Consider the following 109137-nt stretch of genomic DNA (forward strand, 5'->3'; position numbering starts at 1 on the left):
ATTACATAAGTTAGTACCTGTTATGGCAGTGTAACTTTGACAAGTTTGGTGGGTTTGTGACCTCCAAAAACTACAGTAGAGAAGAATCAGGCCACCAATTTTAACAAAAGGGGAAAAATGGAAGAAGATTCTGAGATACCCCTGTATGAGGGCATACATTACCAAATAGTTCAGCATATTTTTCCCTTAAGGTCTGTTTTATGTTTTAACTTACTAATCAGTTAGAAATAATCTAGAAATGAATTACAGCAGGCGCTTAGTTATACTATAATCATTCTGCTTCACCTCAGACAGTTCTGAGGTCTGTTAAGACAGAATATAGTCTGAATTTCTTTCTTTCCTTAGAAGCTGGCAGCTTTTTAACAAAGAGATAGACTGGGGTAGCATATGTAGTCATTGCAATCTGTTCTGATCAGTGCTGACTAATTAGGGTTTAGCTAATTTAATTTTGAAAGATGGTTTGAGTTAGAATCTGAAAACTCTTGTTTAGTAATACAAACGAGAACTGAAAACATATGTCACAACCAAAAATGAAACAGCACTCGTACGGCTCGTCGTAATGAGGCTGTAGGTGTCACTGACAGCAGTTCATTTCACAGTAACAATTTTGACTCAGGGAAGAAGACGTCTTTTTAAAGTGTGAAATAACCTACTGGTAAACTCTGAGGTTTGAAGAGGGACACTAAAAATTAGAAGGTCCAAGTAATAAGTGGTGGGCTTGAGTGGAAAACTTTCAAAAAAGGTTTTATTCTCTGTAAAAGATCTTTTCCAAGGATTCAGTTTTGTTTCATCTGAAGAAACATCAATGCAAATTTCTGTTAGTTTGACTAGCAATCTGGAATATTCTTCCCAACACCTTGAACTAACTGTGTCTCCTAAGACATCAACAGGACAAAAAGTTCTGCCACTGCTTCTTGGCATTTTCCTGAAGGGCTAAGCAGGACTGGTGGGACTTGTACACAGGCAACTTGTATAGCATGGCTACTCCATGGTGTAGTGTGGTTTGAGCCAGAATAATATTAAAGATGTGCTCATCATATACTTCATAAGGGTGCTGAATTATCTAAGAGTTGTCCAGTATGCTCCTTCCCCTGAAAGGTGAGATTTTGCAGAAATGCGGGCAGGTGAGATGATGGCTTTGGCCTGAGAGAATCCGTCCCCATCCTGCCCCACCTTTCCAGGGGAGAAGCGGGTTGTGACTTCTGAAGCCGGCTTTGCACTGAAGCCAGGGTACCTTGTAATGGCATGGTAAACCCCACAGATTTTAGAACATATATTGAATGGCATTCAGTATAAAAATTGTGTCTTTTTATGCTTTTCCATGACTGGGTAAAGATAAGTATGTCTACAGCAAAATTTCAGGTTGGAGCCCATTATACTTGCTGTAATCAACTCATTTTATACTGTTAAAAATGTTATATATTAAAAAAATACGGTTGGCTCATCTTTTAAGAATACTCAAACATATTTAATATTCCTGACATTTAGCTACCTGTTTGCATTCACAAAGATCTTTCTTGAAAGTGAAAATAGAGCACTGTTTTCTCAGCAATGTTTAACTTTCTGCTTCTTAAATAGTAAAGCAATACTGCTATTTAGATTGCAAGAACAGCAAGAACATTTGCTCTGTTTAAATCTTCCCTTTCTGAAAACAGGGTTTATTTATTTATTTATAATACGTAGAAACACACTTAAAAGGAAAAAAAGTAAAAAAAAAAAAGTAACAAACCACAGTTAGGAACTGAAATTACCATAACAGTATGAAAAAGCAAATATTCAGAGGTTAAAAACATGCTATGCTGATAACTGGTAATTCAGGATGGAATTCATCTCTTCCAAAAATGGCAAGGTCGCGTACTGTCTAATCACATTCACACTACATGAAGTCTTATTTCTCTCAAAATCTTCATCTTTTTAGTTGGTGTTGATCTAAGACGTTAGAAATGATTGCAATCTACAGCAACAAGGGGAAAAAAACCAGTTGTTAAACAAGTCTGACTCTTGGAGATAATTCAAATGGAAAAAAATCCAGGTCATTGGCCTTTTTAAATAGACCCCCGGCAATATTTACTCCTCCATAAATAGCACAGTCACATGAAATAAAACTGTGTTCAGTAAAGCCTGCAAAACAAAAGAACAATTTACAGACTGAAACGCAAACTGTGGCTCATGTGTTCGCTGGGTAGGATTAAGTGAGCTTGCTGCACGGTCTGTGCTCAGTGACTGTGGTGTCAGATCCACTGGAAGGAGAGCAAGTCAGGTCACCGAAGGTGCTCCATCCTTCAGCAAAAGCAGGGCAATGCTGCGATCCTGCTCTAGACGGTGACTTGTGAGAGACAGCTTGTGCTATAATGTCACATTTCACTGTGGCAGAAACAAGCGCTGCTGCCTTTTACCGTCATGACTAAGAGCACATCTACATAAGGAAAAATTACAGGCAGTACTGTGCTGCTTTAATTCAACCACTATGGCTCTATTGCTATAGGGAAGGCAGTACATTTCCCAACATGGAGGTACATACTTCTGAAATCTCAGCAAGACCATTTATTTCATCTGCTGGCAAAAAATAAATCTTTTTGGATGTTACAGACAAAAAGACAAATGACTAAATTACTATACACATTATTTACATCTCTCTAAAGCTCCCGTCAATCTCTTCTGTGTGCCTACCCACGCTTACCGCTCTATCTCAAGTCTTACTTCTTTTTCTTCTCCCCGAAAGATCCAGCTCTGGGAATCGTGTTATTACATAAGAACCACAGCTGTCTCGTTTAAGGCTCTTTTGCACCTCTCAAAACAGTTGAGAAAAGCTTGAAAATATGAAACAACTGCACACAAAAGCTGCATAACCTATATGACAAGTTAGTAGTATCCACAAGTGCACGTGACTTGATTTCATTCATTAACTGGGGAGTGGAAGGACTGATTATAATGAATCAATATTTAAGACTCCTCCTAATAGCACTTACTCTGCTTTTGCAGAAAAGGTTTAAAAAATGCCCCTGAAAAGGTATAGTTTGAAATTGAGCCTGGTTAGAGAAGACACATTTGCAGACGATGAGTGCCAGCCCACTTGCTAGCTGGCCGCGGAGAACTGGCTGTTTGGCAGACTTGGCTTTTTGTTTCCAGTTGCTAAATCACAGCAGAGACAGATGAAAATATAAAAATACTTTTCTGCTGTTATTCTCCAGGGAGAATAGAATTACGAGGGAATAGAATTGCAATTCAAGATGCAAAACCAATTCCAGAAAGTATTATACACTGTCAAAGTGCTCAGAACCCCTGGTATAGCGAGCCCTTTCCACCTGGGATTTATGGAGAGATTTCCCAATCCTCTTCATTTCCCTTTGTTACAGCCTATATATCTGACTTACATCTCTTGGCCACAATATTTTGTACTTTTCTGGCTGCCACATTCATTAAGTTTCCAAGAGCAGCTGATTCTTAGCATGCAGTAATTCTTGATAGCCTGCTGAGAAGCTGACAGAATAAACCTTGCTGTTTGTTTGTTTAATTCCCTTCACTGAGCATTAGGAATTATTTCTGAAAGAACTCAAGCTTCCAGGTGTTTGCTTTTACATGCAAACATTTCATAACAGAAATAGTTCCCTTTTATTTTCTAAATGCCATGTTGAACAATCTTTACAGAAGACCATAACGCTGAGGATAGCACTGGTTGGCATTTACAAAGGTCTGGTTTGCCACAGACAAAAACATTTAGAAAGTAGTAGAGGAAAGGCTACAGTGGTTTTTGTTGTTGGTAGTGGTGGCTGGTTGTTGGCTGGGTTGGGTTTTTTTTTGCATTTCAGTGAATACAAGTGCCATTTGTTACCTTAAAAATACTATGAATCCACTCCTCTTGTTGAAGATCTTTCCCCATTTTATATATAAAATGCAAAGAAATCTTCAGCACAGAGAACAGATTAATAAATGAGCACATGCTCATGTTCTGCAGCTTTTTGCTAAGGAAATGTCATTATGGCAAAGATGCTAACCGACTTTGAAAGCTTAGTTGTAAACCTATATCCCTGGGGGATGCTTTGCATCTTACAGAGCCAGAAAGACTGCTGTTGAGTTCTCAGACAGCAGTGTTTCCACCCAAAATGACAGTTCAAAACACAGGCAGAATTAAGGAGTTAAATTGGGATACATTTGCATTGGACTAGCAGCTATGACAATCAGCGTACATGTGTATGTGTGTGCCTGTGTGTACAAACTTATTAAAATACATTTTTTGTTTGCAACACAATCACGCTGGATTGTCTGACAGAAGATTTAATTAAAAGGTTTTTAAAATAACAACATGAATCAGAGCTAGTTTTAACAATCCGTTGCCTGCACATACCCATACACATAGTTTTGCCTGGAAAGACTGTAGTGACGTATTCATAGGTATGCTGAAGGAAATCGAACTCGGGGCCCTTACAAAGAAGGTCTCGCCAACTAATCTCTGAGTTCCAATCCCAGAATTTCAAATCCTGCTCTGGGAGAAAGGTGACAGATGGTCCCTGAGACAACCAATGTTATATTATTTAAGGATTTATCAAGCAGAAGACTTGGGAACACTTCTGCTAGATAGCAACTAGCCGGTGCCGACCACAGAACTCGGAAACATACGCTTTAATCTGAAGTACGTGAATAGCTCACTTGGTTTTACTGGGACAGTCCAAGTACTTAAACTTAATTCCATGCATGCTTGAAAGTGCACAGCCTTAGCCCTGAAAGTGTTTTAAGTTGGTTGAAATACCTGAAAAACTGATGGGGTGGTGCAGTAGTAAATATAAGCATGGCTGCAGCCAACAGGGCTTTTCCTTAATTTTTTTCATTTTGAGAAGGAAATAAAAGTAAGTTTTCATAACCTTTCACCACAAACCTTCCTGGTTGAGGGTTCACCCATGTCAGGCATCCTCTTTACTAAAATATTCCTCCCACTGTCTCTGAGAAGAGCGAGATTTCTTGTAGCTTGGCCTCTAAGCATCTGTACAGAAAAATGGGAAAGCAGAGCTATAGTTAACTCCTTGTCCGCTGGCAATCAGGCAACTCCCTGCAGCAAAAACTCAGTAGCAACCTGGTGCTCACAGCAGCACGCTTACAAGCCAAGTCGGTCAGGATCCTGCAAGTTAATGATACATCATGTTCTCACTCACCTTTCCAAAGGTCTCGCTCCTGGGTAAAAAGATGCTAAGGTGGTATAGGAAATAAATCTCTATGATTGAATGAAAAGAACTGCAAATGTGACTTTTTCTTAAATCTGTTCCAGAATGTTGCTTCTCTGTTTTGAATAATGATGATGAATGATAATGAGCTTTCTTCCAAGTCAAGTTAGAGACACACGTGAGGTTTTGCAGAATCAATGCTTCAGTGCATATTGAGGGCTCTGATTTAAGAGTGGGAATAGCTTGGCATAAAATTACTATTCACAACATTCTCTGTGGACACCTCAGACTTTTATGAATTGGATTCGGAGCCAGCAGCTTATAACCTGGCACCATTGCTGTGTGCCTTTAAATACCCTCTAAAAACCAGGGGGTTCAGAAGCTGACTCAGAGCAGCTCCGACAGCTGTGTAGGAAGCGGTATGTGCAGAAAGCCGGGAAGGGCAATCTTCAGCCTTCTGAAACGCAGCGATTTCTGATTGCCCAACAGAGCTCTCGCCTTCATTTTTTTTCTCCAAATACCCCAGTCCCACAGGCCTGTATATTCCACTGGTTTCATACATCCATATAATTCCACTGACTTCAAGTGTACATTAATTCAAATGCTACCCTTTCAGTTTGGGAAGCTGTAGCCGGTCTACGCAGCTGCTGCTGCTGATTCTTTTCCGAAACAGAAGAGTTATATCAAAAAGAGAAAACTCAACAGCTAAAAATACCTTTCATTTATCTGAGAGAATAAAACAGTTTCTCTTTGTTTGGCTGACTCGGATTTCAGCAAAGTTTCTTTTATGAGTGATAGATGAAGATATGGTCTGAAAATACCTTCCAGTGCAATTGATATGAAAATCCCATCATTGCAAGACTACACCTATTATTTACTGAGGTCTTTGCGTCATGAATTTCAACTGCCAACGGACTTTTACAATGTAGTTTTAAACGGCATGGCAGCCATTCCATAGCCTAGTGACCTTGAAGAAAATATTTTAAATCTCAGAAAAATATTTTTATGTTACTCAGAACTTACATAAGGCTTTTCATCAACAAATTCCAAAATATTTAATTGATGAAATTTTAAGGTAGACTCTCTTACACTGGCAACAGGCAGCAAGGCTTGAGTTGCCAATAAACAGTATACAGGACACATTGGGCAGTGTCACTTTCTAAAAATGGGTGCAGAAGAAAATGACAGCTGTTGGAGGGCAGGCAGGAACAGAGGAACACACCGACACGGGGTCTGGGCCTTAGCGCTCTCTCAAGAGGAACTCTAGGTCATTAAGTGAAATGCGAATTAACCTGGTAAAGAATGCAAGGATTTCCTTTACTGCAATGAATACGCGAGTTGCCAGTTTAAAGGACAAGTGCCTAAAGACTGTAGTTTTGACTGTGAAGTGGATTTTGCAATATATTAAAAAAATGAAATAAAGTCTACACACCAACAAGAAAGATGACAGTATATTACACTTGTCCCCTATTGTTTCTAGATATGCTGTACCCAGAATTGAATCTAAAGTATACAGAAAATAATTCTCTTAGAGTACTTTCCATCTCTCCATTTCCAAACACTAAAGATTATTTCACCAAAAGTGAAAAAGATGGGGGGGTGTACAAGTATCCATACATTGAATAGTTGAGATTGTGCTGACAGAGGAAAGGAAAGAGGAAAGAATGACAGAAGGAAACACAGACAACAGTTTCTATTGAACAGGCTTCCACAGTCTTAGTCTTCTTTTATGTTTGCATAAAGCTATAATCTACACTTGGCTTTTGATTTGTGGTTTATATATATAAAGATTAAACTGTAAGTCATGAAAGCATTTAACAAACATGTATGGTTACCTTACAGTATTTACGTCCTACCACAGCTACTCAAACTTGAACGTGTAATTAAAATACTACAAATACTTACTTGCTGAATTGGTACATAAAACTATGTAGTAAGAAGAAATGTGCTGATGTGCATAAAACTTATCTCTACATGAATGACTACAAGCTAAGGCATCCCACGTTTGCAGTTCAAAAGGGGGGGGGCTGTTCATATACAGAAATGGGACTGAGCAAAAGTCAGACTTTAATGCAGCCCCGTACTGCACGCACAATCACGGTTTTCATATCCTGCAGCAGCCACAATTCTCATTTCTCATAGCCTAACTTCAGCCTGAACCATATAAATTGTACAAAACAGAAGAATGAGTTACTCTATAAATATTCACTCCTTGAAAGTGAAGCACGTGCTTGTTTCAGGCAATTTTGTGCCTTCAGCCTGCAAAATGAGACTGTGACTCAGTGCGAGAAAGTAAACGCCATGGTAACACAGATCCCAAAGAGCCAAATTCATCCGGAGATGTAAGGAGGACCAAAACCGCTGAGGTGCCGGGAGGGGGGTGGGTGGGAAGAAGTCAGGAGCACTTAGAAGATGGCACAAAAGACATTCGCACGCTGTCGCGACTCCCAGCGCGCGCCGCTCGCGGTTGAACACCCTTGTAGCAGTTTCCCGCGTGCGGCTGCTAACGGCTTGCTGAAAGCATCAAGCGCGACCGTTGTTCTGCCAGCAGCTTCAGTAGTGTCAGGCAAGCCCCTGCCCTGGGCCCTGCAGCCCCCGCACCGCACGGGACACGCAAGCCGGGCTGCCCGGCTCGCTCAGCGCGCCCACGGCCCGGTCCCAAGGGCGGAGGCACGGCTCAGGCCCCGGGGGAGGCCCCCAGCTGGGACAGCCGCCCTCTCTCCGCACATCCCCCCGCCCCTCACAACCCAAAGCCGGGTGGGACAAGGCGCCCGCGATGGGGAGGAGAGCCCCGGCCCGGGATCCCGGCTGCACCTCCTCCCCCCCCCGCCAGTCCCCCTGACGGCTCGTGCGTCCACAGACGTGACGGCGAGCGGGATCGGGCCCCACAAGGAGAAAAGGCCTTCGCCGCCTCACACGGCGGCTGCGGCCAGGGGCAGCTCGGTAACGGGGTGCCGCTGTAACGGCGACGTCGCGCGCCCAACGTCCCCGCTCCGGCCCTTGCCGCTTCCCTCTCGCGGCCGGGCGACCACCCCCCAACGCGGATTGGCCGATGCCCGTCCCACCCGCCAACTCCACCCCTTCCCCTTCCCTCGCGTTGTACGTCGGCCAGGAAAACCCCACCCACCTCCTCTCCCCTCTTCTCTGCTGGAGAAGCCTGTTGTCAATCACGCCCTCCCCGCTACGCGTCCCAGCTCCGCGTCCACCCCAAGCCCCTGTGCGAGGAGAGGGGCGGGAATGTTCCGCGAGCCTCTCTTTTCATTGGCTTCCTGGCGCCGTCAATCACCCAACGCCGCCAGCAACGGACGCTCCTCTCGCCTCTTCTTGCCCCTGTCGCTCCTGCTTCAACCCTGCCCCTTTCCCCTCCTCCCTGCCCTCAACTCCACTCGCTCCGCCAAGTTGCGCGGACGCTCGCCCGCCGGCTTCGGGGCTCTGGCGGCGCGGCTGCGGCGGGCGGAGACACTCGTGGCGGCCCCCGGCGGAGCAGGAGGGGGCAGGATGACGGCGGAGGCGCGGGGAGCACCCGGCGGCGGTTGAAGGCGGAGAAGGGGCGTGTGGAAGCGAGCGACTGGGAAGCGGGGAGTGGAAGCCGCCTCCCCGGCGAGCTCGGCCCAGGGGCGAGTCCGGCCGATGACAGCGGGCTCGGCGCGGGCTGGCGCAGGCGAGCCCGGCTGAGGGGGACGCGGAGTGAGCGAGGCGGGAGCGGGGCAGCGGCGCCGCCGAGCTCGGCCCGCGGCGGCTCGCGTCGCGCCTGCCCTGAGGAGAGCGGTTCCCCCCGTCCGTACCCCCCCCCCCCCCCCCCGCTGCGGGAAAGTTTGGCGCCCGCCCGCCCCGCCGGGCAAAGTTGTCGTTGGGTTTGTTTGTTTGTTTTTCCCTTTCTTCCTCCCCCTCTTCCGCTCCCCCGCCGGCCGCCGCTCTCCCCCGCCTCCCCTGCCGCCGGCTCCGCGCGGAGAGGAAACTGCGAGGGAAGCAGGAACTGAGGAGCGAGGTAGCAGCCCGGACCCAGGAGCCCTCTCAGCGCCTGGCAGCCAGCAGCCCGCGCCGGCACCGCCGCCGCCCCGCTCGCCGCTAGGACGCCAGCTCTCTCCTTCCCTCTTCCCGTCGGTGTGCGTGTGCGCGGGCGGGTGTGAGGGCAGGGACGACTTTTATTTTTTTTTTAAGCCCTTTTTTTGCCCGCCCGCTTCTCCCTCCGCTTTAATATATGCTTGTGGAGAGCGACGTCCCCCCGCGCCTCCTCACCGCCCAGCCATGTCGGCGGCCATCTCTGCCGCGGAGAAAGTGGATGGCTTCACACGGAAATCGGTGCGCAAGGCTCAGAGGCAGAAGCGCTCGCAGGGCTCCTCGCAGTTCCGCAGTCAGAGCAGCCAGGTGGAGCTCTCGCCGCTGCCCCAGCTGAAAGGTACCGGTCTGCCGTTCTTCCCCCTCTTCTCCTGCACGCCCCAGCCCTCTGGCTACAGGTGCCGGTGCCCTCGGCCGCCCGGGGCTGCCTCTTCCGATATCGCTTTGCCTGCTCCGCGCTGCCCTGTCCCCGTTCTGCCTTGTCTCTTTGCCCTGCGCCCTCTGCCCTTTAGCCGTGACCTCCTCCGCTCCCGGTGCTTTCCAGGTAGAGACTCAGCAGGAGTAAATCTGTGTGCGGATAGGCTTGGTTCCTCCGCTCATAGAAACAAGTGTCGTACAGGTCGGTTCTCGTTTACTGCCCCGAGGACTAACTGCATTAACTCGCCACCTCTCTTCTGGGTAATTTAGGAGTAAGTGTTGGGAGGGCAGGTGTGCTTTTTGAGGGCTTACTGCGGAAAACGTAGACGGTGAGTTGAGTTTAGGAGTGCAGGGAATTGAAGCACTAAAACCTAGGAGGGAGTGGTGGCTCCTCCCACGGGGGTGGGTTGCAAAGAGGAACTCCGTGCCTGTGGCATAATATCCTGAGTTACCGGAGGGAGTTTGCGTTTGGCTTATTGATTCCTTCCCGTCACTTTTGGACAGTGTTTGAATGACGTTTTGCCTGTCTTATTTTAATGATCAGGAGTTGCCTCAGAGACTTTCCACATAGTGCTGAATGCGAACACTCACAAGTGAATGAAAATTGTAGATGCTGGCGTTGCTGACATTAAAATAGACAGTGCAAGTTTTATCCTTTGTACCAGAGCTAAAATCTAAAAACACTCAGTTCGTTAGATTGCAAAAATGAAATGACAGTTAATTGCAATCTTCCACACCTTTGAACATCAAAACAAATGTCTTTGTTTCTTCTTTTAAAAATAACAAAAAATAATTATTAGGCAGAGAACGTAAACTTGTTATTAAAGTATTTGACAGGCACCTGAAAAATAAGGCAGATTACCTTAATGTGACCCAACATATTAATTTTACTTCTACTAGTGTTAAAGTCTTAAGGTTTCTGAAGCTGCATCATATGAGGTGGAAAAGAATCTCTGATGATTTGCAGCAAATATCCAAAATTTGAATAAAATATGGCAAACTTAAAATTACTTAGTATGTAGGAATATTTTTTTCTGTTTGATTTTTATGGCTTTTACGGTCGTGTCTGTAGTATTTCAAGACAACTTTCCCCCCACCCCTACTCAAGTGGCAGATGTACATGAACCACAAAACTGCCAGAACTGTTATTAAATGCAAATAAGCTTGGGCAGGAGAATAACAAGAGGAGGTGGTTGTTTTTTGGTTGTTTTGGGGTTTTTTTTTAGCATGTTTGTTGCAGCGGCTTTGGGTGTTACTTTGAACAACAGGGGTGTTCTTGCTGCTTGTTTTGGACTCTCTTTTCTCTGTGAAGTTGTGTCTTGTCTTGGTACACTAGTTTGAGGGATTTATAATCAGAATAATTTGTTTGAAATCAAGACTTAGTTTCTGCTATTCACGTGCTGTTTATACAGTGTATTCTCCTCAAAGATCACTTTTATAAAACCACACTTGAGACCTTATAAAAGCACTTGGTAAAATCACGCATAGGTGGCAGACTTCAGAAAGTTTGAGTCCTGATCCAGCAAACAGTTAAACATACATACTTTATGCAGGGAGTAATTCCAGCTTAAATCAGCAAAATATCCAAGTTTACATTCTTTGCTGAGCTGGGACTTTAATATTAAATTTTTAACTTTGTATGATTAAATCTTACAGTTTTGTGAGTGCAGTTTTACAGCTTTTTACTTACAACACAGAGAAATTTTGCATGGCATCAGCAGCTCAGATGTTTGGAAATTTGAGGTCATAAACTATCAGAGGAATTTCTTGAGTTATGCAGAGTTTTATAGTAGTTTGACTTGCCTTAAATTCTTAAAGGAAAATCACATCTGTCTTAATGCTTATGATTTAAAGACTTGCCCTTTAAACCTGCTTCAGAACATAAATTGGGGGCAAAATACACTTTTAAGAGTTACAGTATCCCAACTAGCCAGTTAGCAGAAAATTGGGCCGCACTCTTCTGTGTGTTTTCTCCCTTGAGTTTGTGATGTTAGATTTGTCCTGAACATAGCTATGGATGTACAATGAGCCTCCCAAACAACAACAACAAAAAGCTTCTAGAAGGAAAGTGTTTGCTCTGTCTGTGTTATTTTGTAAAACTTATCTAAGCACATACATGTTGGAAAGATGAAGCTTTGCTTTATTCTTTAAAGCCAAATGGAATTCAGTAATAGTTGTGGTGATGCGAGTGTAGTATCATCTACAGAGTAGTAGCCAGCGTTCCCAGGGAGGGGCTGAAAAAGGAACCTACAGTCATTATACTGATGCCTAAGGGTACTCAGGATACTCTTATAAAATTAGATTAAGACTTATTGCTTTTCTGGTATCTTAAAATAAATGGTTAAATGTGAGGTGTTTGAAGCCTGTATTGGGAGAAAAGTAGCATTTTGTAGATGAAAAAGCAGTTTGGTATTCTGCTGCTGTAAAGTATTTCATCTTGTTTATAGTTACAGTCTTGTTTAATCACTTTTAAGAAAAAAATCTAAAATAAGTATAAACAGTATTCTAAAACTCCCCAATAGGTTTGTTGGACTGGCCTAAAATATTTGCATCTATTTTACTGGAAGGAGAGATGTTCCCGAAGAAAAATGAAAATTACCCTTCCACTTCAAAATGTACCTGCTTGGGTAGATAGTGTTATGGATTTTTTTCCCTTTTATCTAGGGACTGTTGTTTGTTTGCCACTGAAATGGCCAGACCAGATTGTATAACACACTTTCATAGCTGTGTTGTTTGAAAGCCTGTAGACAGATAATCTGAAAAGTACGTATTTCTGGAGTTAATTGTACTGCTGCTGTGTATTACCAAATTCCTTAATTTGGCTGCATATTGTATCACTGCTAGGAAAAGAAATATATCTGTAACTAAGTACTCTTCCCTTGGGCAATTTTGTTGGGGGAGTGAGATTGACTGGGGGGGGGGCAGCAAGATTGTGTCTTATTCAGCTTATTTTTGTGTGTGATATCTGTCATTTTTTAGAAAAAAGCTCAGCAAAACCTGGCTGATATTAGATACATAAATTAGTATCGTGTTCTTCAGTTAAGTTAGCAGGTTTCTTATGTGGTTGTTATTCAGGAGTGTCCATTTTACTGTATTATTTAAAAGCTGAATAAGAAATTCTGAAGACCCAGTGACTGTATTTAAAAGAAAGAAGGAAAAAAAAAGGCAGCTTGTTAAACCTGTTAGAAGTTGAAGTTACTTTTTTTCCCCCATCTCGTTGTCATTTTGTTACTTTATAGTTTACATAATACAAATCCTTTGAAAAATCTGCAGCGAAAATAACGTGCTGGTTAACAGCAGGTTTTTATCACTTCATGGATAATTCTGAGATTGAGTTTAAAGAAATCTGGCAAAGGAAGTGTGTTTTTTTTTTTTTAACTTCTTAAGAAGTGGTAATTTTGTCTCAATAGCAAGTGATTTTAAAAGACTGCAATAGCACATGCAGTTACATTCGGTTTTGAAAAAAGATACACAACTTGACCTTGGAACCCGATCTGACTTATTACAAAAAAAGTATGCATACTTGTTTCTGTCATTTTTAGTTGAAGAAGCATGTAAAAATACAGGTGGAAAATGGTGAATAGAAAACACAGCTTGTTACTTTTATTTAACACAGTTAATGTGGTCTGTCAGGTCATAAAGCAAATATACCTTTTTTTTTTTTGTCCTATGTACTAAACATGCCAAGTGCAGCTGGAACGAATAAACATTTCCTGATGCCTTTCTGTGATCTTCTCAATAGTGAATATCCATTTTAGAAGATGCAGGTCACCGCAGGCTTATTTCCTATATCATGCTTAGATAACAAATATATGAAAAGAAATTCTTAGTATTCACTTCCAAATTAAACTGTCTCCCCACAGAGAAAACTCTGGCCCTTACAGCAGAAGAACTGGAAAGTGGTCCAAAAATCTTTCAACCATAGACTAGCGATGGTTACAATGATCTCTGTGGGGCTGAGCGTTACAGTGGTGAAGTGTATTGGAATAAGACATTTTTTAAAAAAGACTTTCAGCGTGTAGTTTCAATATTGAAATACAGGGTCTAAAATAGGTGTTAACAATAGTATTTTCTTTACTTAAAGCCTGTGAGAGAGCTTGGGTTTAACTGAAAACGAAGTGCTGTGTTCAAGCTAAGCTCTTGTGGAAATGTTACAGGAATGCCTAATAAGCTTGCTTAGAGGTAAAATTTTAACATTACTAAATCTACCAGGGTCAATTCAAACCTTAAACTTTGAATGTTTTGAGTTATGTAGTGTGTGCTTCAGAGTGACAAAAATAAGTGGAGTTAAAAACAGCTGAGAGGAATTCTTTTTGCATATTAAGTTGCCTTTGCTTCCCCAAAGAAAATGTCCTTCAAAATTTTAGAATGGTTCACTTTTACTATAGCCTTAATAAATATTTGTGAAATGACAGTTTTCTGTCTCAGATTTGCACTTTTTCGTATTCCTCATGATTCATTGTTACTTCCTCTTCTGTAGTCGCCCATCCTCTACCTTTTGTATTCAACATCCCTTGCAACGATGATCTTCATGGGTGAGTTTTTCCTTGGGAGATAATCTTTATTTCAGATGAAGAATGAGCGTGTTCTGTGAGGAATTTAGATTTAACTCTTATGTATAATCTCAGCAGGGCTTACTATAAAGTGGTCAAAACTTCTGTTTAGTGAAGTTTCAATCTTGAGGAATAGAGAACCTATAATAGCTTTAAAAGCTTAAGATTTTTTTTTAATATTCTAATGTAGTTCTATGAAAAATGGGCTGTTTAAATTTTTTTTCTATATTAAGGAACTGTTCCTAGTTTATGGAGCGGAACATTTAGTCTTTAATTCTTAACAAATTGACCTTTTTTATCCTTAGACTTGAATTTTTGTTCTTAGAATATACTTCCATCAAGAGCCACTCCTAAATATAGAGCCTATTGACAGTCTTCACATGAACTTTTCTATTTAAATCTTTCACATCTTCTGTGTGCCAGCTTAGTATCAGATTTCTTTTTCCATATTCGTTGCTTTCTAGTTTAGTCAGATATTAGTTTTGCAGGTGCTGAATTTAATGTTAGTTGCTATAGGAAATACAAATGGAATTACTTACTGCTCCAGCGTATCTGATAAAAGAAGATGACTTCAATCTACAGATTTTTTTTTAAATATTTATCTTAAAATCATTCAGTGCTTTTGAAAAGGTGTCATACCAACAGTTTTGGACAGATTAATATTCTGTTTCAGCATAGAAGGGGTATGTGTTCTGTTCTTATAAAAAAGCCCACTTCCATTGGGAAAGGTATAAAATTCAACTATGTCATTGTAGTCCTGACTCCTATTTATTCTAGCAGGCTAAAATTATAGTCTCATAACAGCATGTGGATTTTGAAGGTTGTAACCACAGCTGAACTAGATGAATAGGTAGTAAATAACATCTGCTTTATAAGACTCCCTTGGCAAAAGGCTCTACTAGAAACTGGACCAGCAGTGACAGCTTCTTTTTAATGTCTGAATCATTGATTTTTATCAGGGAGTCACTGAGCTAGTTTCTGTTAAGTTTTGCTGAGTTCATGGCCAATGAAATATGTTGTCTACAAGATGCCTATTTGATAGTATGCTTTTGACTTAAAGGCAGAGCTCATTATAGTTAAGGTTGCCTACAGTTTTCCTTCACAAGACCTTATTCTCAGCTGCTTACAGCATTGCTGAACTGTTTGGACTGAAGTTTTCCATGCCAAGTATGGACAGTTTTATTTGGAACTGTTCCTCAGGCTAATTTTCTTAGTTTCAGCAAAAACAGTTCAATCTGCTTCTAAGAGTAGAGCAAAAATGAATTGTATAGTGTCAATAAAAAAAAAACCACAAACAAAAAAACCCCAACCCAAATCTGTCTTGAGCTTTAATGTTTGCTGTACTTTGGATCTTAACACATAATTATTAATGAAAATGGATCTAATTTGGTCCAAATTCTAAGATGTGCTCAGTAGCTGTTGTAGCTCAGTAGCAGGACTGATGATTCAGTGTCTACTGTGCTATTCTGTATAGATACTTCATGATCTACTATGCTACTCTCACCTACTATGCTCTCTGAGGCTACTATGCATGGCTTTTCTTTTGGTTTTCCTGTCTGTAGTACTGCTAGGTATGGCAACTAAGTGTGTGGAAAACTTGTAATGTTACTCTTCCACAAGCAAGAACACAGAAGTGTATTACGGGTGGGAGGATAGTATGGAAGTGGTGGGCTGATTATAGAAGCTTAAGTGGGAAGAGAGGGCAGAAGCTAGCTCTTCTCCAGTAACTGCATTAAGTTCAGTATTTAGTCTTAATGCCTCTGTTGGCTGTGCAACTTTCTGGAAATGTTTCTTATCATACTCTCTTCTAGTTTCTTCGTAGTTTTTCGTTGCAGCCAGTGTTTTTGAACTTCCCGTAATCTTCCTGAAACTTCATGGGCTTAGAGTTTTTGTTCTGTACATCAGGAATTGATTGCAGATGAGTTGGTTCGTCAAATGAGTCTTTACTCAAGAATTTAAAAATGAGAACAGCAGTGCAGTGACTGTGATTAGAACATGGAATTCACCTTCAAACATTGTGTTTAGTAGTATTGCTTCTGGCTACTGTATGTTTGGGGGAAGTGTGGGAAGTGAAGCTGAGAAAGGCTGATGAAATGTAGATGAAGGGAAGAGACAGCAGTCTGATCAGAATTGTAGGTGACCTGTAGCCTGCGAAAGCAGTAGCATGTACTGCTGTTATGAATATGGTGAGGGGGAAAAGGCTGTAGATTTTTTTTTTTAGATAGATTGTGTTATTATGTTGCCTGGCTACCATTGGGAAACTTATTCTCAAGTTTCGTCTTTCTGCCATTGTTTCTCACTATCTTACCAAGCAAAGCTTTGGTGAAATTGGTAGCTTTTGTCAGCTTCATTGATATGATAGGGTTCAGAAGAGAAATACAAATTTTGCTGTGGAACTGGGAGGTCAAGGTGCAAGTAACAACAAAAATATTTGCATGTGTATATTCAAGAATAGTGCTGCAAAAGGAAGATGTTCTAATGCTAGTAAGTGATTTTTAAACCCTTGAGAATTAAAGGCATTAAAGCTATTCCCTATCATAACAGGAAAACTTTCAATGTGTTATACAAGTTTACTCTTTCAAATTACTGATTAAAAGTTTATATCTGAGACCATCACATACTTGAAGAGTTGACAAGCAGAGGTGAAAGTAGCACTGTAGGTTTTCTCCAAAGAACTGAAAGAGGAGGTGGAGTGAGCAAGTTTATAGAAGGACAGTATAGCATGGGCCAGGAGGGCTGATCTGAAGAGCAGAAATAAAAAGTCACAGTAATTTGTTTGAATATGAAGGGGGAAACAGCTTTATTTCTGCTATTGCTGTATTTGAGAATTAGTAGGGTGCATCACTGCATAAACAAGTGAGCTTTTAGCAATGATTTAATAGGCTACTTTGTTTCTGTAGATGGTTGGTCCTTTAAAAAATAAACCCGCAGCTTTCATTTTATTATTTTCTTCCCAAGTAAAATTCTAGGGGAAAGTATAAGGGGATAAAATGGGTTTAAAAAAAGTTCCAATTTAGTGTAATTGGGTAAAGCTTTTGAAAAATGTATGATGTTTTTCATTAAAAATTCTATGCTTACTTAAAATATGGCGTATGTGTAAGACTGAAGTCTTGTAAAGCAGCATAAATTTTGGTTGCACAGGTATGTAACAGCGACAAATTGTGAAAATTGTTCTTAGGTTTTGAATTACGTATGTAAAATTTGTGCATTTTGGCATTGTTGGATTCTGTAGGAAAAGAGACATTACTATTTTGACATGAAAAAATAAGATATAAATGTCAGAACCCCCTAGAGAAGTGTAGGCTGGGTCCAACAGTATAGTCAGGAAGGACAGGGTTTGGTAATTTATATTTTTGTGTATTTTCCCTTAAGAGTAGGAAGCAGAAGCAAAATAAACTCAGTACATCAAAATGGTGTAAATTGAGTTTAAAAATCACATTTGGCAAAATCTCTTGGATAATATACTTAAGTGTAGGATCCCTCATTACTGAACACTTGATTTTTACAGTTTTTGATAAAAATATAACTGTTAGAGTATGCTTAAAATTAATGAAAAAAGTAGCTCAACCTTTTATTTATGAGGCTAAATGCTTAATTTAAGTGAAGTGGGCAAAGAGATCCTGCTTGAATATCCATCTGCTCAGAATGATCTATTCCCATTGAGGTCAGTTGGAAATAAGTCACTGAATGCAGCAGAACCAGGATTTCACCTGTGTTTCCAGTCTAATTTATCTTAGTTCTTCCTACTGTAACACTTACCATTATAAAGTATGTCATTATGTTGTTTGTCTGAGAAAATGTTGAAAATTAAGAAACACTGGTTTAGCCAATTCATAAAGTATATATTTACCCAAGGAATTAATCTAATACCAGTAACTTCCACCCAGATTTACACACGGATTCAAGAGAAGAGGAGGTCTTTCCTTGGCTTTTGAAAAGCTAGATTGCATGTTTCCTCTGGCACAGATTGCCTATTAAATTACTCCCCTATACATCCCCTTCACACATTTAAAATAGTTAAGTACTAAATTAACTGCAAAATTAGTTTTGGTACTTCTGTGAAGTAATGTTTAACAGCTACCCCTTGATTTAAAATAAAAGGTATTTTTATATTACACTCAGCACGAATTTTGCCATGCAAAAACAACACAAGTGTTTCTTCAATTTCTGGGAAAATACAAACTTGATTTGTAATGTTGTCTTGCATTTTCTAGTGTGATGCCAAACTGGAGCAACTTCAGCATCTTAATCACAATTGATTTTATACTTAGGTAAAGTGAGGAAATGATTGGGGAAGAATACAAGTTAATAGATTTAAAAAGAAATAATATCCCACACCAGATCCACTTATGGTATACTTCATTATCAATGTTCACTAATTATAAAATACTATAATTTCAGTCAGGAGTTTTGCAGTTGACTTAAAAAGGGAACTTAAATTGTAAAGATGGTTTCTGTCCTTTCAAGCTTAAAAAGTGCAAATCAATTTGTTTTGGTCTTCTGGTCAAGCAAAGTGTTTCTGTTCCTATGAATAGAGAATGTTTTTAATGCAGTACTGTATAATGGATATCGAGCTGAAGTTCTACTGAGTCTGTGTGGCACACAACTTTGTCACATGCTTTTCAGCTGTCTTTATCCACTGGTAGTGTGCAGAGTACTACAGCTGTTGGGGGTGTAAAATAAGGAGCAGAGCTGTTCAGATTATTATTCTTTTAATTCTTAGCAAGGTAGATGTGAAACATTTCCTTGAGTTTACCTTGTCACAAACTGAAAGGTTGTTTTACATCTTCATAATTGCATGTGAAAATCCAAAATTTTACTAAACTCTTTCATTACAATAAATAGTATTTCTTTAAGGACAAATGCTTGTGTTTGGGGAAAAGTATAATTAACAGTTAATGTGTCAGGGACAAGCAGCATCATACTAATTGTCCCTTCTGATGTTTTTGATTTGACAGTCTCAGAAACCTGGTCTTTAGTCTCTTTCCCTTTCTGTAGAGTCTCTTGGGTCTTTCTGGTGGTTAATTTTACTGGCACATGAGTGAGTTACCAGGAGTAACAAGTTGTTGTGTGCCAGCCTCTCTGTGGGTGCTTTCAGCTTTGGCTAATACAATGTAACCTGAGTTAGACTTTAAAGAGAGGACCTGTTTATACACCCAGGACTTTACCTTGACCTTTATTTGCCCTCTTGTTAGGAGAACTTCTTGAAAGCTTGTATGTTTTACCATAACAAAAACCCTTGTTGCATTTCAGTATAACAACAGCTATTTAGGAGTTGTATTTTCTGTTTTGGGAAAGCAGTTTTAATTCTCAGGCCTTTGTATCAACTTTTGTAATTTTAAGTTGAAGATCGCCATCTATCCCATACTTACATCTTTGAGAAACAATTTCCCGTTCCAGAAATCAATTACTCTCCCATCTTTCCCATTTTAATGACCCGGCTGTGCATGTTAATTCTGTGATAGGATTTATGACCCTTAAATTTAGCACTATCCTCCTTAAAGAGGCAGGGTTCCTATTTTAAATTATTTTAAGATCTCTGTTACTTAATAATCACAAGCTATTATGCCTTTGTCAAGCCAGTGAAACCATTATTTGGGCTAGTGTCTTGCATGCAGGAGAGAATGCTAAGCTCTTAGAACCTCTGGTTATATTCCTGGCATGTGATCAGTCATTAAAACTGCTTGATGGTTTTTAAATGGAGACAGCAAATACAGTAGCAGTGTATGCCAAAACCATAAATGAATGCATCGGGGAACATCGGAGTTGGCTTACTGGTGGAAGAAAGTTTGTTTCAAATACAGGAGTAGCAGCATAACTGTTTTTTTGGTAACATACGCTTCAGCTGTGTAAGTAGTGAAACTTCTTTGCCTTTTATAATAAAAACAGTATCACTCTGAACAAAACTTACATATGGTTAACCGTATGCAAATTGTTCAACTTCTCAGTACTTTCAAAAGCAGCATTGTTTCAACTGTGTCAGGTCATCAGACAATATTTTTTCTGTGTTTTTTTGTTGTTGTTGCATGGAGCTGAATTTCAGCTAGATTCTGAACTGGTGGTGTACTCTTGAGGAAACCTTTGTATTGTTAGAGTTGTACATTTTGTTAAGGATGACTTCAGGGTGTTTTATGCTCCTATTCTAGTGGTTGGTATGTTTGGTGAGGTTTTTTGTTCATTTGTTTAAAGAATCAATGGTGCTTTAATTCTCATTTTTGAGAAAGCGTAGTAGAAATGAGGTGAATTGTGGCAGACTTTGTTACTAGAGTCTTACTATTTAACTTTTTGAGGGCCAAGAGAATAATTTCTGTTACATTTTGCATCTGACTGCATGTTGTCATCTGTAATTAGACAGTAGAAAATAGGGCTATTAATATGAAGGTACTTCACCAGGGTATTTTCTTACTCTCTGAAGTGTCTTGGTTGGCTCAGATATTCATTAAAATTGAAGCATTCAACGTGATAGTAGCTGGAGACTCTTAACTATATGAGACTATAAGAAAGCTTAGAAGATGGTAGAAACAGTCTAGGTAAGACATGTGCAGCTTACCATCACTGTAAGAAGTCATTCACAGAATTTGTGACAGATGTTGTTAGATCAGCATAGGCTTTTCAGATTTTCTGGACTGATTTGTTAAGGTCAACTGCTGGCCACGTGGAGTGGCAGATGACACTGTCTGAACAAACAATATCTGTTATTGGATGGAAGATAGCTTTCCAGGACTACTTTCAGTAAACAACTTAAAAATTATCTATAGCCGAGACTTTATAACTAACTTTGTAAACCACAATGCTGTGTGTGAATAGAAGTCATTGATTGTTATCCTTATCTAGTTTTACTCCTAAACTCTTTTTTTTTTCTTCCCTAGCATGTATCAGAATAATTCCAGAATATTCTGATGAGCAACACTTCTGATTTCTTAGCTATTTCAAAAGCACATGGAGATTTACTTGAATGGTAGTATGATTTTTTAGTAGGTTGGTTGTTTTTGGCAGTTTTAATTTGACTTTGCACAACTGATTGGAGAAAGATGCATATTAACTTGGATAAAACAATGCTATAGGGGCAGATGAGCAAGTAGGGTGTCACAGTGGTTTTTTTGAGGTATTGTTCATGTGGATCTCTTAGTGCAAGTCCTGCGTGAAGACCATCTGCAGAATTGTTTATGTTTTAAGTGGAAGTACAGCAGAAGCTCAGCTCATTATCTTGATCGCTCCTTTGCAGTCCTTTTGAAGAGGTTAAGCATTAGTTTGAGCACAGGGGCTAGACAGGATTGACCGATGTGCCTTCTGTACCTGTAATTCTGTGCCAAGTCTTTGTTTTGGTTATCTCCTGTATGTAGTATGAATTTCCTTGTAGCATGTTTGAGAATACCATTCTACTTTGTCTTCCAAATCTCCTTCTCTAATGAACAAGCCTACTACTGTATAGGGAGCTGGTTAACTTGTAAGATCTATAATGTTATTTGACTCCCTTATCTGACCTGGAAGATCAGAGCTCTGTTTACTGAAAACATGCAGGGGAACTTACTCATCCTCTTCCAGAGTTCTAGCAACAGTTGTAGGCTTCGGGGTAACGGGCAATTTGAAAATATATGCTGTTGAACTCTGAATGGAGGGGGCAGGGGGAAAACCTACAACCCTAGTCTATCAAGAAATGGTACTTATTCCTTAGGGTGGAAAAGTTTTTCTATGTGGAAAACCTGAAAATACTGATGACAAGATTCCTTGGATACCTAAGGTGTTGCATGAGTGCTTGTCTGAGTAGCCCCACCAGTTTCAGTTGGGCTGTTGAACTACCAAAAGCTGGAATTGTAGGAACTTCTCTTACAGGTGTAGAGTTACTGGAGAATGTTATAGACTACAAGTATAGCCAAGTATACTGTGAGATTTTATACAGGAGCTACATTTTTTCTTTAAAATAAAAAAAACCCCTCAACACCCACAAACAACAAAAAACCCAAACCAAACCCCCAAAATGCATTATTCAAAAAAAGTAGCTAACTTAGTGTGCAGGGAGGATTTTTCAGTTATCTCATGCCTCTATAGTTTGATGATACGGTTCCAGAGGAGATGGTGAACTAACTTAACAGCTCACTGCAGCTGAAAGGAGTTTCTGCTTCCATCACTAATCTTGTGCCAGAGCTGATGCACATCAGGCCCCTCCAGAAGCCATTTAGCCTCACTAATATGGCCATGTTATTGAGTTAAAGCAGCTCACAGAAGAATCTGACAAGTTCCAGAGCCAGTGTTGAGGGATGGATATGACTGGGAGCAGAGGAGGGGAAGGGAGGAATAAACGGCAAGGGGGTAGCAGGGAGAGAAACCGCTCTTCGTAGTCAGCCAACTATTTTGCTGCCTGTCAGCTGCAGATGTAGACTTCTGAGAACCCAGAAACATACTTTGTCCCCTTTGTAACATCAATTGCCTTTAAAACTCCACTTCTTAACAATGCTTTACTATGCCTCTAACATAAACGCTGACACCCAGGTGATATGAGAGATCACAACAATAATACATACAAGAATTCCCCAGAACAAAAATAAATCTTAAATTTAGGATAAACAGGACTCCGTATGCTTGATTTATGTAGGCTAGGCCAGAGTTTACCAGACTAACACCTTACCAGACTAACAGTATCTCTGAAAACAGCAGGCTGTACAACAGTGTTGATGATTTACTGATGTGAGTAAGTAAAAAAGCAAACAAAACTGAACACTTGATGTCTGATAGTGCATGTGCTCCCCTCTCCGTGTCAGTGTTAGGGCTTCATTCTGCTCTAGCAGGTCCCTCCACCATTGAGTGCAGCTGCATATACCACAGCAAATGCAACCGGACAACAGAGACTAAATGCTAAACTTCACACTGTGGAATATGACATAACTATGTATCAATCCATATCTGTATTTCAGTTTATCAGGGAATTATGTAGAAGTGTAGGATTGCCCAGCAAGTTCAATTTACTGTAAGGAGAGATGCAGTACCTTATTCCTTAATATCATTGTCCTCTAAGTATTTGGAAGGGCTGTATGTGAACTGCTTTAAGGGGCTGTCAGAGGAAAACTTGATGGTTGTTTCTCTGGCTTCTCTATCTTCCTGAGGTTGCTTTTTCAGGAAAAAGTGTTTAATTAGAGATACTAAAAAAACCCCAACAAACCTCATTGCAAATGTTTGAGAGGGTTTATTTTGTATTGCCAGGGAAAAGTATGGTTTTTGAACTTCTAGTTTGTGTGTGTGTGTGGGGGGGGGTGGTGGTGTTGTGAACTTAGATTCTGATTCCTGCTGCTGAAGCAATGATTATGTTAGGTTCTCTGGCTTTGTACAGAAGGTCTTGGGTAAACAATTCTGTTGAGAAAGGAGGAGTATCTATCTTTTCCTTCCAGCAGAAAGATCTGTAAACATATGAGATAAATATACTGTGGGAAGACGTCATTGTAGTCTCCTGACTAGTGATATGGTCATGTTTGTGTCTCCAGTTATTTACTAGCGAGGTAGCTCTGTGTGTTTGAACTCTCTTTCCTGCTCTATATTTTGTTTGGGCCCTCCCTCAAAAAACCCATCTTTTAGCTCAATATTCCATGCTTAGACTTGGATTGATGACCTTGTAAATTTGAAAGCATTCAATTTAGAGACAAGTATGTACAATCACGGAGTCTGAATGTTTAATAACTTCTGCTCAGGAGGAACTTCCAAGTCAACTTGTTTGTAACTTTTTATCCTTTGATATTGTGGCTACTGTCTGTAATGATCAGGTTTTTATAAATAGTAGAAATAGTCTGTTGAGGATTTCAGTGTTATGAAGTGCAATGATCAAGTGAACTACTTTCATCAGTTACAAACATTTTACCATCTGTTGTGGAAGTGACCAGAGGCAATGCATATCCTTAGAAAGAGTCATGGTTAAAGTGGATCATAATTTACAATAATTCTTTTGGTGCTGGATGGAAATTTTTGTCTTTAGGATTTCCTACCATGATACCTGACTGAGAATTGGCTTTCTGTGGCTGCCTAAAATCCCACTGCTACTTTCCCAAGGACCTCAGATCAACTTACAACCAACCTTTCAAAGAATGTAACAGTAGATTTAAAGAATTTCCTAAATAACACTTTTGTTGAGCAGCCTCTAGAAAATAAAGTTGAGGCAATTGCATTTTGATCACCTGGATCAGATGGTGTATAGACCATTTTCTGGGGTGTGGTTTGATGTATGTATCTTGACACTTCTAAATAGGATTAAATGCCTTCTGTTTCTTTTGTTTTTCTGCTTTAGGCTTCCTCGTGTTTTGTTTCCTTCCCTCCTCTTTTTTTTTTTTCCCTTTTTCTAAAGCATCTTTTCCAGCAACATGCAGCAATTCAGGGACAAGCTGGTTATAGAATTCAGGCTTCATTTTTTATCTTCCCTCCCCCCTTCCTCCTTTCAAAATACAGCCTGTCAACAGGATTATTTCATTGAGGCATCCACTGTCTACTTTGAGCCTACATTATCTTCTGTGGCCCCTGTGGTATTTAGGGTATTTGAAGAAAAGCAATTATCTTGAACTTCAGATGTATGGTGTAAATCTTGGTAGATACTAAATTGAAAATGGTTTAAAAATCACACCACAAGTTGTTAAACTGCTAAAGCCAAAAGCTCCAGTGTTGATGCAATTATGATGTCACAGGTTATTTTATTCATAGAACTGAAAAAGTATTGCAATGTGATTTTTATTGTGGTGTAGAGTTGTCTAGCCTTTGTTGTGCTAGGATAGTTAAAGATAGTTAAAGACAAGGCTTTAAAAAATGAAGAACACTACAGATTTTCCTAAATCAGTTGGTGGTTCCCATGGTACCTCTCATAACATTCCTGGGATAAATGTGCTATTTGTCAAGCAGGGATTGAGCGCATGAAGACGGAGCGTTGATACAACAGAACTGGCTTGCTTGTTACCTTATTTATTACCATGGTTGCACATAATTCTCATCTCTTGCAGATGTCTTTATTTTATCATTTCCCCTTATAACAATGGAAAATGGATGTATATGTAGAAGAAAATACTTCCTTTTGATTTTGCTTTAAATAAGAGCAATAAACAGATTAATGAACAGGTTTTCATTTGAGAAAACATGTCTAATTGAGACAGATCAGGTTGCTAATAAAGTGGACTGGTGATGCATGGCAGGAGAGATATGATCTCTGTTACTCTGATGTCTAACTAAAAGTGGCTAATGCAGGGATTTCTTTGATATTTTAGGGAAGGTAATAAGTGATTTGATTATTTTGTCTGAATTCCTGTTACTTTTAACCTTACTTAAGTCTTTAGTTTGTTTTTACCATTGTGAGGAATATTCAGATGCTGTCTGCTGGTTTTCAAAACTAGGTAAATTTTGGTTAATGATACTTCATTTTATTGAACACCAACTAAATATTAGTATTAGCTGTGCCTCACTGCTGGGCTTTTGTAACTTGGAGCATAGTTAAGTTTGTAGTGAGGAAAAATAAAAATAGGTTTGATTCCTGTTAGAGTCTAGCTATCAGCTTGGGGCTATTGGGGTGGGGGTGTGTTGGGGGGAGGGAAGCTGCCCTCTCTGTGTCAGTTCCTTAAATTAGGCTTTTTGGATTTTATCCTCAGCATGTCACTGTTATTGCTTTGTTGCTATGATACAATACTTACTCATGCAATCCGCTGTAGAATTTTAGAAGATCTGAGCTGAAATGTTACGTAACTTACAAATGTTTTTACAGCTGATGTTCATTATTTTGCAGAGTGTAACAGTTCATGTCTTTTGTAGTTATCTGAGCGAAATAAGCATCTTGCAAGATCTTTTATTCAAAAGAAAAATGGTAAAAAATTGAAGAATTAACATTCAGAAGTATGAATTGTTCTTTATGAGGGAGTAGTAATTGCTAGCTTTTTCAAAAGCTCACTGAAGTTTTGCTCAGTTAATAGGATCATAGCTGTCAGATGGGGAAAGGGAATACAATATTCTGGTGTTTGAACTTTTCAGGGCAGAGTGAGCAGTTGAGATTACAGTGGAGGCACTTCAGTCCGTTTTAGCAATTACTTTTTGCTTATGGAAACAAAAGGATTCTATCAGATAACTACTGAATATTAAAACCACTGTTAACTGTTGTTCCAGCCACTAAATGGAAGGTGTTTTGATAAGAAACTTGAGGAACTGGCATTATCAAAGTCTGTTTGAGTTGTTAAACTTAAAACTTAAAATGAAGTTTGTTTAATTAGAATAATTCTAAAATGATAGAGAAGCATGAGATCTTTTTTGTGATTTGTTCAGATTTTAAAGTGACACTTAAGATTTTTCAACAGTCAGTGTTACAAGGCAGTTGCCTTTTGTCTTGATAATTTTCCTTATGATGAAACAGCAATGCTAATATCAATACTGCAGTGAATGAATGAAGCTAAGGGATTAGTAGTCTGGCTATAGACAAGTCCTGAAAATTCTTCAGGGGGAGAGCATTCCTTATTTGCAGATAAAATTGGAAATAAAAATTTTTCACCAGAACAAGTAAAATCCCAACAAACTGATAGATCAGGTGATGCTTGTCTGTTGTGTTGCTGGAGTGGTTTAGAACCCCAACAGACAATTAAGAACAGGAACAAAGGGCCCATTAAACTGATTTTTCACTTAAAACCATGGCTGCTTTTGTTGTGATCGTGCAACTTTTGAACAGTTACAGTATTTTAAGGATGTATTAAATTTTTGAAGTATGCCATACTTAATAATCCATTTGTTTTTAGAGCTAATGTGAAATACTAATGGAAGAATTTTTGCTCATCAGCTTATAGAGAAACTGCACTGTAAAATGAAAATGCCAAGTCATAATCAAATACGTTGTCTTAATAGGCCAAAAAAGCTGGAAAACTTTACATGACTAAGATTATAATAAATTATTTAGACCAAAGCATGAAAATTCAGAATTAATCCTTTTGAAATATTGGAGTTGATTCTTAAGAGAAACATTCATCACATGATGTCAAAAGTATGTGAAGTATTTTGCATTGGGGTAAAAAGACAAGGTTCCTTCAAAGCAGATTTTGCAGCTTTTAAGCAGGTTACATAATAAAGGATTAGGGAACAGGATGAGACAAATCGGATGAATGAAAGGTTAGTATGATGTACTGCTGCTGTATATGACTTTTGGTGAGGGAGAGATGGTACTTATTAATGTCTATGCATTTCAAATAAAGTTAATTCAGGAACTTGCTTTCTGTAAATATATTTACTGCCATATGTTTATCCACTATTTCTTGTATGAAACACCAGTTGTGAATGGTGGATCTTTCATTCTAATACACTTAAACAGATATTTTCAATTTTGACAATATTGCTTATTAATTTGCTGACTAAAGAGCATACTGTTTCCCATAATAAAAAACCTATGCAAATTTTAGTCAACAAAATAGATATGGAAATCCTGAGTTTGCTTCTACAGGCTTAAATGTTGGGTTTTTTGGTTTTTTTTTCTTATAGATGCCACCTTCAATGAGCAGCAAGATCTTTTTTGTCAGAAGTTGCAACAGTGTTGTGTACTCTTTGACTTCATGGACTCTGTTTCAGACCTGAAAAGCAAAGAAATTAAGAGAGCGACACTGAACGAACTGGTTGAATATGTTTCAACAAATCGTGGAGTGATTGTTGAATCAGCTTATGCTGACATAGTGAAAATGGTAAGTAGAATGCTTTTATTATATTTTGAGTTTTAATAAAATATCTGAAATTAAACAGTTCACACCTCTGATGGCATCTAACTCTGCATTGCTGTTGGTTATTCTGCCTATTCAATGTAATTCATTAATGATAACTTGGTTTACAAGATTGTTTAGAAAGGCTTGTAAAAACAAACAAACAACTTGTGAGTTTTAATTATTAGCTGAAATATGATGCATTCAGGTTAATTAACATGAAATAACTGGTATATTGCAGATGCTTGCAATCTGGGTAAGCTTTGAAGTTGTTCTCATTCACAAAATAGCAATATTTTGATGCTGGCTGTCTTTGTTTAAGAATGGCAGTGGAGTAACAGGATAATCTTTTTTGGTAAAGATTCTTGCAGGTACTAGTGTTAACAGAAAGGTTCATCAGTGTAAGAAGGCGACTCTACTTTGTAAATACTTTATATGGCTGTTTGTTACTGTTCTGGCCTTGGAGAGCTGTGCTAGAGTGGTCTAAGTGGTTTGCTTGAGTTGTAAACCACAGGATGACTTGTACTGTGCAATTTCTACAAAGGGCTTGTTGAATAAGCAATGAAATATTTGTGGTTGTTATCTGCTGACTTTCCCAGGTTTTTTAATAGGCGTTTTCAAATGCTACATAAGTGATGTTTTAGATATGCCTATACTCCATGTACGGGGAACACAGTTGAAGGACACTTGACAATAATCTGAAATATTTCAAAGTTGTTTTTTTTCTAGAAGTTTGAAATGTAAAAAGAACATGTTTAGTGCTCGCGCACATAATCTAATGGTCTTCTAAACTTTGGTTAAGTTTGCTTAGGCACAATGCTGACTTTAAAAGTAGCTATTGTGAACGTAAGTGAACCAGTTCAAACATAAGGCCTATACCTTTTGTAGTTTTCCATACAGTGCAAGCTATTTTTTCTTAAGGCTTGGTTTGGTGGTTTTTGTTACTGTTTTTTTCTTTTTCTGTGAGCACCTGATATGGAAGATCAGATCTCTAATATAGATAAGTATAAAAATTTTGCCATTATAGTGAAGGGCTAGGATTACTGAAACCCTTTTAATCATTTTGGTTGTTCCACCAGATGCTTATTAAGTTTTACAAAAGATCTAGGACACTGTTTGAGGTTTTTTGTGTAGTTTTGTTGTGTTTTTTTTTAAGGACCTGTGTTTCTGCCCTAAATGTTTTTTACACAAGAAAATAAAGGACAGAGTATGTCCACCTCTTCTTTGGCTTTTATTTTTTCTTGGCTGTTGGTGGCAGCCAGCCTGAATCCTTGCTGTATTGTCTTACTCTGTGTGCCCTCTATAGCCTCTTGTTAGAATAAAGAGTATACTAACTAGCCTATCATACTTGTTGAAGGGCGATTTTCTTTTATATTGGAGTTGTCATCCTTTCTTGGAGATAAGGTGGTGTTGAGCTGTTCTTCTGAGGTTGTTGTTGTTGTGCGAATGATTGGGCTCTGTGGATGCTTGTTTTTTCTTCCATAACAAACTTACATCTTTTCTCCCCTAAAATGACAGAAAATGAAGAAGGCCTTAAATGCTCAGTGAGAGCTTTTTCAGAGCTTGAGACAAAAGATCCCTCCAAGCCTGAATAGTATTTCTAGTCTCCCTGGCAACTGGAGGCAGAAAAGGTCTTTGCTGTGAATTGGGACGAAGTACCAGCTTTCAGAAAGAACTCTGGATGGGTCTCTCCATCCAAACAGCTCGTGTGTCAGGCTTGAGGCCTTTCTTTGTAGCAAAACTTCTATGAGATTTTAAAGATTTCTTTTTTATTAATTTTTAGACTGTTCAGTGTTACTACATTAAAAGAAAAAAAAAACACATTTGAGTGTTTTGCAGAGTTTGAAGGATGGTGTTTTTGGGATGAACAAGTAGAAATCAGCCTTAATGAAACCCAATTATCATCTGACTGATAGTAAAGAATTAACAGACTACAAAAATTCCCTGAAAAAAGCCAGAGTGGCATCAGTGACAGAAACAGAGCCAACTTCTTTCCAAAGCCCTTTGTCTTTCCCTAGGCCTGGGACACCTTTCCTCCAGCTTGCAGAGGAAGCAGTCCAGTTTTCTTCCAGTCCCTTGAATCTTTGGGAGGCAAAGTCAACAGTCCCTTACAGATATCAAGAGGGGAAAAAAAAAAAGTTGTTCCTGACCAGTGCATAGGCAAGGTCTGTACAGGTGAGGAGGTCTCCTAGCATTCCTTCCCTTCACATGGTCTCTGTTACTATGATAGCTGCTGGGCCAGTATCATGCAATAATGGCTCATGTAGCTGTCCCTGCTCTGCTTGGACCCTGAGGTAGGGAGCACTGGTTGAAATTATACTGATGTCTTTTCAAGCCATCAAGGATGGCACAGGATCATGGAAAAAAAAAAATTTAGGCAGTTGCGCAGGACATATGCTGTAGGTTATCTTTTTGGTGCCCCAGGCAACCTGGTTTTCCTATAACTTCTTTGTCAAAGCCTTTGGATTAAGAACCAAAGAAGAGTTTTTTTTTTTTACAAGTAGTTTTGAAGGGGCAGCACAGTGGTCTGCACACCTCCTTTCTAGGTCATCTAAAACTAGTGTCTTTTCTGTTTGGAAACTGTCAGTTGATAGTACTCTGAAGCTAACAGCAAACTGGGGTTTGGCATTGTGAATATTTTAAGTTTTAAAACTTCCTGGGAAGTTAAAAAGCTCTCGCCTTTTATCAGGTCTGGGAGCATAACAGTAATGTCCCTCCAGTACACATTACTCCTTCATCTCCTTGAGCCTGCCAACCTCCCCTCATTCCCCACCAGCATATAAAAATCCACTGTAAATTAGATTGTTCTAGCAGCTTGCACAAGCTGTGAATTTGGAATTTCAAAAAACATCAGGTTTCCCTATCTGTGTGCTCAGAAATTTGAGTGGAATCTAGTATCTCTCCAAATGCTTAGCTCCTTGAGAAGTGTATAGACAATAAGAGACTTCTTTTTTGCTTTTTATCTTTCTTGTTTTAATAAAATATAACTGCTGTATCTTAATACATTAACTGGCATGTTTTCAGATGTCGCTTTCATAAAACTTTTTGAGATTTAATTTAGAAAGCTAATGCTGGGTTCCTCTGGAAACCTATCCAGCTGCAAAAGCCTTTTATGATTTGTATTTCTCAAATCACAGTTTTGGGATAAGACCCCATTTATGAAGGAAAAGGGATGTTTTAAATAACATGAGAGGATATAGAGAAAAATTTGCCGATAGAAAAACCATGAGGGTTTTAACCCAAACCACGCTTTTGATCAATACTTTTTGCTTCCTGTCTCATTTGCTTCTTTCTAATAGTATTTCAAGCATAATGAAGTAGATGAACCAGTTCTTTAGGGGGAGACAAACTAGTACATAAAAATGGTACACAGTTTATTCTAAGTTTCATGTGTTCTCAGGGGACTGATAATGCTAGTAGAAGTGCTGAGTACTCTGAAAATCATAAAACTAGTTTTCTAAAGATCTGGCCAAAAGGCTTGCTGTTTGTTTCTGCTACAGAGGCATGTTCAGTAGTTAGTACCTTTGTTTTGGACTTAACTTTTGCATTCTGTACTCTGAGGTGCTGTGCTAAGGGGTTATTTGGTTCAGTTCAGCAAGATGCATCAAGAAATAAAAGGATACATTATAAAGAGATGTTACAAGAAGACTTGTCATCAGAGATAGGGAAGTCTCTGTAGAGGACTGATTTATATGCTGGATGTTGAATTACCTAATAAGAGTAGACAATATCAAATAATAGAACTGGGATTGTAGTCTTGATTTTTGGGCTTGATTAAAATTCACATTTTCTGACTCCTACTTCCACCTCCTCTCCCCCCAGCCAGTTTCTTTTGTGCTCCAGAATCCCATGTCCCTTATGCTTACAACATTAAACGACAACTGTACTGTTCTGGGTTTTTCCTGCTGTGCAGTAAACTAGGAGACTGCTGTAGTGCCCATTCATACAGAATATCATTGCCCTTTACTCCAGAGCAGCAGCATCTGTAGCTTTACTGTTGTGTTGGGCTTGAGTGGCAAGGTTTTGGTAGCGGGGGGGCTACAGGGGTGGCTTCTGTGAGAAGCTGCTAGAAGCTTCCCCTGTGTCTGACAGAGCCAATGCCAGCCGGCTCCAAGACGGACCTGCCGCTGGCCAAGGCCAAGCCAGTCAGCGCCTCTGTGATAACATATTTAAGAAGGAAAAAACCAGGTAGGGAGAGAGAGCTTTTGCAGCTGGAGAGAGGAGTGAGAAGATGTAAGAACATCTGCAGACACCAAGGTCAGTGCAGAAGGAGGGGCAGGAGGTGCTCCAGGCGCTGGAGCAGAGATCCCCCTGCAGCCCATGGTGAAGACCATGGTGAAGCAGGCTGTCCCCCTGCAGCCCATGGAGGAAGGATGAGGGGGTGTAGAGATTCCACCTGCAGCCCATGGAGGACCCCATGCTGGAGCAGGTGGAGGCACCTGAAGGAGTCTGTGGCCTGTGGGAAGCCCATGCTGCAGCAAGCCCCTGGCAGGATCTGTGGACCCATGGAGAGAGGAGCCCATGTCAGAGCAGGTTTGCTGGCAGGACTTGTGACCCTGTGGGGGACCCCACGCTGGAGCAGTTTGCTCCTGAAGGTCTGCACCCCATGGAAGAGACCACGCTGGAGCAGGTCATGAAGGACTGTAGCCCATGGGAGAGACTCACGTTGGAGAAGTTCGTGGAGGACTGTCTCCCATGAGAGGGACTCCATGTTGGAGCAGAGGAATGATGAGAGGAGTCCTCCCCCTGAGGATGAAGAAGCGGCAGAAACACTGCGTGATGGACTGACCGTAACCCCCGTTCCCCGTCCCCCTGTGCCGCTGAGGGGGGCGGAGGTTGAAGCCGGGAGTGAAGTTGAGCCTGGGAAGATGGGAGGGGTGGGGGGGGAGGTGTTTTAAGATTTGGTTTTATTTCTTATTGCTCTAGTCTGTTTTGCTTAGTAATAAATTAGATGAATTTCCTCTCTAAGTTCAGTCTGTTTTGCTTGTGATGATAATTAGTGAGTGATCTCTCCCTGTCCTTATCTCGACCCACAAGCTTTTTGTTGTACTTTTTCTCCCCTGTTCAGTGAACGAGGGGAGCGATAGAGCGGCTCTGGTGGGCACCTGGCCCCCAGCCAGGGTCAACCCACCACAACCGTGTACCAACAGAAGACAGTGACAGGACATAGAATGAAGTGCATAGGAGGAAATGAAAAGTCAGTTTATGCAATAGCTTTATATCTTGTTTAATAAGGCAGCTGATTCTTCTATGCAGAGCCAGCTAGGTGACTTCAGGATCTTTTAAAGTCCTTTTGCAAGATTCTTCAAACACCTTGGAGACTTCATGGAAGCTGTGCAGTAGCATTTGCTGCAAATTGTCAAACACTTTCTTTTGTATTCAGTAGGCTTGGGTGGTTAGCAGCTATTTGAAACAGATTTGATCGAAAGGACTAAAGAGTTTGAATGATTGGAAAAGTTGGGCTAAACGTGTTCCTGAAAAAGCAGTAGAAAATGCAGAATATAAATTAACTTCCTGTTCTCTTTTGCTCACGTTAAAGAGGTTTAAAATCCAGTATGTCACATCTGGCAGAAGAGATGACGCTTATTTTTCTTTTGACATCTGAAAGATTGGTGTTCTATCCAGACTGCCATATGTTTCAAAAATCCCTGAAGAAACCTTTTTAAACTTGCTCTTTTGAAATTGATTTGATATGACTATAGTGTACTTAACTTGGTAACTATTTTTCTTAGCTTTTTTGAAGTTACTCTGTGTTAAGTCAAAAAGTTAAATTGTTACGTATTTCTGACTTCCCAACATCTTGAAATTATGAAAGGTGAAAAATTGTAAGCAGTTCTTCAGTTCTTACTTGAAAGTGAGAAATACCTTGAAATTAAGAACTCTAAAAATTTATATATTTTTGGGATTGTCTGCCTTACATGTGAAGAGAGCTCTGTTTAAGTCATAATTTGTTTGTTGTGGTGTATTTGTTGTCTTCTGTAAAACTCAGCTCTGTGTCATACAGTTAAAAATTGGTCTTTATAAGGGGAAATGGAAATTTTCTTTTAACTTTCATGGTTTCAGAGAAAAATTTTAAATATGAGCATGTCTAGCTACAAACTTGTAAAACAGTTCAGACAAAAGTTAATATCTTATTATTTTGTTTGGCCGGTTTCGGACTTTTGGCTGTTTGGAATCAGCAGCTTTTAAAAAAAAAAAAGTGAATTACTGTATTACTTTTTTTTAAGCTGGCTTTGTTTCGTGTAATTTTAGGATAAAAGTAGTATGTTGCCGAGTGATCTGTGGAAACACAAAATGTGATACAATTAAAAAAATTTTTTTCTCTTGCAGATTAGCTCTAATATTTTCAGAACACTTCCACCTAGTGATAACCCAGATTTTGATCCAGAAGAAGATGAACCAACTCTTGAAGCCTCGTGGCCCCACATACAGGTATGTTATTCCTTTATTTTCAAGCCTTTTTGTATGGCAAAAACTGTGAATAAATACTTGAGTAATTTCGTGCCTTTAAGAACATCAAAATTGCGTTTATAATACAATTGAGTTTCTATACTGGGGAGGGGAAAAAAGTGGTGCTTTTCTTAACGTATATAAATATGGCAGAATGTAAGTCTTCCAAACTGCTTAAATACTTTTTTTTAACGGAGTGATTGCACTGTTCAAGTGTGGTATACATCTCATAACATGTAGATATTCTAGTTAATTATGCTTTTAACACATTTGTTTTCTGCACTTGAGCAACTTTTTTGTGTGACTTGAATAAAATATTAAATTTGATAGTTTGAATTCTTGTGACAGAAACAAAAAATCAATAGCCTTTATTTGTCTTTTGAGCAAGAAATAGATATCTCCCTCATTCTTCCCACCCTCTTCCCTCCCTCCATGCAAAAACTTTACAATATAGGCGTTGTTGTTTGGTAACAGTTGGTTAGTTATTTTATTGTTGCACTCCTGTGCCAATCTTGTGATTTTCATAGCATTGCTGTATCACTCACGTGATTGACTTGCAATACTGCTGAATTTTTTTTTCTCAATTAAACTGTTAAAAGTTGAACAAACCTAAATCACTTGTAATCATCCAAGTTCATATTTCAGGTAGTCCCTTGCTAAATTTATGTGAGTAGTATCAGTTAAATAAAAGTTATGTAGCAACTCCTAGTAGTGGGTAGAAGATTAATAGCTACCACACGTGCATACCATTCTCTTCCCTCTTTTAAAATGCTGCTTTGTCCCTATAATATTATGGTTCTAATGTATCAACAAATGTTCTCATTTAAAAACTCAACTTCTAATATTGGCTATAAAATGTACATGTTCAGGATCATATTTGAGACTTAAACCAAGTAATAAACAAGTTATCACAAAACACAACTCCACAGATTAAAGGCTGTGATAATAATTATATGTGGTGATCCTAAAATCATAGGAGAAATGGCTATAACTGAACTAGATGAGAGGATTTTTTTTTGGTAGAGGTGGGAGTGTGCAAGGGCTATGCAAATGTCTTTTATGGTCAGTAGCAACATCATCTGACTTGAAAATGCCCCTATCTCTCAGGAGTAAAATTTGTAAATGTTAGCTCGGATCACTTGAGGTCATAAGCAAGCTATAGTTCTTTTTATAGAAAAAGACTTGTGGTTTCTGTGACCAGTTCACTTGTGCTTTAGGCTTGTCTAAGAGAAATTGAAAGAACTTTGTAGCCTGTAGTATTATTTAAAAATTGTATTTTCTACTTCTTCCTTTGCATTTTTCTAAATGAGTTTTGGCCAGGCTGTCTGATCATTGATTGTGGATTTCCCTCTCCTGCATCAATTGTTCATCCTGTCCTTGGAAAAGATTGCTCATTGCAGCACAATAGAAACAGTTAGTGTTTTTCTCTGTCTTTTACAGTTCACATGCTACTGGGTAGAAGACTGAGTTTGGTAACTTAGTAATTGCCCTCCACGAGCACAAAACTGTCTCAAACTTTGTGTGTGGAGGAAGGCGGTGTGCACACCCGTTTCCCCCCAACCCTCATATCAAAACCCATTATTACTTTTAGTATAGTCTAAAGTACTGCTTGGAGTGTGTGTGTGCGGATGTTTTACTGGCTGTGATTTGTGATTGCTCAGTTACAAATTCAGAATTCTATCCTGAGCTGGCAGTCAGGTAGATGGTTTTCTGGGAGGGGAAAAAAAAGAACTCTGAATCTCTACTCTTTGGTTGAATCTGTTGGCATTTGTAACATAACGTGATAGATAATGGCTTAGTAAGTTACCATGTGTGTACTCAGAACAAAACACTCGAGACCTTCAGTAAAATGAGTGGCACTTGAAAGGCATTGCTTTACAGCACTACTCAAGATGGCTTGTAACAGCCAAACTACGTTGAGCAGGTTGACATTAAAGCCACTGTGCATTTTGAAGCTTGGGGAGTTGCAGAGTTGGTGGAATTGGTAGCTTAAAGCAGTAATATTTTAGTGGTCTCTGCAAGAAAGATGATTGAATCACTGAAGTAATAGGAGTTATATTTCTTAGCTCTTTGACCCAAGCAGAGCAATTTTGAGAACCAAAATGACTAAATCCAACAGTTGTTCCTTGATGTAGTATTTCCAGTGGTAATGCTTCAGTTAAACACAAGGAAGTTGAGCATACCTGTCTTTTTTAAGATAGGAGCAGCAAGTATCTGTTGTGGCTAGAATTCATTCTTGCCCCCCTGGCTGATAGTTGTTGTTATGCTTCTGAGTTTGTAAACATTAGCATACAGGAGAAGGGAGAGGCTGACTATCCAGAAATGGCCATTGCAACTTGCTTGCTGAAATGCCTCAGATAAAGCTTCGTGGATTTCCAAAGTTATTTATACGTTTTACCAGCTGTACATGTTCTAGGAGCAGTGGTACCTAGTTATCAGGAAGCTAGACGATTCTGTAAGCATCAGTACTGCATAAATACTCCTTCAGTGCATAAAATGTTCCAGTGATACAGCTCAGAAACTGGATTTTTGAGCACTAAATTTTGTTTTTCTGAAAGCTCTTCAAGAACAATAGCAACAGTCGTGGTTCTGGAATTGCGTGTGTTTATATGAAACATTCAAATGGCTACTAATGAGTAATCTCGCTATATTGGAAATGAGAAATGTAACTGATTTATTTGTTGTCATATACTGAGAACCTTGTATTCATATTGACTTGTTCTGTTTTACAGATGAGATATACCTTGGTTTTGCTCCTGATTGATATGCTAAACTTAATTTTGGACAGCTTGTACCAATATTTTACAGCATTATGCTATAACTTAGTTCTTCTGCTTTATGTTCATTGCAGTCCCCATATGTGTTCATGGAAAGAAGTCGTAATTGTCCTTCTTCCCCCTGTTCTTTAGGGAAACAAGACATGCCAATTTAGTCTTAACTTGTAAAAGGTGTTCTATCCTATGACAATTCTAGTGACTTCTCGGTATCCTTTCAAGTTTGAATAAATTTTCTCAAGTATGTGTTAGCACTGTGCATCTCCAGCTGTACTGTCAGTATCTTCCTGGAATATCCTAGAATTTCATCTGTCACTTCCATGGCTTCATTGTTTAGATGGATCTTAGTCATCCTATGGTTAACCCTTTCTCAGCTTAAAGGCTTGCAAGTGCTTAGCAGAGTTTTTTCTTGGATGTCTAACTGTGACTTTGGGATCCTTGAGTTTCATCCTGTATTTATTACTCCAGGACTTCAGGGTCAACTTGTCTTTTCTTATTGATAACCTGACATACTTTTTTCTTTTTTTTTTTCCCCCCTGGTGGTAGCTTGCAATATTGTATCATCATCATCTAAGCTGTATCACATGTGACTATTCTTTGTTGTGTTCACTGACAGAAATATTTAATATAGGACTTTATTACAGTAATAGTTAATAAAATTTATTTCCAAAATTGATTCCTATAAAGCTGTGCTAATAAACCTTCTTCCAGCCATATGTTTCCCATTTCAATACAAACCACTAATGAATGTATCTAGTTTCTAGCTTGAAAAAGATCAATGGAATCATAAATCGTAGAATGGTTTGGGTTGGAAGGGACCTTTTAAAAATCAACTGGTCCAACCTCCCTACAATGAGCAGGGACATCTTCAACTAGATCAGGTTGCCCAGAGCCCCGTCCAACCTGAACTTGAGTGTTTCCAGGGACTGGGCATCTACCATCTCTCTGAGCAACCTGTACCAGTGATTCACTACCCTCATTGTAAAAAATTTCTTCCTTGCATCTAGCCTGAATCTACCCTTTTTGGTTTAAAACCATTGCCCCGTGTCCTATTGCAACAGGCCCTACTAGAAAGCCTGTCCCCATCTTTCTTGTAAGCCCCCTTTGAGTACTGGAAGTCTGCAATAAGGTCTCCCTGGAGCCTTCTCTTCTCCAGGCTGAACAACCCCAACTGTTTCAGCCTGTCCTCATAGGAGAGGTGCTCCAGCTCTCTGATTATTTTTGTGGCCCTCCTCTGGACTCACTCCAACAGATCCATGTCTTTCCTGTCCTGAGGACCTCAGAGCTGGATGCAGTACTCCAGGTGGGGTCTCACGAGAGCAAGAGTAGAGGGTGAGAATCACCTCCCTTGACCTGTGCCATGCTTCTTTTGATGCAGCTGAGGACACAGTTGGTTTTCTGGGCTGTGAGCACACATTGCCAGCTCATGTCCAGCTTTTCATCCACCAGTACCCCCAAGCCTTTCTTTGCAGGGCTGCTCTCAATTGCTGTGTTAATACCAGGGGTTGTCCTTGGCCTTGTTGAACCTCATGAGGTTCACATGGGCCCACTTCTCAAGCTTGTCCAGGTCCCTCTGGAGGGCATCCTGTCCCTGAGGCGTGTCAACCATGCCACTCAGCTTGGTGTCATCTGCAAACGTGCTGAGGGTGCACTCAATCTCACTGTGTCATCAATAAAGATATTAAACAGCCATGGTTGATCTTTTCCTACCACACAGGGTGGATTATGGTAATACTTAATTACATTATTGGATTGTCTATTGCCAAGCTTTTAAAAATTCTGTCTTATGTTGTCTATTTTGCACCTGGGTGCTATTGTGTTTATGCACAAGACAACAAATTAAGGCTGTACAGGGCAGCCTGTGTTTTAATACAGTTCTGTAACATGAAATTTGTATACATTTAAACTGCTGATCTGAAAAGCTCTTGTTGCAGTCTGTCAGAGGGGAAGAAAGAGTGAAGGGGAATTTGTGTTTTTGAGCTTCTGCTTTGCAGTTACAGCATACCCTCCTAGAGGCTATGCGTAAGTAACTGTCATCTCAAATGTTCTAGATAAAAAGTACTTACTGTCAAGCACTTCTCTCAAGTGAACTTCATAATTATAATTATGAATTACTCGTGTGTTGGCTCTGAGTTTAATAAGTACTCATAGTGGTAATAGTTGAAATACATGCCTGTGAGTGACCACAGCTCTGGGTGGTTTTTATTTAGAAGTCCAGTCAGTGATGTCCTTATGTATCTAAATTGTGTTTTAGTAGTATTACCAATCAGTAGTTAAACTAACATGGAGTTAAGAAACAGGCGTTGAGAGTAGAAGCAGCCCTGAACATGTCTAAATGTAAGACATCTTTCCTCTCAATTCTGTCTTTGTTACGAGATGCCTTATATGTATTTTATAAATCTGCCGTCATTATGGAAGTACAGTATTTTATCTTAGACTTATATGAACCCCAAAATATGTGACTTGTGCTCTGGCTTCTTCATGTCTGTCTCTGCTACCTCAGGCCCTCACTAGCTCTATCTCCTGTCTGTTTCTCCATCTGTGGGCATTTTGGGATCATAAAGAAAGGGGATTTGAACTCAGTTAAAAAAAAAACAAACCCAAAACTACAAAATATAAAGGATGTTGAAGATAAATCTGCAGAGGATCCTGTTGTTTGAATTGAGTGTCTAGGTTATAGAAACCTAATGTTAAACTCTTAAGTTTCTGTATTCATTCAGCTTTTTAATAGGACTTTATTTTTGGAGTTTGCAGCTGAAACTTAATTTCAGGAACACTTAGCAAATTTTTTCTTCATCTGTTTAAGGAATTATGTGATGTTAGAGTACTTAATTTAACCCTCAGTGTTGATAAGCGTTTGGTAACTTATTTCTACATAAAAATTCTTAATATGGTAGGAAATGTGAATATATGTAATACTTAGAACTTTTTTTGTCTAATAGTGATACTTTCAGTAGATTATTTATTAAGCTTTCACTCTGCTGGGAATTAGTGTTCTTGATACTTACTGTAATTCTTTCAGTAAATTCTGGTAGAGGCTGTGATTAAGCATTGATGTGTTAGGCTTCAGTTTCCTTTTGTACCTTTCAAGCATGTGAATAGTCCCACTGATTTGGTGGTAGTGGCAAGGCTGAGATCTGTGTTTATGGTGTGCTTACTAACTTCAGAATTTTCATTTCAATGTTTGTAGTTGGTGTATGAATTTTTCCTGAGGTTTTTGGAGAGCCCGGATTTTCAGCCTAGTATTGCAAAGCGATATATTGACCAGAAATTTGTACAGCAGGTAAGTAGAGAGTTTTCCCACCCCCAGATTTAAAGATCACCTCTCAAGCTTAACTTATCAGATGACTGTACAGCTAAGGAGAATATTAAAGCTTTCATGCTGACACAGGGTTAAATTTTAGTTGTTCCAACAGTGGTTTCTGCCAAACACTAAACAAACAGCACATCATACTACACACACTATATGTAACTAGCAATTTCATGAACACTTTGTTTTCAGATATCAACCTTGGTGCTTTGCAATGCAAGGTATTTGTAATTTGTAAATACAAGTTGTGTTTGTAATGATTTGTAACTTCCAGTCAAATCAACAATGTGCTAATTAAACTTTTGTGGTGCTTTTATGTTTGGCTTTTTTCGTAGGTTTCTCATGGGAAACTTACAGCAAACTTTCTTCCTGTTCTTATTGTACATGAAATGTGTTCCAACATCTGCTAACTTGTGACTAGACAGTGTCGTTCTCTTTACTATTGTGTGTTAACCACAGAAGGAAAATTAAGTAAGAAAGTACCTAGGAAAATCATGTTTCACTGTGGAAAGTAACTATGAGCAAGAAAATGAAGTGAGACTTCATATTAAGTATAATTAGCTGTTATAGGTGTTTCCTTCTCTGTTTTATTTGACTTTTCCACAAAATTTAGGCCTGAAGCTGTTGCTGAACTATTGGCTGTGGGTATCCAGTTTACTAATTGACCTGTGGTTCTTAAGAGCCATGTTGCAGTTTCAATTCCTGACATTTCACTTGATCTTTCTCTAGAGTACAAGACAGACAATGCAAGGAACAGCTAGCTATATATGGAAAAAAGTAGAGTAGTGACCCTGAGAAATTCCTTCTAAATATAAAAATGAAATGAGCCTCAACAAAGTTCCTGAACAGCTGTTTCCAGTCCCTTGTGCTGCTTGGTGTAGACATACCTAAGCTCGCAGGCCTGAACTGAGCAGGAGACTGTAGTGACTGCTTGAACTAACTTGTTTAGCGCAGTTAGCACTTTTGAGTATGCTCTTACTTGGACATGCAGACAAAAAAACCCCAAAACTAAAATAATGGTCTGTAATGGGATTGGAATATCTTTTGATGTCTTTGAGTATGGTCTCTTCTGTATCCTTGGAAAACTTTCTATAAGAAGAAAATGTGTGGAAAATCTTGCTAGCTTATTGTGGCATTTAGTCCATATTAGCAGAGAATCAGTTAATAATTGCATCTTATGTTTATTTTATGACCTCCTCCATATGAAATCATTAATTGTGAAAATTCTTGTATAGGAATGCTTTTGCTGAATCTTCAAGACACAAGTAGCTTTTTGAGATGAGCAGTACAGGATTTTAGTTGAGAAACTGTAAATATCTGACACAGATTTTATTCATTCTGGTGTCTTAAAGGCCAAGTATAAACTATTTACGTAAGGTTTGATAATTTCATTCTTAGCATTTCATTTTTATTTTGATGGTGTAATAGGTGTTGGAATGGCTTTGATGTCTGTTGTATATAGACTTTTGAAGGGAATGAAGCTGCTGGGTTTATTTTTTAAAAATATAATCAGCTTTATTAAAAATCTAATTTTGAAAATATAATATTGGCATCCAAACAATTTTTTTTGTTAAACTGATTCTAATTTCTCTAATGTAAACTTGTAAGTTAATGATAAAACTCAAACTGGTTAGTAATGTAACAAAATTTAAGTCTTTCAAAAGTAACACATTTCAATTTAATTTTTAAAGTTGTTGGAGCTCTTTGATAGTGAAGACCCACGAGAACGTGATTTCCTAAAGACAGTTCTTCATCGAATTTATGGAAAATTCCTTGGTTTAAGAGCATTCATCAGGAAACAGATTAACAACATTTTCCTCAGGTATGCTCTGTGTGTGTGTGACTACGTTGAGGAATATTTTATCTTGCCTTCATGGTCTGGGTCTGCAGTGATTTATTCCTGAAATAAAAGACCTGGTTTTGGTCTGTGATCTGGCTTTCAAATATACGAAACTTATTAAAGGTTATTTCTTTGAAATCTCTGATCCTCTGTTTCAATTTTTATGGTTGTCTTTTTTTGTAACAGGTTTATATATGAAACAGAGCACTTCAATGGTGTTGCTGAACTTCTTGAGATATTAGGAAGGTAAGTTTGATCTGACACAAAAATATAAAATGTTACTGTGGGTGTTTGGTTCAGCTTTCTTGCTTTGGGAATGGAGGGGGAAAAGAGAATTATTGCAGTAACAACTGATGAAGTGCAGTCACTGATATAATCTAATACTGTCTGGGTTACCATGTGAATATCAAATTAGGACATAGGATATAAATTATTCTTTTTTGGTGCAAGTTTTAAAGATGACTGGCAAAATATTTCTTGAGGGTCCTTGTTTGTCAGGAGTATCTACTCTTGCTTATCTCATCTGATAGATGACTTATTCTTTGATTAAGATAATGAGTGTTAACTTTTGCCCTCATAGTGAATGAAAAGCTTTAACCTTCAGCAGGGTGGTTTTCTTTAAATTCTATTCAGAAAAGCCTTGTAAGTGCTTGGGTTTTTTAGTTATCTTTTTTGACAGTATTTCACTAATTTAATTTTTAACTTTGAAGATTTTGTGGTAGAATTTTATTTTTTTCCCCCAAACTCACATATATTTCATAGTAAATAATTTTATAAATATTACTGGTTTAACTGAAAATACAAACATTGTGAAACTACTGTGGAACAAATTTTCATGAAAATCAAATGAAAGGGATACCATTATTTTCTCAGTTTTATCTAAACTGTAGGGGGAGAGGGGGAGCCCCCAACCATTTCCTGAAGGACTCTTGTCTGTTCTACAACTCATCAACTCTTAAGAATAGATTACTGAATCAATGAGACAATTTTTTTTAACTTTGTTTTTGGAGGGAAACTTTGTTCAACAATGTCAAAACAAACATTCAAACCACGCTGTTAAAATAGTTCAAAATTGTGTGTCATCTCTATTTTCCTTCTGCAAGTTGCTAGTGATGTGGGTAAAATGGATCAGCTTCCTGATTCATCTGTCTAAGCTTTACAATTAGACAGCAAGACTTACTGTAGATTTACTTAATGGAGGTCATGATAAAAATACTTCAGCTCATCTAACGAGTATTATTTAACTACTGTGATTCTCTGGTATTCATACTAAGAGTCTCAACTTGCATGATACCAACACTTAAAAGGTTGTGCATATGTAGAGCTATTTTGTGGCCTGAAAATAATCAGGTTTAGAAATTGAATCAGAAATGAAGTGTCTCTTGAGTTTACAGAAATTCTTGACTTGCTAGGGGAAAAAAAAATTAATAAAAATAAATCCTGCTTATTCATGTTTTCAGTATTATCAATGGTTTTGCACTGCCACTGAAAGCAGAACACAAACAGTTCCTTATGAAAGTTCTGATTCCCATGCATACAGCAAAGGGATTAGCTTTGTTTCATGCACAGGTAAGCATTTGCCTATTTTTGAGTGGTGGGGTTTTTGTATTTGCATTTGAAACAAATGAAATTTAAAGCAGTGTGTGTTATATCATCAATATTCAAAAACATTTGCAAATTCAATCATTGGGTTTTTTTAAAGATCTTATGGATCTTATGTCTAAATGTTAATTTTAAGATAATATTTAGCATATATTAAAAGTGAAAGAATATAACACCAAGTCAGTCACGTCAACTGAAGTGGGAAGCTTTTTTGCTTGCTAGTCTTGTCACACTTTAAGCTTCATTTAATCCCAGGACCTTGTGCTGTTATCACTTCCTTTATGTAACCTAAATGCTGTGTAGAAAAGAACCTTGGGTATGGCCAGGTACTTATTTTGAAAGTGCTTTTTTTATTTCTAAAACTATACCAGTGATGGGGAGGGGAAGAGAATGTTGGATATAAATGGCAGAAGTGTACAGTAACTCTCTGGATCAGCTAGAAATTATGTAGATCCATGACATGCTGTCAGAATGCTGCAGTTCTTCATTTGACTTCCATTCTTATACTTTGCACAGTCATTCAGCATCTTATTTGAGGAATAAGGTATATCCTTTCCAGACATATGGCACTTGAGTATAAAATACATTTGATCCAAACATGCAAGTAATACTGCTGTGGCTAATTAAAAACTTGCTTTGTTAACTTAGCTCACTAATACAGTTCCTTATAGACTAAAGATACAAGGAAATGAGTTTCTAATTACAGTGCAATCATTATGACTACATAGTCTATAAACAGGATCAAGCTGAGAGCTCAGTTAATTCCTAATTCTCATATAAAGTTTTAATTTAATTAAATCATTGCCTCTGTGGTTTATTGCTATGCAATAGGCTGCTCCATGGAATGAGTCAGTGATATGAAAGGGACCAGTCACTTGCCAAAGGTATTCTTACTGATAGATCAGTACAGCAAGCTATCCTTTTTTTTTCTATGATACCTTTAATCCAGTCCATCGGTACCTGAAAGGGTCCTACTAATTCAGCTGTACCGGGTGCCTGAAAGTAGCGTTTGGTTTGCTGACCAGGCTACTCATCTATCCTTTCATAAACCACGGCTGCCACGTATGGTTTCAAGCGCCACGTTTCTGGTTTTGTATTATCCTGAAGGTGTAAACCAGCATTAAATCTGCTTTACAATCAGGAGTGGCCTGGTTGCTTTGTTGCTGCAGTACAAGTTTAGGCTACTCTTAAAAGTTAAAGCCTTAAAGATGAATTAAGTTTGAGTCTCTGTGTCTTTGAACAACAAAGCATTACTGTACAATGTATATATAATGGGATTTTATGAGATTAATGTGTGACATTTATTATTTTTTTGAATCTACACATGTACATCCTTAGCCTAAGGGTGAAAGAAATAATTTGGACCTGTTGTAATTACAGCATTGCAATAATCTGCTTTGGGATAACAGATTTAAAAAAAAAAAAAGGAAAGGTAATGCTTAGATTCAAGCATCCTAAGTATTGAAATGTACATGTAATGCATGTAAATAACTTTTGTCTTTGCTTTATATTGTGAGATGAAAAATACTGTGACTTCTTAAAATCAATCTTAATGGAATCTAGGATTGCAAGTACTTTAGTAAAAGGATTATTGTATGTTTCCTGTACTGGGCAGAGGTATGGTTGTTTAGTTACTTAACTATGTGCTAAGTAACTAAACAATAAGTAACTATATACCCTGTAATATCACACTTCAGCCTGAGAAGACCCCTGGACAGAAATCACTAGAGCCTGGGAGAGCATGCTGGTGACTTAATCACATTATGCTTCCCCCACTTCACACACTCTTGCACAGGCATTTGTTGTTGGCCATTGCTGGGGACAGGATACTCACTGGACAGATGCTGCCTGATCTCTTATGGCCATGTAATATGTGAAAATTCTTTCACCTGTAATCTTATCACTGAATGTTACGTGCTGTAGATGTCTAGTACTTGAGTAATGTGTGCTCGGTCAAACCTGGTCTAAAACTTTTTTGACTGAAAGCATCCCTTTTTTTACCCCAGTATAGAAGTTTGAAACTGATAGTTTTATAACGTTAATACAGGAACTGATGTTGAGAAAAATCTGTCTGGATACTGGATCTGAGTTAGGGAAATAGCTGTCAAGCTTAAAAATAATTTTCTTCTAGGATGAAAAAAAAAAGTGGGTTTTTTGTATGCATGAAGATTTTGTAAGATAGAGCAGACTTGTATATCTTGCTGCTTTAATTGCTGTTTTGTTTAGTTTGAAAGAATATAAAATGGCTGTGTGGGGTGTTTTGGGTTGGGTTCCCCCTGCTTCCCCCGATCTGAAGTGCTTCCATTATAAGTTGTGATACTTAGTTATGCTGCAATGTCTAAACAGTGTCTGTTTAAACTAAATAATTGTATGACTTACATTCTAGCTCGCCTATTGTGTTGTACAGTTCCTGGAAAAAGATACAACTTTAACAGAGCCTGTAAGTGTTTTACAGTTGAATGTTTTTCTATTTTTAATTTCAACTAAGTATTGCAGTGTAACTTGTTAGAGTTGTATAGCTGTGCTATCTTGATTATTGATCCATAGGTGGGGGGTTTTTTTGGGGGGGAGAGGGGAGAGGAATTAAATCTAGAGCAGTTGTTAAAAAAGAATTTTGGGTTTGAAAGGGCAGTTATTGCTTAACCTGTGACCAAGATAGAGCACAAATTTAAATAAAAGTTTGAACTGCTGATATAATGCAAATTGCTTCATATGAGAAAGCATGTAACGGCCATATTCCTTCCTAGTATGAACTAAAATTTCAGTATTTTTGGTTCTGATGGCTTGTGCCTAGCCACCTCAAAAAGCTGAAATATTTTAGGGAATAAACAATCCCAAAATAAAAGTTGGAAAGAATAACAACACTTTATTTGGAATTTCAGAGTTCTTTCTGTCTAAATGTGATGTTTCTGTTCTGTCTCTTCAGCTAGTGGGGTGCCTCTTGGCAGTTACAATACAGGTGCTTCAGGCATCAGTGCCTTTTGCCAGACTGAATCTCCTATGATCCATATTGACAGCTCAGCTAAAAGGGGTTTGCGGTGCTTTGGCAGTGTCCGTAAAGAAGAATGCAGGCTCAGGGCACTGCCACAGCTCATGGGGACACAGACTGATGTCAGACCAGCTATAACAGAAACTGGTTTTAGTTGGACAATCAGAATTTTTTCCTGTGAGGGTTATGTTGATATTTAAATACTTTATCCCTTTTTGTGACAGAAAAATGAAGACCTTATGCAAAATTTAAATTTTTCTACAAAGAAAAAAATCAACAGCTTTGTAGAAACAACATAGATCTTCACTAGTCTTTCAGTGGAGAAGCTTGTTTTCTGCACAGTCACTTAAGTATTGATGCTCCTCATCAGAATACAAGTTATTCCGTAGGTGGTGGAAGGTGGTAAACTTGACTGTCTATAAATTTGCCTTGTCTGCTTGAAGCATCTTTCCCCCTGTTGCCAGCTACACTGGTCGATAAGCTTATTTTGTTGGGTAGGGTGAGGAGAAAGGAATTGCATAAGCCTTCTTCCTTAAGCCAAGTGGTAAGACAACCCAGGCATTTTGGCAGTTAAAGTTGATGTGTGAGGAGAAAATGTGTAGTATTACATAAAAACCTGCAAAATTGAATGAAGTGACAACATGACAAAGTCAGAACTTCCCGATATGAATTTACTGAACTGTGATGCAGGATCCAGGCCCAAACTTTGAAGGGAAGAAGGCCAGGCTTTTGAAGTAGGAGTGCCATAGTGCAATTCTGAGACTTCATCTAGGCTATATACAATACTGATGAAGAGGCAGCCAGAAAAGTTGAATTCAGAATGGAGAAGATGAAAGAACTCACTGTGGAGTCACTGCCCATGCTTGCTTTGGTCATTGCTCTGAGCCTATAGTAAAAATTGGCTTTATAAAGGCGTAAAAGTTAATAGATGATGAAAGTGAAACTTTAAGAAACTTCCTGAAATGGTTGAAAAGTTAAAATTCGGGGCAACTGATGAGATAGCATTTGGAATTTTTTTTGCTTTAGGTTAAGTAATATTTTAAGAACTCCCATCAGAAGGCAGTCTTCACAAGTACCTTACTGTTATTTTTCTGGCAGGAATTGTCACTCAGGGTCAATTTAGAGGGCATTCAATCTGAGCTCTTGTAGTCTGCCTTGGGTCAGTCCTGATGTTTGCAGAGCTGACAGGAAGAGTTTGTTACCTAACCCTGCTAAGTGCAATGGCCTTTACACTGAAGAAATCAGGGTAAACACGCGGTTCTTGTATGCAAGATAGGTTATTCTAGCAGGTGCCTACTGTTGTAAGTCAACTTTATGGGAATTTTGTAGCTGAGGGAGAACTATTAATCTTAGAGTTTTGTGTAGTAAGAGCAGCAGGATATCAGATCTGCATTCATGTTGAATATTTCTTTGAATAAAATCTTTGACCATAAATGTGACGGCATAGTCAAGCTGGAAACTGATAGTCTCTCTGAGGAGCGAGGAACAGGTATGCTGTTAAGATCTGCACTGTTATACTCAGGACATGTTATTTCTTTAGCAAGTTCAGAATATGAGTCTGCGTAGCAAAGTGTATTCAATGCTCTTACAAGTGATTCTGGAAACTACACTTCTCCGGCTAACTCAATTTTATGCTTTTGAGACCAGTAAATTTGTGCCCCAATTAGGGGTGTATGGTAGGTTCTCACAGCTTTGCTTTGGCAATGTGCTTGTCTGAAAATTTTTGGCTTACTTGCATTGTTCGGGGAGGAGGGGAAGGGAAGGTGTAGGCAGAATGAGCTATTGCACCTGTAAATCTTTGGGTTTGTTCTTTAAAAATACAAAATGTCAATAGTGTGTGAGAGTCTTTCAGTTAGGAGCTAACTAACAGAAAATGGCCCTAGATTTATAGTGTATTTACATAGACTACTTTAAATTGTGAATCTAGAGAAACAAATGTAACTAATTCATGCAAGTCTGACTCCTGGAGGGTGGAGAAGCAGGTGAGTGAAAGACTACCAGGTCAGGTATTGCAGTGAAATGGGGGAGCTCATAATTTCTTTCCTGTCAGCGTGCCATCTGCCCCAGCTCTCCGGCTCCCTCCTTGGAGGTAGGACAGAGGCCAGGTCGGTACTGGCCAGGCGGGTCAGGGAGGGAGCTCTGCCTCTGTGGGCCAGGCTGCAAACTTGTCACCTGTGTGGGCTGCCCCAGGCCTCTGGCCCCTTCATCACTTTTCAGACAATGGTGTTACTATTTCAGCTGTCTGTAGCTTTCAACCAGCTAGGTAGAACTGTATGGTCGAGGAGCTGTAAGGGATCTGTTCTTTCCATGTAGCCTGCTTTTTGCCTTTTTTTTTTTTGGTGGATTTGAGCATAGGACTTCACCAGCTGCTTCAGGTTTCAGCATTTGCTCAGTGTCATTTGAAGTGACGTTCAGTTTTGTAGCAGCAGGATGTGTGAGTATCCTAGGATAAAGACTTGTGGGCCCTTAAAATCATATTAACTTTTTCTCTGGAAAGTCATTTTTGATAGTACACATAGTTGTGAATAAAAGAGCCAACTGGGAAGCTGGAGGGAAAAAAAAAAATCAAGGTGCCAAAAACCAACTATGGAAGGTATTCAAATAGTTAAGTTTTACAGTTGGATATGATCAATTAGGTGCTGTTGTATCATAAAAATAGAGGTCCTTTCCTTGGAACTAAAGTTTATAAGGCTCTGAGAATGTTTCTGCTTCCGAAACATACAGTTACAGGTTGGGTTTTTTTTAGCCAGCCTTAATTTTGTAATGTAGATGCCATCCATGTCAGATGTTTGTTTCTAGGAAACAGACCTCCAGCCCTTGTTTGTTATGTGTTTCCCCTCCTTCCCCTTGGGGGCTGTACTTTCTAATTAAGTTTCCCAAAGGTTTTTTTCCAGTCTTGTGTAAGAGAGTTTCCAATGTAGATACTGGAATATTTTTTCTCTAAGTTCTCTTTTTTAGTTTCCAGTGTTAACTTTTCAAATTCCAAAAGAAAGAAGTGGTGGAGGTCATGGCTCCACTGTACAGCCCTGTTTGTGCAGTCAGTGTATACCGCTTGCTCTTGGACTTCAAACCTTGATGCTGAGACAGGTTGTCTCCAAAGTATGGATGAGTAGAAGACAAAAAATATTCTGGGGAACCTAGCTACCAGGGAGTTCACTTCATTTTGTGATGCTTTGAATGTTCAGCATCCTATCAATTTAGGTATGCGCTGGGAGTGGAGTGTGAACAGATAATCAAAGGCTTGTGAAGTGATAAGGGTCTAAATTATTCTGATAACCTAAACAAGATAAAGATTTAAATGAGACAGCGCAGTGTTTGTTTTCAGTGGAACTACATTTAGCTGTATTCAGTTTTCATTGAAACTCCAGATTAGGAAAAGCAAGCTAGTACTTCTTTTTGGAATCTTACCAAATATGTAATAGAAACTTGTTCTGCTTTAACTTGTTTGTATTTTTAATATAGGTAATCAGAGGACTGCTCAAATTTTGGCCAAAAACTTGCAGTCAGAAAGAGGTTGGTTCTGTCTCTTGTTTCTGGTGTGTGCTGTGATGGAAAATGTAGTGTGGCAGGTTCATCGTGTACCTTACCTCTGCTGTGCTTTTCAAGAGATCTTGCAGTTCTTGAAGCTTCCTGAGCTGCTCATCTTCGTGGTGCAACTCAATGCAATTGTTTTGTATGGCTGTTCCTACTGCGGTGTTACTATGTTAAAACTATATTAAAAGTTGCATTCTAATTAAGATATTGTATAGAGAAACAATTTTCTGAGGTAAGAAGTGTTTTAGTAGATAAAGACTGAGTTGGAGGCAGTCATCTGCAGCGTGACACAGACTTAGCATTTGAGATACTGAGTAAGTGTCTGGTAAGCGTATGTACATTATTTTTCTGTAATGTAAAAGTAACTTTAAACGGTTTTGGGAAACTAATTTTTTCTATTTTCTTCTATGTAGTTAAAATGAGTTTAAAAATCAGGAGTTTGATTTATGCCACCAGATCCCACCCCCTGACAGCTCTTTAAAAGCGGGGTCCCTTAACACTTTTGTCCCTGTTTGTGGGAGCGGTGTTGCATCTTGCTGTGCCACCTGCCATTCCGCTGGCTGTAATTTAAAGCAAGAATTAACTCTCGCTTCAAAAGCTGCTTTGGAGATCTCTGGAGATAATGGTGATCTTTGCAGCCATTCTTGAAGAACTAAAACATGCTAGTGGTTTTTTAACTGTAAAAAACCATATTCTGCAGAAGCAGTTCTGTGAAGTGTACAGAGCAATGGCACAAAAGAAGAAATCTGAGATGAGCTGTAACTTGGTAGCTGAAACTGATGATCAACTTCTTTCAGGCTGCAAAAGCCCTGTGGTTGTCTAATGCTTTGGAATGACATACAGTGTTCTCTGCAGGATTCATGGCTTATGTATAAGCTGTATTTTGTTTCTGTTTACAATGGCAATTAAAAAAAACCTCTCATACTTTTTGATGTGTTTCTTTTATACAAACAGGTAATGTTTTTAGGTGAAATTGAAGAAATCTTAGATGTAATAGAACCGACACAATTCAAAAAAATAGAAGAGCCTTTATTTAAGCAAATATCCAAGTGTGTGTCAAGTTCACATTTTCAGGTAAAAAAAAAAAGTACAAAAACCCCCACAACTTGTAGTTATTTATTTTGTGGTTGTTGACCCCTAAACTTTGTGTTCAGGTTGCAGAAAGAGCTTTGTACTTCTGGAATAATGAATATATTCTTAGCCTGATTGAGGAGAACATTGATAAAATTCTACCAATTATGTTTGGGAGTTTATACAAGATCTCCAAAGAACACTGGAATCCGTATGTAATGTTTAACTTTTATCTATAGTACCATAAATTGTCCACTGGACATTGGGATCATAAGCTTGTAAATGTGACTTCACTTTTACTAAAATCAGATTAAATCAGTGAGATTTCCGGATGTCACTTTCAGCTAGATCAGGCTTTCACTGTTCTGCATTATGATGGAGACCTGGAATTTCTTGAAAAAGTATGAGGAAATTGGATGATGGTTTTCATACTGTAATCACATTTGATCTTATGTGTTAGTTAAAAATGCAAATTAATACTTAGACCAAACCAATTTCCACAATTTCTGCTTTGCTGTCCTTTACTACTTTACACGAACAAAATTCTGTCAGTGTCTTCATAAGTAGTTACTGCTGCCCTGTGAGATAAGAAGGGGAAAAGATACTGTGGGTAAAGAGCAATGCCTACGACTAGAAAGGATGGTAGGAATGAGACATGAGTGACTACTTCGTTTTATATTTAATGCCACAAGTTAAATATTAGTATTTTTATATCACGTTTGAAGATAATTACATGGAAATACTAAAAAGCAAAGTGTGCTCGTCCAGCATCCTGAATTGAGTTGTAAGTCAATTTATGGGAAGTAAACTTGTCCAGGCAAAAGCCAGGGGAGGCAGGAGTCTCCCACAAGTCTGAAGTAAATCAGATGTCCTGTTTTAAGCCCTTAGAGGCTCTAAAATTACTCTGAATTTATCTAGATGGTGTGTCAAGTTGCAAACATAGCAGCTGAGACCAAATAATCAATTTTTGAGAACTAGCTCTTGGAGCATTAATAGTACTTGGACCTCAGTAAATCTGAAGGGTGCCTCTCTTTCCCTAGCTGCAGACAGAAGTTGCTCTTTATGAGGGAAGTGAAAGGCACAGGATAATTGTATACCTTGAGGAAGAAGTAGTTTGGGGAAGAAAGTCTAACCCTCTGGTTTTAATCTGTTTTAGAGGACAGAAACATGCTTATATCCATCTAGCTGGCCGATACAGACCACTTGCTCAAAATCAAGCTTTTCTCAGAAAACCAAAACCCCGACTAAGCTTTTGTCTTCAAACCACGTGAAAGCCAGTGTTCAAAACAGAAAAGCAGTGGTGTGTAGACAGGCTAAGCGTACCGTGCATTTTGAACAAGCGTAAGGCCATTGATGAATACTTGGGGGACTTCCTAGTGCCACAATGGACAAAGTCTATGAAAATCAGGCAAAACTGGCCCTTTGGCTACTTCCTTAGATTTTCCTTTCACTCATTTTTCAAGGTCACAAGACTGCATGGCACCCCTGCTCTGCAACCTTGCAATCAACACTGCTGTGTGAAGGTGAACAGCTAGTGAGGGGACAGAGGGGAAGGCAGTTTGCCCACTTTTTTGATTAATTATAAGCTTCATCATGGGCACCTCTTTAATTTTATTGCTCTTTTTGCATTTTTTTTTCTCTAAGAGCAGGTTTAAAGGAGATAACACAATATTTAAGATAGTTTATTGAAATATGAGTGCTTTCACGAAAAGGAGTATGGACAGCCGTGTAAGACACAGCCAGTACTGCTCCAGCTGTTTAGTTTCTTAAAGAAGCTAAGGTACTGGGCACCATTATCTGATGTTCCCCATTCAGTTCCCCAGTAGGGCACAGGCAGTAAAGCTATCTGCTGCCCAGAAATGCTTCTGGCAGAGCTGTCAGGAGCTGTATTAAAGCATGTGCCTCTGGTTCCTCTGCTGCATTCTTTTACCCAGCCTTGAAGCTATTAGGCCAGAAGTTTTATTTTTCTAGCCTCTCATATTTCATTACTCAAACATTACAAAATTGTTGTTAAAACTTGGTGTATTAAATGTCAACATAATTGAATGGCTTTATAGTACAGCCACAGTACTAATAATTATATCCTGTGCAATTACAAGAGTCAGGAATTTAAGGTTAAATAACCATTTCAAAAAACATTAAAAAATATGCATTTTTATTAACATACAGGGGAAATTATAGTAAAGAATTTAGTTTCAGAAACTTGCTGACCTCCCATTAGTATCTTAAATAAGAAGCTCAGAGTCCAAAAAAGAAATCGAACACTTGTTTACTGAAGTTAATTTTGTGGTGAGCAACTCTAATGGTTGTGTTCCTTCTGCTCTAGAACTATCGTGGCACTGGTATATAATGTGCTGAAAACCCTGATGGAAATGAATGGCAAGCTTTTTGATGAACTCACAAGCTCATACAAAGCAGAAAGGCAAAGGTACTGACTTTTCTTCAAAGTGCACATTGATGAATATATAGCCAGAATGTACTGGCTGAAAAGAAACAATGATGTAACTGTTGTGGCTGTGGGGTTCTGTAGTGGAACTGCTCACTGGGGACTTGCTGCTGGGCAGCCCTGGAGTTAAGAGGCACCCACGCAGGGTTGTGGTGGTGGTGTGGCAGGAGCTGAAGCCCCGGGGAGATGGCAGGAAGGCCTCAGCTCGCTGTCCTGCTTGCGCAGAAAGCACTTGCTCTCTGTGAGGTAAAACCGGGCTCAGCTGCTGATGTGAGGGGCTGCCTGGTGATGGTGGCGCAGCTTTAGGTGGTGGTGTCTGGAGAATACTTCGTAGCTCACCTAAAACTTCTCCTATTGTACTAACAGTACTGTTGGAGTAAGAAAAGCAGGGCACAGAGTGTCCTAGGCCAGCTGAGACCATGTGCCAAGTCTCCTTTCAGTCATGGTGCTTTTCTCCCCCAAAGACACTTAGTCCCTTGATTTGTTTACATGTGGTAAGGAACCTCCTTAGAATTGCAGGTGTCTACAGCCGGTGTCTGAGTTTGTTGGAGCAAAGCTACAGTTTTACCACTAACTGTCACCAATTTGTATGCTTGCTTTTTAATAGAGGAAACTATAATTGCCTCTAAAAATAGCTTCCAAGAGGAATTACTAGATGTAAATGAGAGTCATTAAGTAACTGCACTTAAAACACATCTGAAATGGATACTTTTTTTTTTCTACAGAGAGAAAAAGAAAGAGTTGGAACGTGAGGAGTTGTGGAGAAAGCTAGAGGAGTTAAAACTGAAGAAGGCTATGGCAGAAAAGCAGAACAGCACTCACACTGTGCTAAATGCACACAATGCAAGTGCCAAATAAAAGCAGTGACCCCCTCTACTTGGCAGACATACTTTTTTGTACCCTTTTGAAATATATAAGGATTTGCAAAAGAAACCTCATCAGTATAATAGAAACAGCCAATTTTTTCTCTGGCAAATGTAAAGATCTGAATTTAAATACAGCAGTTAAGCGATGTCATTACCACAACATATTGTAAATTTGTCTAATTATTGATATACTGTCACTTCCAATGTTTCATAGAACTGAATTATCATCTTTAATGAGTGAAATAATTATGGGAGTGGTGAGAATTATGACTTGAATTTTTGATTGTGTTGCACATAGGTGGTATAGTTTGCTATGTACATTTTTTTCCTTGTTTTATATGTGCTTTTCACATTGCTGCATACTTTGGTTAAGATGATAGAAAAGGCTTCTAGTTGTGCTGTATTTTCTCAAATAAAACCAAGGTATGTCACCAGTAACTTGAGATATTCAGTATGTGCCCCTTACAGCATTGCAAGGAACTCAGCTATGGTGCTGTCCTTGAATTCCTGATTGGATTCAGATTGAGATTTATATAACACATTAGTAAGAGGCAAAGTAGGGAGAGAAAGTCAGCTTGAAGAGGTGAGGGTGGTCTGTGTGTCTGACCTCCCATGGGGTGAGTGCCTCTACCCCATTCTTGCTGACTCTTGGTCCTTGGGCTCCTTAGAGATTTCCTCCTGCTACAGCTGAGGATGGAGCTTCCTCCAGAGAGCCCATCAATGATGCTCCTCATCAGCCCAAGGACTCCCTGCAGAGTGGTGCAGGTCTCTCAGATACTATCTATCTTATCTTGGATGTGTCTGCTGTTAGTTCTAGCATCTCATAGACGGAAGCATGAGACCAAAATTGGGATGATTTTTTTTGTTGTTGTTGTCAATAGTAAGGAGGGAAGGATGTCAGTAACTAGTTCCTTGTTTTATTTAAAGAAAATGCAGTCTGTTTCTTAAAGGTGGAAAGTTGACAATAGAAGTCTTGTCTGTTTACTTGATCAAGTATTTTTCACATCTTTTATCAGAGTACCATTCCAATCTCTTAAATTGCAGTTGTGTGGAAAACTTTTGTAATGAAAGATCTTTGGGGAATTGAGCAGCATTCAATAAAGTCTTTATGTTTGTATTTAGTGCTGTAATCACATCTTTGTGTTTATAAAGAGCAGGAGAATGAGAATGGCTTTTATGAACAACCTTTTAACTGTACATATGTCTGAATAACCTGGTGGCAAGTGTTAGAGGTGCAGGCTGCTGGGGGTTCATTTTTAGGAGTAGGGTGAGAGGCTTTCTTCTGCTCTGTGGTGGTCAAAGCAGCTGAGGCAGGTGGCCTGGGCTTGTTTTACCTATTGTGAGGTGCTTTTTACTGGTTTTATTCAAGCAGGGTGGGGGGTGGGGGAAGTCTCTACTACCCTGTTTAAGTTGGCTTTATTACACTTTTATTGTGTGTCATTTTTTTGTCTCAGTAGTTGTGTTTCACAGAGGAAAGAGGAATAACTATTGGAAGTGTAAACCACTTCAGGCAGGTTCATCTGATCAAAAAAACCCAGCTGTTAAACAGTGGGGCCCAGCAAGCTCAGGAGGGAGATGACTTTAGTGCTTTTTTTTTAATAGAAAAATACCCCTCCCCCTTTAAGATACAAAATATATTCAGCTGTCCTACAGTCTGAAGGAAATAAATTATACAGACAGTGGGGAATCTAACACTTACCTTGCAGTGGTACAAAGAACAAATTACTGGCAGTTGTAGTTATGACTTGTTCAAAAATTGACAAACATGGACATCAAAAGTAAGTAATAGAAAAGTCACCCTGTAGCTATAAGAGGCCATTTCAAACAAATTGTGCAACACTTGCTATTAGAGTCACTCCTATAAATAGGTATATAAAAGAAAGGTTTCTTGGCTGGAATCAGCAGGCTTGCTCTAGTAACAACATTTCCTTATAAAACAAATTGTGGTAGCTGAGATGTAGCGACTGAAGTTGACTACTATGGGAATTTATTTTTAAAAAAGTACATGAAATACTGAAAAAGAGTGCATCCTTTATTTAACTATTCTTCCTACTTACCCCCAGCACTGGGGCTGTCTTCTACCTTAACTTCTCTGACCTCATTAGCCAAAAAAAAAAACAAACCAAAAAATGCAGTAGAATGCAAATTGTTATTTCTAAATCTTTTTGTAAAATCCAAGAAATAGCTGCTGTATTCTCATTTGTTAAGGGAACACTTGGGTGCAGCAGTAACTGGAAGTGAGTGTTAGGCTGTAACCCCTTCCTGCCTTCCCTTGCCTGGACACAGGAGAACCTGAGTGCTGCTGCTGTGTTTTTCTTATCACAGTGAATTGCTTCTCCCTTATTTAAGGCTGTGTTTGGTCCATGCAGTGCCTTGATTTGTTTTGGAAATCAGCTGGCAGTAGTAAATTGTTCCAAAATGCTGCTTTAGAAAGCAAAAAAAAAAGTTGATTACCACTATATTAATACTGTTCATAGAGGATGGAAGCAGCAAAATATGACTTAGCATGCTCCTTTCCTTGCAGCAGCACCTCTACAAGTCACAGTTGGGCATCTAGACTAATAAGGGACTTAAAAGGAAGGAAAAAAAAAAAGACTACCACAGCACAGTTAGTATGCATTGTCTGTGTAGTACAGAATCACAGTTAAACACCAAGCTGATGAAAGACTATTTTTTCCTACTTCCTTAGCAAAGGGTAAGGGAAAGAGGGATGAGCAACAACCCACAACAGAGTTTGAAATCTGTCACCAGCTCAGCTGCCCAGGTAGCAAGGTGCTGGAGCTTACCTGCAGTTGGACTGATCAGGGACAGGTTTTTGGTTTTCACCTTATCCTCTTGCAGTAATACTCCTGCCTGGACTACCTCCTGTAAAGCTCCAGCCCCATCTGAGAGCAGGTACTTTCAAAGAATGTACACAATAACTTAGTTGAAGTATTTTTTTAATATTAAAGTCACTATACTTTAAATCAAAAATGACATGTAATAGAATTCCAGTGTATTTTGTTTTAACACCTACTTTGGAGAGGGGAGGCCAGACTGTTTTGTTGAGTGCTTTACCTTCCACTAAACGCAGTCAAGGAAGTAACTGCATTTGTTACGGCAGCAGATGCAGGTCACAGCTCATGCAGAAGTTAAATGGTCTCATGTTCTCAGAAGTATTTAAACCCTCTTTTAAAAAAAAAAAAAACAAAAACTAAAACACTACAGTGTTGACTTTCTGAACATTAGTGAATTCTCTCCTTTCCCCGGTCCCCCAGATATTGAGGTAAGCTTGTTAGAGTTGGAATAGAAAAGCATGAGCTTGTTAGACCTGTCCTAGAATTAGCTCCTTTCTGAAGTTCGAAGGCTGTTCTTCCAGCCATGGTTTTTCTAGAAGAAAAACATACCTGTTTCATATCTTTAAGTAAGTGCTGTATTGCTGTTTGAAGTTTATTCCAGTTATTTTCTGTCCCTTCTGCTATGAATAGTTAAAAGGCAGTCTTAGTCTCAACTGATGTGGTTCATTACTTGCTCACTCCTCTTCAGGTGTCTCTTTCGGATTTTGATCATCCACTTAACACTTAACTTTGCAAAGTCTGCTGCCTTAAACAGAGCCAAAAAGATACCACAAAGAAGAGCAATTGTGTTCCAGGGATTTGCTGTGATAATCTGAAAGAGATTGAAAAATGGAATTGTTTGTTACTCACTAAGTATAATATATACAAATGAGGGGAATAATGTTTTTAAACAGAAGCATTCTGCAGTATATTCCTTTATGCTGCAAAGGTGGCCTGTAGTGCCTTCTCCACATACCTGCCTCATACCATGGTTTCCCAGTTCCTTCCATCAGGAAGAAAACATACTGTGCAAGCTGCCAAATTTCTTTTTGACTGTTTTGGGACATAGATTTTTTTTTTTGAGATACAGTTGAACTGTCAATTTTAAGATTATAAATTAAATTTACTATATTATTTAAAGATTTACAAAAGTAAGTAGTCATGTTAAAGATGATCTTCCAGAAGACAAAGCTTAAAGCAGCAACTATGGGAAAGGTTTAACAAGACAGCATTGTAATGCTAAACCAGCTTTTCACAGTGACAACTTTCTGCACACCTACAGCAAGTATTTTGTATTTCTATTTTTAACTACTCTCGAACCAGATATAGTTAAGTTTGTTTATTTTTTGCAGTTCTCCTTGCACTTCTAGGCACAAGGATGACTTCTAGGATCTCAGACCAAGCAGAGCTAGACAGCAATGAAGACAGCTTTGGGACTTGCAGCATATTGATCTAAATTGTAAAGTGCTTTTTGTGCATTTGAATGCAGTACCAAATTCTATTCTAATAAGATAAAAAAATACGCTAGGCTATTTTTATTATTAGGATTTAAGCCTAGGTTTCTTGCTTGTCAATTACGAAATCTTTGAATCAGTTTATCCAAGCACACTTAATGAAGTAAAAAGTTCAGACTGTACCTAAAGCTACACTTTGCTAGAACACAGGGGACATGCACTTTCTTAGCTGCACGCACTTCAAGCTGCAAACAGGATGCAGAGTGTCACCAAGCTATGGACAGGCATTGGGCAGTCTTGACCTCGCGGAATATGCATCACTGGCTATAAGGAAGAGCCTAGACTGAAATTTCAGAAGCAACCTCACTCTTCCTCTGAATTTCTGCTTGGAGTGAGGTAACAGGCATGTGCATGCACACGCAAGCCATGAGTGTGTACAGTCAAACAACAATTCAGAAAGGGACTAGGGTGTTACTCACATCTTGAACAGTCTGTATAAAAGGATCTTTCCATTCAAATACCACAAAAAAGAGCTGGTCACTTCTTAGTTTAGTTCTCTGGTCAATATAGTTAACAACGCTAGTCTGGGGAGAAGAAAAAAAAAAACAAGCATGTGCAGGTTACTTTCTTCAGTGGTGCAATGAGTCATCTGTGCAGCAGAAAAGGCCTGTAAGGTGAAAATGGCAGAACTGGTTAGGGGCTTCCACTTCATCCTTCCTCTACCTGGAACAATAGGCTCCTAAAGTGTGGAAAGGGTGGTTTCCTCCATCTGTCTCATGTTCATATTCTTTTCCTATTTCCCTGCAATACCATTTTCATACTAGTAGCCAGGGTCTTTCTTTTATTACATGGTTTTTCCAAGGGGGGAAATTTAATTTACAAAATTCATTTACTTTGAATAATACAGAATTTGGAGAGTTCTCATGAATGAATGCTAAATTACTTTTTATTTACCAGAGAACTACACAATGGTGGTAGAAAGACTTTTTTTTAAAGCAAGTTGTAGAATAAACTAGAAGATGCCAGCAAGTACAAAATGAAACTGGAAGGGACAGAAGCCTAGATGTTAGCAAGTAAACCCATACTTCCCAGCACTGCCCCTTATCTAGGTTAGCATTTGCAGCTAGCACTGACCAGCAGACAGCTTTAGCACAATCCCACCAGGGTACAGTTTAGGCAACCAGCTGGATGTTACAGCCACATCAATCCATAGTGTTAAGACCCACAATCAGGAAATTAAGTCATCAGGCCTCAGAAAAAAAAAAACAAAAACACATTTACCTTTTAACACCCATCCAACAGGAAACTACATGGGGTTTGTACACAGGCACTACCACCACAGTTTGCACTAAACCCCCTCCCTCCCACCACCACCACCAGACAATGTAAAACGCTCAAGAGCCAGGCAGTTGCCTAGCAGACAAGCACACTGGAGTTACAGCTGAATGCAGAAGGACTTCTCCCTTCTCCAGCCCTCAGAGGAGTATTTGCATCTTGGTGTGTGGAGAAGGGAATACTGCTGCTCTTCCTATGTTAGTTTAGTACTGTAGTAATTAATCCAGCAGCACTGTAACTTCATTTCAGGGTTGTGACAGGACTACTAATATGAAAACAGTGATTCAGCAGACACTGTATGAGAGATCACCTACTACACAAACTTCCTATCATCTACCCTGAATTAGAGATCTTGGAAGTATTTGTGAAGAAACTATCAGTCTTCTCCACCCACCCTGTACTGACTTGATTTTAGGCTGCAAATACATAGAAGCAGAAGCTAGAACACTGTATGTGTCCATTCAGAGCATATGGGAGCTCCACCACCTCCTGTCTTCTGATCAAACACCTTTGCTGCAGACGTACCCTATATATCTACAGCTCCTTTAATTATTGCAGCATACCATCACCCCAACTACACTGAGTCAAGAAAACTGCACACCAGGAAAGAAACAGTACACAAAGCAAAATGAAGGCAATGGGAAAGGAAGAAAAGACAAAGTGATGACTACTGGCCTAGTTAGCAGACTGACTGCGCTATTTGACCTAATACTTGTATCCATCTTTCCTGTATGCTGTCTCCCAGTTTTAGAATTAAAAGGCTAACGGACTTCCGTATGCAATTTGAGCAGATGTCATACTGTCAAACAAAGCAAGTGCGATTTATGTCTGAGCTATTTCAGCTTCTACTGTATTCTTAATAGGGATCTGAAACCCAAAATTCACATTTGTACCAATTCCTATTTCCTAGGTTTTATTTAAAAAACCCAAACCATCCCACAAACCCAAGAAAACTAGCACAATGTTCACCTAACTAGATGATCAGAGAATCCATAACTGCTAGGCTAAATGGATGCTGATAGTCACAAAAAGCTCAGCTTTTTCTGAGTTAGCCTTTTGTTTCTGCTTTGTGACACATTAGACTTGGGCACAAAAAGGAGGACTTTTAAAAACTCTACACTAGGTAAGTGATACAGAGCTGTAAGTGATGAAGGGCAGACAGACATCTGCTGTTAACGCTTACATGGCAGCACCAACTGGTGCCTCCTTTCCTCTCCTCTCAACTAAGGCACTAGTTTGGGACTTGCATGACTTTGGGCTTTGCCTCCTGTCCTCCTCCAGTGGAGTAAGAGGGCACTCACCTTAGTCACAGCTCTGCTCTTCCCTTCAGGCTTTGCCACATAAGGCCCTAACTGTGCAAATTAAAGATGCAGAATCTTCAGTTTGTCTTTCATTTCAACCTCCCCAAATAGTGTACCACAGACTAAGAGACAGTGTTGTCTCTGAAACACATGCTCTCTGAAAAGGACTGCTCTTACAATTCTGATTTCTCATCACCAATGAGACTCTTTCTCCCCAGCCAACACTGGGAACAAGATAAACTCCAAACACAATTAGTCTCCTGTCCGTTAGTATGAACGGATCAGGAATGAAAGTCAAACTCATTTCATCTCTAGCTAAGTTTGCATCTTCCACCTGCATATTTTCTAGTTTTAAATGATGCAAGAAGTTAAGTTACTCCATGTTTCCAAGGATATTCAACAGCTAAAAATCCCAAAGCCAAACAAAAAGCAGACATGAGAATGCTACAAAGGATACAAGGCTTATGTTTACCTGTTCATCCTAACATCAGCCCTTGTGGTAACCTAAACCATACCTCTTTCCAATACTAGCCATTATTTAGATAATTCCTTCGGCAATTGTCCCCCTTGACTGAACTAAGGGTAGCTGTGTTAATATTTCTGTGTGGGTCTCTTCAGGCCCTTAACCTCAGGCTACAGCTGTCCCTTAGAACACACTCAAGGCCTGGGTTTTCCTGAGATGTGTCACAAGGCCACACCAACAGCTGTGCACATAAAGACATTTACGCTTTTACAGAACCTCTCCATGCCAAGAGAGAATGCAAGTAACTGTATAGCCAAAACTGCTCAGTGACAAGTGGTGTAACGGATGCAGTGAAACAAAAGACAAGCTCCTGATGTTTCAATTACTTAACTAACACACTCACCCTCCTTCTACCTCATACTGCCATTTGCCCCAACTGGTTATGTTGGCCAGTTATTAAAACCATGGCAGTAACTAGTTCTTAATAAACTAAGAGGTCCTAAAAAAAAAAAACTCTTCCTGAGGATTTCTTTAAAATTCATTTTTACCTCTTGTTTGAATTCAACAGTCTCACTACCATCTTCTTCTTTTGTTTTCACCAAGGACATCTTGACCCAAGTTCGAAAGCCTCCGGAAAACTTCCAGCTGGAGTATGAACTTTCACAATCCTTCATGAATTCTGCTTTTTCTGGACTAAAGGAAAAAGACCGTTACCTTACTGACCAAACTCATGAGCAGTATCTGACCACTGTAGGCAGGAGAATATCAGACCTACAGGCACTTCAAAATGTGTTCACAATCCCTTTTATGTTTCAACTGCTAAAATCCAGCATACCTGAAACATTGTGAGTTGTCATGCTTTGATTAATAGTAGCGCTTGCACTCGTGTTCTTAACCGCAGAAGACTTACCTGGTGCCCTACCACCTGAGTTCTGCCTGCCCCTAGGGATTGTTCTACTTTACAGGTGAGCTTCATCCTGCTCATCTGTCATCTCTGGAACAGAAAGGAGTAGAGCCAGGACCCCAGAAAACAACTCGCCACAATATCAGGAAGCACGAGATGGAAGGAACAGCCCACAGGCAGGGCAGGCTGCTTCACTCCATTTCTGAGACACAAATGATTTTGTTGCAATGCAGGCATACTTAAAATGCTTTGAAATTTACATTTGGTGTATTCCTATTATTTTGGGAACACCATACCTTTGGTGTAAGGCTCCCATCTGCAATAACATACCTGTTTTCCCAATATGCCATCCAGATATTTGTAACCCCAGAACACCAGGATTGCTTTGTGTATTTTTTTTTTTTAATACTGTGACTGTAAGACATTTTAAGGCTTCCAATACCCCTCATGCTGCAAGTAGTAAAGAGGCAGCTCTAAGGCATACCTGGTCACCATCCTGTCTCTATCAACTGCAGTGTATTAACTGTGCTATTTACTTAGAGCTCCTCAGAACTGTGATTTTAGCCACTTTCACATCATCTCTATGAAGTAAGTCTGGCCCTGCAGCTGCTTTTTCAGCAAGGTTTCATTTGAGATTAAAGGGTAAACCACTGTGATGAATCATGAATCGTTAAAGCACAGATTGCTGATTTTTACTGAAGATAGATTTCAGGTTGCAGAGATGTGTGTGCTGGTCCTTGAGACAAGGGAAAGGATTTTGACTCAGACTAAATCCATCTTCCTAAGTGAAGAGAAAGAGTGTATTTTGCTCATGCGGCAAAGGGTGCGCATGGCTAGGTCTACTGGGAGATCAAGGTATTTTGGTCTTTCAAGGTAAGATGCAGAGAAGTGAGGAAGAAAAGCAGAGCTGAAGAAGGAAGCTCTCATCCTAAAGAACAGACCAATCAGGAAGACATGTCCTGTACCAGCACTGGAGTGGATTTGCACTTTTTTTGTCATTTTCCTTAGTTTTCAGAACTAGGGCTCCTTCCTGCAAACCAAGATGTCTTGTCTACAAAGCAGCAAGAGCATGGACTGATAAGAAGAGTGTCATGCTGATGGCTACTCTGTACTATGCTGCCCGCTCAGGCTTAGTAGAGGAACATGCACACATTCATAGGAAAGCAAAATCTAGCAAAGCCATTGCTCTCAAGTCAGGGCTTCAGGTGATGGGCTCAAACACAGAAGTCCATTGTGGATACAAACAGAAAAAAAGAGAAGCATTTCTGGAAAGAAAAACTAATATACTTTGCCCATCAAGACAGATGATGTTCCAAGAGTGTTTTAGCAGGCTAGGAATATCTTTAAGGATTTGTGACATTAGCAGCTTATTTAGTGATCCCAACAGGATGGCAGTGCACCTCTCTAACCCTCACAAGGAAGACATGGAGCAAAGCATCACAAGCCCACTGCCTGACTGCTCCTCACCATACAAACCAAATGACATGGGGAGACCTAATCTGATGAGGATTCCCCCCTTCGGTAAGCGGGTACAGCAGCAGCTGATGGGACAGTACAGAAGAGCACAGTGCTTTGCCACTCAGAGGAGCATACATAATTAGCACTCTGCCAGCCAGTCACATGCCTAATGCATGACTAAATACAGCGTCCTAGAAAAGCTTTCCAAACCAATATGGAAAATTGAGGCTGGAAGTTATGACACAGAGCTGAACATTACAGCCACAACTTACATGGTGAGCAGACAGTAGTAGTATACTTTGCTTTCGACAGTAATTGTAGGCTTGAAAGATTAATAATATCTTAGGAGAAGTGATCTGAGAAGGCATGATCTCCTTGCATGTGCCCATAATCCAGACCACTGCCACAGAGTTGGTGGGGGCAGGGGAGCAGAGTTAAGAGGCACAAGTGATAGTAGAGTGCAAATAACACACAGCTTGAAAAAAATCACACACAACTAAGAACACAAGGCAGGCAAGGGATTTTAATCTGAAGAACAATTCTCCAGACAGTTTCTTTTAATTCTCTCTTCACCCCAACCAACCTGCAAAGGCAGCACTTTTTTTTTTCCTGGTCAGTAAGTTTCTACCTATTACACTGTCCTTTACATGTATGGTAAGATTCCTGGAATACTGTCCACCAGGCTCTCCCAAGATATTAATGGTACCTCAAGACCCTGCAGAAATTCCTACATTACAGCAGAGAAAGAAAAGTGCAAGAGGCCACTCTCACTCAGGTGAACTACAAAGCCAGCACTTTCTGGTAGCCACAGACTGATCAACATCAGACCACGAGAGACTCTATTTGTCCCAACTGTGGCTGTCACTAACCTATGTCTGGACTGGGCTATAGCTCTGCAGTGGATCATTCCAACACGGATCTCTATGGACCAACCCACAAGAGCCAGAGGCAGCTTAGGATGTCCCACCAGCAATTCCAACACAACAGCAAGCACCAAAACCACAGATGGGTCAAACCCAATTTGCGTTTATTGCTTTTGCTTTCCCCCTAGACTGGGAAACTCAGACAGCTATGGGATCTAATAAAGGGTCAGATGGCACAGTACCAAAAGTCTCAACCCTTCTATGGTTTAATTTATTTCTCTGCACACAGCAATCCAGACCAGAGACAGGAACATGGAGTGCTGTTTAGACCCTAAAATAATCTCTGACCTGTTCAGACTGGTATTCATCATCTCACATGACCATAAGTTATTTTACATGCTATGCTAACAATAGTTTGTCAGTAACATGTTCAGAGGATTTTCTTCTTAAACCCATGTATTATACTAATGACAGTTCAGGAAAGGAACTTGTATTTTTAGCTACACTTTTTCTGGCAATTTGCAAGGGTTTCATTATTTCCTTCCCTTCAATTAATATGGTAACAGACAGCAGCTGCCACTGTCTAAAAAAAAAAAAGAAAAAACCAGCAGCAGTATCCATCCAACTCGCAGGCCAACAATAGCATACAGTTCAGCAGTGTTCTGTGAAGGCCAGAACAAAACTAGCAAGCAGTGCCAGTTTCATGTAGTCTGTCAATCCAATTTTAAACAGAAGAGCTGCAGAGAATAAAACCCTTGACAGAAACAACTGGACCTTACTTGAGTCCTCACCACTTGCTATGTCTCAAAAAACCCTTAAAGACACATATCTAGATGCCATTTTTATTATTGCTTATGGCTGATGCTTGCGGCAGCCTCCACTGATAGGTTTATTGCTATTTGAAGCAGAAGGGAACTGTACATAATACTGTCTACACAGAAACTGTGGTGTAGATACAGAAGGATTCTTCTCATCAATTTCAAGGAGTTTTGGATTGTGATTTAAGATGATGAAATACCCTACAAATATTTTACAGCAGTCTGCCTGCCCAGCCCAACCTACACTGTTTGCAGGCATGGGGGAAAAAAATGGTAAAGGTAATTATGATATGTTGTGAGTTTTAGCATATATCTTTTATAACACTTTACATGAATTGCTGTTCACAATGCTAATAATATGCTCTCATAACCAGCAAGTGAAACACTTTGTCAGGAAGAGTAGTTAATAGCCAGTAATTGAAGTTTTTAGAGGCTGTATGGAAGGACACACAACAGATATCTTAGTCCAGGCTTCCCAGCAACTAAATTTAGCATCTGCTCATGAACCAGAAATCACTTCTATTTTCTCTTCTGCTGGATGTTGGACAGAACGAGTACATTCAGCATATGGATGTGGTTTCATATGCACTTCATAGTCAGGAGAAAACAAAAACTTTCAACCTGCCCTGAGCCTGTTCAGTTCATGCCCTGGGATGCCAGGACAGCAATACACACTACTGAGCAAGACAAGCCATACAATTTGTACCAAGCTTTAGAAGATGCTGTAAGAGACACTACTGGCCTCTTGCACACAACTGGTTCTCTTAGTGTATTTCACCTAGACAGGTGGATCATTTACTACTAAGTTTAAAGGCCTACATACCTTTTGCCAATTCTACTGTTACCTGGGCTAGTTCAAAACCAGTTTTAACTCACATTCCTGCTACCTGCACAAAGGATGCATCCCCAGATAGACACCACCATTTCACTTTGCTCCAAACATAAGCCAGGCTCAGCCTTCAGTCTCCAGCTTCAGTTCCGGTGCCTTCCAACACCAAGACAAGGCAGCTTGTCTAGGAAGAAAGAGACACTTCCCCATCTCTTTGGGGATCAATTCTGCCATCTACCCAGTTTGACCTGGCAAACCTGGAGGCAGCAGGTTGTGATCCACGTTTCTCCCAGGCACCTTACAGATGATTGTTACCGATTCACCTACACTGGCACAGACACGGCCTTCAAGCTAGGACCTTTGCAATACTACTTCTTGTTGCTTTGCTCACCTAACCCACCTTCTCACAACACGTGGCACAAGCATTTGTGACAGCAGCATGCAGACTTGCACCCTGCTTGTGGAAATACTGCCAGCTTAAGTAGGACATACGTTTTAACTTGGGCAGAAATAGCTCTGTAAAATCGCTTATCTGCGAATTGATACAATAGGAACAGAAACATGGCTTCCAAGACTTGAGTACGCATAGACCAAGTCGTGTCTTAGTAAGTTGGCTCATTCTGCAAACAGACAGGAACCAGATGCAACACAACTGCTCCTCCTGCTCCGTTTCACAGGGGGTGGTCTCTGTGCTTGTGTCTTGAAATACACAACAGCTGCACACCTTGCTGGAATCGGTCCTGCTGTACATACAGCTAACTGTGGCATGAGTCACAAAAACTGAGAAAATCAACACAGAAGGAACGAGTAGCACCTTCTGCATCACTACTCTTAACTGGTATTTTCTCACCCTAAAATACCAATGCCTAAAATATCAGAACATTGGCATTTTGTGAGGTGTTTTAGTACAATTACAGAAAGTACTTAATGACTTGAGATCTCTCGTTCACTGAAGTAGAAATTCTTTGTAAAAAGCAAATTAAGATAATTGGTCTTTGGCCAGAGATACTGTGAGTGAACATTTTTAGTCTTCACTATCTGAAAAGCACCAGTATGATCGTGTCCAAGCCTTCAAGAATGCTTCGTTAGGATAAAAATCTGTTCTTTCTCTTCTTCTCCCTCACCTGATTTTGTTCTCCATATGCCCTTTACCCTTTATCCCTTTTTCACTCTGCATTTGACCATTAGCAAATTAAAGCTTTCTATTAGGTCTCACTGTGACTGTCTCTTGTCTAGCTTTTAATCTGGATCACAGAGAAAAGGACTTGAATTTAAATAAAAACAACTAAACAATTAAGTATGGAATTTATTCTCACAAGGTGGGAAAAAGGGTAGGGTTTTCAAGAAAGTTCAAGACAGGATTAATTCCACTCCTACTAAAGTTAGAAGAGGGTTGATCAGTCACTCCAATGGCACCAATGTCAAACTAATACAAAGCAATTTTGAAAACCATCTATGACATTACAGCATTCTGTAGAATCTCACATAAAGTAATACAACAAAAATCACAACAAATCAATCCTAGGGATCTGATCTTTATAGTAATTGCAAAAAAAAAAAATCACAGAAACATTAGTGTTCTCAGTGGTCTGGCACACAGCCCAGGACAGCACACTTCCTGATCACCCTTTAGCAGCAGACAGTGGTAAGTCAGCATAAACTTCAGGCTTTTAGTAAGTGCAGCAACAAATGGCTGAAACATAGCTGAAGGGTAGGTTTTTGTCACTGAAAAATTCCTCAATTCATTTTCTGAAAAGCAAGTTTAGAAATCTAAGACATGAAAGAGTATCAACATAAACCAAATGTTAAAAAAATTATAAAAGCCTATCTGATTTTTACTAAAAAAGCCATACATGCACTAGTATTGACAGCACGTTCAAAGCAGTTAGACTCATCCCTTTACATACCTGTTGATGAACTCTTCAAAAGAGGAAAAGAGAAGGTAGTCAATGGCACTAAAATCTTGGTCTGTTTCATTTAAATGAAACTGCAAAAACACCAGTTCCTTTTTCTTCACATCACGAGGGCCTTGAACAACCAAAGCATACTTCTGTAAGCAAACAGAAAGATGGTGAGAGTAGCAGACGAATCCTCATTTCCTGTTCATGAATTTGCCATCTGTCACTAATACTCTATAGAAGTTTAATACACACCAAGACTTTCTTGGCTGTTACAAAGTATATGCCTGTTAAAATATCTAACAAGAATGCCAACTGAATCCCTCCTTTTAGTTTAAAATTAAGTATTGATGTAAAGACTTAGTGTTTTTCTCAGAAATCTGATTTAGTTCTACCATAGTCCTTTGGGTTCATGTGGAATTACCAGTCAAGGCCCTGCAGCCTGCCTTCTGCAGAAGGTACGTCAAAACTAGTTTGAGCATTAAAGTCTAGGAACTTTAAGCTCTTGGCATGAAACAAGCTAATTTGGAGTCTGTTGTGGACAACATGAGTCTTAACCTTGAGAAAGAAGAACAGCTTCACAGCCCCCAGCACCTCCAGTAAGCTGCTGAAAGGCAAAAGAAAGATAAAAACCACAAAAACGCTAGCAGGCACAATACAACTTAAAGTAGTGCAGGCATTATATTGAACAGCAAGCTGCTGCCTGCAAAAGGACTTGGCCAATTTGAACAGGGCTCTACATGGTTCAGAGGTCTCTGTCTCAGTGCCTCTCCATTCAACTGGGACTAGAGCCTCTTGGATCAGCAAGCTTCTAAATGAATCTACCATGCAACATAAAATGTGGGTTCTTAGTTTGTTAAAACACACAAAAAGCATATTAGTGGCAGAAATTAAACTAGACTTGCACCTAGAATATTACTTTCAAACATACTAAGGAGCTGCTTCCCAGAAAGAAGTGGTGACTAGGCAAAAGGCAAAACATGAAAGAAAAAAGCTGACCAAAGGGGTCCCCAGGTAGTTTGTTTGTTCATGTTTAGTTTCCTTAAAAACAATCTGAGCAATCACTTCAGATACATAGTTACTACTTTATTTTGTGAACATTTATTTATACAGAAGCTAGGTTCCCTTCATTTTTAAGGGCAATTTAAGACAGACTCACTCAATGTACCCATCTTATTAGCTCACAGCATTTCAGTGTAATGAAACACTTGGTGCCCAGTTAAGATTTTTCCAAGTATGACAAAAATAGTATGTAATTCCCAGCAAACATACAAAAAGAGATAGCTATCCTGCTTTAATGGAATAACTGCTACTGCTTTCAGTCAAAGCTAGGTTTACTGTATCAAGGAGTATGCTTGCCAGTTCATTTAGCAGAAGAATGAAGCAACAGTTTCATTGTGAAAAATTACTTATTTTGTCCCATTCACGTTTTCATGCTGCACACACCCACATGACAGCTGATCATCCATAACACATATACATAGTGACTGCGGTCTTTTACATTTCTAAAAAGAAAAAGGACAGATGGCTTAAAAAACCAAAACAACCTAGAAGCAAGGATTTTTTGCAGCATTTACTAGATATTTTTTACTTTCAAATACCATTACGAGCAGAAAATCCCCACTGAATAAGTTTGCTCAATTATATTATTATTACCATAGTTTGATTAGTAAAAGGATCTGTGTAGTTGATTCTCTGAGTGGTGCACTCTATGTCTCCTGGCTGACCTGGATTTATCAGAGGCGGAATGTGATCATAGTAATGATGCTTGCAGCTAAGCAGCCGAGCCTTGCCCGGATAAAAGGCAATACCTGTTTTGGGAGGGAAAACAAACAAAACATTGAAGAGAGCCTATTTCTTTCTCAAGTGTATACATTTTCATCCTGGGATTTAATCCCACAGTATACTGAGCTATCCTCAAGATCCAGCAAAACAATCAAATTAAAAACACACACTTCAGCATTTTTCTGGAGCAGGACAAGAGTGCCAGCTGCATCAGGACAGAATCTCCGCAATATGTTAAATACATCAAGGTTCCTGTTCTGTTACAATTCAAGGCTCACAGAAGTTACAAAGTTTCCCTAGTCTTCCCACAAGCCAGCAGTTAATCCATCAGTCCCTCTGGCCCTGAGTGAGAAGAACGTGTAAAGTTAGGAGTCAAGTGGGACGTGTAGAGCTTCAGCACATGCATGTTTTCAGATGTCATCATTTAACATGTCAAATTTTAATTGAAAATAACGTACATACAATACATGACAGATCAAAGATCACTGGCTGATGCTCTTCAGAACATCTAGCATCTTCTGTTCACTGAACACATCACACAAAAAAATAAAAACCATCAAGCAAGTACTAACTGTTACCATCCCTAATTACTTATATCACTAGGCAGGCAGGCTATTACTTCACCTGTATGGAAATTCATGTGTATTATAAATCTATGGTTTCAGACCAACAGCATGCATTAAAAAACCAGTCACTTCAGTTGTAGAAGGCTAGTAAATTAAAAGCCCAAACCTCAAAATCAGTTTACACCACACATGCCACATTTAGTATGGAAACAAACTTGCATGAAGATAATCTAGACCAATTATCAACACAAGTATTGTTTGAGTTATTAGATATGATTAACTCTCACAACCAAGATGACCTGTCTGCCAAAATGCAAGATATCAAAGCAGCCAGCATATATCAGTCTAAAAATGCTTTATCCCTTTCTTCAGTGCTCCATGCTTGCAACTTGCCATCTCATCACTTGCACAGAGTGATGAAGTAAAAGGCTACAGTAATTTAGGTTCTCTGATCTAGCAGGGATCCCCGACAATACTTTTGTATTTATGTCTGTTGCTCTGCTTCTTTAAATGACATTTTCTTCCAGTTGCTGTACTAAAAGCTCACATAAAAAAAACAACCCTGCTCTTACAGTCAGATCCACATGGTTCAAACACAAGGACCTACTTACAGAGCTGAGCCTAACTGACCATACAAAAAACACCTACAGGAATATGGCATCAACTTGAAACGCTCACCTTTCAGCCACAATTACTGCTTATTTGTAAAGTGTGGTAACACTTCAAACAAAAGTGTTATTTTTAAATTGAAAGCTGACATACAACTGTTTGAGCAACCATAGCTCTATTTATGAGTGGCTACTGGATAACTTGAAAGAATAATGATGGAACTCACTATTCAAAAATGCTTCTGTGGAGTAATCCCTCCTGCAAACTGCAACAAAGTTTCCTGATGTCACACCACATTTTTATGCCAACATTGTTCCCTGCAGTCACATCACATTTTCATTGCCTACTGATGTAATACCAAGTTGTAAACAATGTAGAACAGAAGCAGAAAGTGGCATTGTGGTTATTTTGTGGTTGGTTTAAGAAATTCACCTTCTTTACTGTCAACAGCATCTCATTGTCCAGTGCAGCACTGATGTCCTGATACACATCCTATGTGCTACCTTTTTGAATGATACAGTTTGGGGAATATTTCCATAAGGAATTATCTTCTTTCTCTAAAAGAGGGTCCATTCTAAAGTCTGCAAACTAGAGTCTGCAAACATACCTTATCTTTCAAATGTTGCACGACACTCTGCAGCTACTGTCATTCTTGACATATTGGCATGAAAGCTCCCAAATCTCCCCAAAAATATTAATACTTCCATGCAAAGTCAGCACAACATAGATTAAAAAAAGAGCAAGTGAAAGACCTGGGTCAAAGCATTATATGCACTCTGGGCCCGGGACAATCAACACCAAAAATGTAAAAAGAATGAACAATGACTTAACCCATTTTGTTTGTTACCACTCTTACCAGGTGCATCATACAAGGACACTTCCTTGTAAGAGACAGACATCACTGGGTGCTTGAGCTTTTCTCTGAAGTCACTGATGGTTTGGTAAACAAGGAACACAGCTACAGCCATGAGCAGCAGATAAATAAACAGGAGAATTACTGAAAAGACATTCTTTAGGCAGGTCTTGCTGAAGCGCAAAGAAGGGGCAGTGGTACCCAGTTCACTATCTGGAACCAAACAGAACATAGATTAGGACTTTAAAACACAAATATTTGAGCTGATTTTATGTAGTGTTCCTTTAAAGATCAATCACTTAGAGGAAAGTAAGCCCCAAATTCAGCTTGATTAAAAAAACCCAAACCACAACTATAGCTGGTTTTGATGAGCTGCTTCCTTCTCAAGCATGAGGCAATCATCTAGAGATTGTGCCTCTTTTTCACATGTTGAATTTGGCACTCTGCTTAAGGACATGGGAGGCAGGAAACAAGGTTTATTTTCAAGAAGGACAACTCAGAAACAATGTTCAAAGTTCACAAGAAAAAAAAGCCTGTTGACAGTCAAGCTCTCCTCCTGGAAGAACAACTCCTTTCCCCCTTCCCAGTGTGAACCAATTCTTCTACACTCAGCATTATGCATCAGACAGATTTAATATTCTAATTCTCTTGCACAGCTACCTGCATTGCATCTCCACTATGGTAGAAGTCACTATATATTTGTTACCCTGTCATTTTTGGACTCTAGTTCGTAACTCCTTGTGTATACCAAAAAGTTTCACCAAAACATTCTCCCAATTACAGCTAGAAGACCGACCCAATTCTTTCACAGTATCCTTGCCTTCAAAGCTCATTCTCTGAAGATCTTCACCCTGGTCTCACTCATACAGAGACACTGCCTTCCCCGTACTACTTGCATTCACCATTCCTTCTGGCAATACTTGTAAGAAAAGGGTTCACGTACTCTTGAGTTACTTGTCATGTTTTGAGTGTGAGTGATATATAGCTGAACACACAAAAGGAGCATTAAACCCCAACATATGAAAGGAGGTAAGTAGACATATTTCACACTGTTTTTTCTGTGTGGGGTAATCTAACAAGACAGGCCCTCTCAGGCCATGCCACAATCTGCCTTTCAACTAGAATAGTATGATTTCATGTTTGTTCCTTACCACAGCAAACACTAGCCTTTTAGTAAATCCTATTGAACACATAACCTCTTACAAAGGTCCATGGTCACTGTTCCAAGTTCACTGCCAGGAGATGGCAGTCTAGAAACTTAGGACATTGATATGCATAAAATTGCACTATTGAAAAAAGGTGTGTCTTGAACAGCTGCAAAGCATTTAGACGATACTTATTTCAGGTTTGCTCACCTTAATGCCTACACCTGAGCTGCAATAAGCCCACTTAACACTGCCCTGCACCTTCCCAAAGCAGGTCTGAACAGTCTAACTGAAATGTGGTTAAAAGCACATCTGTTCAATATTGCACCAGATGTAAATCTGGCACAGACTTTGCTTGCCATGCACTGCCATCACTGACACTGAAACCCAGGTAAGATACAACGTAAAGGAAGATGACATACTAAGCTATCTCAGAACCAGATGTGCTGAATCTTCTTTGATTGAGCACAGTTCATGACAAATTTTCTCACCACAATCCTTGTAAAAACTCTTGGCTTTCCACCAGCACTTATTCCTTAAAATAAGTAATTTAACATTTTGTTTGTCTTCAGAAGTGCAATAAAAACCCCCAACCAAACCCCCACACAGAAACAGCTTACCAGGCACTTAAAATTGGTAATTTCTGGGTCAAAAGTTCTCACCAGGTAAAATAACAGAGCTGGAATCTTCATGAACTTTCATCTCTCCTTCTCTCTCATCTGTTGGGTTTTCAGATACTCGCTCCACATCTTCACTCAGCTGTGTAGTTGAAACAGTAGTTCAATTTCCAAACATGCTCTCAACTTGCAATTGCTGGAATTTCTATGGTATCGATAAAAGAGGCTCCAGCTAACCAAACACACAAAACCATGCCCCCAGTCCAAAAGCACCCAACACTGGTTCCACTCATTCACAAGATAACAGCCACATTTATGAAGACCTACAGCTAAAAATTAAGTGACTTGCATGCTGCAAAAAAAAGAAAAAGATGGCACGTAAATATAACCTACTTCTACCTTGCTGCTTCAACAATAACATCACCTTTTCTTTCAAGATCAAAGTAATTGTTTCCCTGGCAGCTTCAGCCCACTTTAAACCCCCAATTAGGGAAATGCCCTCTGAAATAAGCAGGAACTTTGTTCTGTCAGTCAAGAACATATTTTTAGGCATAAACAAACCACAGCACATACCAGCAAACAGAGCATTAGTGCTTCTTAATAAAGAGGTGCATAAAGGGCAAGTTGCATTTTGACAGGTATTAGGGCAAGTAGCTCAAATGCAGTCTCAGCCACACAGGTAGGTGGGTCATTACAAGACTACAGTCAAACATCTCTACATTTTTGGTACTTATTTGAGCTCACTGTACATATTATTATATATTAGTGGTTATGCAACCAATTAGTCTTCCAGTGTTTCCAAAACAGCAGAGACCAGATGTTTTCTTGTTTTGCTATTCAGAACTCCAGGCCCAAACTGCCAAGACACTTCTGTCAAAGTCAGAAGCTTGTCACATCAGATAGGTATCACATGAGATCGTGAAGCATTAGACTTTTATATATATATATATATATATAAAGTCTAATTTCCTCTACGTTTTCCAAATTTCTTTCGTGGCAGGAACTGACATAGAAATTAAGCAAACCGGGGAGTAAGCTTACAGCACATCACGTGTTGCACCGTAACTGTCCAAGCTAAACACTCAGCGTCACCTATGTAATTAGGTAAGGAAGATTGGGTTTGTTCCTATTCCAAGGAACATGGGGGCACAGTTAATGCAGCAGCCATACCGAATGGTATTAAACTTTACACCCTGAATTCACCCAACAGTAACATGCATGTATCCATAAGGAAGTGCTTTTATTTCATTCAACTTTAATTCAGTATTGAAATCATCATTATACCATTATTTGCACTTATTAGGAAAGAGTGCACTCATTTTACGTCTAAGTCTGACGTAACGTCTCCATCACCTCCTGCTATATTTGTATTCACTACCACCACGCAAAGCAAGTTGAAAGCAGTTACCCAGTTGTTTTTAAATGCTTTGCACGTAAAGCACGATTTCCCATGGTGTGAACAGGTAACTAATGAACTAAACATTGCATTTGCAGGAGACTTACCAGGGTCCAACTGAAGATATTTTACGAAGATAATTAGAAAAAAAAAGGGAAATTATCACTCTGCTCCTTTTTGTAGAAACATACCAGTTCTGTTTGTTTACCTGACCCAAAATAAGCTATTCTGACACAAGAAGAGTCTTCACTGAAATTCTTGTACTAGTTAAGCTAAATCAGCTAAGAAGCCAGTTCAAATTATACTCATGCAAATTTCTTATACCAGAGCTGATCCAAAAAGTTTGACATAAGGTACAAACTCACTGCAGTTTCTCAGCTGACTCGCACACCTATCTGGTTCAGCCAGGGTTCCCTGGATACAGGCACCTCATCGACAGAGGTTATGTAGAAGATAAGTGAGTTCTATTCCTGATAGCAAGGAGATCCCAACACAAATTTAAACAAGAGCACAATATGCAACATTTCGTATCCTCCCAAGAGGACCTACAGTGAGTCTTCAACACATAGGAGAAAAGAAAAAAAACTCAGAAGATGTAACCTTTCAGCATTCCTTAGAAACAAAAACAAAACCCCAAACAATACGGGAATATGTTTTATTATGTCTGCTCACAAGGCAGTTTCATAAGCTTTTCACACATAAAACCAGTGAAGGACAGCTAGTCAAAAGCAGGAGTGCTAACATTGCCTCAGGTGCAGTGAGTAGGTTGAGCTGATGTGTAAGACCCCCTAAAACCAATTAATTCCACTGCAAATGTGAACACCTGACTTACAAGAGGTGAAGTAGCACAAATCCTCTGGAGCCACCAAAAGCCTAGCACTGCTCATAGCTCAGCCACTGTGTTCTGAGTGTACAGCACGCGGCACACTGACTCTACAAGGCAGAGCAGCACAGGCTTACAAACCCAACAACTCACAGACATACTGAGCTACAGCCTCCTAATGACTGGGAGGCCAGCACAGCATTACTGCATTACAGCCAATTCTAGTTTCACACTTGACAGAATCCCCAAATCAAGGCAAGTGACAACAGTAAGCCTAGCGTACGCCAATGGTGTTCGCCCTCACAGACCAGCTCTTCCTGCATGTTATTTTTGATAAAAGAGGTGAATGAAACATGGTGCTAATGCAGAAGGAACACAAACTTGCAGGGCGGTTAAGCTTGCAATAGGATAAGATATCAAGAGCAGGAAGGGCATGAAACAGACTTTTGTTCAGCATTCCTCTGGGCTTGGCATGGACAGCTAAGTGAGAAATAACTGCAGGAGCTGGTCCATGACCCAGTAGTTCCTTTTCAGTCCTGCACACAGAAAAGCACTGGACAAACAGAAGCTCAGAAGAGGCAATTCCAGACATTTCAGCATCCCTGCTAGGAGCAGGGCCATCACAGACTGCCCCAGGTGCCAGAGAAGGGATTGAAACATAGCCATTGCAGTCACACACCGTCTAGACTTGTGCCACAGAGCTTGGGACACGGAACAGCGTCAGTAGTGGCTGATACATAAGGTGGAAGTGTAATGTGCATAGTCCAGTCCATTCTTCAGGCATCAAGGCAACTTCATTAACTCTCTCAAGTACCTCCCCTACATACAAGCTCTTACATGAGTTAATTTTATCCCGATAATCATGGGATAAAACACTCTTAAATAAGGGGAACTTGTCCATACAGGCCTTTTGCTGACCCACTGATTCACCACCTTCCGATGCCTTCTAGCCAGGCACAAAAACCAGAAGCTGAAACTAAACAGACAGCACTAAACTAAATTAGAACGCATTAAAACAGAGCCCCAAACTACCTATCACATACAGAGGAAGGCAAACATCTGCATTCCTTTCGCCTGCAAGATGCAGACCAAAGTGACCTGCTTCAAGTCTCCACCGCTGCCAAACTTGGCACGAACAGCTTGTATCTCTGGTACGAGAGATAGGAACGAGCAAGGAATTCCGGTTGCTGGAGCCTGGACATCGATATGCAAATAGCCGCTGCCTCAGGCTCTTGGCAGGATGAGAATATGGCCTTAGGCTTCATACGTGAGAGCTCTGGTACCACAGCCGCCCGACAGACCACCTCCCGGTTACAAAAGCCCAAGTCAGAGAGCTCACCGGCCAGCTGTACCTAGCTCGTGGATTTAGAAGTACCGCTCCCGATTATATTAACCGCTTTTAAAGGTAAAACATGAAATTAAGCACACCCAAAACACCCATTTCTTTCTAGCGAGCGTAGACGCAACCTGACATCCCAGTTACCCGCAGTAAGAAGGGGGGCTAGGGGCAGCTCCAGGCAGGTGAAGGCACACAGCCTCACGGCGAGACCCTACCGAGCCGGAGAGCCAGAGACCGGAGCGGAGCCGAGCCCACGGCGACAGCATTGAGCGTGACCGCTTGGCAAGCCCCGGGTCGCACATCGCCGCCCGGAGAACTGCCCCAGCCCCTCCCAGAAAGATGGGTCCCACCGTCCGCTTGCCCGGCCCCGTGTCCCCCCGTACCTCCTGGTAGGATGCGGAGACGTCTGATCTTAGCATGGCATCGGCAGGGGGGCGGATGGGAGCGGCGGGGGCCAGCAGAGACGGCAACACCGCGGTCCGAGCCGAGCCAAACCGAGCCGAGCCGAGCCGAGCCACCCTGCCCCGGGCAGGGCCACGCAGGCGCCGGGACCCCCTACCCGCCCGGCTGCTTCCCGCCCCGGCACCGCGGCCTCGCCACAGCGGCGCGGGGACTGCTGGGACACGTAGTCCGGCGCGAGCCGCTTTAACGGCTGCCGGGCGACCGTTGGTGCCGGGTGTGTGGAAGGGGCGGGGCAGCGGGGAGCTCGGAGCTCACCTCAGCGGCGGGCAGCGGGCAGGCCTTCGGGGGGCCGGGGGGTAGCCGGCAGCCGCCCCGGCGATAACTACCCTCGTTTTCCGTGTCCAGGCTGTAGGGGACGGAGCTTTAAAACGCACCAAAAGGCTTGCAACGTCATCGAAGTCGGGTCTTGTTAGAGCTTCCAGAGCTCGCTTAGCAGTTTCTGCCGAGGTCGCGTGCTGTAGGCAGCGTAAAGCTGTCCAATGCTGCACACGGCTGCTGGTCACACGCATAAGTGGGCTTTTTGTGAGGTTAAGGGAATATTTCTCTCTACTGAGAGCACAGAAGAGTGCTGTGTAGCGACAGGGAAATGAGTCTTTTACACACCACGCGCATCACAACGCAAACTCTCCTACGTGAGACCAAACTAGATTGGAAAAGCAATTTAAAACAATTTTGCAAGCTCTCCCCAAGATGCATGCAATATTACTTTCTCTTTTTAAATTATTTTTTGCTGTTCAAGGCTGCTAGCAGAACACCGAAACAACAGTCTCACTTGGCAACCAGAGAAAACTTGCGCAGGGCTCCTGCAAAGACCCGCCCATGCTGCGCCAGCAGAGAAGCGGTAGCAATGGGGCACTCGAGGAAGATAAAAGCCAAAACCACATAAGAGCTGACTCACGAACCATCCATCCACAAATACCTACACAGCTATTTTTCTTTCCCAGCATGGAAGTAATTGTTAATGTTTCATCATCAAGAAAAAGCATGCACAACATTGCTTGCATTGAGATGCAACGCTCTAGTGGAGTCTCTGCTCAGTAGATCATTTCCCTGTGCCTAAGACCCACACCTACTAAGTTAATAACCAAGGTTTGGAGTCCTTTGACAACAACAATCCTAGTATACAACTTCTCCTTTCAGAAAGAAAATGTTTTAGTTCTTGTTATTCATTTTTCAGATGTCTGCGATTCAAAGGCAGGCTCTAACTTACCCCCAAATCAGTAACACTTCAGACAGATGTTGGCTAGTAGTCAACACTTGCAGCCTTTCCCTGGGGAGACACTAATAAATAACAATTTCAGAATAAAAGGTAAATCCATAATGTGATTGAACCAAACTGACAAAATAGACTTTTGCATATTTCCCAGCAGCGTGGGTCTCTGCGACAAGCCACGCAGGGTATTTGCAGGCAGAGCAACCAGGCAAATGCCAGAGCTCTTTCTCGCCCATAACAGGAGCGTTCAGGAGCTGTTTTGTCCAAAGCCTTACTAAAGGTCTCTTTTCTGCTTGACACTTCACGCCTGTCTTGTGGCATGTAGAGTCAGCAAATGGACGTGACAGAAAGCCAGGATGGGAAGCCCGTTCAGAAACCTAGCTACTGTTTAGGCAGTGTAGGCAAACTTCATTGCTTAAGGAGAATCACAGTAACAACCTTGTAAACCTTCACCGTGACAGAACTAATGCTCTGCTTGCCGCACCGGATAGCAGCCTGTGGCGGTCAGCTCCCAGATGGCCACAGCATTCCCCACACCCTGGCTCTGCAGGCTTGGCCCAGCTCCTCACATGGAGATGTGGCATTGCTCATTGATCGTCACCCCCATACTGTGGTGACATGCCCTCGCTCCCTTGCCTTGTGCTGCCTGTGTCATCCAGAAGAGAACTATGGAGATGTTGCTTCGGATTAGCTACTTCAGCTCCACTTATACTACTGCACAGAACTGCCTTTGGTCAGCCTGTGGAAAAGGGTGTCACCTCAGGCATCATGGAACAGGTGTCCTCCAGGGTGGACACATGGATTTTATGCAAGGAGAGTTTATAAACAATCCTTAAAGCACAGATCAAACCCATTTCTATCTCCTATTTACTGTCCAGATCCTTCTCAGAACTGTTCAGCTTTCACAACACACTGTACAAGGACCAGAGATATCAAATAGGGATTTGAATTACAGCACGGTAGTTGAGAAGATTGGGTGCCGCGGCATCAAACATCCAAGTTTTAAATCCTTCAGGTCCGCGCTTGCCAGCACTACAGTGAGGGATGGGATATATCTATCGAAATTGTAAAAAGTTTCTAATTTTCTTAATTCTATATGGAATTACAAGCATCAAATGGCTCATTCTTCTGCCAGGCCAGAATGTTTCCCTGGGGTATACTTATAGCATGGGGAAATCACGTCATTTGCAACTTTCCTTTTTATTCTGTCCTTCCTCAGGCTAAAAATATCAGTTCGCTAGTTTTTTTTAAGTCATAAAGACAAAGCCTGCCCTAGGCGTGCTGATTTTGTGAATAAACATGTAAAACTTCAGAGGGAAGAAGGGTGGAAATGGAGGAATCTTTTATTAGACGCTGTTGCAGTGCTGGCTGCACATCCCGCACCAAAGCGCTCCCCAGCTGCAGCCCTGAGCCTCTAATGGAGTAGCGCCGGGCACTTTACGTGTAGGTATTTAATTTAAGTGCACGGGCGCCTTGGCTTAAACTCGTCCCACGTACTTTTATTTAACCAAACCACAGGGCCAGGAACCTGCTCCCTCTTGCGGGCCCGGTTGCTGGGGGAAGAGCGGGGCCCGGGGTTGCCCCCATCGGCAGCTGGAGGCGGGGCCGGGCCGGGGCCGCCGTCCGTCCTCCGCGGCATGGCGGGCGGCGCGGTGCGGCTGCTGCTGGCTGCTCTGCTCGGCGTCCTGCCGGCCGCGGCCGAGCGGGAGCTGCGCTTCAAGCCGCCGGCTGAGGCTCCCGTGCGGCTCTTCACCGAGCCCGAGCTGGCCAGATACGACGGGCAGCAGGTAGGGGCGGGCGGGAGGCAGAGCCGCGGCGGGGCCTCGGGCCCCCGAGCCTCCCCGGCCGGTTCTTTAAAGCCGCGGGCCCGGGCTGGGCCAGGGCCGGTGGGGCGTCCTGGCCTCGCACGGCACAGCACCCAGCCTTGCCACCTTCCCTGATGCTCGGTGTCCTGAAACCACGTTAAAATTTGGTTTTCTCGCGCTCTGCTGCTGTGCTATTCCCTCCCTCCCAGTAACTATGGGATAACTTGCTGTTCAGGCGTTTGTGAGAAGTTTGTTGGCATTCGTGTGTTGCTAGCCTGCTATTCATTTGTCCTGCTGGCAGCTGCTGAGTTTGGTCTGTTGAAGTTGCGTACAGACAATTTGATGGCATGTTCCTATTTTATTAGTTGCCTGCTTGACAAGGTACTCATGCCAGTGAATTTCAGATTATCCTGAGTTGGAGCCAAAGCAATTTTCTCTCAAGAATTCGTTAAACTATGTATTTAGATCCCCCCCTTTTTTTTTCTTTCCTACAAGTTTAGAGAAATAACAAAGCAATTTCAACTTAAGAGTTTTTAGCTTTCCGTGATGTATAAGTCTCAGCAGAACTTCACATTCAATATGATAAATTGATACACATCTGTCTTCTCTTTTGAAAAACTCACTGGCTGACCTTCTCAGGGTCTTCTCTAGATACTTTCAAGAAACTAACCAGCATCTGACTAAAAATACATCTTACGCATAAAAGACAAAGCAGAAGCACTGGCTTATTAAGTACAACAGATGTCAGCAGATCAGATCTGTGTGTGTCTATGTATTTATCTGTTGTTCTCTTAATCGAATAAAGAATGCTGTTGGCCATACACCCTTTTATCTTGGGCTATATCCATCTGCATTAGGAATAGAAAGATGCAGTTGATCATCTTTGAGCAGACAAGCTTGCAGGCAAGAGGTGACTTGCAAGAGGGACATGTCTTCTATGATTGTGATGTTGAGATTAAAAAGGTTCTCTCATTCCATATGCCTAAATCCTAAAAAAAATCTCAGGGACTGTTTAAAACACAAGCAAGAATTTTTAAGAGAGATAACGTGTATACTTGTATACACACACAAACGAGAAAAAATACAAAAGAGAATTTAATTATCTTGTGTTCTGAATGCTTATGGATTTCATACCTAAAACTAATTACCTTTTGCCTGCGCTTAAGTGTTGAGGAAATATTGATGGCTTTTTTTCCAGGAAGGACAGCCCATTTACCTGGCGGTGAAGGGAGTAGTATTTGATGTCACTTCTGGAAAAGGTGAGTTTGCTTCTCCTCTGCCATCTGCTTTGTTTTCATGCTATTATTCAGTCGCTTGGTTTTAAATGTTCTCAATGTATTAGAAGCCTGCATTTCAACTGCAACAAAAAGAATATATTTTTTCCTTTTTGAAAAAACTCAGTTTTCCTCCTCTGACACCTCCCCTGCTAAGGTTTTGTCTAGAACTTAGACTGGTTTGAGATTACAGTACACACAGACAGACAAGTCAGCATAGTTGTTAGCTTGGGCACTGACAACAGAAACGCTGGACGCCTGCCCAGACCCCCGAGTCCTTGCCAGATGTGGGGTCAGGCCACATGGCAGCTAGAGCTACAGCATTTTATTGCACTGGGTACATGAACTGGCCAGATCAAAGCTAACCTGGATGCGACTGTATTGCACTACACAGTATCAGCATTGCTGCAGCGTCATCTCTTCCTTTTGGCTGGTGTTTGCCAACCCGTGCTGCCCAGTGGTGTGGTCAAAACTCTTGGAAGAGTTGACTGATTTTGAAAGGAACACAGGGGCTAAGTAATTTTTTTCTCCTTTAAAATTTTCTTACTTCGTGAGGCTTCTTGCCTCATCATTCGTACATGTATTTGCTGTTTGTGCCTTCCCTAAGAACTACAGATGTTTTCATTTGAACTGCTACATAATCCAGATTTGCTGTAAAATGTTTGAAGGGACCATAGGGGTCCTGGACACTTGCCTTAATGTCATCATAAGCAAACTAATGGCTTGTCACTTTGTTTGTACTAAGCTTGTTAATGCAGCTTGTCTGGACATACACATTGGCTCATCTTCAAATCCTAAGTTAGACAAGGCTTACCACTGCAAAGTCTGGAGTCTAAAAAAACTTTCATGAGAATGTACAGCACAGCTCCCTAAATAATAGGTAAATTTTAAGACTGCAGTATAGGAGTTCAGCCATTGTATTGTATAACCCCACCCTCTGTTTTGTTTTTTTTAAGGACTGGGATATATTATCAAAAGGTAGCAAATCAAAAGTCAGTTATGGAAAGAAAAGCCTTAGGCTTGAGTTGTTGCTTTCAGTTCACTGACAAGTGTAACAGACTGGTGAAAAGTAGAGGCTGTACATTGTCAGATCATCACTGGATAATTTATTTTTTTTTAATCTGACAGAATTTTATGGAAAAGGAGCCCCATACAATGCTTTGGTTGGAAAAGACTCAACAAGAGGAGTTGCAAAGATGTCTCTGGATCCAGCAGATCTTACACATGATATAGTAAGAAAATGGACTATTAGTTTAATTCTGTTTTGCAAAGTTCTATTCTTTTGCAAGATGATGAATGATAATATTAAATTATTTGTATTACTTTAAATATGTGAATCAATTTAAATAAAACCAAAATGCATTAATATTCTGTAAATACATAAAACAGATATGTATTTACTGCTCATGAAAGGTGCAGTGCTAACAGCCTTAAAGAGGAAAGTTTTTAATCTGTGGAATCAATACCATTTATGTAAGCATGCAAAGGAGAAATTACCTGCTGTTTGAAAAGATGCTTCCACATAGAGTAAATCACTTTCTTTGTCACTGGATTTAATGTATCCTGTGTCCCTGACAACAGCAGTGGATGCTAACTCTGGCAGTGGGTTGTTGCTTGTTTGAGGTGTGATGTACTTATGCAGCGAAAATGAAGGGAGATTAATGGCTTGTTTGACCTGAATAGATTAAAGTTTTGTCAAGGCTGAATTTGAATGAAGAAGATAAAATTACAGGTTATACTATCAGTTTTGTTAATCGTGCTCTGCAACGTAAACCCAAAAGCTGACCCTCAGGTTTATAGTAATCAATAAAAAAGAAAAATTTATGTAAATATCTGTATTTTTATTTCTTTGAGACAGGACTTTCATTTCCATATTTCATTTAGACAGGACTCACAGAAGAGGAACTCAAGTCCCTGGATGATATCTTCAATAATGTTTATAAGGCCAAATATCCAATTGTTGGCTATACTTCTCGACGAATTCTGAATGAGGATGGCAGCCCCAATCTAGACTTTAAACCTGAAGATCAGCCACATTTCAACATTAAAGATGAGTTTTGAGGAACATTGTTGTACTTGGAGAATGCCTAGGGAGAGGCACGATAGAGCATTAGATTGTTTTCCTATTTTCTGGAGCTCATTACAATGATTAGCTATCCTGAGTCTATCCTGAGTCAGTTTTCTGTTTAGAAAATATATGTGTGTACACACATAGTTTACATCGTGTTCTTCCTTCCAGGAAACAAATGGATCTGTATTGGTATCACACACTTGGGCTGTTTGCCCTGAATTATGGGAATTATTTCATAGGAAAGTTCTTTCTGCCTGGATTTCTCTGTTTACAAGTGTGTAATGTAAAATTACATTCCTTAGAAGAGATCATGACTAGTCTTTTTGTAAATCCCAAGTTGTTTCTGACTCCTTGGAAAAGTGTGAATGCATTATCTGGATGAGCTAACATCACTTCTCTGTGCTTTAAGTGAGTGTAGGTATCACATGTACAAACAGGTGTAATAGAGGTTTACATTTTAAAAAGCATTGTGGGATTTAATATTTGATAGGTTTGAGAATACTGGATATAAAACCACTCAATCTCTTAAAATGCAGTTACTGCGGAATATTTATGCAAAGCCTACAGCTGTAAACCAAGACAAATAAATCTTTTTTTCCCCATGAGAACTACTGTGACATTTTAAGTAAGACTTATTATTACATTAGTTTTGAATAAATGACACTTTAATTTTTTTAAATAATTATCAAAGATGTCATTTGTATTAGATTATGGTGATTTCCTTCTAGCTTCCTCCACTCTTTCTCTGACAAAAAAAGGAAATGATAGCCCACTGTTTACCACATACTCTTACAGCACAAGTTTATTATAGTAGTTTAGTATCCTGTGGATATTGTTAGCATCTTTATATTGACAATGTCAGCTCTCATTTTTAATTTCTGTTAGTTTTTCTTTGTTCTTACTCTGGCTTCATCATTGCTCTTGCAATGAAGCGTGTATTCATATGTTCCTCTTCCTTTGTGTTGGGTTTGCGTGGCAAGGTTTTGGTAGCGGGGGGGCTACAGGGGTGGCTTCTGTGAGAAGCTGCTAGAAGCTTCCCCTGTGTCTGACAGAGCCAATGCCAGCCGGCTCCAAGACGGACCTGCCGCTGGCCAAGGCCAAGCCAATCAGCGCCTCTGTGATAACATATTTAAGAAGGAAAAAACCAGGTAGGGAGAGAGAGCTTTTGCAGCTGGAGAGAGGAGTGAGAAGATGTAAGAACATCTGCAGACACCAAGGTCAGTGCAGAAGGAGAGGCAGGAGGTGCTCCGGGCGCCGGAGCAGAGATCCCCCTGCAGCCCGTGGTGAAGTCCATGGTGAAGCAGGCTGTCCCCCTGCAGCCCATGGAGGGAGGATGAGGGGGTGTAGAGATTCCACCTGCAGCCCGTGGAGGACCCCATGCTGGAGCAGGTGGAGGCACCCGAAGGAGGCTGTGGCCTGTGGGAAGCCCATGCTGCAGCAAGCTCCTGGCAGGACCTGTGGACCCATGGAGAGAGGAGCCCATGTCAGAGCAGGTTTGCTGGCAGGACTTGTGACCCTGTGGGGGACCCCACGCTGGAGCAGTTTGCTCCTGAAGGTCTGCACCCCATGGAAGAGACCACGCTGGAGCAGGTCATGAAGGACTGTAGCCCATGGGAGAGACTCACGTTGGAGAAGTTCGTGGAGGACTGTCTCCTGTGAGAGGGACTCCATGCTGGAGCAGAGGAATGATGAGAGGAGTCCTCCCCCTGAGGATGAAGAAGCGGCAGAAACACCGCGTGATGGACTGACCGTAACCCCCATTCCCCGTCCCCCTGTGCCGCTGAGGGGGGGCGCAGGTTGAAGCCGGGAGTGAAGTTGAGCCTGGGAAGATGGGAGGGGTGGGGGGGAGGTGTTTTAAGATTTGATTTTATTTCTCATTCCTCTACTCTGTTTTGCTTAGTAATAAATTAGATGAATTTCCTCTCTAAGTTCAGTCTGTTTTGCTTGTGACGATAATTAGTGAGTGATCTCTCCCTGTCCTTATCTCGACCCACAAGCTTTTTGTTGTACTTTTTCTCCCCTGTTCAGTGAACGAGGGCAGTGATAGAGCGGCTCTGGTGGGCACCTGGCCCCCAGCCAGGGTCAACCCACCACATCCTTTTACCCTAATATAAAACTGCAGATCCTGTAGGGTGGAAGCAGACCACCTTTATCGGGTTTCTCTGGCAGCCTTTCAGTAACAAGAGGACTGTTGAAAGCATGTGCTGTATAAATTGTTGCTAACCACTGACTTTCAGTAATTTAAGTAGAATGTAAATTGCCATGTATGTGGATTTATCTGCCACTGTGATAGGTTGAATTGGCATGGAAAAACTGAGCAGCTGCTCCAAATTCTATATTAATAATATAGGTATAATAAAAATACAATTCTATATTTTGTTCTATTTAGCATTCTGGCCATTTTCTTTGAAGGAAAGATTTTATTAGATGATTCTCCACATTGTGGTTTGCAGGGGACAGCTGCCTGTCAGTTGAATAACTAGAAAAGCTGTTTCTATTTATTTAATCTATCCTTTCTTTCACAATGTTACAGAGTTTACTCTAAACTTGTTTTGTGTCTTACCATTAGACCACTTGATTTGCAGGTGGGACTCCACAGGCCCCTCCTGCTGTTGGATGGTGCTCTGTGGTGGAATAAATAATTTATCATCTAAGAAAATACTATTGCTTCAGAGAATTATTTTTGTATTATTATTCTTTACTGCTGACCTTTTGATTAGGTACCAACAGCAGCTGGGAGCTGGCCTCCTGACAATGCCTGCCCACAGGGGTGGGTGTATACCTGCCATCTTTTTGGGAATGCACGTGGGTTTGGTAGTAATGGCGGTTGTTCTTTTGCCAGCATTTCACAACTAATTTTCCAATTCCTACTGTTTTTTTTCCCTTCCCTTCCTTGCATGCTTTCTTATGGGGCAGCTTCAGTAGCTGTGCTATTGTGGTTACTGTAGGAGTCTTGGCTTCATCTGGGGTCAGCACATCAGCTGCATTTCAAAAATGTAGCTAGATTGTAACTCATCAGTGGCTTAGCGTTACTATTCTCTCCCTGCTTTTCCTATTCACGCTATGAAGGTCACCTTTGGTGATCTCAAAGTGCATAATTCAGCTTCTGTTTGTCCTAAATTTCAGGTTCATTTCAGTGAAGAAACCCTCCTGTTGCAACAGGAAACCGTGATATAAATCCCACTCTTGTAGTGCGAGATCCTTGTGAATCCAACTCGCTCTCACTCATGTCTGTGATCAGAGGGAGATGCTCTAGTCCTTCCTTTCTGTTATTAAAAACAAGATTATCACAACTGATTGCATTTTAGAATGCAAACCATTTCCTTTTTATTTCAGTTTGGGAACCGAAGGACTCACATTTAATCGCTTCCTAGGCTATTTCACTTGTTCCCACTCAATAGAACAGTGTTATGATAATAAGGCTTTAAGTGGCCATATATCCTTAAGATGTTTTCACTGACTACTTTTTAAAAATTAATTCAGAATACCAAAGTATTTCTTTTAGTGTTAATTTAATGACACTATTTTATGTCTCAGGTTGTTACTTGCCAATAGCCTGAAATTTATTTTGCTTAAAAGCAAACTGTCTGCTATGGTTGTTTTGTTCAGTAAATAGCATTTCCCTGACCTCAGTATTATTCCAGTGAGACAGGTGTCCTCACCATCTATACACTGCACTCAAAACAAGCAAGCTGTGTAAAGCCCTATTGTAGCTCTCCTACTACTCCACAATACCTCCTTTGGAGAGCAAAGGATTTCTTTTCAATTTACTTGCTGCTTCCAGGTAACACTGCAAATGTCATTATTTTTGCTGTGCTGCTTCTAATATGCATCTTGCTAACTTAACATAGGCATTTGAATGGTCTGAGGTTTTAAGGAATTGCTGTGCCAAAAATTACCTTGCTTGAGTATTTAGTAATAGTTTACTCTTCAGAATGTTCAGAATTATCAGATGGGTTCATCACTTAGAGGATACATAACCTGAGTTGGTTTCCCCCCGGCACTCTTTTCAATAGTCCTTCACTTTGATCCTAATACGTTTGACTAATTTTTGTGACAGGATAGATTCTATCATCCATACTTTAAGAAGGACTTCTCCAATTAACGACTGGAGCAACAGGACTAATAATGTAAGCAACCACAATTCAATAAAGGGGTAATGAAATGCAGATGAAAGTATTATGTTTATTTTTGCAGTTGTAGAGACTGCAGTTAAGTGAAATCATACTAAGAACACGTAAGGTGTGTCAGCAGCTCTTAGTCACAGTTATTAGTTATTGCATCCTAATCTAAACAAGACCACCTGCCAGAATGCAGGTACGCCAAGTCCGGCAGATTAAGCAGCTGAGTTTTTTCCAAGAATTTGGGAGTACACATAAACAGAAGTTACTTCTTTCCTAACTGTAATGTGTATACGGACACCGTTCTTTTTGTGGCCCTTTGCCAAAATATGAGACTTCCATTGATTTAAGTGCATCACGTTCTGTATTAGTTTTCTTACACAGAAAAAGCCTTGTGTTTTTTTGAAAACTGCAGCCGAGGCTAATATTCTTTGTGGTCTGATGATACTGGCTGTGAATTCATAACAACATAGGAATTGGTGTAGGATCATGTTTCAGGCTGCACTTGTCAGACCTGCCAGACTTTCACATTTCAGTAAAAATTAAAAGAGAATGCTTAGCTCTTTAAGTACAGTGCTTTGGAATGGCAGAAGCCTCAACAGTTTGTAAATCACCTTCTTTAACTTTTGTTTCAAAACCACCATTGGGCTCCATAATCAACAAATGATAGTCTGGTGTGCAAGACTCCCAAGAACATGTAGAACTCACTTCATGGTGCAGGAGAGAAAACAAGAGAAAAAAAAAAAAGGCTTTGCTGACTTTTACAAATGTATTCGGTCTCTGTTATAAATAAATATACTTATCTGAAATGTATTCAGTGTAATTTGCATCTGCTCAAGAGAAAATGGAAGAGATGTGAAATGTTTCATATAGGAAGTCCAATGATAATTTTTCAGCTGATCTGGTTAAACCATGAGGGGAAAAAAAAAAATCAAAAAAACTTCTGACTACTGTGAGTGAAAAAGCTGCTATTCAGTAGGATTCAGCTGCACATCAGTAAGATGTGCTAAGTAGCTCTGATTAGTATTTGCATATTCTCAGAGGAACACTGGGTATTCTCAGGGACATCTTGAAATCCCCAGAACTGACGTAAGCAATGACAATCATACACTTTGTTATCCATCATCCATTTATGCTTTTGCTTAATGTTTTTCTGTCCATACAGGAAACAATATACAAGCCATGCAACTTACGAGACAAATCCATGCACCATGAGTGATATTCAGATAAAGTAAAATACACATGAACCTATAACCTGAAAGCTAGTTACATGGTACGCAGAATGGCTGTTTTCAAAGAAAAACAGTCCTTGAATGTGAATGCTTTGATTAAAACAAACAAACAAAACCTTTAAGAATTGTAATAATGCCTTCACTCAGAGCCCTATCTGTGAGTGCTGATTCTGGTAGTTATAATGCAGAATGTATCTCACTGCTTGGACACTAAAAATCAGTGGTATATCAAAAGGTGATTTTGGGTTTGTTTTTTTTTTTTCATTCTATTCAGTCAGTCTCAAAGAACTAAGTGTGTGATAGGTGGACACCACTGCTAGAAGTACTCTAATAGCACAGGCATGATTTTGATCTTGGCATGACCAAAAAAAACCCCTACCCAAGTAAACAGAATAGGTGGGAGATGAGAATGTATCTTAGCGTGCTATTGGGAGAATTTATACTGGTAAGGCAGATTTGGCAGAGCAGCACACGCAGGTCTGATAACACAGCGCCTCCTATTTTTGCTTCTGTCAAATATGGTCAAGGATAACAACGTAAACTTGTACCTTTACCCATGTGTTCATCTTTACACAGGGCCTTATGTTTTGGCTTTTTTCTTCCTGCTCAGTAGAAAGAGTGAGTCCTAATTTACTTGTTTACAAAACTTACACTTAGATCTTTTTGGCTTGGGTAATCTGTTGACAAGAAATCCAAAATAACAGATAGAAACAAAGATTAACATTCAGTGAAAAACAGAGCTTGTGCATCTGGATGAACTGCAGAGCCACAGGAAGTATTCTTGAATAAACAATACCTATTACTGTTTCCCATAGGTTATTTGTAGCTGTTGCAATCAGAAATTCTGCACTGTTAATGAATGTTCAGATTACCACGTTCTGCAGTGCTGCTTGACATGAGCCTTTATCCTTCTGACATGAGACATTATCTTTCTGAGAAGTGAAAAGTTTAGAACAATTTGGATGCAAGCCTTCTTGGAGATAAAACATCCAAGAAAAGTCAAAAGATGACATAATATTCCCTCAACTTAAAGAAACCTCTTTGAAAAAGGAAAATAAATCAATGTCCCAATGTCCGTATTTTACCTTCCAGATTTTGCTGAAAGTTTTCTCATATAGTGCAAAAGCAGCAGACAAAGCAGAGACTGGGATCTAACCCTCACATTGTGAAAATCTGAGACCACTTCTCGGCATATCTACTTGGGCTTTAGAAATGATGACAACACAGATAACGGACTGATGACAAAGAGTCAAACACATGAACTGAAGCCAAACAGGCCTAAACTTGCAGGAATGTTTGAATGTAGAGCTGAACTTAAAGCCTTGCATCCTTCTTTTGTAGACAACAGAATCTCTGAATGGAAAAAACCCACCCTTATAGATAGCATTTGTTTCAGCCAGTAGAGGAAAGGGAATTTTCTTTTCTGGCATTTGGGCAAATAGAATTAGATGACGATTGAAGTGAAAACTTCCCTGTGCCTAGTTCTATGCTCTTATGCATACTAAAATCAGTCGTGTTGGATACGCAGAGCTTAGTTACCAAGCAATTAACTGCCTGGAGGGTAACTTTATAGATTAAACTGATAATGGTTCAAAATAGCTGTGGCAGATCAAGAGTATCCCTAGGAGGCTACTCTTCTCATTGGAGGCTATGGCTACATACCTTTTATTTTACATTGCAGTGCTGTTGTGGTAATGATCACAGATAAAGGCCAGGTAACTCAAACTTATTCATTACAGTTAACCCTTTATTATTTTTTATGTTTGAGCAAAACTCCTAAAAACATAAGTCTCATTGAAAAGAATAAATATTGCTCCACAAAAAGCGAAGTGTTAATTCTCAACTGCAGAACTGTGCAGCTGTGCACCAGACCTAAGTATACTTACGGCAAAAGTATTAATTGAAAGGATTACATGTTTAAATTGAGATTATATTCTTAGGTAACATGTCTGTGTCCTACATTATGCTTGGAAGTGTCTCAGGAATATCACTGATTTTTTCTTATTTATTGTTTAACCGTGCTCTGTACTTTAAAATAGTTATTCAATACTTTTTAAGAATAGGACAGTAGGACTTTCAAGGCCTTTGTGATACATTTTCCTGTTACAGAAAGACAAACATACCTGTATGGCTGAGATGATACACAACAGACATATCTAGCAATTTTGACAAAGGCAACAGTCTTACAGTCTAAAACATGCTCTATTCCATCTATTTCTTAAACGGAACAGGTCAGAAATAACGCCCTGCAGCTTTGATCTCTGACACAACAAAAATAGTAGACAGAAATGAAACGAGGGCAGCACCTTGTAGGGATATCTGAAAAGCTCTCAGTATTACTGTGCAAAAGACCAGCCTATCAATTCTAGTTGACTCAAAAAGATTTTAAGACCACATGCTCAGTAGGGATGTTTGAGTATGTGTTGAGCCTCTATGATTCTACACATTAGACATTGCATACATCCCTAAATTGCTGCTGCCAAGGGTAAATACTTCCTTTCCATTTCTCTGAATGGTCTCCTTTGAGTTTAGCATGCCTTGGAGCTGGAAGAAAACAGGCTTCTGAAAGGTTCACATGCAAAGCAACATCAGTGGAATATAACAATCTGAGGCAGAGAGAAGGAAGGTGAGTGAAATTCTACTTATGAGAAGCAGCAGGAGATTATAAATAACTCATGGGAGAGTACAGTTTCAGAAGAGGTGAAACTTTGCTGATGCACTCAGAGAAAAGGTTGAACTTGAGAACGGAAAAGTGTGACATCCTCCCTGGATACAGTTCTGGGAAAATCAGCGTGAATTAAACAGTTCGTGACTGCTGGCTCATTGCTTGACATCCTCTGTCTCATTTCCCAAAAATACTGATGCCTTTGCCTCTGACACCTTGCAGGTGCCTGGATTCACAGAAAATCACACTGCTGCTATTCAGTTCATAACTTACCAATTTTTCTCATTTTGTCTTTAAATGACGCTCAATTTAGTTTAAGAAAGAAGGCTGGAGTTTTGCTGCTGAAGAGGTGACCAGGTGGGACAGAGATGAAGGTGCAATTCTCAGGTTCACTACAACTTTGCAATCCTCAACGCTAGCTTTCCTGGCTGTTAAATGAGCCGATACTTCCTTTGAATTCCCTTTGTCTTTCATCCCTATTGGGACTTTCAGCCATTTGAAGAAGGTAGTGTGGGCTGGACATTCGGGGGGTGGGAACCTAAGAAGGCTGCAATATCAAGAATGCTACTTTCTGAAGCTCTAGCTTTAATCTCCTCACTCCAAAGAGGTATCACTTTGTGGTGCTTCATCGTTCAGCTGAAGTGAGCATATTTTACGCATCTTCATCCCTGTCTGTCAGCACTTGGAATTTGCCTGTAAGTCCATTGGTCATTTGTTTGTTGAAATGCTGGTGATGACCCCAACAGTATTTCTGGCTCAGCCACTTCAAGGTGTTTCACAACGTTGTCAAGAGTTTTAATGATACGTTCAAAATGTGCAAAATGAAGATGCAGCTGAAGCCAGAGGTAAACTTTTCATCCACTAGGCTTAGCTAATTTATGATAAAACAGACTAGATATTTCAAATAAGTAAGAAATGAGCCTCCAATCCCAAAACAACTGTTTGTAGCCTTTGCAGACTAAGATACGTTAACCTGAATGTCCCTAAGCACCTAAAGGAGCTTTTCAGCTTGAAAAAAAGTAGTGTCTCAAACAAGATTTTGTCTGAATAATTATGTTAGCTGTATCTGCTTCACAAAATAGTATTTATTTATGGGAAACTTTAATACATAGGGAAATATTTACAAACTATTATTTCACAATACTGTAACTCACCTTATTGCAAGCTCTTTCAGACAGTATGTGTGTAAATTCCTTATGGTACTGCGAAAACACAAAAATAAGCTAGTATAACTAAGTCTTTTAAATGTATCTGGTTTATGTTACCCTTAAAAAAAAAATCACTCCCATTCCACTAGGCTGTTTGATTTAACAACAACAGGTACTGATACTAGCTGAAAAATTATCTGAGTATGTTTTCTTCACAGCTGGGAACCTGTGGGTCACTTCTATTTCTGATTGTGCATACTGTTCATAGTCATGTAATATCACTGGAATAACCACATCAATTATTTACATAAATACTTTTAAAATTCCACTTTAAAAATATATTCTATTTTTAATGCAATTGAACTGAAAACAAAGACAGCTAGCACCATATGACTAGAGAGTTCTCCATGAGCCACTGGAAAGCACATCTTGATTTACAGACAGGATTTGGAAAGCCAAATGAATTCTGCAGAATGTTTATATAAAAGCATTACTCTCCCTAACTTCCTCTAACTGGACTGTCCTTTCATTTATATCTTTTTCCATCAACTCATTTAGACTGACTCATCACACCTAAAAATAGTTTAGATTTACTTTATCTTCTTATACGCAGAATAACACCACAAAATGGATGGTGCCTACATGCAGTTATCTAAGAAAACCTACTCTGTTATTTCAGCTCATTCCTTTTGGTGTCTGAAAATCACTGAACCGCATATTAAGTTGCTATAAATTTACACAACCATAAAAGTCAAGGCAGTTATGCGCAAGAATCTGAACCCAACTTAAAAACTGTAACAAAGATTACTCTCTAGGCCATAAACAATGTCTCACCTTTAGACATCTTTTTAGAAACAAAGCATGACTGTAATGCTGTTAATGGAATCATCCCAGATCTGTGTTGGTGTTACTTCAAATAAATCCAAGCTTCCTGAATTTTAATTTCTTGCATGTGCTGGAGCAATTTTTCCATGTAGCAGGAGCTGGCTTTACACTTCACTGGAGCTGAAGGAGGTACTCGGTGAATAGCAAGTTCTTATCCTGTCTGGGACAAATCACAAGAAAGAAACAAAACCAACTGCAGTTTATTATTTTGTGCCCTGCAATGTGGTCTTTTTAGGGAGGAAAAAACCCAAAGAAGGGATTAGAGGAACTTCAGAGGAAGACGTGGGACTGTAGCTGCACACCAGAGAGCTGGTAAGAACTTTAACAGGAAGGCTTATCCCTTGTACGCATTTTTAGCGAGCAAAAGCTCAAAAATATTTTGAAACACTTAATACTAGGGAGAACAGCACAGATATAATTTACCTGTTATTTATCTACTTCAGAAAACAGATTTCTGCTTCAAGCTATAAATCATTAAGACCTCTAACTTTCAAACAGTGCATCACAAATTGGCTTTCCGGTTTATAAAAATCATCCTAATACGCCTCAGCACTGTTCTCTTTCAAGAAAGTCTAAGAGAGAGCCAGCTGTCTGAGCCGGTTGTGTTGCTATGTAAGATTTTGCGCAAAAGTGTCTCTCTGGGAGTTTTGTTTTGGTTCTATCATTTAATATTCCTGACAATCTTCATTAACCTGCCAGCTGAGCCTTCTTAGCATCCTCGCCTCCAAAGTCAAAAGTTTATTCCTAGCCCACACAGCTCCTGGAAGCCTACATTTCCACATTACAGGATATTTCGGCTTGGAATTCTTATGTTTAAAATAACAGGATGAATTAAAAAAAACCAACAAAAAACACCAGAAGAACTGCTAGGGAAAAGATAAAGCAAGAACAAGAGGGGGTGCAGTACTCCTAGTTAGCAACGACATGGTTAAGCAATTAAATTAATCTGATCATTCCAGCCTGTACACCAAGGCTTTGGGAAAGCTGACAATTCAAATGTGTCCATTAATAATAAAATGTGATGGGGCAAAAGGGGAGGGGAAAAATTCTTGCTTTTAAGCTGCATGGAGTAAACTGTGCCACCTTAAAATTACTCATAGTCCACTGCATATCTGTCAAAATAATATATAAATATTGGGAGTAGTAAATAATTTCAGTGTCACTGAGAAGAAATATATTCATGCTAAAAGCAAATTCTGTAATTACATTATGATTTTAACGTACATATTTTTTCATCAAGAATGTCAGAATTATCAAATGATGATTAACACTCTAGACAATTCAATTACACAACACCCGGAGAAATCCAAGGGATGCTAAGTTTCAGCTTCCCCAATAAGACAAAACAAAACTTACACTAGGTCCAGTCCCGCCAGTGTGAAGCTAACTGAAAAGCTGTCAGAGAATCAAGAAAAGGAAAGAGTCACACGCAGAGGAGCGAGGGATCAGTGGAAGGAGAGTAAGAGTAGAGAAGGACCCCCAAAATTAAGCGTGGGAGAGGTAATAGAAGTTTTGATGCTGACAGCCACAGCAGAGTAAGAGAAGGCCAGAGCCAGCCTAACTGCGTGGTTGGTTCCTGCCTCATTATTTCAGATTAGCGGAGTGAGGAAAGAAGATAGGCACATTTTAAAGAGAGAATTGCTGGGGATTAAGTTTTATTTTATATTGTACCTAGTGATTAGAAGAAATATATATTGAATTCTATGTCTCCCTCTAAGTTTCTGTGATGTTTTTTGTTCAGCTGCAATTGAACAGAGGGAAAGGGGGAGAGGCTTGCTTATTGCCTGAAGGAATGTTTTTCCTTATTGTACACTACACTCTGCAACGGAGCATCAGGGATGGATTTGTCAAAAGCAGCAGTTGAGAGAATTAAGAGCTCAGTCTTATGTCAAGACTATGGCATCTCATCATCTTTTCTAAGGAGGCATACATTTTCTGGAGGGAACCAGTCTCTCAGGGGTGTTACTACTAACAACGTACTTCTAGAATTACCTTTCAAAAAATAACGATTTTGATAAAAGCTCCTATGTAAAACTTTACATAACAGATTTCTAAAACTTGCCAGTGGATAAACAACTTCATGAATGTTTCCTCCCCACTGACAAAGAATTTAGGAGACTTGAGGAATGTGAAATACAAATATCTAACATGATGAACAGCTGTCTACACATGAAATGAAGTTACCAAAACCAGGAATAGCAAAAAAAGAGTAGGGCAAGGGCCTCTGAGTTTCTGTCTACCAGACACCCTAAACGAGGATGCAGATATCCTGAACTAAATCACAGTTCACCTGTACTTCCTGGGTGGAACCAGCTCTGTCGTGATGGGGAGAGTACCAGCAGCTTTCACCAGACTGTTCCCAGCCATAAACCAGCACTGCTCAGTCTTGTTTCAGTCTCCTGCTGCCTTCTGTAAAATCAGCTCCACCAGGACTCAAAGCCTGTTATGAAATCCTAACAGGAAGACCCAATATTCTAGCATCTCTTCTCATATTTTGCATGTCCTTTCATAAGCCTGATCCTATGAGCTGTTTAATAATGATAAGCCCCTGAAGTATGACAAAAATATTAAATGGAAGAAAAGTAAAACACAATGTTCAGTTCTGTGCTCCCCAGTTCAAGAAAGACAAGGAACTACTGGAGAGAGTACAGTGGAGGGCTGCAAAGATGATGAGGGGACTGGAGCATCTCTTGTATGAGGAAAGGCTGAGAGAGCTGGGTCTGTTTAACCTGGAGAAGAGAAGACTGAGAGGGGATCTCATCAATGCTTATAAACACCTAAAGGGCTGGTGTCAAGAGGAAGGGGCCAGACTCTTTTCAGTGGTGCCCAGTGACAGGACAAGGGCAATAAGCACAAACCGGAACACAGGAAGTTCTGTCTCAATGTGGGGAAAAACTGCTTCGCTCTGAGGGTAACAGAGCACTGGGCCAGGCTGCCCAGAGAGGTTGTGGCATCTCCTTCTCTGGAGATATTCAAAACCCGCCTGGACACGATCCTGTGCAACATGCTCTGGGTGATCCTGCTTTAGCAGGGGGGTTGGACTAGATGAACTCCAGAGGTCCCTTCCAACCCCTACCACTCTGTGATTCTGTGTAATGTAAGTTAATTTGCCAGCAGCTGGGTTTTTCTGCACCTCTAAGAGCAGGAAAGAGCACTTGTTTGACCGTTATGAAGCTTATACACATTACCAAGTCTGTGCAGAAAATAATGATTTTGTATCTTTAGTAAAAGCTGCTTCTTAAGACTGTCAGGTGCTTTAACATCATTAAAATTAAAATCAAGGAAAAAAAGGCAGCAAAAATAAAGGAGAAGCAGCTCCTACTGCATACCAAATAGCAGCTCAATACAAGAAAAAAATCATTTTTCTCAGACTCTTTTCTGGAAGCCACTTTTTGAAAGATTTTATATTTTCTTTGAAGCCAGCCGTAACTATGGCTTTATGGTGATGTGGCATAGCTATTCCATTTTAAAAAAAACAAACGTGTCCCCATTAGACTGTTTCTGATCTCCTTATAGTCACAAGCTATGCTTAATATTGTTTGTTTTCTATAATTTGTTAGATCATGTTTTACCCTCAAGTACATTTCATTTAAGTATTGCTCTACCCACAGTTGATTCAAAACAGCTAAAGGAAGTAGGAACAGGACAGCAAAGTATGCAGTAATAGGTAACAGGCCTAGAGAGAAAGCTTAGAGAAAGTTTCAGCTCAGAGAGTAGCTATTTCTGTATAAGCACAAATCACCTACAGGCAATTTTCCTTGTTTTTAGGAGCCTATTAACTTTGATACTTATGAAACTATTAAGCTGTTCCTTTGGAAACAACCATAGCAAATGCTTCTTAAGCTGGTTATGAAGCATGGGTATTTTTCTCTAGAAAGCTTCTTTAGAAGTAATGGGAAAAAAAAAAGAAAAAAAAAGAAATTTAGTTCTTGTAAATATACCATCAAGGCAGCTAAAACAGCAATCAAAGTTTGCTTCACATTTCAGTCCACATTTTCCAGGAGCTCCCCACTAGGAAACTTTATTAAATTCAATAGTAAATTTAATTTAGAAAGAGTTCTGTTTTCACTGTATTTTTCTTCCCCAATGTTTTCCTAGATGGATGCTTTCAGAAGAGTTTCTTTGGTTTGCTTTGTTTCTATGCAACTTGAAGTCATAAATCAATTTTCAACTAGTGTACATCAATCAAAATAAAGAGCTCCAACTGAGCTATGCTGATTTTCACTACTTTAGAATCCAATTCCCTCTTCTTTCCCTGGACCACAATAACTTCCTACATTATCAGCTTTGATGTTGTCTATGGTGCTCAGAAACCTACATTATTTAGATTAAGCACCAAAAAAGGACCTCTCTAATTATGAACATAATTACAGATCCACTTTTCTTCTATAATTCTTGAATTAAACATTTGCTTTTGACTAAATATACACTGGAACTTCAGAGCTCTGTACTGCACTCATCTGCCTACACTATTATCCCTTTCCCTTCATGCCGCCTTTTGCAGAGTTTCAATATATCCACACTACAGGGGCTCCTGACAACACTAGGACAAATATTGGTGCAAGACACAGCAAAGGATAATTAATGATGAACTCTGAAGCAATCGCTAAATCTACCTGAAAGCTATAGCAAGAAACCATACATTATGATGACGCTTATTCTTCATTTTGCTGGGGTAAAAAAAAAAAACAAACACCCCCGCAAAAACTCAAAGCAAAACTCCTTTTCTACTTGCGTGCTAATTTACAAAACTAAATAAGTCTCCAGGACTCTCACTGCCAGTCTAAGATAAGAACCATACAACCTGGCTCTTGCGCTACATAACCACTTCTGATTATTGTTTTTATACATAATCAGGACTAGGCAAAGATCTTTCCCAATACTAACCTGGAAAAGTTAAATCCAGAAGGAGTAGAGGCCTTAAAACATTCAGTATAGCAAAATGCAGGTTTGTCTGCCCTAGACTTTATGAACATGGCAATGAGCACATCCTCTGTTTAAGGCTCAGTTTAGATTGTTAAAGAACACTTCTAATATTCTTAAAATTTCACTGTCCGAGATAAGAGAGAGCAAATGCCGTTTAGGTCCTTTAAAAAGAAGTGAAGCTCAAAAGAACTGATAACAGCACATTTCAAAATATGGTAATACATTGGTTCATAAACCCCCCTTTTACAAAGAAATGGGAGGCACACTTTCCCTGCTTGTTTTCCTTAATGGCTACAGAGAAAACGGACAGGGAACAGAGTGGAATGAAACTGGTTTGCAGTCCTAGAGAGGAAAAAGATTTTGAAATATAACTGTGGGCAAACAGAAGATGCAGACAAATAGGTATCACCTCCCAAGCACCAGCCTCAAGACAGGCAAATGAAAAAAATCTGAGCCAACACAAAGGTGCATATATAATTTTAGCAAAATGGTGTGACCCAGTCAGCAATTTTATGTATGTAGGCAAAAACCCCCAAAACAGTGAAACGCTTTGTAGAATGATCCTGAATTCCCACAAAGAGAGAAAAAGAATGAGAGTTTTCAGAGTACAGCACTGAATGAAAAGAGAGGCTTGGGTTAGTGCCAAAGGAGCTGTTTCCTATTGTCTTTCTTCCTGCTATATTCAAGGAAGCAGGACCTGAGTTTAATCCCGCTTTGATTACAAAGAAAGTACACAAAGATATATCACTTCATATCAACATTTTTGACAGAAATAAACTAGTGGAGCTCACATATGGGCCAACCATTAAAGTAAAAAGTTATGTAACTTCTTTCATGGATACTGAGAGACACTTCAGATACTGAGAAAAAAATCTAGCAAAATTCTGAAAGATATCAGACTTCTAGCATTCAGAATTTGTAATGTAAGTTGGTTTTAACTTACAGAATTAAACAAATAGTATTAATATAAGGAAACATACTATCTCACAATATACAGATGAAACCCTTTCTGAAAACAGTGTAGAGAATTGAAGAATGGAAGAAATTATCTAGTTGTCACATTACCTTGAAACTTAAAGATCTCTATTACATTCCCCCTTAACTCCAAATTCCTGTATTATCCTAGCAAAATCACAGAAACCCTAAATTTTCAGCACTCTCCTTCACAGGTCCTTCTGAAATCACTGCCCGAGGCTTCACTCTGTTCTTCCCTATATTTCATATCACTGAAAGCTATGTGCTACAAAGAAGCATGAAACTCTGACTTACACGTCAGAGACCTTGAAGTTCTTATCCTCAAAAGGATTTTTTAAGCATTTTCCTGCATTCATTTATTTTTGATACATCAAACAAACAAGAGCCAATAATGTGCATGCAGAAAGATTTCCATCGCTTAAGCAATGAAGCCGAGCAAAACAAAGACCTGGTCCTGTACTCTCAACTCACACAGGTAACCAAAAGTCTCTCCTAATGTTTATTTTTCCAGGACAGAATTGTATGGGAAGATCTGAATGTGTCTCTCTTAATTCTCTTTCAGAAAAGAGAAATAAATAGACGGTGCAGTTTTTCCAGAAAAAGAAAATCTGATTCTTGCCTAGTTAAAGTTACTACCAACTTCAACTGACCTGAGCCAGAAAGCCCTGGCAGGAATAAAGAAAATGTACCTGGTGCATTTCCATTATACGGCGGTGACTGGTGTCATGTCATTTCAGTCAGCTAGGCAGCACTGGACAGCTGGCTTTCTATACTGACCCATTTATCTTTCTGAGCTGTGGGTTTTTCACTCTGAAAGGCCAGTCCTCATTCCTGTAAGCAGAACAAGAGAGACATCCAGCGGCTGCACCATTTAAGTGTATTTTTTCATCTGTCTAAAGACAAACTCCTGGACATTCTTACCTATTCCATGTTTTTTGCCTGTATAAGAAACCATTTACGTGCCAACTACCAGACATACAGAGCCAGAGAAAAAAATCTTCCAGTGGCTGAAGCACTACTGTCACCTCTGCTGTATATTTTCCCTGCAGCCTACAGACTTCCTCACTGTGTACTCCAAGTCCCATCCGTAGTTCTCCCTTTTTCTCTTAAGCTTAATTTCATTATTTTGATTCCCAACTCATGGGAATTGGTATAGGTCTGCTAACTTCCATGGACTTGTAATGGTTTGTGTCCACTCAGAATCTCATTCAAATTGTTTTGCCATTCAGACACGTACTTTTCACATCTACTATCTCCTATTCAAATATTTTCTCTAACCTTAGCTCTATTTGTACTACTTATTTTTATCTGCATAGTAAATAGACTTCCCAGTCTCCTTATGAAATAAAATTCCAGAGAATCAGTGGTAAATCCTGGTATTAAGTGGTTTGATCTTCATGTAAGAGCAGGGAGAAAAAGATTATTACATTTACTAACATAAATTAGTAGTATCTACAGTATTTGTTATTAAAAATTCTGTATCTTTACTGTCACATCTAAACTATTTCTTGTATATAAAAATACAGCTTATTTGGAAACATAAAGCAGCACAAAAGGGCTTAGAAACTCAAAAATCTGAAGACAGGATAAATAAATAGAAGGGAAGAATTGATGGCAGGGAATTGCTGTCTTCACTTACAACAATGTAGGATGAGGTGCTAGGCATACAGTTAAGGGCTATGAGCAAATTTCGCACCTTCTAAAGAGAAAACTGTATGCAGCCAATGGGGTAAAACAAATAATATGATGTGATGAGCCAAAATTAGCAGGATACGCTACTTATGAAAAAACTGACATACCTAGTATGAGAAGAAATTTGATTCCATTCTTACCATGTACACATATGGAAAATCCATCACACATAAGCCAAATATATCAAGCTGCAAGAGAGTTATTCCTAAAAAAAACCCAAACAAACATAAAAAATCAAACAGAAGGCGGCTCAAGTTTTGTACTGTGCCCTCTGCTCAAATATTTCACTCTACCGTGCACTCCTTTGAAGGTTTTTTTAACTGTGCCGCTACAAAAACACTTGCCACAAACAAAACAAACAAAAAACAGAGAGAGAGAGAAAGGAAAGAAAGAAATGTCCACTTCTAACTGCTGCTTAGTAAGAATTGCTTGGTATACCTTTCATATCAACATTCATTCTGTGCTTGAATTAAATAAAACATTTCTTGACTACCAAATCCACGGGGGTTGATTTCAATTCCTAACATCATTAGAATCTACTTTCAGAAAGGCTGTAAATCAATATATACATAGACTTCTGCATATACCCTACTGTGACTGAAAAATGAGAGCAAATAGTTTTCTCTTATGATTTCAGACCATAACTGATGTCATTGGAAAGCCAGACAGGCTCCATTGAAGCAACAGAGCTGTATCAAAAGAAATCAAAAGCTGAAATCAGAATCTCAGGTTCTGAAAATCAAGGGCAGCTTCTTTACTAATAACCTTTGGATAAGGATCTAGTTCTTTAAATATTTTATCAAAACACTGCTGCTCTTCTTGTGGTTTTAAAGGATGTATCTAAGCAAGGCAGAGAAGATGACATTTGGAGAATTATTAGACATGCAGTAGACTTTCAGTTTGAAATATTTTTTAAAAGAGAATATATCTTGGCATTGCTGTAAGGCAGAATTGTTCGTGTTGTCTAACGTTAGGGATCTATCTTTGTACCCGTGTGGCACACCCCAATCCACAAACGCCCCTTCCCCCAGGCAACTGAGAATACCTAATGGAAGAGCTTATATTCTCCCTGCTGACTATGTACATGTGGGCTATTTAGTTTCAATATCGTGCCCTGTGTTTGTAAGTAAGTGATCAAACAACAACAGCTGTTGGTGAACATTATCCACAATTCATTTATGCAGGTGGAGGTCCACGGCACTGATCTGCGATGTACAGCTTCGTCTTAAGCCTCGTTAGCAGTAGGAAGCCAGTTGTCATGCTGAGTTGAATTAATGTTGTTCGCTAACTCCAGGACTTCACGTGGTGGTGGACCATGCAGGTGGTGAACTATGCATGTATTAAAGGCTAAGCAACACTTCAGTTTCTTAAAAACCTACATGTTGGAAAGCTATTACATACAAAGCAAGCCACCCAAGCAAACAGCAATTACAGGGTACAGGCACAGAAGAATGTGGTTTGTCTGACAAATCACAGAACTTCAATTACTCCTATTTCCTCCACAGCAAATCTGTCACTGACACCTTTACAGCAGTACTTTGTAACGCACTGAGCCACAGCCCATCTAGCACACATCTGCCACTCCCCAAATTAGCTTTGATCAGTGTTAAATTAACTGTCCAGTTGCCTCACTCAAATGACCTAAGTTGAGGATTTGTCCATCTGCTGAACAGTGGCCTCAGAAAACAGAGAGACAAAACCACTTCAGCTTTAAAGCATTTAAAGGCAAATCCCAGGCTTTCTGCCCATTCTCAAAAGCAAGCTACATCATCCACACAGGCATTAGGAGACAACAAATCTAGCACAGATTTTAAGATCCAGTCTATTGTATCACAGAATAACACTGTAGCAATGATTTGGGTCTTGGTAATGAAACACAAAGTGATTGTATATCCCAACCCTGGCACTAGTGCTCCACATCAAGGGCACTTTTTCTTTGGTACAATGACACCTTTTCATCAGTCTGGACTCACGAAAATCATTAAGTCTTACCTAATTGCTGTACTCTGGAGATCTAAAGTCCCTCAGATTACTGCTCTGTTGGGGGGGAAAAAGTGACACTGGCTGGTGGTGATGCTCAGTTTCTTAAGAACTAACTTTCTTTCTTTCTTTCTTTCCTTATTCCTGTGGAAGAGTGAAGAAAAATGCATGTGAATTTTATTCTGTTAGAAGAGTTATTAAGTATCAACAAGGTAATCGGTGGAATTTTCACCTGTATATAATTAGTTAGACGGACACCAGACAGCAACTTGAAATGATTATTACTTTCTAGTTATCTCAAAAGAATGTTTTTTTTTTATTTAAAGGTTAAATCAAATTAACACTAATTAATCAATGATTTAATCATTTAGGTCTAAACATATTAACAAAACATATTCTAATATACCTATATGAAAAGTAAAGAAAGGAAAACAAACATTTGAAATCTGTTGGTTTTTTTTCCTTAGCCCCCATCTTGCTTTGGAGACCATGATACTAGGTAAGAATTCACTGAAAACAAAGAACTTAAAAATGGTGATCCACATACAGCAAGAGCTCACCCTGATTTTATGCAAACATATGAGACAGGATTCTCTCAAAGAGTTTGGTCCTACTGTAACAGGCAATTTACTACTGTTTTTTTACACCGCATATTCTTTGCACTGGGGACCTTGTTTCCATCAAACTGCCTTCAAACACTGTGATGAAGTAGCTGCTATTGTCACTCCACTCTCCATACAGAAAATGGTAGGGAAAAATGATATCCAAAGTTTCACCAACACTTTACGGCTGAAACAGAGCAATAACTCAAATCCCTTGACTTGATGTTTTGTACTCCTCCAACAAATATTCTTCCACTTGTAAGTTTAAGGAACAACACAGAAGAATGGCTGAGGCAGCCAACCAAAACTTAAAACTAAACCCAAAACAATTTTGTCAGCAAAACATCATTGTCACAGCTCACATCAACTTTGTTACAAAGTTCCTCTGTTAAGAACTTCTTCCTAAATGTTTTTGTTAGTAGGCAACCTTTGCAAAGCAAGATGGTTCTTCAAGAACAGTTTTAACGTGTGAATAACAGAGCAGGAGTGCCTGAAAGCGCCCTGCTTTTGAGGTAAGATTGCAAGCAGAGTATTTTACCACTAGAGGACAGTATAATGTAACCTCCTGGACATTATTGCTTTTGGCATAGAAGACTCATGGCTTCAACCCTGTTCAGAAATCTGACAACCTGAAAATAGAGGACTCTGTGTAGTAAAGTGAGGAGAAAAAAAAATGGCACGTTACTGATTTACTGGGACATAGGAGCATCAACATACAGCCACAGCAATGATAACCTCGGGTGTGAGCACACTTGCGAGTGCCAGGCAGAGCCGACAGGGTGTCTTTGCTTCTCTGTTGGGCTGGGGGTTAAGGAGAAGCCTTAAAGTCTCTTAACACTGCTACGTGTCTCAAATCCTAAAATGCTCTTTCCTTTTTACTGGTCCTCTTACTCAGGCAAAATGGCATCAACTTCAGTGGGTAAGTTGCCCAGCTGAGAAAAAAACTGGAGAAAGGCTTCAAGCAGTTGGTCTGCTAACAGACTATACAGAGAACTGAAGGGATCAATGAGTTTTTATAATAAAATTGATAATAAAATTAATAAAGAAAATGCCAGGGGATAATTATAGTTCTTTATTCTTTAATATCATTACCCTCTCATTGTGTCATATGACACAACTCTGATCCCATTTAGGTTTCTGAATCAAGTCACTGACTTCATTGCGCAGGCTCCTCTTGATTTCTGACTCTGAGATGAGCCTCTTTCCTTAGGAGGCAGGTGAAGTGAGCTTCACAATATCAAAGGGCTTGAGCAGGTACCTATCTACATTGCACAAGGACAGCACTGTGTACTTTGGCAATGACAGCACCGGAAGAACTCAGGACTGGAATAAGAGAAGTGATAGAGGTGAGCGGTGGTCTCAGGTGTGCAATGCAAGATGCATGCAGACATACAGCAGAATTTGGTTGTCTCTCATCAACGTTATTTAATGACCCAATTAGCCCATATTAATGAAAAATAGGTACCACAGAAACATAGCATACAACTATGAAAATAAGCAAATCAAGTTCCCTGAAGGAATGGTCCCTTGTTAAGATGACTTGGGCAGTGGCCTAAAGTGAGGAGAGCTATTTAACTATTCCACACTCTGATGGAGACCAGGCTGTGATCTTGGTGAGGCTGCTACAATCACCTATGTCTATTTTTCTGTGTAAGAAATGAGAAGGTGCTTACCTAGCTATAAGAACTGTAAGTAGGAAGAACTGGATAAAGAGCAAAATCTTAACTATATAACACCTGGAAAAAGGAAGGCAAGGAACCTCTGTACCCAAGGGAATTACAGTTCAGGGAAGGTCGTGAGATACACAGGAATGGAGTGAAGAGGCTGCAGTCCAAGAGGGCTGATTTACAGCACAAGGAATGGCAGATTTGAGTTGAATACCTGGAAGGGACATACATCTGTGCAGCATGACGGGCCATTTGAAGCCTCTCCTGTGGCAGCAGTGCCCAGGGAACAACGGAGAAAAGGACAATGAGATGACTGCACCAAAAACCAACAGTATCATACAGAAAATTTCAGTTGGTTGTGGTTTTTGTTTTTCTATCAGTGAATAAATTTATATCCATTCCAGTCTAGCAGAGCATGTTCTTCCAGAGTTTAGAAGCAATGAGACTTCTGTTCAGCCTGCTACAGAAAAGACAAATTTGAATGGGGGTCCACAGGCACTAAATCTAGGTCTTCATTCTGAGCAAAATGACCGCATATAACCCAGCAATTCCCGGAAGAGTTAGTTACACCCTCTTTCCTGCTGCTCTGCACCAAAACAAGGTGTATTTTCACAAACATCTCTTTCAGCAACAGTGCTGGCTTTAAAAGCTTGTTCCCTCCAGCTTATTCCCACCTTACACCACAACCTTATTTGTGCCAGGACAACTGCTGGTACGGGCACGCATTGAACTGTATTGAGGAAAATAACCCTCTCCTACCCCCTCAAAAAAAGATTTTTTAAAAAATTGAATTAATTTCCTAATCTAATTCACTGTTCATTCACACAAACGGTTACACTGGCATAAGTGAATATATGGGCAAAAGTGGGCAGCAAGCTAGAATGAACAGTGAGTGGATGGCACTACTGTGAGAAAGAAGTGTTTGTGAAACCACAGCCCGGGTGGAGGCTGCACCTGATCATTAATCGCTGCTGAAGCACACTTAACTTTGGCACCAGCTGAACTATTCAGCTCTTAACATTTTAACCTGAGCACCTAGACAAAACTCAGGTAGTCTTTCCAGTTAGAAGATACTGGCATAGAATTAAACTCTAAAATAGTAACTGGTTTAATTTATTGTTACCAAGGTCACAAATAATAATTAGTTTTAACTGTTAGCTTTAATAACTAGTATTCATTTATAGTTTCAAGGCATTCCCCCATCCTCTCATGCCTGTTACCCACTTTCACCTCGCTCACTGGACTTTCCACCCCATCAGCCACAGAGGTTGCTGGATCAGCCTTTGCCACAGCCAGGGGACAGGAGGAAGCAGCCAAAGGAGGAGTGGGACTCCTCTGTAGCACCTCTGCTGCTGACAGCACAGAAACTTTCATCATTGATGCCAGATCGTTTTTAGGAGACTTCTAACGCTGTTTCCAGGCTGTGCTCCTCACCACAGTTTCAGCCTCCCGGCTATGCCAAACACAGGTACTCAATCTGTTTGAGTACTTGCACTCCAGCTGAAGGGGTAGAAACCTCCCACAGACAGAAGGCAGAAACAAGAACTGACTTCATTCTTTGTTTGTTTTTCTTTTTTTCCCCCCAATTTATCCATCAGCTGTACTTTCAAGATAAAACTAACAAGCCCTATTACTGGGTCAGATCTTTTCCAGCTGTGCAAGAATCAAACAAATGAGACAGCTAAAAGTGCCCCCAGCTGGTAAAGCAGGATGCTGCCCCAAGAGCTCTTGGTCAGCTTTTCTTTACTCTTTCCCCAGATATGCTTCCTACTCTGTGGTTTTTCTGTTTTAGTTCCCAAACTCTGCTCTTTCTTCTGTATATGTGCTTCCCCCTTCTCAAGACTACTTAGTATTGCCCATTAGTCAAAATGGTTCAAATATCCAAGAAGACTGCACTTATTTTTTTTCCCCAGAATGGCTGATGTGCTTGACTATCTTTTAAAATGCAATATAATTTCTTTAACTTAAAATTACATAAAATAAAGGGCATTAGTCATTCCTCCTGATTTCAGGAAATCACCTCACTAGTTAATAACAGAATATTCAAGCACACACACAAACACATATCTTTAACCCAGCTGCATCTTCCCCTTGGATTCAATTACATATGAAACAGTTTCAATTGGTCATAGGAGAAGAGAAGTTACACAAATAATTGTGAAAACAAATTTAAGGGGAATCAGTAGTCCTAATTTTCCCCCTTGAATATTGTAGATCTTGATCTCAAAAAGAGATAAGCTCTGTGCCTATCAAGAGGGGATAAAATCACTTTTAAGATCTTATATTGCATAATGCCTGCATCTTTGAAGGTAAGTAATTACAGATATTTGACAGAGACATTCTTACTTTTGTCTGTTCATATTCCAAATCAAGTTTTAAAACCTTCTTTTAGCTGAAG

General features: G+C 39.9%; 3 protein-coding genes across 10 annotated transcripts; 2 read left to right on the forward strand and 1 right to left on the reverse strand.

Moving 5' to 3' along the window:
- Window positions 1-8500: 8500 nt before the first annotated feature.
- On the forward strand, window positions 8501-55866 carry PPP2R5A (protein phosphatase 2 regulatory subunit B'alpha). Its single transcript, XM_075749201.1, has 13 exons — window positions 8501-9555; window positions 27656-27852; window positions 34198-34299; window positions 40282-40374; window positions 42093-42223; window positions 42428-42487; window positions 43702-43810; window positions 46230-46283; window positions 50295-50345; window positions 51321-51440; window positions 51521-51648; window positions 53764-53865; window positions 54609-55866. Exons 1-13 carry the CDS (start codon window positions 9405-9407, stop codon window positions 54739-54741), a joined length of 1431 nt encoding a protein of 476 aa, XP_075605316.1. The 5' UTR covers window positions 8501-9404; the 3' UTR covers window positions 54742-55866.
- A 2063-nt stretch (window positions 55867-57929) lies between these two features.
- On the reverse strand, window positions 57930-104610 carry PACC1 (proton activated chloride channel 1). 8 transcript variants are annotated; one of them, XM_075749211.1, is made up of 10 exons: window positions 104483-104610; window positions 101488-101629; window positions 94847-95057; window positions 74509-74605; window positions 72705-72914; window positions 70545-70699; window positions 68898-69040; window positions 62667-62811; window positions 59499-59603; window positions 57930-58397 (listed from the first exon to the last, which is right to left on the reverse strand). In XM_075749211.1, exons 4-10 carry the CDS (start codon window positions 74546-74548, stop codon window positions 58236-58238), a joined length of 960 nt encoding a protein of 319 aa, XP_075605326.1. In that variant the 5' UTR covers window positions 74549-74605; window positions 94847-95057; window positions 101488-101629; window positions 104483-104610; the 3' UTR covers window positions 57930-58235. The 8 variants fall into 8 exon arrangements, with proteins under 8 accessions (XP_075605326.1, XP_075605322.1, XP_075605328.1 ...); XM_075749207.1 differs by having other exon boundaries at window positions 74509-74668; XM_075749213.1 differs by lacking the exons at window positions 94847-95057; window positions 101488-101629 and having other exon boundaries at window positions 104483-104609.
- Window positions 81281-85448, forward strand: NENF (neudesin neurotrophic factor). Its single transcript, XM_075749214.1, has 4 exons — window positions 81281-81483; window positions 82700-82760; window positions 83904-84007; window positions 84660-85448. The coding sequence occupies exons 1-4, from the start codon at window positions 81334-81336 to the stop codon at window positions 84834-84836; spliced, it is 492 nt and encodes a 163-aa protein (XP_075605329.1). The 5' UTR covers window positions 81281-81333; the 3' UTR covers window positions 84837-85448.
- Window positions 104611-109137: the final 4527 nt, after the last annotated feature.

This window comes from Balearica regulorum, chromosome 3, assembly GCF_011004875.1.
Source record: "Balearica regulorum gibbericeps isolate bBalReg1 chromosome 3, bBalReg1.pri, whole genome shotgun sequence".
Lineage (NCBI taxonomy): Eukaryota > Metazoa > Chordata > Aves > Gruiformes > Gruidae > Balearica > Balearica regulorum.

Excerpts from the sequence above, each read along its gene's own strand:
- PPP2R5A (XM_075749201.1), top strand. The coding sequence starts at position 9,405 with ATGTCGGCGGCCATCTCTGCCGCGGAGAAAGTGGATGGCTTCACACGG. Across the intron at positions 42,488-43,701 it reads CTTCTTGAGATATTAGGAAG|TATTATCAATGGTTTTGCAC; the intron begins GTAAGTTTGATC and ends TCATGTTTTCAG. Across the intron at positions 51,649-53,763 it reads TCCAAAGAACACTGGAATCC|AACTATCGTGGCACTGGTAT; the intron begins GTATGTAATGTT and ends CTTCTGCTCTAG.
- PACC1 (XM_075749205.1), bottom strand. The coding sequence starts at position 78,440 with ATGCTAAGATCAGACGTCTCCGCATCCTACCAGGAG. Across the intron at positions 72,915-74,508 it reads CAGCTCTGTTATTTTACCTG|ATAGTGAACTGGGTACCACT; the intron begins GTGAGAACTTTT and ends GTTTGGTTCCAG. Across the intron at positions 70,700-72,704 it reads GTCCTTGTATGATGCACCTG|GTATTGCCTTTTATCCGGGC; the intron begins GTAAGAGTGGTA and ends CTCCCAAAACAG.
- NENF (XM_075749214.1), top strand. The coding sequence starts at position 81,334 with ATGGCGGGCGGCGCGGTGCGGCTGCTGCTGGCTGCTCTGCTCGGCGTC. Across the intron at positions 81,484-82,699 it reads CCAGATACGACGGGCAGCAG|GAAGGACAGCCCATTTACCT; the intron begins GTAGGGGCGGGC and ends CTTTTTTTCCAG. Across the intron at positions 84,008-84,659 it reads CAGATCTTACACATGATATA|ACAGGACTCACAGAAGAGGA; the intron begins GTAAGAAAATGG and ends TATTTCATTTAG.